Here is a 140,054-nt window from a genome sequence, read left to right as displayed (position 1 = left end):
GTATCTGATATGGACCCCAGTCTTGTGCAAGACACTCATCTAGGAAACAACTCCTGGGGGATTCACCACGCTGCCCTGAAACTTCCCTCTATCTTTGCTCCTTCAAAAGAATCTATTCACCTGGAGATCCAACTAAATTATTAGAATTGTGTCTAGATAAGGACATATGGCCCTAGGAACTATAGGAGGCAATATAAGGGTTTAGGCCTTTACCACTAATGAGCAGTAATGACCTGATTGAGCAAACAGCCCATGGAAGAGGTAATTTGGGGACCTAAAGATGCAGTGAAAATAACACAGGTGTAAGAGCCAGCCAGACTTAGATTCATATGCCTCTTACAGGCTGTGTGGTTTTGGATGACACTTACCTTCTTTGAGTCTCAATTTTCCTTTCTGCAATACAGGGATAGTGGTGTCTACTTTGTTGGGAAGCTTAGCGATCATAAAGTTAAATTCCCTAGCACTTTAATGGGAGAGACGTTCTATTGAGCTATTAACAAGGTTAACAAGCAGTATTTCCCAGCATGGGAGAAGGTGGCTGAACCAACCTCTAATGGCTGTGAAGTCTGTACATCTAATTTTGAGATATTTTGAAAATATCTGGGAAGCAGCTTTAGAAAAGAGGAATGCATTTGCCCAGTGTTCTTTTGATGCTCAAGGAAACCTATTAGATGTGTGTGAAGAAGACAAGCAGGCGACAGACACAGTTGTTCTAGAATAAGACGAAGTAGAAAGAAGTAGGAGAAAAACCAAAAGCCCATGTAATATGTCCCTGCTTTGCCAGGTAAACTAAGATTACACCTAATTACCTGTGAAGCAACAAATCAATGGCTAACGATTTGTTGCTATGGCAACTTTTTTTTTTTTTTGCTTATTCAGCATCTAGCCACTATTTAGAGGCTACAACAGGGTCTGGGTAAGGAGATAATTAGATATACCAGATGCAAAAAAAAAAAAAACCTGCACAATCTAAAAACAACACCCCAAAATCTGCTAGTAAAATAGGATAAGTGGCAAAACTTGCATGCTTCTTTTAAAACTTTACATGTGGCTCAAAAAGGATTCCACACACGCTAAAAAGAGGAAATCTTTTATACATTTGAAAAAGATTGAAAAGGGGGAAAAGTGTGAGAAGTGTGGATCTTAGGCCCAGCAAAACTTTTGTCAGAAACCAGTGACTCCAAAAATCTTGCTTGGAATTTCTCCTGTTTCCCCTTCTCCTATAATTTATGGGTCCTCTTCACTAGAAACAGCAACCCTCAGGTATCCTTTAGCAACCTTTTACACATTGTATCTAGCAGCCTTCTATTTGTAATCAGCATACCCAGGTCTGAGCTGAACTAAGATTTTCCTTTGTTCATCTAAAAGGAGTGAAGCTACTCCCTAGGTCAGAGACAGGCTGCAAAAAAAAAAAAAATGCAGAGACAGTTCACCCAGAGGGAACTTATTGCATTACCCCATCCATCACACAAAGCCCTGCTACTTTTCCTGAATGTGCTTGGGACAGTTCAAGGCTTCAACCATCAGAGATCATAGCTCAAAGAAAAAAGCACTGTTAGATCCTTTGTTCTTCTCTAACACTGTTTGACTTTACATACCACTGTGGTATTGTTCCTTTATGTAAGAATTTGTTATCTTATTACGGAAGAAACTTCCCCATGGTTTTGACTATTCTCCATACTCTGATGACTCATCAATCTATATCTCCTAAGATCTGACCTCTTAGAACTTTAGACACTCTTTCCATGCCTCCCAGACCCCCAGTTGTTTGCCAGACATCTCAACCTGAATATTTTAAAAGTACTAATTTTACATGGAATATCCTTCCCTATTTCAGTAGCTAGTACCATGTAGTGAAGGGCAGTTGATTTGAACTACTAGACCTAGCTAATGAGTGGGCCATTCCTCAACAGAGGAGATCATGAAATAGGCAAGAAGCTTCTAAGAAATCTTGAACATGACTGAGCTAGATCTTAAGGCTTAGTGTAAAGAGTTAGGAGTGAGGGTTAAAAAACCCAACTTAGCAATAAATATTTAAGTGTATGGCTTCTAAAAAAAGGTCAAGCCATCTACAGGAGGAAAAGCCAGTAGGGAGGAAGACTCTTAAGGGAAATCTGACCTGCAAGAAAACCTAGAACTTTGATATGAGAGAATGATGAAACTGTGGGCAAGTCAACGCTGGAAAGTACAATGGTGAAAGTTATTGCTTTTATTTCTATTGCTTGGGTAGACTGCCCTAGGACAACATTGCTGAGATGTATGTCAGATAATGTTTTACCCATGTTTTCTTCTAGGATATTTATTGTGTCTTGTCTTATGTTTAAGTTTTTAAGCCACTTTAAGTTTATTTTTGTGTATGATGTAAAGGAATATTCCAACTTCATTGATTTACATGCAGCTGTCCAGTTTTCCCAACACCATTTGCTGAAGAGATTGTCTTTATTCCATTGTATGTTCTTGCCTCCTTTGTCAAAGGATCGGCATGAGCTCTTTTTTGTATGTTTAATAGAATTCCCCAGTGAGGCTGTTGGGTCCTGGACTTTTGTTAGCAGGGAGGTTTTTTATTGCTGATTCTATTTCACTTCTAGTGATTGGTCTGTTCAAGTGATCTATTTGTTCTTGATTCAGTTTTGGTGGACTGTATGTTTCTAGAAACTTGTCCATTGCTTCTAAGTTGTCCAATTTATTGCCATATACTTGTTCATAGTATTCTCTTATGATTTTTTGTATTTCTGTGATGTTGGTTGTAATCTTTCCATTTTCTTTCCTTATTTTGTTTATTTGTGTCCTCTCTCTTTAATTCTTGGTGAGCCTGGCCTGAGGTTTGTCAATTGTGTTTACTCTTTCAAAAAATCAGCTCTTGGTTTGATTGATTTTTTTCTATTGTTTTTTAAATCTATCTTATTTATTTCCTCCCTGATCTTTATTATTTCCTTCCTTCTGCTGACTTTGGGTTTTGTTTGTTCTTCTTACTCTAATTCTTTTAGGTCGTAGGTTAGGTTGTTTATTTGAGACTGTTCTTTTCTGAGGAAGGCCTGAATTGCTATGAACTTCCTTCTTAGGACTGCTTTTGCTGCATCCCATAGATTTTGTATGGTTGTGTTTTCATTGTTGTTTGTCTCAAGGTATTTTTCAATTCCTTCTCTGATTTCATCTTTGACCCATTGGTTTTTTAGTAGCATGTTGTTTAGTTTCCATGCTGTCATTTTTTTTCTCATTTGTTTTTCTATGGTTGATTTCTAGTTTCACTATGTTGTGGTCATAGAAGATGCTTGAAATAATTTCTATCCTCTTAAATTTGCTGAAGCTTTTTTTGTGTCTGAGTATGTGGTCTATCCTAGAGAATGGTCCATGAGCACTTGAAAAGAATGTATATTCTGTTTTTTGGGGGATGTAACATCCCAAAACTATCAACCCAGTCCAACTGTTCTATTGTGTCATTTAGTATCTCCTTTGCCATATTGATTTTCTGTCTGGAAGACCTGTCCAATGATGTTAGTGGGGTGTTAAAGTCTCCTACTTTTATTGTATTCCCACCAATTTCTCCCCTTTATGTCTGTTAGTATTTGTTTTATATATTTAGGTGCTCCTATATTGGTTGCATACATGTTAACAAGTGTAGTATCTTCATCTTGCATTGCTCCTTTGATCATTATATAAGTGTCCTTATCTCTCTTTGTGGCCTTTGTTTTAAAGTGTACTTTGTCTGATATGAGTGTTGCTACTCCTGGTTTCTTGTCATTTCCATTTACATGAAGTATCTTTTTCCATCCTCTCACTTTCAATCTATGTGTGTCCTTCACTCTAAAGTGGGTCTCTTGTAGGCAGCATATTGTAGGCTTTTGTTTCATTATCCAACCTGCCACTCTATGTCTTTTGATTGGAGCGTTCAGTCCCTTGACAAGGATAGTAATTTTTGATAGATGTGTGTTTATAGCTGCTTTGAATTTTGTTTTCCAATTGATTTGGCATTTCTTCTTTGTTCCTTTCTTTTCCTTCTTTTTGTGGTTTGATAATTTTCTTTTGTATTACCTTGGTTTCTTTTTGTTTTTTATGACTCTATTGTATACTTTTGATTTGTGGTTACCCTCTTTTTCAAGCATGCTAATTCCTTACTGTATCTGTTTGGTTTAGACTGATAGTCATGTAGGCTCAAACACATCCTAAAAAGAATAAAGAAAAAAAGAACAGAGAGAGGAAAAAAAATCTATATTTCCATGTTCTTTTCTCCCACCTTTTATGATTTTCATGTTATTTATTTATTTGTTTGTTTGTTTGTTTATTTATTTACATCTTCATGTTTATTCTCTTTCAATTCACTGTAGTTATTGCATTTCCAATTATGGTTTTCTCATTTCTGTAGTTTCCTGTTTCTTTTCTGTTTAGAGTTAATCTTTCCATATTTCTTTTATCATAGGTTGGGTATTCTCAATTCTTTTAGTTTTTGCTTGTCTGTGAATTTCTTTTTCTCTCTTTCTAGTCTAAAGGGTAATCCTGCTGAATAGAGTATCCTAGGTTGCAGCTTTTTCTCATTCAGGACTGAATACATCTTGCCACTCCCTTCTGGCTAGCAGTGTTTGTGTAGAGAAATCAGATGAAATTCTTATGGGGGTTCCTTTGTAACTAACTCTTTGTTTTTCCCTTGCTGCCTTTAGAATCATTTCTTTATCTTTAACTTTGGCCATCTTAATTATAATATGTCTTGGTGTAAGTCTGTTTGGGTTCTTCTTGTTTGGGATCTTCTGTGCCTCCTGTACTTAGATATCTGTTTCTTCTTTAGGTTTGGGAAGTTTTCAGTCGTGATTTCTTCAAATACCCTTTCAATCCCCTTTTCTCTTTCTTTTCCTTCTGGGACCCCTATTATGCATAGGTTGGCATGTTTTATATCATCCCATAGGACCCTTATATTGTTTTCATTGGTTTTTACTTACTTTTCTGTCTGCTCTTCTGATTGGGTGACTTCTGTTATCCTGTCTTCTAATTACTTATTTGTTCCTCTGCATTATCTAGTCTGCTTTTGACTGCCTTTAGTTCGGCTCTTATCTCAGCCATTGAGTTTTCTGTTTTTAATTGGCTCTTCTTTATAGTTTCAATTTCCTTTTTAAAGTATTCTCTGTCTCTATTCATAGTCTCTTTTAGTTCCTTTATTGCATTGATCATTCTCTTTTTGAAATCATGATCTAGTAGACTTTTGAGGTCTATTTTATTGATCATTATTTCAGGGGATTTATCTTGTTTTAATTTGAAATGGTTCTTCTGCTTCTTCATTTACTTATGTTTCTTCTATGTATTTAGGAGTATCAGTTATCTCCCGTGGTCTTCAGAGCTGTTTTATTTTTTGTTTGTTTATTGTTATTTAAAGTGGGAGCATTCCTGTGTAGACTGTGTTCATCTAATAGTTTTGTTGTGATGGCTGTTCTTGGTACAGTGGTTGCTACATCTTTCTTCTATGAGCGTTGGCTGTTATCCCTTTAATTTGGGGTGTGGTTGGTGTATTGGTGATCTGAGCCTGCCCTGATTGTTGTTGTTGAACAGGGCCTCCTTTTTTTTCTGTGGTTGTCACAGCCTTGACAGTGGCATAGTCTGCTCCCCTGTTGCTGGGATAGAGGCTTCTAGACCCATTCCTGAGCTGTTGTGTGTAGTAGGCAGGGTTGGAGTGCTTCAGCTTGAAAGAAGAGTAGGAAAGAGATATCCACTGGGATGTGCCCTCTGTGGTGTTATCATTTGTTATGCAGTCTTTCAAAGTACTCTTTGTTGACACTGCCTTTATCCCAAACTTAGCTACCAGAATGTCAGCTACCCACTCTAGTGTCCCCCAGGTTCTGGACCCCAGGGACCACCACTGCAGATCTGACAATGTCAGGCACCAGGACCCACCATAGCAAGTGTGCAGTCACACACCTGAATTTGTTGTGCGCCACAGGGTCAGTACAGATCCCAGCCCTGCCTCCATGTACTGTACGGTACCCTGGCCTATTGTAAATACCCATAGTCCCAGAACTCCACTCACTGCCTATTCGTTCCAAAGGCACAGGTCCACAATTTATCCAGAGAGAGCATATCTGCCCCCTCTGCCTGGCACAGTACACAAATGTCAGTCCCACCTATGAAGTTGCAGGGCCTCAGGGTATGGATTCAGCTTTCAGCCCCACCTCCACACAGCAGTGATGGCTATGACCAGGCCCCACCTCTCTTCTTGCAAGAACACACCAACAATGGAGTCAAGTGGAGAAAGTGGCTATGGCATGGCTGTGTTTCACCTATCCCCCACACACACCTCAACAGTGGTGCTTTTTTATGGGGGTCCCAGGCTGTTCTGTTCTATACACACCCCCAACCAGAGCTCACACACCACCCTCGAGTCCCCTGAGGTTGCCTCTGTGCAGTGGGTCCCAGCCCTCTGCCTAGGCTCCTCACCCATTTCCAAAAGCCAGTCCCAGTATGTCCCTTTTGGCTAACATCTAAGGCCAGGGATCACAGGGACCCACTATGTCAGTTTCCCTTTGTTCTGTCTGCCAAGCAGTTGCCACTTTCTCCTCTGAGCCTCAGAAGCTCTGCTTCTGTCTCCACTGACCTTCTGGCTGGAGAAGGGGCATCCCTGCATGAGGATGCCTTTCTTCCAATGTCCCTCCCTCCCTGCAGTACTGGTCCTGCACTGATTTTTCTTTTTTTTTTTTCTTACCAGATTTTGTGAGAATCCTCCTATATTCGAAGTGAGAGACAATCTGCTATAGTTCAGTAGGTGTTCTGTGAGATTCAGTGGGTTTGTAGATGTAATTCTAGGTGTATTTGTGGGAGAGGGTGAGCTGTGAGTCTCTCTACTCAGCCATCTTGGCTCAACCCCAAATTTCTTATTTTGAAATAAATATAAATTCACAGGAAATTGGAAAGATAATAGAGAGAGGTACTCTATGCCCTTTACCCAGTTTCCCTCATTAACTACATCTTAGGTAACTATAACACAAAACCAGGAATCAAAACCAGGAAATTGATATTGGTATAATATGCATGAATAGTTCTATGCCATTTATCACATATGTAGAGTCATAAAACCAACACAACTATCAAGATATGGAACTATTCCATCACCCCAAAGATCTCCCTCATGCTACCAATTTATATTCACACTCACATCTGCTCTCCCACTGCCACCACCTTTAACCCCTGGCAATTACTAATCTCTTCTCCCTCTGTATAATTTAATCATCCCAAGAATGTTATATAAATGGAATCATATAGTATGGGAACTTTGAGGACTGGCTTTTTGTCATTCAGTATAATACCCTTGAGGTTCATCCAAGTTGTTCCATGTATCAGGTAGCTTGTTCCTTTTTATTGCTGGGTAGTATTTCATTATGTGGATGTACCACAGTTTAACTACCCATCTATTATAGAACATTTTGATTATGTCCAGATTTTGGCTAATACAAATAATACTATGAATAATTGTGTGGAGGCTTTGTGTGGACATAAGTTTTCACTTCTTAGGGATAAGTGCCCAGGAGTACAGTTGTTGAGTTTCATGGTAAATGTATAATTAGCTTTTTAAGGAACTGCCAACCTGTTTTCTAGAGTGGCTGTAACATTTTACATTCCCACAGCAATGTATGAGAGATTCAGTTTCTCCACATCCTTGCCATCATTTGGTGTTGTCATCGTTCATTATTTTAGTTGTTTTCATAAATATATAAAGATATTTCATCATGATCTTAGTTTGCATTTCCCTAATGCAAGGATGTTAAACATCTTTTCCTGTGACTATGTGCCATACATACACCCTCTTTGGTGAAATATCTCTTCATATCTTTTGCCTGTTTTCTAATTGAATTGTTTATTTTTTATTGAGTTTTATTTATATATTCTAGATATGAGTCCTTCGTTAGGTTTGTGGTTTGTAAATATTTTTTCCCCAATGTGTAGCTTGTCCTTTCATCCTCTTAACAGAGTGTTCTGCAGGGGAAAGTTTTTACTTTTGATAAAATCTGATTTATAGATTTTTTTCCTATGGATTATGTTTTTGGTAGTGTGTCCAAGAAACGCCTCTCCAAGCCCTAGGTTATGAATATATTCTCCTGTTTTCTTCTAAAAGTGTTATGGTTTTGCATTTCACTTTTAAGTTTATGATCAATTTGAGTTTATGTTTGTATAAGGCATGATGTTTAGTAGGTCGATGTTCTTTTTCTTTTTTTTTTCTTTTTGTTTTTGTTTTGGCATATGGATATTCAATTGCTCCAGCCCCATTTGTTAAAAAAATTTGTTTAAATTGCTTTTGTACCTGGGTCAAAATCAGTTGATCATACTTGTGTGGGGTTGTGTCAAGGTTTTCTATTCTGTTCCATTGTTCTATATATCTAGCCCTCTACCAATATCATATAGTCATGATTACTATATAATGGATCTTGAAATCAGATAGACTGATTCTTCTCAATTTATATTCTTTTTCAAAGAAGATATTATAATTCCTTTATCTTTCCATGTAAATTCTAGAATAATATTGACCATTTATACAAAAATAATTGTTAGGCTTTTGATAGGAATTTAGTTAAAACTATCAGTTTAGGAAAAATAGACATCTTTATTATGTTGAGCCTTCCAATCCATGAACATAGTATGTCTTTTGATTTATTTAGTTTTCCTTAATTTCTTTCATCAGTATTTTGAAAATTTCAGCATACAGATCCAGTACATGTTTTGCTAAGTGTATACTTATGCATTTCATTTTCTTTGTAATGATTGTAAATGTTGGTGTGTTTTCAACTTCAGTGTCTACATATTCATTGATACTACATAGAAATGTGATTTATTTTTGTCTGTTGATCTTGTTTACTGTGATGTTGCTGAACCACTTATTAATTCCATAAAGTTTTTGTAGATTCCTTGGGATTTTTTACATAAACAATCCTGTCATCTGCAAATACAGTTTTATTTCTTCCTTTCCAATCTATATACATTTTATTTCTTTTCCTTGTCTTGTTGCAGTTGCTAGGTTTTCCAGTACTATGTTAAATGACAGTGGTGAGAATGGGCATATTTGCCTTGTTCCTGACATTAGCAGGAAAACATCGAATACTTCCCCATAAGGGATGATGTTGGCCCAAATGCTCTTTATCAAATTGAAGTAATTCCCCTCCATTCTTAACTTGCTGAGAGTTTTTAATCATAAGTGAGTGCTGGATTTTGTCAAATACTTTTTCTGCACCAATTGATAGTATCATATGATTTTTCATCCCTAAGTTGTTGATATGGAACAATACATTGATTAAATTTCAAATATGGAAATAACATTATATACATGGAATAAATCCCATTTGGGCATGGTGCATAATTCTTTATATTATTGGATTTGGTTTGCTAATATTTTGTTGCTGAATTTTACATCTTTATTCATAAGGGATATTGGTTTATAGTTTTCTATTTTTTGTTTTTGGTTTTAATATCAGGTTAATGCTTATCTCATAAAATCATTTGGGAAGTGTTTTTCATCTTAAGTTTCCTGGAAGAGAGTGTGTAAAATGCTGTTAATTCTTATTTGGATATTTTGTAAAATTTTCCAGTGAATCCGTATATGTTTTGCTTTTAGGGGAACTTTTAAATTAAAAATTCAACTTCTCTGGTAGTTGTAGGACTATTCAGGTAATATATTTCCTCTTGATTGCATTCTTATAGTTTGTGGGTTTGGGGGGATTTATCTAATTCTTCTAGTTATTGATGTTATGAGTGGAAGGTTGTTCATAGTATTCTCTTATTATCCTTTTAATGGCTCCAGGATCTGTAATGTTATCCTGTTTCATTCCAGGTATTGGTGATTTGGATCATCTCTTTTTATTCAGTCTTACTAGAGGTTGATAAACATAGTTTTTTTTCAAAGGACTTTTTGTTTTATTAATTTTCTCTATTGTTTTCCTATTTTCAATTTAATTGATTTCTGCCTTGTGTTTCCTTTCTTCTGCTTGCTTTTATTTTGATCTTCTTTCTCTAGTTTCTTGAGGTAGGAACTTAGATTATTGATTTGAGACCATTCCTAATTTATAATGTAAGTATTCAGTGCTATAAGCTTCCCTCTCAGTACTTCTTTAGCTCTGTCCCACATATTTTGATATGTTGTATTTTAATTTTCATTCAGGTGTCTGTATTTTTTAAAAAAATCTTTTGATACTTCCTCTTTGATCTATGCATTGTTAAGAAGTATGTTGTTTAATTTCCACCTGTTTTAGAGATTTTCCTGTTGTCTTCCTGGTTTTTATGTCTACTTTGATCCCATTATGCAGAGAAAAAACACATTATGTATGATTTCAATTATTTGAAATTTGTTGAAGTTGGTGTTATGACTCAGGATATGGTCTATCTTGGTATATGTTCCATGGGTGCTTGAAAAGAATGTATATTCTGCTGTTGTGAGGTATAGCGCTTCTTAAAAGTTGATTAGATCTTCCTGGTTGATGGTGTTTTTAGTTCTTCTATGTCCTTACTGATTTTTCTGTCTAGTTTTTCTAATTTTTGAGATATAGTATTGGTGTCTGCAACTATATTATCTATATCCCTTTGCTTTCTGTTTTTTGCTTCAAGTGTTTTGCAGCACTGTTTAGGATTGCTGTATCTTCTTGGTAAGCTAATCTTTTTATCATTATGTTTTGTCATTTTATCTTTTGGTAATTTTATTTGCTCTGACACCTACTGTATCAAAATTGATACAACTACTCTCACTTCCTTTTTATTAGTGAATATATATATATATTATATATACACATATGTGTGTGTGTGTATATATATATATATATGTATATTTGGCATATCTTTTCCCATTCTTTTACTTTCAACCTACCTATTGTTATATATTTCAGAATTTCCTGTAGACAACATATAGTTGTGTCATTTTTTAAATCCACCCTGCTCATCTCTATAGTTGATGTATCTATACTATTTACATTTAATGTAACACTTGATATGTTAGTGCTTAAGTCTGACATTTTATTTGTTTTTTGTTTCTCCCTCTGTTTTCACTTATGGCTTTTATTCCTGCCTTTCTGTGGGTTATTTTAAACTTTTTTTTTAAAGAATTATATTTAATTTCTGAGGATATTTCTTAGAATAGCTTCTTTAGTGGTTGATCTAAGTATTACATTGTATGCACATAACTTATCACAGTCTATTGGTGTTGATATTTTACCAGTTTCAGTGATGTGTAGAAACCCTACCTCCTTTTTGTGTCTTTTCACTTTCCTCCATTTATAATATTGTCTTAAATAATTTCTCTACATACATTGAGAGCCACATCAGACATTGTTATAATTTTTGTTTCAATTGTTAAACATAATTTAGAAAACCCAAGAGGATAAGAAAAACCTGTTATATTTACTCATATTCTTACTTTATTCATTGTATTTTCTTGCCTCATGAAGTTCCAAGATTACCCTTGTCACTTCTTTTTTGTTTGGAGAACCTCCTTTAGCCATTCTTTTAGGGTTGATTTGCTTGCAACAAATTCTCCTAGTTTACCATCATCTGAGAATATCTTGATTTTCCCTTAATTCCTCAAGGATTTTTTGCTGGATTTACAATTCTGGTTTGAGAGTTCTTTTCTTTTGGTACTTGAAAAATGTATGACTTCTTCCAACCCCCCTCTGTGGTTTCTGATGAGAAATCTACTGTTATCCTAATTGCTTTCCCCCTATAATTAAGGTGTCATTTCTCTGACTGCTTTCAAGATCTTTCTTTGTTTGTTTGTGTTTAGTTTTCACATTTTATATGATGTGTTTTAGCATAGATTGTTTTTAGTTCCTCCTGTTTGGGATTTGCTCAGTTTCTTGAACCCATAGGAATATGTCTTTTGCCCAATGGGGAGAGTTTTCTTTATTCACATTTTTAGATAGAGGCATGCTCAGTTTACAATGTTGTGTCAATTTCTGGCATACAGCACAATGTTTCAGTCATACACATACATACACATATTCCTTTTCATATTCTTTTCCATTATAGGTTACTACAAGATACAGAATACAGTTCCCTGTGCTATACAGTAGAACCTTGTTGTTTATCTATTTATATATACTAGTTAGTATCTGCAAATCTCAAATTCTCAATTTATCGCTTCCCACCCTCTTTCCCCCCTGGTAACCATAAGTTTGTTTTCTATGTCTGTGAGTCTGTTTCTGTTTTGTAGATAAGTTCATTAGTGTCATCTTTTTTCTTTTTTCAGATTCCACATATGACTGATATCATACGGTATTTTTCTTTCTCTTTCTGGCTTACTTCACTTAGAACGATGATCTCCAGGTCCATCCATGTTGTTGCAAATGGCATTATTTTTAAGGCTGAGTAGTATTCCATTCTATATACATAAATATATACCACAACTTCTTTCTCATCTGTCGATGGGCATTTAGGTTGTTTCCATGTCTTGGCTATTGTAAATAGTGCTGCTGTGAACATTGGGGTTCATGTGTATTTTAGAATTAGAGTTCCCTCCAGATAGATGCCCAGGAGTGGGATTGCCAGATCATCAGTTGGGGGAGTTTTCAGTCATTATTTCTTTGAATACTTTTTCAACCTCATCTACTTTCTCTTCTCCTTCTGGGAGTCTGATTATATGAATATTAGATCTTTGTTGTAGTTTTAGCAGACTTCCTCTGACCGTGTGCCAGTGAGAGAAAGGGTGCACTACCTCATTACTGTCAAGGTAGAAGTCCAGGTTCCCCACTGGTCCTCCCTTGGCACCCAGGTGGTGAAGGGCTCCTCATTACTGCTTCGTGGGGGTGGGAGTACAAGCACCCCACTAGGCTTCCTCTCATACCACCAGGGTTGTAAGGGACAGATCCGTCGTTACTATTCCTCACATTTTGCTGCCTGGCTGGGATGAGTCTGGGCTCTAAATTTGGCTGGCCTGTGATACCACCATGGTGATGGCAGGGAGAGGTGATTTGTTAAAGCATGGTGAAGGTGGAAATCTGGGCTCTGCACTTTGCCTTTGCCTGCTGGGGTGGAGGTGGGGCCATAATTTTTCCATGGTGTTTGACTGGAGTAGTACAGTTATTGTATAAAAGTTTTCTCTTTCTAGACTCTCCCTTTCCGGATTCTTTGTCTAAAGAGAAAAAAAAAGATTTCCTTGGGCTTTTTATGTCAATGCCCATTGGCATTTCTGGGTTTCTGGCTTCTCTATCAACAAGACTGGGATATGTAAGGCAAAAAGGAAACCTAGAACATTCATTCACCTCAGGTGAATCACTCTTCAGGTTCTGAGGTCCCTAGCTGTTCTGTCTTCTTCTCTCCAACATTCAGTGTCTTCTTTGGTGTGTTTTGTATATAATATCCAGCATTTAAGCTGTTCTTCATTGGAGGAATAGGGAAAATCAGTCATAGAAATTTTAGTGGACTTTGAGGTACCTATATAAATCCCCCAAAGAGTAATAGAGAGTGCAGTATGAAAATTACTGGATCTGAAGCTCTCAACCATTTCAACTCTGACCTTTTTTTGTTCTTTGACTTCCTCCGGGTAGGACAGCTCTTAACTGTATTGACCAAGGATTATGAAGAAAGAACTTATTTGACTAGAAGAAGGGAATTGAGGTAAGTTTGTTTGTAGCCCCTGTGTTCTGTCAATATAATGTTTAAAGTACTCCTAAAGTTCACTAGTTACAACTATGTACACAGCTACTGAACTGGAACTAGCTTTGCCTAGAACTTGACTTTCCTTGAAAGTTGCTTCTCCCTGCTTTCCAGGCCCAGCCATTGTATTTTACAGGTGAGTCATAAACTTGGATGGTCCTGGCTTGGATGCTTGAAGCTGTTCACCCTGAAGAAAAGGCTTAGGGTAAGATTTTTTGGGATCTGGGAATTTAGAGCCCATCAAAAAAATGTGGTAGTGAGGGGTGTGGATTGCTAGATGACATCAAGCTCCCCTGCAGATATAGGGACTCTCTTAGCTGGGGGTAGGGGAAATGAAGAGGAGGGTAATGGCCGCAGTTAATGAGAGGCATATTCAGGACAAGTCCACCTAACAGCAGTGTGTGGTCAGGCGTCTTAGCATGTTCTCCACTTTTCCTTTCCCTGGGTGCTATCTTGGGAGCTCCCCTTCCTTCAATTGCACGATATTTACTACTCCTCAACCCACCCCTCTCTGTAGCTCAACAGAGTGCTGGAAGCCTAGAAGAGAGGAAGCCTCTGAGTTATAGCTGTGTTGGCCACTTAGACACATGAATCCTGTCCCATGAAAGCAGGGCCTCCCAGGAACAGTTCCTCAGTTCCTTGCCTCCTCTTTTGACATAATTAGACCAGACAAAAGGTCCTCTGGGGGGTTTGTGGGCAATAAAAAAGGTCCTGGAAATTATCCCTGGAAATCAGTAATGATAATTTTATTGAATAATGAGAGAAGCACTAAGGAAGAAAGGCACAGGAGAGCTCATTTGGCAGTTTTATACCCATTTTGAGAGGGACCCAGAAGACAGTGTTGTGTACTCCCAGAGAAAGGCAGATCAGAGACTCTTACTTGTTCTTCCTCACTCCCCTCCTCAGCCCTCTCCCTCCATAGGAGAGGCTGGGGTGGTGGGTGGGGGGCCCATCCTGGCTCAGCTTCTGCTGCCTCCCATGCCTCCATTTTGGGCGTGTGGTACCACTCACGCCCAGAGCCCTCGCTGGGGGTCAGAGTGGGCCTGGGGGCAGCAGATGCTAACTCCAGGAGCTGCAAGCAGGCTTTCCGAGAAGTCAGGGGAAAAGAGATTTGCTTACTCCCCCACTTTCTGTGAGGTGGGGTGGAAGGAGCCTTGGAGAAGGAGTTTGAAAACTGGCATTCAGTTCCCCTCTGGAGCTTCCTTTCCCCGTTTGTAAAACAGACACAAGAGCAGCTGCTCCCAGGGTTGGAGGGAGGATCAAGCATGATGAGGGATATGGGAGCACCTGTGAACTGTAAAGTGCCCACCCTCAGGTGAAGGCGACCTGTTGTCATGGAAGGGGAACTCTGTGTCCAAATATGGGGGAGGGAGGCCCTTGTGTTCTTGGAGCTGAAGGAAGGGAGTGTGTCTGTGCACGTGTATGGGGGAGGAGGTGAATGAGGAGGCAGGTAGCTGGCAGATCTTGGACTGACAGGCGGAAACTCTGGCCTTTGCAGGCTTTAAGGCAGAAGGATCTGCAAGGCTGGGATCCTCAGAAGACTCCACCCTGGGGGAGGAAGGAGGTATGTGGGTGCGTGTGGGAGGGGAATGCAGAGGGCTACCCTGGCCCCCCTTTACCCACACTTAGGCAAGTGGCTGGAGGAAGCGGGTTGATGGAGAGCAGGGTGGAGAGCAAATGGAGGAGGGCAGGTCTTAGAGTTAACCTGGTCCATTCCTGGGGCTCTGTCCAGGTTTGAAGGAGGGCTCTCAAGCCTAGGAAATCCTGCTGGTTCCCCTCTATGACTCTAGGGCAGCTGGTGGGGGCTTACCTTCACCTTGGGTGGGATCTGGGGACTGTGTGATGGGAGAGCAGGCCTGAGCTGGGAGCTGCCACCAGCGAGCTGTGGTTGCCCTTGGGAGTTCTAGCAAAGGTGTTGTGGGGCCAGCCAGCCATCGCAGGGTTGGAGGTTGGAGAGGAGGGCGGAGGAGATGGCTGCTCTGGACCAGAGTGAGGCCTTTCCTGGAGGCAGTTCTCGTTCCCAGTCCCCTCATCCTGGTGGGCCTCCTGCCTGGAATCACTTAGGTCCTTGCTAGTTGTGGGTGGACCCCAGCTGGTGGGGCCTTGGAGACAGATCTGGTAGGGGGAAGAGAAGAGGGGGCCTCTAGTGGCAAGGGGTTGTTGGACAGCCCAGCCAGTATCACCTCCAGGGCTTGGGACTAGAGCTCGATGGGTTCTGCAATGCTGCAATCTCTGGTGATGGTGGCAGTGATGTGGGCAGGGCAGTGGGGGTGGGGGACCGAGCAGGAGCTGAGCTCAGGAAGCGCGCAGCTGCTGTCTATCCATCTGGCTTCCCAGACAGTTAGCAGGGCCTGGGGCTGGGCTCTCCCGCCTTCGTTCCCACTCCCTTCCTCAGGGAGGGAAGGCTTGGTTGTCCTGGGCAGGCGTGATTCCTGTCTGAGTAGCAGGGGCAGATGCATCTCCATTGGCACGTCTCCTGGGTTCTTACCCATCATTGCAGACTGGGAAGTGGATAGAGGGCCACGGAGGGGCAGGAACCACCTTCTTCTCTGCTCAAGGTGGCCTGAGGCCAGCAGCAGGACCAGGAGCAGCCGCCAGGGCCCCTGAGACCTCCCAGCCCCATCTCCATCCCCAGGCCCTCCCTGAGTGTGGGGTGGGTGTGGGAATATGGTGGGAAATGGTACCAGGTAGCACCTCTATCCCTGAATCTCAGGGTCCAGTCTTTGCAAGGGGAGTGTAGTGTGGGTGTGCGGTGGGAAAGGAGGGTATATCTTGCCCCACCTGGTTCTAGACCTCCACCCCTAGGGCAGGGAGGCCAGGAGAGCCAGGAGGTCCTGGGCCGGGGGTGCTGGATAGGTCAATCCATGTGTCGACTGGCCCAGCAGGAGGGCTGATGGGTCAGGTTTGCCCTCCCCTCCCTTCATCTGGACCTGGATCTTACACTAATTAGATGTGAGCAATAGGCTAATTTGATCCTGCTCTAGCTCAGCAGGAAACCAACACTGAGGAACTCGTAGTTCTTCCGGGAGGCTCTAGTCAGGGGAGGCCAGTCACAGGGCGGTGAAGAGGGGGAGAAGCTGAGTCCTCTGTCCCAGAAAGGGCATGGTGGCCCCTGTCCTGTCCCAAAGGCTCTGAGATCTGTAAGATCTGGGCCCTGGGGTCCAGAAAAGGAAAAATTATTTTGGAAAGAAGATAGTATGTATTCCTCTTGCGTTTCTTCTCTTTGTTACCTCCACCTCTGTTCCTTTCATTTCTGAAATTCCTGGGTTCTAACAAAGTGCTGACACAAAGCAGGTCCCTAGAAAATTTTGCTGAAATGACTTGAAAACTAGGCATGAACTCTGCTTCTGGTGACCACTAGAGAGAGCTGAAAGTCAGGAATTGAAATTCCTTCTAAAGTTGAGCCTCCTATCTAATCCCTTTCCTTGTGCCTCTGGAGTCTCCTTGACATTTCAGCTTATTAGAATTCAAAACTTGCTTCAAAAACTCTGGCTCAAACTAGCACCCACCCTACCTACGCACCAGCTGTTGGATACCAGGGATTTGCTAGGGGCACCTGTAATTCCTGTCAGCTGGCCTGCTCTGCTGCTGTGAAATGGCAGGGTACTGCTGGCTGCCTCTTCAAACATGAAAAGGCCCTGGAGGAGAGCATATGCTCATAAAAATTATGGGATTCCATAGCTTTGAAATCTAATGATCCCCAGTGATCAAAACAGACTAGAGCCTTGGGGCTACTAGGGAAGGGACTGAGGGGGCAGCAGATCTTGGGTGGGAGAGCCTGGGGCCAGTCAGCAGGACACAGTAATTAGTATCAGTGGGAAGAGATGAGGAGGCTGGCAGCTTGAGGATGTCTGCATTGAGTCAGGGGAGAAACGACAAGAGCCAAGAGCAGGGTGGTAAACCACCCTCTCGCAAAGGAAACCAGTCTCCTCCACCCCTCCCCTGCCCAGTGTATGGTCACAGGGAGATAGACTTGTACCTCTTGGGTTGGTGGGGGTGGAAGGACAGTAGGTGGGATCAGCTCTCCAAGGCCAAGGCTACATGAAGGTCTGGAGAACTTGGGAAGAGAGAATACCAAAAGTATAGGTTGGTTGCGAGTGAAAGTAATAGTGAAAAGATGGGCTATGTTAAAAGTCAGACTTTGTTCAGACTCAATTTTTGCTCAGAGCTGGTCCTGCTGACACCCTTTTGGAAATAGGCTCACTGTATAGTTGTTGAATAAAGTGGGCAAGTCATTTTCCCCTCCTTGTGTTGGCTTCCTCATTTGTAAAAGGAAGGATTTGGACTGGACCAGAAGTTAATTATCAGAGCTCAAATTCCAGTCTGCTCTGTTGCTGTTGAAGTGTGTGAACCAGCAACAGACTCTTTTTATTATACAGGTTTCAGTTTCTCCACTTCAATTCAAGGCAGAATATGAACAAGGGAGACTCTACAGTTACTCCTAGCTTTGTCATTGTCACAGGCCTCTCTTTTGCATCACCCTCAATTGCAGGCTCTGTTGCTGCCTGGCTGTTTAACCCAGCTATACTAGTCCCTTCAGGTTCCCCCATCAATAACAAGGGAGAAGAAAAGGGCTTTAAATGGATTATTGCTAAGGTCTTTGCCAATTTTCAACATGGCATGCTTGTAGCAAGGTGGTGGCCTTGGTGGGGCCTCCACTCCAACTCAGTCACTAATCATGTTCTCATTTTGTGAAGTAACCACTTTTCTACTTCAGAGCTCCCTAAAAAAAATCCAATCCTGAATAGTTCATCCAGCTCTAAACTCCTTTTCCACTTTCTGCTATCAGAGAAGATTATATATCTTGGCATAAACTTGACTTGAAATGAGACTTGTTCTGAAGCTAAACCTTCTGCTGTTAACCAGGTTAAGATTATTTCACCCTTGGAGGCAACATACAAACCAAAGCTAGATTTTTCGATCTGTTTATTTTGTTCCAAACCTTTTGAGGATTTAAATGTCCCAGATCTCAAGCTCCCAAATTTTGTTCGTTCTCCTAGATTTAACTGTGGTGCAAAAGAGGCTGCATCTTTCCCTAAGTATTAATACTGTGCTGCTTTCACCAACCAACATTCTCTCCAAAAGTGCATAAGCACACACATGTACATACACATGTTTGGGAGAAGTAAATTGACACCCGGCCATGCCATATTATGTAATACCTGATAGGGCAGATTTGAGACCTGTGAATGTTTTCCCTCATCTGGAGAGAAGTGGGTGGCAGCCTAATTCTTAAGAGCGATCCACACTTTGAGCAACAAGGGAGGCCCTGCAGAAGTGCCCTCAGGTGACTTGGTGGGGGTTGGGCAGGGAGGAATGGGAGCAGGGGCTTTGTTGCTCCAGTATTCTCAATGGTCTCTCCTGGGAGTTAAAGTGCTCCTGGGGCCCAGCTTCTCCTATTTCAGTGCTGTTTGAGATAATAGGATAGTAATTAGGCAAGCCCCTTCCTATTCACAGAGCTAAAAACCAATGGGTTTTCCTTTGGGGAGTTGATAAGAGCTGGACTGGGACCAATGTAGAGGGCTCAGGACTTTGGCCTTGAATGAAGCCATCAGAGGCCAGCCACGCCCCAGCTGCCTGTTTGTAACGGAAAAACTCATGGGTAGGGACCACTGTCTTCTTTGGAGCCCCTCAGGGGCAACCTCATACTCCTGGCCCCGGAATGGCCCTGGCTTGGGGTGGCAAGTCACTGTTAACTCTAAGTGACAGCCAAGGATGCCTGGCAAGAAGATGACGAAAGGTGAAGGTAACAAGAACACAATAGACAAAGACCCAGAATAGGGAGAGACACAGAGGCAAAGTGAGGAAAAAGGCTGAGCTCCTAATGAGGTGAGTTGTGCTGGCTGGACACAGCCTGGATGGAAATGCTCTTCAGTAGGAGTGCTGCCCAGAGCCTAGGCATAGGGAAGTATCTGGCACCTATTTCATAGGGATAAAAATGATCCAGAGTCTACCTTTTCTGGCAACTTTAATGCCCACTAAGTAGAGTGGTCAAGGATGCCCAGCATGGGGACACATTGGGTGGTAAAGGCTAGGATGGTTTCCCTTTCCTAGAAGAAACTGTCCAACAATGTGCATTTCCATCTCTACCTTTTGAAGGATCCAGGTTGGAGATGGGATTTTTCCCTAAAACAGCTCATTTTCTGGCCTGGCCCATGTGGAAATGTTGACCGGTAATGAATAATGAGAGATGGAGGAGTTGGTCCTTCACCGGTCAATAACCATTGCCCCTTCCCCCCACTATGCCCTGTCATCAGTCTTCCTCTGCTTGCTGAGATGAAAGGAATTTCTTCACATTTTGACAGGTGAATTCAAGGATGGGGAGCTAGGAGAGCCTGCAGGTTAATGCACTGGTCTGGGAAATATGTAAAAATCAGTGAGTGGAACTTTATGGCATGTAAGGTTTCTTCCCTATGTAATATTCTACTTTTCCAGTCTATGATTATAGCAGCTTGAGCCAAAAAGTGAGATGTGGTTCAGCCTGAGATGAGTGGGATTGATTCTAGTGTTAGGGGTGGGCTAAGCCAAGGTTAGGTTGACTGGCCCAAGCCCTGGGTCCCTCCTTTCTTCAAGCACCCATAAGTCTATGACAGTAATAAAAAGAAATAGAGGGGAAAGAGAAGGGAGAAGAGGCAGTAGAGGGAAAGAAAGGAGGAAGGAAAGAAGGACCAACCACATGATGTGGAAACTCTCTGTACACTTGTAAAATGATGTCAGCCACAGCTCTTGGGAAGCCATAGCTCTTACAGACTTTGAGGATAAACAAGGCTTCTTGTCTCATTTTACCTCTATGCCGTTCCCCCCATGCCCCCAAACAGTTCCAAAGGACAGATGGCAAGGAACTCCTCTGCACACAGGTCCTTGGATCTTCCCACCAGGCTTCTGGGGACACAGTAGCACCTTTGGCAGTTGCTTTTAGTGAGTGACTAATAAGCTGGGCCAGGAGTTCCCATCCCCCAAGAGTTGAAAAGTATATGGAGAGGTTCCAAAGGCCAGGAGATGAACCCAAGCTTTGCTAGATCCTGGGAGAAGAGAACCCTGGCAAGTTTAAAGGCATTCATGGGGAGAATTTGATTAATGAGTTTGGAACACCTGGAGCTTTGGCTCCAAGGGATGGTCAGGTGGCTGAAATGCTGTGTGTGCAGGTTTGGGAACAAGTGTGCTGGTGGCAAAAATGTAAATGCTGAGCAGGGCAGGGTGAAGGGAAAGGTTTGGGGAAGAGCACACAATGGCAAAGAAGAGGCATTAGATTTGTTCTTCAGGGTTGGGGGAGCCTGGCAGCAGCTCCCCGTTGGGATCTGGGTCAGGGGCCAACATCTTATCCTTGCTGGAATCCCTTTGCTCTTTCTTGAACATCCTTTGATGCATCAGAGGGACGAACAAGAGGATTACAGCCCCGATGATAGGGGGCACACCGGCAAAGTAGAAGGCCACATGATAGTCCCCAAAACAGTTGCGGAGGAGGCCTGAAACAGTCAACAGAGACAAGTCAAGCTCAGCTTTGCCCTACTGCCCAAAAGTGCTCTCTGCCCCTTCTAGGGGCCATTAACAATGCCTATCCAGAGAATCTTGGACTGTACAGCCTTGACCTAGAAGCCCCTCTCAGTTTAAATATGCCTGGATGGAAGAAACAAAACCTCTATTATAAAGGCAAGTGGCCTTTCCCTGAGGCACTGGGGCTACAGGTTCGTGAGGGTAATGCTCATTATAAAATAAGCTAATGAAGCTTCTCAAAGATCTCCATTTTTGACTTTCATGAAGCTACAGCTAACTTCTAGTCACTCCTAGGTATGGAGTTAGTAAGGAAGCTAGGTTAAAAGAACTCTACAGAAGATGGCCAAGCCTTGTCTGGCTTCACAGTGATATATCCGCCTACACCCTAACTTGGGCTAGAATGTTCTTGTGGAACAATTCAGCCAAGTTCTCATTTTCCCTTTCTCTGAAGTGCCTGCTTGCCCTAAGAGGAGGCTGGATGTGTCTCTTTCCTTCCAGCTGCAGATATGTTTGGCTCTTCTGGGTTCCTCTAAGTTGTGGATGTGTTTGGCATGGAACACAGGGCCTCCCCTGCTCACTTCCAGAAGCTAATGTGGGCCACCTCATAGGGAGGATGGGCCCAGAAACACTACTGAGGAAAAGTAAGTCAGCCTGGAAGCTGTTTAGGAGGTAAGCAAAATGGAAAAATATAGATTCTGGGATCCACCCTTGGGGTCAGAGCAGGTAGAGGCTGCCCTCCCTCAGTTGGCAGTATGGCTGTTGTACAAGGGCCTGAGTAGAAGGTTTTGTCAGTATAACACAGCCTGACCAGTGCTCTCACAACACCTTGTGCAGAATTGATGTTCAAGGAATGTTTTTTGAGTTAGCTCAGTTGGCCAGCCTAGGAGAGGCTAGCCCATAAATCAATATTTGCAATAAATCCTAAAGAGAGAAAATGTTCTCTTCTTATTAGTTTTCCTTGTTTCCTATATTCCCTGGAGCACCAACAATGCCTTTCTTGAAAGTGAAGAGAGTGCTGAAAGATGGCAAGCCAGAACTTTTGCCTGCTGCCTGCTGCAAGTGAGCCTCATTGGTCCAGTCCTGAGTTGTGGTCTTAATCAAATCTTCTCTACAGTTCAATTCAGAAGCCAATAGAGGAGAAGGGGGATGTCTCTAAGTCTTAGTAAGACATGGCCCACTTTCTCTTCTCTTCCTGCTCAACTATCTTTCTAATAATTACTTGCCTATGAAGAAAGAGAAGATTCTGGACCAATAGAATGGTCAAGAAGGCCAAACCCATTTCTCTCTCTACCCTCCTGGAATCAGCCATGCTGTCTACAGTAAGACTCCACTGAAGCAGATATACAGCCATGAAAAGCCCATTTCCCAATGTGAATCCATGCACATATACTGTGCTTAGTCCCTTTCACCAATAGTGCTAAGGGGTTTCGTGCACTCTGACAAGGCTGCATAAATAGAGAATGAGAAGAAAAGGGACTTCAAGCAGAAATTCTTAGGAGAGCTAGATCCCAAGGAAGACAGGACTCCCCCACTCATACCCTCCCTATATATCATCCTCACCTGCAATGGGGGGTCCAGCAATCATTGGCAGGGCCATCATGCCCAGGAGGTAGCCAATGGCCTGTGAGGCCTGCATGGGGCCCACCAGCTCAAATGCGATGGGAGCCATGATGGTGATAAAGAAGCCATCACACAGGCCCAGGAAGAGGCAGACGACGATGAGGCCCCCGAAGCCCCGGCATAGGGGAATCATCATGGACATCAGGCCCAGGAGCAGGAAGGAGATGACCTAGAGGAGCAACAGACTGAAGTCATGTTGTGCTTGCCTGCCAAGACCACATAATAAATCACATCTCTTTCCTTAGGGCCTCATTTATACCATCTGTAAAATGGGGCAAAGGGATGTCAACAGAAAGACTAGTTGGACTAAATAGTTACTTAGGTCCCTTCTAAGTCCTGCTTAGAGGGACTTAGGATTCAAAATTCTTAAGAGAGCCCTTATTTAACTTTGATTCTGTCAAGATTTTTTAAAAGGTAAAGGGCATGGCCCCTGTCCTCAAGAAGTTGTCTTTTCACTGGACTCTAAGATAAACAAAATTGCTTTTTCTACTTTCTGATTCTTGTGTTTGTCTACTCCAGGCATCAGGGTCTGGGATCAGACCATGCTGGTGTTCTTAGATCCAAGTTAGGTATGGGAAAAGGAAGGGGAGGAAGTGAGGATGACTTGAATAATGATTGGATGCATGAATGGAAGGCACAGCTTTCTAAAATGGGAAAGGAGCCAGTGCCCATTTCTGTGGGAGACTGCTTTTAGAAAACATCTTGGTGTGAAGGAGACCATTGGGAGGTTCACCCAGGTTCCTTAGGCTTTAGGACATGGGACACACTACCCATCACAGATATCTTAGGGTGGCTCTGGGGGCTTCTAAGCTTGTCTGGGCACCCTGCAGAGGCAACAAAAGGGTCTTTAAGGAGAACCAAGACACTAGGAGGAGGTCTAGGGAAACTGAAGCCAGCCCAAGGGCACTAACTAGCCACTGGGCTTTCTTTGGGCTGAGAAAAATGACTCTGAAGTAAAGAAGCTGCCTTTCCAGAGGCTGTTTTTCCCATCTCAATAGAGAGAAGGGCCACTGGAAACACAACTGGCCTTTTAAATGAGGTCATCTGCAACCTATGTCAGTGAGCCAGACTGAAGAGCTGGGCTGTGGGTAGAGAAAGGAGCTCCTTCCCCCACCCACTTGTAGCCAGTGGAGTCAGGTTGTCCCAGGGTCAGGGCTAAGACCTGATCTGTTTACCAATGCCTTGACAGGACCTAGGATTTTCCAGTAGTTCGCATAAGTAGACTGCCTTACCCAGGAAGGGTAAGTCACCGCATGATAAGGATATGTCACCATTATCACCACATGGAAGGTGGGCAGGAAGGTCAAGGATGTCTCAAGCCCTAAAGATTCCCTGTTTTGTTGCTGGCAGTGGGTTTGTTAGGCTAACTGGTTGGTTTTGGAGAGGATAAGAAATGTCCTGGTCATGCCGTCTGAGGAAATCTCTTTGTTGAGGGACTTTTGAACTTTGCCAAGGCTGTCTTGGAATAGCTACTCAGAATCTAGGAATAAAGACTTATATATCTTAGTTTCTTCTCTAAGGTTTCATGTACAACTGTAAGATGAAACCAAGCTATATCAACCAAGCTATAATAGTATGGCAATTAAGAGTTAATATCATCATATAATACAAAGGACCCCATTAACTGATTTCAATTTGCTCTAATTACTACCTATTGTGTCTAACTGCCTCTTAACATCTTCCATGACGTCTTGCCAAGATTTGTAATTTAAAAATCCCTCTTGGAACTGAGAATCAGGCCTCAAGAATTGGCCCAAAGTGAGGTTGTCCTGCAGGTTGTCATCATTTCCTTTCCAACAGACTGTCTAGGGGCTTGACACCAGACAGATGTACCTGTCTTCATCAATAGTAGGAACCACAGGGTCTAATGGATGGCTCTTCAGAACCTGAAGCTCTGTGTACCTACTTTCCTCTCCCAGACCCTCATTCTTGCACCTGACCCAGGGAAAAAAGGAGGCAAATTCCTGTGATGGATTATCTTGAGTAGCTCAAGAGAAAGAAGTTCATTCATTGTCTTGTGCTCTCAGCCTGAGACACTTACCAGCACAAAGACTTTAGACAAATCACTTTCCCTCTCTGGGCCTTAGTTCCTCAGTTTGTAAAATGAGGGAGTTAGACTACAAGTTGATGAAGATATGTTTCAGCTATAAAGTTCTCAGATTATTTTTAATTATTCTAAATGGTAAAGTGGGGTTTAAATAAGAGTGGAAAAGGGGAGAGAATGATGGGTGGGTAGGGGAAGTGATAAACAGAAGCACTGGGCCTTAAGCCTAGCTCTGCTTCTGATTAGCTAATGTCTCTGCCTCCCTTGGAACTCTCTCTGCACAATAGAGAGCAAAAGCTGCTTTGGCCCCACGTCTCTCCTGGAGGCTATGGTGAGAAATGAGCTATATGGCTAGGCAAGGGCTGTTGCCTTTCCTGAAGATAAAGCCGTGGCCCAATGCTAGCTTATCCTGATTTCCAGCACCATTTGGCATCTTGGAACTGCTGATACTGACAGGGAAGATCCACAGGCATGGTATGCAAGAGGCTGGGAAAGCCACATATATGGTCCTATGCAAAAAGCCACTCAGGTAAGGGATTTGCTGATATTTTCACAGGAACTAAAAATGTCATAATTGGTTTATCTCAATCACAGGCTTTTGGTTTGACTTTGGTCAAGTCACTTATCATGGCTGGGACTTGGCTCTGCCATCCATCACTTAGGATAAAGTGGAATATGGGAAGAGTGCTACATAGCAGTTCAGCTCTGCCACTGCTGTCTAAGTCTTCCCTTCAGTTTCTCCATCAGTGTAATGAGAGATTGGACTGGATGGACCATAATGGAACCCCTAGTTCTGACAAAGCAGATTCACTAGCTCTTGCAAATCTAACACAAAGTTAAACACAACAAGAAACCTTAATCATATCCTTATCCAAGACATATGAGGGTATTTAGGAAAACACTTGGGGCTGTCAGAAGACAGAGAAATCCCTGCTGTGAGTACAGTCAGGGCCCGTTGGAAGTGCTTTTAGGGCTTCTCCAGGGAGTCAGAACTCAACCACCTTCCTGATGTATTATTTATGACCACGTGTTTTCTGGGGCTGCCATTGCCCCTCCACAGGGTTCCACACTTGGGCACCTTCTGGTACACCCAGCTGCATGAGCCAAAAGCATGAGCCAGTTCAGAAGGCTATATTGTTGCCAGGTACACAAAGACAGACAGCTTGACTGGTAGTTTGTATTCAAGCTGGACTAGAGCCCAGTTTACACAGAAAATGGCCTCCCAGGCACCCCATAATATGAGGCCACCTGTGTCAGTGTGAGAAGGATTTGTATGGCTTTGTATGGCTTTTTATGGTTATAACATTTTTTACTTCTCAAAGCCAGGTCACACCTATACTTATTTTGATCCTCACCTGCAAGGTGAGATAGGAAAGGCAAAAATTATTCTTAGCGCACAAAGGAGGAAAGTGAGGCCTAGAGAGGGGGAAGTGAGATCTGGGCTTTTCTGGCACTTTTTTTGTATCCATCAAGAGGATGGCATTTGAGAGCCAGTGTTTAGTGCCAAGTAGCTCTGGAAGTATAAGAAGTGATGACCTGGGCCTAGGCCTGGAGGAGAGAGACACTGGGCCACAGAGTACTACAGAAGCCTAAGACCCTCCAAGAGAGTATAAGATAGCAATGAGATCAGTCCTTACTGGGGGCGGCATTTAACTCCTAGCTTCAGTTTCCCTCTTTCAGGTGAGAGAGCCTTCATTAATAAACATTTTCTTTGAAAGTGCTTTTAGAGGTTCCATTTACACTGCTCTCACTGGATACTCACTTGAAAGAAGCAGAACAAGGATGATGGCCTTTACTTAAAAGCAAAGGAAACTGAGGCTTAGAGAATTTGATCGACTTGCCCATGTCACACAACAAGCTGATGTCAGAGCTAGGGCCTAGGGCACAGCAGTTACATACCCTACCATTCTGTCCCAAAGGTTGGGAATAGGATAACATAGCATCTGTGGCAGGCTGTTCTCCCCACAGTAGACAGGGTGGTCACACTCACCTGCAAGTAGATCTTCTTAAGGCCAGGAATGGAGTCACTGACACGGCCTGACACAAGGCGCCCAAGGCCTGAGGTAGCCCCAATACACACCAAGAGCACCCAGGTCTGCTTGATTTCCAAGAACTCCTCTTCCACATACTTCATCTGAAAAGCATAGCACCAGGCCCCCCAGGATATGAAGAAGAAGAGGAGCTGAGTGGTTGACTGTTGGCATACCCAGAACCCTCTACTGCTTATTCCCTTGGACTATGGCAGAAGTGCCTTCTCCTGTAGCCTCCTCCCCTGTAGCCCTCGTGCCAGGACAAGCTCTCTGGCTGCTTCTAACAGCTTAGTAAGTTGCTTATCCCTTAGCTGTCTCGATTCTGGGCTTCTGAGCAATAGCTGAGGGCAGTGAGTATCTCCAAGCCCCTTCCAAGTTCTGGCAGGACAGAATACAGCCTTCACAACTGAAAAAATCCAAGGGTTCCCTTATAATCTCCCCATTCTCAGACCCGGAACTGATAGCCTGGGGAAACAGCAGGTCATGAGGGTAGAAAGATCCACCAACCTCCAGATAATATTCCAAAGTGTGTTTTAAGAAACACAAGATCTGTGGAAGATAACAGCTGGACTAAAATCAACAGTTCTGTGACCAAAAAAGTTGGGTGGATGCTGGTTAAAGAAAGCTGAATTGATTACTGCAGGCTTTTTGATATCTTTAAAAGATTGATACACATTATGAAGCTAGAGAGATCTAGTTATTTCCTAAACAAAATTAGTTGACCACAAAGACCAGCATTCCATAAAACACACTCTTAGAAAACCCTATCTTTGGGTCCCCTAGGGCAGTCTCCTGTATCCCAGTGATGCTTATCTTCTCCTGAAAATCTATCTAGCTTTATCAGTGGGGGCAACCATAGGCATAGGCCTTCCCCTAAGGAACTTCCCCCATTTCCCATTGAGGTCTTCCCTCAGGCTATGCTCTTTCCTACTCTGGGTCTTTCCAACCACTGTTATGTCTTTTTCTAAAGGTCCCAGCTCTGCCCTTTCAGTGTCCTTTGCTCCTATCCTCTGGATTTCAGGCAGGTTAAGGGCAGCTTCTTGGGGCCAGGTAGGGTAGACCCACCCTGGTATTCCTCACCAAGTGTACATAGGGAACGAAGTAGCCAAGGGCAGCAGCAGCAATCCCGAAGGCCCAGATGCGGTAGGTACGTTGGCGGAACACTCGCATGTTGAAGTACTTCCTGAGCTGAGCCAGAAAGCGTTGGCACAGGGTGTGAACACCTCTCTTGCTTGGGGTGTCCTGGGAGCTAGGCAGGAGGGGCCGGTAGGTGAGTGAAAGCAGCGTAAGAATAAACATAAAGGTACTCAGCACCTGGAAGGTTTGGGCGAGCTGGATCTTAGCCCCCAGCGTTTTGATGAGGAGGGGGAAGGATATGGAGAAGATGCTACTCCCAGCAGACACCACACCATTGGCCAGACCCAGGCGACGTTGGAAGTAGTGGCCCAGGATGACGAGAGATGGCTGAAAGGCGAAGGAACAGCCACAACCAAAGAGAATCCCATAGGTGAAGTAACGCAGGCTTAGCGAGCTGTGGAAGAGACACCAAGAGCTATCATTCAGAAGCCTGACCAGCAGGCCACCTGCCCTTCTCCTCCCACCCTCCTGAGACCTTAATTCCCCCCATCCTTAACCTACAGCCCACTTATTACTGACCCTCAGAGCAGACAAGGAACAGGACCTTTTGATCCCCACTTTGTAGATGGGGAGACAGAGGCCCAGATATGTGAAGTGATTTACCCAAAGTAGCATGACTGGGGATCAGCAAAGCTTTGGCTTGACTCTAGGTCTGTGTGACTCTAGTCTGAATCCTAGCATCTCATCAGAGAGGATAGTTCAAAAGTCACAGCTAGGCTATGCAAAGTCTGGATGAGGGCCTACAAGGAGTAAGTCAGTGCCTTAAAGAAAATAGTTCCACCTACTGCTCACCTAGATGCCAGGGGGAGTCTGATACCAAAGATTTATCCCAAGTAACAAGAAAATTCTGCAAGGAGCCAAGGTCCTGGAAGGTTGAGACCCTCCAAAGGACTCTTCAGTGTCTTCCTCCATGCTCAAGGCCCTTAATATTTCAGAGAATGGTTGGTGGTATCCTGAGAGACACTCCCTCCCCAACCATGCCAAAGGTCTGGATATCCTAAGACCCTTTACTGTAGGCCTTAGATAATAGCCATGGAGATCCTTAGGTAAGGAGTCCCTGTAACTTCCAGAGACTGGCTTCTGTTGCTGGACATGATATAGACTAGCTTTCCAGAGTAGTTTGGCTGCTTGATGGGAAGTAGTGCCTCAAAGAAGTTGTGGGCCTGGCCAAGTAAGACATTTCTCGCTAAAACTCTTGGGTCCTGCCTTGGCCATAAGCTCCTATTTACAGAAGGCAAAGGGTCAGAGGGAAAAGGCCATGGGAAGGTCAGCTCAGCCAGCCATCTGCCCTCAGACAATATTAGCACAACCTAGTGAAGAATTTTGTCTTCTTTTTGATGCCTCCACATATTTTGCAATAGTTCTTATCTGACCTTTTAATAACCTAATACTCTCCATGGTCAGGCAGTTCCTCTCCATAGATAGACCCAGTCCTCATACTAAAGGACTGGACTTATGCCACAGAGATGAAGTGGTGCTAGTACTCATGATTCTAAGATAGCTATCATCATCATTGCTTTCAATCTGCCTGCATTCATTGGATATGAGCAAGGGCTTTGGTGCCAAAAGGGTTGCTTCTAGTTAGAACACATAGCTAAGTCAATTGTTCCTCTTATGTCAGATTCTTTGGGGCCTCATCCCATTAGGGTCTAGATACCCTTTGGGACTAACCTGGGCTGGGGGCCTCGTCTAAGGGAGAGGAGTTAGGAAAGTCTAAGGGAGACCTTCAAGGAGGAGGGTCAGAGGGAGCAAACATGGGATTCAGTTCAGGATGCTGTGTGGTGAATCTATTTCTAGCTGGGCCCCACGGCAGGAGGTCCCTGAGTAGGCTTGCCAAGGCCTCCCCAGCTCTGCCTGAACTTTGCCCCACCTCACACCATCCAAAGGAACTCAGAGCCCTGATTCAGACAACAGGAAGGATGACCTGGAATTCTAGCCACAAGCAGAACCATTCTTCCACTAGACGTGAAACCATCCAGAAAGTTTCTTGGCTCTGAAGATGTTCTTACAGAAAGGGCAAAGTGGGTGGGGGAGGATCCTAGGGGCTGGAGAACAGAACGCCTACTCCAATGTGCCTAAAGAAGAGTGCCAAAAGAAAGCACATCTGAGCTCCTTCCCCTGCTGTAACTGAGCTCATGTGGATTGGAAGGAAAATGGGATCCGTATGTTGCTAATTTGTTTACACTTTGCTCTGCTTGGCTTTAAAAAACAGGCCTCTGCTATGTAGTACCGAGACTGGAGCCGCTTCTGAGGCCTAGCTCCTTCCCACAAGGAGCCAGGCACCAGCTTGCTGAGGGCAAATGAGGCCGACCACCAGAAGGGTCCTGAAAGGGTTTGGAGCTGCTGCCCTGAGGGTGCTGAACAGATTACAGGCAGGACATGGTTTTCCCTGCCTCTGTCCCAATTGGATGGTACCAAGCCAAGAAACCATTGCAGGCCAGATCCAAGCTCTGCTGGAGGCTAGGCTGGGCAGCCGGAAATGCTCAAATCATAAAGAAAGCTGGCTCAAACTTACAGGGCCCAATTGCAGCAGAACACAATTATCATTCTCTGCTGTGAGTGGAACCTTAGGCCTAGAGAACAGAACCATGGTGCTTCTCTGGGGAGCCAAGCTCAGAAAGCAAGTCTCTGACAAGTTAGCTGTGTCTCCAGGCAGGCATTCTCCTACACCAACCCAGGCATATTGGAAGTAGGAGGTACCATAACTTCCAAAGTGTCTTTGGCAGAAAGTCAACGGAGTTCTTTAGGAATCCCTTATTCCTCAGGAAGTGGTAAAGGGTTTTTATTTCCCCCTCCCTTACAGACATGCTTCTGCAGAGCTGGTAGAAAGAAAGCAGAAAGTGAACTTGTAGCCTGCTCCTTGCCTGATACCACCAAGTTCCGCCAGTGAGACCAATGGGACTAGAGTTTGAGTTTACCCAGCTTAGGGTTATCTAGGTAGCTGGGTTCTTGGTCTGTAGCTCAGTGAGGGATGCTGCTAAACATCCCTTCTCATGCTCAAGACATGAATCTTTATCTGTCCATCCATACATTGGTATCCAGAAATACCCAGGAAAAGACCAGAAATGCTAAACAGCCTTGGGCTCAGCTGACCTCTTTTTCAGCATAAGATTCCCTGAGGAATACTGTAATGGTAGGTGTTCACATGGGCTTACTCTAGAAGTTCATTCCCAAGAGGGCAGTTGAGGTCATGAGATGTGCAAGATGCGTAGCACTGAAGAGAAATGGAATGGCAGAGTTGGAAGACACCTGAAAAGACCTGATCTAATCTCCTCATGTTACAGATACAAAAATTGAGGCCCAGAGAGGGGAATGGTATTCATCAATTGTTACATTGCCATTCGGTGGCCAAAATTGGACTTGAGCCTTCCTGTATTAACTCCCAAGTTTGGACTCCTTCCACCATTTTGGAACTCTTGGGTCCTTTTTGGGTATATTCCCTACCAATGTGTAATGGGGACCCACCCTAGATGAATCCCATTAGACAATAATTCTTGGGAGAAGAGCCTTTAAGGACCCTTCATGGAAAGAGCCATAGGGGATTCTGCAATGAGAAGAAGGTCTCTTGCTGAAGCCCAGAAATAAGCCAAAACTCAGCCTTGGGCAAATGGCTAGCAACACCTATCCTTACCTGGTGAAGGAGCTGGTATGGAGGCCAATGAAAGCGACAGCAGCCCCTGCAGTTGCTGTGATTCGGCAGCCCAAACGATCAGTGAATATACTCACAATGGGAGAACAGAAGAAGATCATGCCCATTGAGAGGGCTCCTACCCATGCTGCAGAGAAAAGAAGAACAAAGACACCTTAGTTTAATGTGGTATCTGGTGGTGTGGCTGGTATCTCAGTTCTTCTCTGGCCTTTCCCAGAGGGTGTTGCATTAACCTGCACTGCCAGCCTGCCAGTCCCTAATGGCCAAGGAGGTTAGGCAATTTTCAAAGTGCCTATAGCAAGGCAATGTGAGAACCAGGAGTCTAGTTCATAAACACACCCAGAACATCAAAGTTGGGGCAGGGGGCCTTTAAGAGATCAAGTCTATGATGGAGTCTTCTAGCTAGCCACCACATAGCTGCACTATATTTATCAGCCTATTGGGCTGTTTGGTATGACCATGTGACTGAATTCTGACCAATAGAATGTGGGTAAAAGTGACACACAGCACTTCTGGCCTGGACCATAAAAAGAATCCCATGATGTTTCTAATTTCTTGTGGGCTATATAACTGCAGAGTGACCTAGGAAGCCATGTATTAAGACTGGCAGAACTGCCATTAGTTCTGTCTCAGTCCCTGAATAACTATATGGAGCAAAGTTCCCCCTCCCTTTCCAATCTGGAACCCCTGCTCTGAATATTACATAAGAAATAAACTTCTTGTCCTTTAAACCACCAAATTTCTTAGGGCCATTTGTTACAGCAGTTAAATCAACACAAACTGAAACAAAGAGATTTTCCACTACTATTTTACTGATAAAGAAAGAGGTCCAGAAATGTGAAGGGATTTACTTTCACACAGCAAGATCATACAGCAAGTCAGTGGCAGAGGTGGGACTCAAACCTAACTCTTCTTATTTCTAGTCCAATGTTCATTGTATTATCTCTTATTGGAATGAATGAAGCTTCCCATCATTGGAGGTATGCAAGCAGAGGCTAGATATAAAACAGAGGATTCAAGCATTCGGGTCAGATTTGGACTAGCCAACATTTCAGGCTAACTTCCTGGGATTCTAAGGCAAATTTATAGCTTTAGGCACTGGGCTACTTTGTTTCAGGGTCAAGGAGCATGGGAGTTAATTAAGCATTCAGAAGCTAAGGTAAGGCTTGTCTTGTCATTGGAAGAGTCCTGTGAAGATGCTAAGACTAAGGAGTAGGGAAGGCCACAGAAAAAGTCCTGGAAATGCATGAGAACATAGGACAGGTTCGGAAGCCACCCAAAGACTGATAAGGACACTGTGCAAGAGGGTCATGCAACCCTCATGTGGAAATCCTTCATCAGAGCCCATGTTTGGCAAATCCCTGACTCCAAACTCAAACAAGAGTTTATTCTGTTTATAAAGGCTCTTAAGTGTCTGTAACAATGCTCAACAGGGAGGAAGAAATTTGCCCTTTTACTTAGATTCTTCCAGCCCATTTCCCCTTGCTCAGCCCTCGGAAAGCCTAAGCTATTTTTTTGTTTGTTTGAAGGCTGTTATCAAGTTTCATCTTGGGCCTCTCTTTTCTAGGCTAAACAATCTTAGTTTCCTTAACTTTTCCTCTTAGCTTTAATTTCTAACTCTGTAATTACTTTGAGAGCTCTCCTCTGAACACATTCCAAGTTTTCATCATCATCATCAAAAAGTACTCATTGAGTGTCACCTGAGCAGGGTACCAAGCCAACTTCTGGCTTTCTTCAATTGTAGAGCCCCTAATGGGCCAGAGGAGTACAGCTGAGGTTAGACTAGTCCACTGTCTGTGTCTCTTACCTCAGAGCCTAACACATTGCTCAGATCTCCACTGGGAATCTTTGCCTTGCTGGGGGTGTCATCTTGAGTCCTAGCTGGCTGGCTCCAAAAGTACTGGCCTGAGACAGCAAGAGAACTGAACTCTCATCACAATTTTACCTCATACCTTGCAACTTGACCTCTTATCAGCTATGGGACCTTGAGCAAGTCACACAGCACTTCTCTAATCCTCAGTCTTCTCATCCGTAAAATGGGGATTAAAATTCCCCATGTGCCTTCCTCAAAGTTTTTTTATCTAATGATGATCAGATGTGATCATATGTATGAGAGCTTTATAACTACCAATAGCCACACCAGATACAAAAATTAATACAAATGGATCATAGACTCACATGTTAAACTTAAAACATCTAGAAGAAAGTCTAGGAGAAAATCTTTCTGACCTTTAGTTAGGCAAAGATTTCCTAGATATTTACAAAAAGTATGATCCATTTAAAAATTGATACATTAAATTTCATCAAAATGTAAAATTTCTGCTCTTTGAAAAATACTATTATAATATGAAAATGAAAGGGCAAGACACAGGCTGGGAAAAAATATTTACAACATACACATATGATAAAAGACTGGTATTCAGAGTACAAATGTGAGTTGACTCTCACAACTCAATATGAAGAAAGCAAACAATCCAGTTTAAAACATGGGTAAAAGAAACAAGTTTATACTGTATAGCACAGGGAACTATATTCAATTTCTTGTAGTAATTTATGGTGAAAAATAATATAAAAAATAAATATATGTATATTCATGTATGACTGAAGCATTGTGCTATACACCAGAAATTGACACATTGTAAACTGACTATATTTCAATAAAAATATATTTTAGAAAACATACGTAAAAGATTTGGATAGACATTTCACATACATACAAACACACAATGTGAATGGCAATTAGGCACATGAAAAGGTGTTCAATATCATTAATTATTCAAGAAATGCATATTAAAACCACAAGAGATACCCCTATAAAACCACTAAAAAGTATTTTTATTTATTTATTTATTTTAACTTTTTTTATTGAGTTATAGTCATTTTACAATGTTATGTCAAAGTACAGTGTAGAGCACAATTTTTCAGTTATACATGAGCAGACATATATTCATTGTCACATTTTTTTCCACTGTGAGCTACCACAAGATCTTGTATATATTTCCCTGTGCTATACAGTATAATCTTGTTTATCTATTCTACATATACTTGTCAGTATCTACAAATTTTGAACTCCCAGTCTGTCCCTTCCCACCCTCTTGGCAACCACAAGTTTATATTCTATGTCTATGAGCCTATTTCTGTTTTGTATCTGTGTTCTTGTTTTTTCAAATTCCACATATGAGCAATCTCATATGGTATTTTTCTTTCTCTTCCTGGCTTACTTCACGTAGAATGACATTCCCCAGGAACATCCATGTTGCTGCAAATGGCATTATGTTGTCAGTTCTTATGGCTGAATAGTATTCCACTGTATAAATATATCACTTCTTCTTTATCCAGTCATCTGTTGATGGACATTTAGGCTGTTTCCGTGTCTTGGCTATTGTAAATAGTGCTGCTATAGAGGTGCAGGTGTCTTTTTGAAGTAGGGTTCCTTCTGGATATAAGCCCAGGAGTGGGATTCCTGGGTCGTATGGTAAGTCTATTCCTAGTCTTTTGAGGAATCTCCACAGTTTTCCACAGTGGCTGCACCAAACTGCATTCCCACCAGCAGTGTAGGAGGGTTCCATTTTCTCTATAGCCTCTCCAACATTTGTCATTTGTGGACTTTTGAATGATGGCCATTCTGGCTGGTGTGAGGTGATAGCTCATTGTAGTTTTGATTTGCATTTCTGTGATAATTAGTGATATTGAGCATTTTTTCATGTGCCTATTGATCATTTGTATGTCTTCCTTGGAGAATTGCTTGTTTAGGTCTTCTGCCCATTTTTGGATTAGGTTTTTTTTTTCCTTATTAAATCGTATGAGCTGCTTATATATCAATGTGCATAGCAGCACTACTTACAATAACCAAGACATGGAAACAGCCTAAATGTCCATCGACAGATGATTGGATAAAGAAGTAGTATATTTATACAATGGCATACTATTCAGCCATAAAAAATGACAACATAATGCCATTTGCAGCAACATGGATGTCCTTGGAGAATGTCATTCTAAATGAAGTAAGCCAGAAAGAGAAAGAAAAATACCATATGAGATCACTCATATGTGAAATCTAAAAAAAAATGAACATAAATACAAAACAGAAACAGACTCATAGACAGAATACAAACTTGTAGTTGCCAGGGACAAGGCGGGTGGGAAGGGACAGACTGGGAGTTTGAAATTTGTAGATATTGACAGGCATATGTAGAATAGATAAACAAGATTATACTGTATAGCACAGGGAAATATATACAAGATCTTGTGGTAGCTCATGGTGAAAAAGAATTTGACAATGAATATATGTCTGCTCATGCATGACTGAAAAATTGTGCTTTACACTGGAAATTGACACAACATTGTAAACTGACTATAACTCAATAAAATAAAATTTAAAAATAATAAAGTAATACATTTACGTATTCAAAAAAAGTTAAGCATACAATTACCATATGATCCTGAAATCACACTCCCGGGTATTTACCCAAGATAAATGAAAACTTATATTTATATAAAACATGTACCTAGATATTTTTGCAGATTTTTCATAACTGCTAAAGCCTGACAATAACTCAAAATGTACTTCAGCTGGTGAATGGACAAACAAGTGGATATACATTAATACAGGGGAATACAACTCTGCAATAAACAGGAATGAACTATTGGTACACACAACAACTTGGACAATTCTCAAAGGCATTATGCTAAGTGAAAAGAAGCTAGACACAAATTATTTCATTTATATTTAATTCTGAAAAGGCAGAACTATGGGGTCAAACAGATCAGTGGATACCAGGAGGAAAGGTTGGGAGAGAGGACTCATTATAGAGGACCATGAAGGAAATTTTTGGAGTAATGAAATATTATATACCTTGACTATAATGGTGGTATCTTTTGGTCAAAATTCAGAGAACTGAGCATACAAAAAGGGTGAATATTACCATATGTAAATTATACCTCAATAAATCTGGTATTATATTAAAAATGAGAAGGTGCAGGGAACCAGAAAGTGCTGGTAGAATATCTCAGTTATGATGTATGTATATTTCTTTAAAAAAATTAGTTTGAGTGTATTGTCAAAAATGAAAAAAATACTTAAATTTTCAGTAAATTATCTTACTGGCATTTTATTAACTACAACTCACCATTATTTGGCCCTTCTGAATATCTACAATACAATGAAAACTGATGATTTGGCTTGAAAGTATCTTTCGTACAGTCAAAGAAAGTTTAAATTATATTTGATATAGCTTTTTATGTTAATAACATGTATTCATCATTATGGTATCATACAGAATATTTTCACTGCCCTAAAAATACCATGCTCTGCCTATTCATCCCTCCTCCCCTCCCAACCTCTGGCAATCACTGATCTTTCTACTGTCTCCATAGTTTTGCCTTTTCTAGAATGTTATATAGTTGGAATCATACAGTGTGTAGCCTTTTCAGATTGGTTTCTTTAGTTATATGCATTTAAGCTTTCCCCATGTCTTTTCATGACTTGATAGCTCTTTTTTTAAGTGCTGAATAATATTCCATTGTCTGGATGTACCACAGTTTATTTACCAATTCAGCTACCAAAGGACATCTTGGTTGCTTCCACATTTTGGCAGTTATGAATAAAGCTACTAAAATATGCATGTGCAAATTTTTGTATGGATTTGAGTTTTTGACTTATTTGGGAAATAATTCAGAGGAGGAATAGGTCTTGTTACCACTGAGGATGACATTCCTGGCTCTCTACTCAGTTTTCTCTGATATTACCTTGGAATGGTAGGGGGATAGACTGGGTGATTGTAGAAGTCAAAGTTCCTCACTAGGCCTTTGTTGGTAAAGGTCAGAGGGGGTGCATTTTTTTCCCATGGTGTTTGGCTGAAGTGGAGTGGTTATTATCTAAAAGATTTCTGTCGTGCAAGGCTGCCCCTTTCCTGGTCATTTGGACAGAGAAATCAGTCTTTTCTTAGGGCTCATTTTATCTGTTCCTGTTGGCATGTCTGGATTGTGTGCTTTATCAGCTCCAGGTCTAAGATATACGAGGCAAAAAGAAAACCCAGGTAATTCATCACTTTGTTGTTCCTTGGATTCTGAGATACCTAGTACATCAGCTTTCTTCTCTCTACCTTTCAGCCTTCTTATATTTGTTTTATATATAATGGCCAGTGTTTTTAGCCATACTTCATAGAAGGAATAGGGGAAAGTTACCTTGATATAGTTTTTAATGTTAAATCTACATTAAAAAAATGAAGCCATCTACATATGATATTCATTTATTCAACAGTTATTTAATGTCCTCTCTGGCCCAAACACATGGCTATCCCAAAGGCACTGAGGATGCTAAATGAGTGACATATGGTCCTTGCCATTAAGGATCTCATAGTAGAATAAGGAATGCTTTTCTTAAAATAGGGCAATAAAATGTAAAAATCCCATGGTTCAAGACCAGAGTAAAAGTTTCTACTTAAAGAGTTTTAGAGAAGTCAGCCATTCCAAGTGAAAGAAAATTCACTATGTTAAGGGAAAAAAAGGTAATTTAATAGCTACATTATTGACTGAAGAAGAATAGCATGGTATAACAGAAATATTTAAAGGGTTGTTAGCATGAAAGGTTGTCAGAGGAAATTCAGTAACAGAAAAAATATCAAGAGATGACTATATTTAAGAAAGAAGAACCAATAGTGATAATAATAATGATAATTATAATCATATTGATAATAAATGAATGCTATTGGTTACCCTTTAACTTTCTTTTACTCAGTTTCCTTTTTTTGGAAAACATAAGGCATAGATACTCATTTCTAGAGCCCTCAACAGTCCTTGGACTCAAAACTAGGGAGTTTTTGTTGTTTCCCATATTATCCTTGCTCTCATATGAGGCAGACAAAGAGATTTTAATGAAGCAGCTGAGATATGGGAGAGTTGGGAAGGGTGAAAAGTAGATTTTAACAGGAGATATAGAGGGTCATCTTTATAAACAAACTTGGCAAAATCAGGGATGACATGCCACAACTTTCCATCAGGCTGAGAGCATTATTTTCAATGTACAGCTGTGCTAAGTGCTAAGCAAGCATCTAATGTCTGACTAATAAACTTTCTGCCCAACATAGCCCTAGGGCTCTAAGGACTAACTGTCTATGAACACACCATCCACAGCTGTCATCCAGTGATTCTCAGACTTCTCTTCAGCCTCAACCACTACCCTCAGGTGAGTTAAATACTCCCAGAGAGTTGGCCCCAAAAGGCCTGTACCTGAAGTGAACACAATGTCTGTATTTACCAGGCATCCCCCCTCCTTTCCTCCTCTAAGCACCCATAGCCAGCTGAGCTTCTGTTGAGCCTGGGCAGTACAAAAGCAGAACTCTGGCCTTTCCAGCTCCATCCTGGACCTATTGGCCCTCAAGTTTCCTTATATTCAAAGTCTTTTCACTCAAGTGCCCAATTAGTGCCCTGGCTCCTTACCCAGGCTCACAGGCTAATGTCTTTGAAGTACAGGGAGACTGCTCAGAAAAGAACTCAAATGCGAGACCAGATTCTTCATTCCTTGGCTGCCAAAAGCCAACCTCTCTGAGCTCTCCCTCTGAGTTGAAAATGGGGGAGAGGGTACTCCAAGAGCCAAAGTCTCCAAATAAATTACAGGCTTTCACAAATTCCTGTTGTTGTGGGGAACTAATAAAAGCTCAAATGAGGGAATGATGGAGCAAAGCCAAAGAAGGAGCAAAGCCAAAGAAGGGGCAAAGCTGGGGAAGAGGTAGATGAGAGAGAGAGGTGAAGGGGCAGAGATGGCGCTATTCAAGAGCCCAGGCTTCCTGGCAAGGTGAACATAATGAAAAACTAACAAATAGGATTAGGAGGCCATGTTCTGAGGCTTGCTATCCAACTGTTGTACCCAACACTAAGTGGAGAACATGTCACTATGAATTGGAGTCTCTGTTGCCAGAAATATCCCCCTGTTTCCGCCCCATCTCCACCCTTCTTCAGAGTCCCCAGAACATAGTAAAGATACTAAACCTGATTGGGATAAGTGAGCATGGTCAGAATGGCATAAGTAGGGCATGGAGGCCATGTAGGGTGGTGGCAGGTAGCTCAGGATTGTGCCAATTGTATGCTGGCACACCTGGCTGGGTGGCCAGCAAATATTAGTAAGACAACTGAAAGCATTGGTGGAAAACACTTAAAAGGAGGCAAGTAAGGGCACTTCAGGGGTTAGTTGGGGAGCTCCAGAGGAAAGAAATGCAACACCCTGGCCTTCCTTGGGGACTGAGATGGCAGGATCCCTGCTCTTCATTCTCTCTGTGTCTGACTGGAGAGTGACCTACAGCTGAGCTTCATTTATTAACTATTTCTCTAGCCTTGTGCAGGACCTAGAGTTAACTGCTAGATAGTTATTTTTTCCAATGAGTAAATGAAATGCTCTTGTTCAGGGAAGCTAATTTCAAAGCTTTTTCTATTTTCTAATTAAACACCATGTTGAGAAGCTCTTTCTTCCAGTTCTCAGCCTCTCTAACTCCATTTACTTTGGTAGCTACTCACCACCCACTGTGTCTAGAACTCTACTCCAGATTTGTAGCAAGTCTTTATTTAAAAATTCTAGAAGTGTTTTCATATTTATCCTGGCATTTAATCCTGCCAATGTTTTATTTTTTTTCTTCATTAGAATGTAGTGGTGTTTTTCTGGGTTGGCACAGCAATACTGGAAAACATTCTTTTCCAAGCATTCAACATCTAAACAAATCCCATTTTTAACCTTCCACACTTTGTCTCAAAACATGCCAACTTTAACAGGCTACCTATTTTGAGGGTCAAAACTTGTAAAGACAAATAATCACTGAAAACGTAAGTTGTCTAATTAGCCCCTTATTACTTTATTTGGCCTCCTTCTCTGTGCTGCTATTGTTTATTTACTTTCATTTTTGGAATCTAGAGATCCAGATCTAGAGATCCAGTTCCTAATTTTACAGGTAGTCAGACTGAGGCCCAGAGAGACTCATACTTAGAAGTATCCATGTCAAGTCTGAAAATGCAGTCCTTCTAACTCCTGCCTCAGTCCTTCACAGGTGACTGGGTTTTACTTACTGGCTTATGGCCCACTGATTTGACAACAACTGGTTTAGGACAATGGTCAGTTATCTACTCTGGTGGCTAAGGTATATTACAACCATCAGTGCTTTGGAGAAACTACAAATTGAAACAATTTCCTCAGCTTTCTCTGAAATGGCTGGCCAGCACCTACAGACTCTGTGAGACACTCACCTGACAGAGACTATGGGAAAAAGGCAGGAGACAGAGACTGACAAGAAATAAGGAGACAGAAGGAGAGATACACACATCTAAAATGGAAAAAAATTGATGATAAATATCTTATTAGAACTGCAAAGTGTTAAAAATGAAAGGGTCCTCAAGAATCACAGAGGGGTAACCAAGATGTCTTCACTGGTGAATAACAAACATTTAAGGAAGAAATAATAATAATCCTACATAAACTCTTAAAATATAGAACAGGAGGTTAACACTTTCCAACTCATTCTATGAGTCCAGTATTAACCTACTATCAAAACCAGATAAAGACATTACAAGAAAAGAAAACTATAGATGAATGCCCCTCATAAACACAGTTTCAAAACCCTTAACAACATTTTAGCAAATTGAATCCAACAATATATTAAAAGGGTAACCATCATGACCAAGTAAGTATTATTTATCCCAGAAATACAAGATTAGTTCAATAACCAAAAATCAAAGGAAAATAAACAAATGGCACACAAGTCAAGGAAGAGTTTTCTTTATGATTAAAAAAAATCAGTCAATGCAGTATGTGATTATAATGGCTACAAATTTTTTAAATCCCATATGATTATCTCAATAGAAACAGAAAAAACATTTGACAAAATTCAATACCCATTCAAGATAAAAGCTCTCAGCAAGCCAGTAACAGAAGGGGACTTCCTCAACCTGATACAGGGCAACTATTGAAAAATTATAGTTAACATCATACTGGATAACAAAAGACTAAAATCTTTCACCCTAAGATGAAGAGTAAGGCAAGGATGTCGCTCTTGCTACTTTTATTTAATATTGCATTGGAAGTTCTTGCCAGTGGAATAAGACAAGAAGAAGAAATAAAAGACATAAAGATTAAAATAAGAATTACTTATAGTTTTACAACTATCTCTATTTACAGACAACATGATTGTCTATCTAGAAAATTCCAAAGACTACAAAAAAGCTACTTAGAACTAATACATGAGGTAAACAAGCTCACAGGGTGCAAGTCAGCATTCAAAAACCAATTGGATTTCTATATACTAACAATTAATAATTAAAAATTGAAATAAAATTAACATTTACAAATTACACCAGAAATTTGAAATACTTATAGATAAACTTGATAAAAATATGTGCAAGACCTATACACTGAAAATTACAAAATGTTGATGAGAGACATTAAAGAAGACCTAAATAAATGGAGGGATGTATCTTGTTCACAGGTCAGAAGACTCAATATTGTGAATATGTCCCCAAATTGTTTTATAGATATAATTAAATCCCAATCAGAATCCCAGCAAAGATTTTTTCATAGAATTTGGCAAGCTGATTTTCAAACTTACGTGTAAATGTAAAGGATATATAGAATTGCAAAAATAACATTTACATTGAAGAATAAAGTTAGAGGACTTATAACAACCTGATTTCAAGACATACTATAAAATTTCAGTAATCAAGACATTGTGGTATTGGCATAAAGATAGACATATAGATTAATAAAACAAAATAAAGAGTCCAGAAATGGGTGCACACATATATGGCTAGTTGATTTTCAACAAAAAAAATGTCAAAACAATTCAGTAGGAAAAGGATAATATTTTTCAACAAATAGTGCTGGGTAAACGGGATATCCACCTCGAAAACAATGAAGTTGAACTACTATCTTGCACCGTACTCTAAAATTAACTCAGACTGCATTGTAGACCTAAATGTAAAAATGAAAACTATAAAACTTCTAGAAAACATAAGAGAAAATCATAGTGAACTTGGGTTAGGCAAAGATTTCTTAATTAAAGCACCAAGAATAAAAATACATAAAATTGACTTCATCAAAATTTAAAAATTTAGTTTTCAATATACTTTTAAAATAATTAAAACACAAGCAACAGACTGGGAGAAAATATTTGCCAATCATATATCTGATAAAGGAGGACTCATATCCAGGGTATACGAGAATGATTTCTTATTTTCAAAAATAAGAAGCTAAAAACCCAATTGAAAACAAGCAAAAGATTTGAACTGATACTTGACCAAAGAAGATATATGAGTGGTAAAGAAATACATGATAAAATGCTCAACATCATTAACCATTAGGAAAATGCAAGTTAAAACCCAATGAGATGCCAATATACATCCATTAAATCATCTAACATTTTTTAAACTGACCATACCAAGTGTTGATGAGGATTTGGAACAACTGGAGCTCTGAGTTCCAGTTGCATAGCTACTGGGAATGTAAAATGATGCAATCATTTTGGAAAACAATTTAGAAGTCCCTCAAATGGTTAAACATAGAGTTACAATGACCCAGCAACCCCACCCCCGGACCCAAAATGAAAATAAATTGCCCACATCAAGACTTGTACATGAATATTTATAGCAATTATATTTACAATAGTAAAAAACTAGAGACAACCCAAGTATCCATCAATATGTAAATGGATAAACACATTGTGGTACATCTATAGCAAGAAATGGTATTCAGCAATAAAAAGGAATGAACTATTGATATATGAAACAACTTGGATGAATCTCAAAACAACTGTGGTGAGTAAAAGAAGCCAGATTTTAAAAATACCTACTGTTTGTTCCATTTATATAAATGTCTATAAAATGCAAAGTAATCTGTAGTGACAGAAAGAAGAGCAATGGTTGCCCATGGATAGGAGGACAAGGACTTTGGAAGATTATGATAGATATTCTCCTTACTTTGAATATAGTAATGGCTTCATGATATATACATATATTAAAACTTATCACACTATGTAGGTTAAATATGAGCTGTTCATTGTATATCAATTATATCTCAATAAAGCTGTTTAAAAATACAGTAACATTTTCCTACTTTTTAAAAAAGCTGTGTATTTTCCACAACTGAAAAATTAGAAAAACAAAGAAGCAAGGTGCAAAAAATCTTTTTCCACAATTCCAATCACTCGGAGACAAGTATTTTTACCTTGATATGTCTTCCTCCAGGTTTTTCTATACATATATCTGTATAGTTTTGTTCAAGACAGCATATACAGTACGTATCACTTACAATCTGCTTTTAAAAATTTACTCAAGTTTTAGATACCTTTCCATGTTAATAAAATTCAATACCACTTCCCCTAAAGAAAGAATGGAAGAAAGGGAGGGAGGGAGGAAGGAAGGAAGGGGGGAAGGAAGGAAGGAAGGAAGGAAGGAAGGAAGGAAGGAAGGAAGGAAGGAAAGAAGGTGGGAAGGAAGGAGAATGAGCAAACAATTGATACGTGCAACAACGTGGGTGAATCTCAAAATAATTATGTTGAGTGAAAGAAGCCAGAGCCTGCCAAAAAATACATACTGTATGTCTTCAGCTATGTAAAACTCTAGAAAAATACAAACTAATCTATAATGACAAGAAAGCATATTAGTAGTTGCCTAGAGGCGGGGAGGGGCAAGGAGTGGGGGGGGGAGGAATATAAAGAGACATGAGAAAACTTTTGGGGGTGATGGATATGTCCATTACTTTGATTGTAGTGATGGTTTCATGAGTGTGTACATATGTCAAAACCCATCAAACTGTATACTTGAAATACATGCTGTCTATTGTATATTAATTGTTCCTTAATAAAGCTTTAAAAAAAACTATTGATGAGGAAATTGAGGCTCAGAGAGGACACAAACTACTCAAGGAGACACAGCAGGTCCATTGCTGAGCCAGGACTAAAATCTCCATTTTTGGACTCTTAATCTAGTGCTCCTTCCAGTGTTCCATGATGCCTGACAGGCCTCCAATGATCTATCCAACCACCAGGGAAGAGCAGCAGGGGTCAGATGCTGATTTTCTAAGCTCTGCTTTCAGGAAGCATCAGGGCCTTTGCAGAGCCAGAACCAAAAACAAATGCCTAAATGACGAGTCCCTTCCTCCCACACCCTCAGCTTTGAGAACACTTGCGCTAAGAAGGTAGCCAATTTGGGCAGTTGAGTAGGCACTCCAAGGAGACAGGTGATCACTCTGTCTCCGGAAGCAGCTCTCCTCACACCTGTAGTCCAGCATTAGGAAGGAAACTTTGGATGATTGGCCTGAGACAGAAGACAAGGTAATCAATCCAGGGAAGACTGGCTGCCAGGATCAATAGGGCTTTGATCCTCAGAGCTGAGATAAACACTCATGTTAGCTTCACAGTTGGGGGTCTCCTGCTATGGCCTTATGAAGTATCAAAGCCAGAGGAAATCTCACTTTGACATTAGGCCATGTTCCTGCCTCTGAGCAGAAATCTGTTGACAATCCGTAGCATCTTTGGATTCCTTGTTAGAACAGAGGGATGGAGGTAGGGAAAAGATGGTAGAGGGAGGGACTGGGAAAACATGGGCAGAGCCCATTTTTCAATGTAAAATGCCTTTTCCAGGGATACTGACCCTTTCTGTTAAGTCTTTTCTGAGAGAGGTGGAGAAAATGAGGGACAAAGTAGAGGAAGAACATCAAGTCCCTGCAAGCCAGAGGATATTACAATGGTTGGCAACCTGCTTTCCAACTGGAAAATTTCCTTAAGCCTCAGCTTGGCCATCCTGGAACCAGGCTGGGACCTGTACCACTATAAGAAAGGCTCTGGGATGGATTAGTCTTTCTATAATGTATAGGTTAAGAGTGCAGGCTCTAAAGTCAGACAGACAGATCTACTTACAAGATCTACTTACTTGCTGTTTGACCTTGAGCAACTTACTTCATATCTCTAAGTCTCAGTTTCCTCATCTGGAAAATGGATATTATAAAAGTGCCAACTAAATGTTTTGTTTTGTGAAGATTAAGTGAGGTCATATAAGAGACCTGGCATGTAGATATTAACTAATGTTCTGGAGAGAGCAGATGAAAACAGTCACTCCTCTCAAGCTGCTCCTGAAGGGAAACCCACATCCACACACACATACCCCTCCTTTAGCTGTTCCAGGTTTGTTAAATGGTCATTATGCAACTGTGTCTTTGTGTGCAGAAGTTAATGACTGCTCAGAACAGTGAGTCTTCATGGCTCCCTGTGGGCTTCAGCACACCCCAAAACCTGAAATGCAGCAGCAGGAAGCCTGACCACTGGCATCTAAGAGCCAAATCCTGACCAGAGCAAATGTGAAGTGCAGTCTGGGTTTGGGCCTGGGCTGGGCACTGGTTACTTATTTAAGAGGTGACTCTGCAGGAAGTGTGGGAGTGGCAGAGTTGACAGAGGGATGGATGTCAAGGTTTCAAATCCCTTCTTCCAATTCAATCTACCAGGAGGAGTAAATCACCATGATGGCAAGGATGGGTAGGTAAAAGGGGAAGGAAATAGCCACTCATGCCAGCACTGAGCAAGCCAGAGCTCATAGTCAAGATAAACCTTTTGGCAGCAAGGGAGAAAGTTCCAGCACCTTTATGTTTTAATTTCAATACCACCTTACCTTTGAAAAGTCCTTTTATCTTCCAAACCCTTTTTCTGCATTTATCTTATTACATCCTCATGGCAACGGTATAAGATAGGCCAGCAAATGTCCTCCCCTAACTCTTCTTTCTTCATAGTAGTAGTAGCAGTAATAGCTGACACTTGTATAGTGCTTACTATGTGGCAGGTACTATGTTCAATTCCTTATGTATATTAGCTATGTAATGTCATTTAATCCTCATGACAACCTCATAAAGCAAATACAGTTAGCATCCCCATTTACTTTCTCTCAAGTAAGTAAACAGGCCAAGAGGAATTTGGTGACTAGACTAGATCACATGGCTAGTAAGTGGTAGAGGTAGAACATCAACCCAGGTCTTTCTGACTTTAAAACCCTTAGCTAATCTTAGCTACTCTGCTATTTTGCAAAGGAAGAAAATGGAGCCAGAGAGTTTGAGTGGCTCGCCCAAGGACACAAAGCAAGCTAGTACCAGAAGGAGGCCTAACTTGAGACCTTCTGCCCTCAGTCTAGTGTTCATCCCCTTATTCCCAATTGTATCCCACACCATCACTGGCATGTTTTTCTGGCCATTGGTACTACTTTCCAGGCACCCTGTGGTCACCATGTACTTGGATTACCAGAGATCAGGTAAACATGTCACCTACCAGCAAAGTCAGAATTTAATCTTTCATTATTTTATGATACTTGCTCTATAGATGAAGTAACCAAGGTGCAAAGAAGGTAAACAGCTTACCCCAGGTTTCCCACTGTGCCAGGAGCAGAGAAATTCCTCGAAGTTATTAACTCTCAAGTCTGGGCTTGTTTCACTTGAATACCTATGTGTGTGCCCACAAGGCAGCAAAGAAAGCAGTGTGGGTCAAAAGAAAATAAGACAAAAGAAACCCAGTATACTCCCTGTCTCCTTTTAATTGGATCTGTGGAGCCCTCAGGGCTGGGACAAAGGGAGCTGACACAGAAGTGAGGTGGCTGAAGAGAATGTCAGGGGTTTGCAAGGATAGGAAAAGAGAGGTTTGAAAAATCATATAATTTGGGTAGAGGTAGAGGGAAGGAAATGTTAGGATCTTGAAGGCTTGGAATATCTTTTTGTAGAGGCTTTGTGGTGTCCTCAAAGTGGGTGAGGAGAGAACAGGAACACAGGCAGAGTTGTAAATACATTTTACTTTGGTCTTCAGCCATGAAACCAGCACTGACTAAAAACCTGCCAGGATTTTGGACTGGTACCAGAGACTGGGGAAGCTATGGTCCCAGGGACTGAGGTCTGGCCAGTCTAAGTAAAAAGCTAACACACACGTAAAGGTAGCTTGTCTGGTGATCCCAAATGCCAGCCTGGGGACCATGCTTGTTTGGTTGCATCTGTACCACCTAGGTAATTCAAAGGCACTGCCAAGTTTGGGAGGCTCTGGATTGGCTCAACTAGTATTGTTCATTGTCAGGGACAATGGTGGGGAGTAGGGAGAGCAGGAGGAGGAGGTCAGAAGGACCATTTGGCTGGAGCTCTCATTCAGAAAAGGTCTCCAATGTAGACCTCATTAATCTGGTAATTATCTCATGAATGACATATATTGATTGTGCCATATTTATGTGATGTGTGTTAAAATGATTAGTTGCTAAAGGTAAATATTTCAAAACTACCACAGTTTTTGACAGCATATTTTGGCACTTCTTTATTTAAAAGTTTCCAGAGAACCTCACAAAATGGGTATGTCTTGAGCCTTTCTCCAACTCTGAGTGTGGGGAAGCTTTGAGTGACAGGGTCAGAAAAAGGACCTGGATCTTCAGGCACTGGAAGAGACTACACTCTTCATATGTTTATATGGAATGTTAAAAATATAACTGTGATCATTGTGTCTGTAAGTTTGGAGGCAGAGTTGGAAACCACCACTGAGGAGGCCAGTGTCAGAAATTTTTAGGGAGCGTAGGAGGTAACCTGAACTAAGGACTTGCCATGGGTGAAGACTTAAGACTGAACCACACCTCTTTGCCGCATCTATTGTGAGAATGAAGACCATTCTCAGCAATCAGAAATTTCCAGAAAATGTCGATATCACTTTGAAGGGACTCACAGTTATTGTGAAGGGCCCCAGAGGCACCCTGCAGAGGGACTTCAATCACATCAACGTAGAACTCAGTCTCCTTGGACAGAAAAAGAATAGCCTCTGGGTTGACAAGTGGTGAGGAAATAGAATAGAATGGCTACTGTTCACACTATCTGTAGTCACGTACAGAACATAATCAAGGATGTTACACTGGTCTCCTGTTAGAAGATGAGGTTTGTGTATGCTCACTTCCCCATCAAAGTCATTATTCAGGAGAATGGTTTGCTTGTTGAAATCTGAAATTTCTTGGGTGAAAAATACATATGCAGGGTTCGGATGAGGCCAGGTGTTGCTTGTTCAGTATCTCAAGCTCAGAAAGATGAGTTAGTTCTTGAGGGAAACCACATTGAACTGGTATCAAATTCAGCTGCTTTGATTCTGCAAGCTACGACAGTTAAAAACAAGGATATCAGAAAAATTTTGTATAGTATCTATGTTTCTGAAAAAGGAACAGTTCAGCAGGCTGATGAATAATACCTAAGTTGTCCAGGTACAGAAAAAGCAAGATGGGTACAGAAAGAGCAAGATGCCAGATGACTCTTCAGATTCATTTGTGATATCTTAAGGATACAATAAAAGCTGTGTTGATTGGGGGTAAAAAAGGACTGGACCACATACACAAGAGTTTGGCATAACAACACTGCTTATCTAAACCAACCTTCTCATTCTATGCATGGAGAAAGTGAGGCCCAGGAAGATTAAATGTATCGCCCAAAGAAGTCACTAATCTTTTAGTGCCAGAGCCTAAACTAATATGTTATATATTTCTAGTACACAAAGACTTAAGATGTTAAAAAGTGACAGGACTCTTTCTGGAGAGGGGGGAGGAGAGAACTAAGGAGGACTCCAAGGTTTCAAGTATGTACATGCATCCCAGATAGTTCTTGAACCCAGGACCCTCCCACCCTGTGGAAGATAAACAGGATTTCAGGAAACACTTCAAAGAAAGTGGCTGAGGTCCTACCCCTAGGGGCTCTTGCCATGTAGTGGGTCAGGGGCTGGTCTGGGCCCTGGGTGAGGATGCCCACCTGGTGGGTTTTGGTGGAGCAGCAGGTATCAGTAAAAGCCAGGCTGCCCAGGTCCTACTGCAGCCTGTTCCATTCTTCTATGTGGGTGGCATTTCCCAAGGGCCAGGGTGGGGGCAGGGTGTAAAAGCTAGCTAGCACCAAGGTGAAAGGAGCAGAAGCTATTTGTTGAGACATGTGCTCTTTGGAGGAGGTGGCCTCCATGCCAAGACAAACTCCTTCAGAAATAAATATTGTACATAAAAGACTAATTATGGGTTTGGAATTTGGGGTTTAGTAGGAGAGAACTGGCTCTGTTCAGGATGAACTTTTGCCATCTGCAGTGCTAGGCTGCAGCCGGGGAACATGAGAGAGCAAGGTGGGAAGTGAGTCTCTCCGGTACCCATCAGCAGTCTCCTCTGGCTAGGAGGTGACGTGTATCTAGGGGGAAAACAGTTTTACAAAGTTGGTTTTACAAGGAACTGAAAGAGAAGGGAGCTGGAACAGAGATGGCACCCACCAGAGATGGCGGCAGCTGCACTGAGATCTTCCCCTTTGCCATTTTTGCCCAAGGGACTACAGTTGTACCCTCTCCAACCTTCCTACTAAACTGGCTTGTGCTGTCGTCAACAACTGCCACTAAAAAGGCTCTTCACCACCAACCTGGAGATAGTAGCCCTCTGTCCCCTCCCATCCTGCACTGCTTTCTCTCTGCATTGTCTGCCCAACCCAGGTAAATACTATCTCCAACAGGGCACAAGTGGAAGCCAAGCAGCTGTTCTGTACACATCCCAGGCCTCTCTGGTGAGAGACATTTCAGCATAGTCTGACAATTGGATGCCCAGCTCTAGCTTCATCATTTACCTTCTATATAACTTTAAGCAATTAACCCCTTCAAACTAATTTTTCTATTCTGTAAAATGGGGGTAGTACTAGTCACATTATATAGTTATTATAAGGAAGGACTGTATAAAATAATGCATCTGAAGGAAAATGAGTGGCGTGTAAGGAAGGAGAGCACTTGATTTATCATCCCAGTCATGCCAATTTTGAGGGCGGATTTCCATTTCAATAATTAGAATGGTGGGGTATAGCTCAGTGGTAGAGTGCCTGCCTAGCATGCATGAGGTCCTGGGTTCAATCCCCAGTACTGCCATTAAAAATAAATAAGTAAATCCAATTACCTTCACCCTCCAAAAAAACAAATTTTTTAAAAATTAGAATGGGACAACATTCATAAACTGATACATATAGTTATTCTATTTATACAGGTTACCTATTATTAAGAAACTTGAGTTTCCGTCCTGCAAATGATAGCTACTTAACATTGAGCAAACTCCCTCCTTTATTTGAAATGCAGTCTGTCTATCTATGAGGTAGAGTAAATAGGGAACAGGCGTAGGCTCAGAAATGCGTTGAGGTTGAAAACTATTTCTTAGCAATTCATCAGGACTCTGAATTTAACTCCAGAATATAACCCCGTAATAAGCATGGCTTTAAATTACTAATAACTGAGTAAAATACAGATTTCCGACTTTCTGATCTCCGCAATAAGGGCAAGAGCCCTGTGTTCTCTGGTCTCAGTTCCCAGCTCTGAGAAGGAAGAGGCTGGGTGCCATCACCCCTGTGCTTTCTGTCTCAAGTCAGATAGGGGTGGGCCACAGCATGGGGGAGAGAAGGAAGTGTCAGCCCCAAAGGAACAGAAGCCCACTGGGATCATTGTTTTTCATGGGCACAGGCCCCAAACGAGGCCAGTGGCAAAGAGAGACCATATGGACAGAGAGTCGGAGGGAGAGATGCCCCAGGGCCCTTCTGTTTCTTTTCCAAGAAAACAAACAGTTCCTCAATAGCTCAGTACTTATGAAACAGCCTGGAAACCAGAAAACTCAGAAACTAAACAACAGAAATGACCAGGTAGCTAAAATAAGGCATTTCCTTACTTTTCCCCTGAACGTTCCACTTAAACATCTCCGTGTGTCACTGAACTCAGTAACTAAAGAATCCACAAGTTTCCCCATACTTACCCCCCTTCTTTTCTGTGTCACACACCTCCCCCCCTTAACACACACTCAGGGATGCATGGAGAAAAGGGGCAGACTTGCTCAGTGCCCTTTATGTTAATTGCCAAGGTCAAAGGAAGCAAAATCACGAACACAGGTTTAAAGAAAGAAATGTCTTGGCCCTCTGCATGAGTGTGGGAAAAAAGAAAACTGTTTTTCAGAACAATTGAACTGTTATTGATCTTTTGAGACCTCACACTCCACACTTTTCATCACCCAACCAGCAAGAGTGAGGGCACCCAGCTCATAGGCAACTTCTGCTCAGAAGAGCCCCTAGAGACTCAACAGGGAGTTTTGAGGTCCCGACCACTACTTTGAGAACCCCTGACAAAGGGGAGCCTCACCTCTTCTCCAAGCCCCAGAAATGACCCAATTCTTACTGGCCTGACAAAAAGTTCCAGAGGGTCAGCCACACCCATGGCCACAGCTGCCTGCCCTGAAGAGGGAAGGCCAATTGCTCCCCAAGGCTGCCTTCCCAGCCAACCAGAACCAACTCCTCCAGAAATGGGCACAGGCAGCCAGGAAAGTGCCTGCAGGACAGGACTGTCCCTGAGCCCATGAGGTGGGCTCTGCTGGGTTCCCACAGCCCCCGGCTTCCTTCAGCCTGGGGGTAGCGCCATGGGTTGGACTTTCCTCTCAATCACTGGCCTGTCTAGCTAGGCTGCCAGCTCTGCAAGGTCAGGGACCACGTCCCACTTGTTCACTGCTCGGTTCCCAGTCCCTGAGTCACTATCTGCTGAATAAATGAAGTAGCTGGGATACGCAGTGTCTCCCGGTGGGGTGGACAAGATAGAGTCCCAGCTCAGGCACTTGGCAGGAGACGTGCTTGTGATGTCTTCTCCTGTGGCCTGTGTGCACGTGAGTCCGCACATATGCATGTGTGTGTGTGCAGGTGCAAGCACGTGTCCTGTGTTCCCCCAGGAGATCCCAGGAGCTCCCTGAGGGTGGATTTTCATTCACATCAACTCTGCTCCTTTTGAGGACTCCTCGCCATCACTTGCCCTGCCCGGGAAGGATCCTGCCTGAGGAGGTCCCCAGCTCTTTCCTGCCCCAAGCTCCTCCCTGTCCCAGCTCGGTGTGGCCTTGGACGAGTCCCTGTTTCCTAGTCTGGAAAGTGGAAATATTGGGCTCCACGGAGGGCATGGAGCCGCAGTTGCTCATCTACATGGTTTCTGAGCACTGTTACCTCTTGAACACCTCGAGGATTGCAGCAGGGACGTGAGGGCTGCAGGCCCCACTCTCCCACCGTTGTGACTTGAGTTGTGGTGACGAAAACGGCTGTCACTCCCCCAGGTCCTTCAGGATCAACCAAGAAGCTTATCCAGACTCAGCCTCAGCCAGAGGAAACAAGGCTTAGAAGAGGGTAGGACGCAGGCAGGAAGACCCTCCTGACTGTAAAGATCATTAAAAGCAGCCAGCACTTACCAAGGAGTGTTGTGGGTCTTCCTTTCCTGGAGATCACAGAAACATGGAAGCTAGTGGACCCCTGGAGATCAACTAGTGTAGCCCCTCATTGTATAGATGAGGAAACTGAGACCCACAGGGAGGAAGTAGCCCGCCCGGGCCACAGAGCAGCATAACGAAAGAGCACAGACCCAGACCTGCCACCAGGGCTCTCCGGCCAGAGCAGATTCCATTACTCCAAGCTGATAGGCCGCCTTCAACCACAGGACAACCTGGGCGATTCTCTGGAGCGTCTTCCCTGCCCAGATGAAGACTCTCTGAGGTCCTCAGAAGGTAAATGGCCTGTGGGAGGGAGGGGTGAGGCCAGAGGCCCCTGTCCTCAGGACACCCAAACCCAGGCTGCTCCCTGGACACGCCCTTGCCCATCTCTGAGGGCCAGAGAGATCACTGTCACTCTGGAGTGTCCGATGGCTGCTCCTGCCTGGGGTCCAGGATCTCTCCTCAAAGATTCCCTTATACATCCAGCCCATTCACCCTCCAGAAGGCCACTCAGTCAGTCAGTCAGTCAGTCAGTGAGCCACCCTTTGGGGAGCACCATCCAAAAGTGCTCTGGGTGAGGCTCAGCTGGGGCGGGTCACAGACATCCAGAACCAAGGTCCCTGCACTTGGGGAACTTCTGGAGGAGAACCTCTGGGTGAGGGAAGACTGAGGTACATGCACCCAAGGGCAGACACTTGGGAAGAGAGAAATGGGCCTTGGGAGGTTAGAGGGGGTGGGATCGCAGGGGTCTTTGACAGATGCTGGGTAGGACCTGGACTAGAAGGTGGGGACAGGGTGGAGCCCTTCCCTGCCTCTTTCTTAAAGCCTTCCCTCAGCTTTCTGGAAGCAGGACAGGTGGAGGTGGCAGAAGATGGTTGTCAGAACACACACAATTCAGAGTTTAGATTTCAGACATGAGTTCCCGGCCTGGCCCAGTGCCTCAGTAGCTTGGCGACCTTGAGCTCTTCATTTCACCGCTTTGAATCTGTCTCCTCATCTCAAAATTTGGGAATTAATAATGTCTCATGTAACTCAAGGCAGAGCTCACAAGAGGTCTCAGGAAGAGCCCAGGGGTCTGTGGTTTCCAGGATCATTCTGGTCCCATGTTATTTCAGTATACTGTGGGGACCTACCTGGGACCCAGAGTTGGCATAAAGATTATTTTAACTGAAGACATTTGAGATTCAACAGACAACGAGGAAAACAGCCTTCTTGGAGCTTCCCTTATCTGACTAAAAACAGCAACTTCTGGGAAATGAGGCTGCCAAAAATTCCTTCTCAGGGTGGGTCTACTCCCAGAAGGTAGACTGTGAATAAAACCGACCCCAGATCTTTTCTCCAAGTGAGTTTTGTGGTCCTGAAGAAGACAGAAAGGCCACTCTCACATCTGTATAGACAAACATTACAAGCTCTCTTATCAAGTATTTGTTCTTCTGAAAATCCATGTGTCTTTCCAAAAAGTCCTTTATATACCAGGCAAGTGCTTTCCCCCCGCCCACTTCACCTATTAAGATGGTATATATACCCCAAATTCCAACCACTCCTTTGAGTCATCATCACTGAGTTCTTCTGTGTATATGGAGGTTGTGCAGATAAATAAACTCTGGGCTTTTTCCTCCTGTTGGACTGTCTTTTATTGGTTTGATTTGCAGGCCCCAGGCACTGAACCTAAGAGAGTAGAAGGAAACTTCCTTACCCTAGAATATTCAGAAAGGGGAACCTATAGATTAATGTGTGGACTTTATATCTTGACTCAAATAAACTGAAAAAAAAAACAGTCAGCACTTCATGACACTGATAAGGCATTTGAAGTTTGAACACTGCCTAGGTATTTGATGCTATTATGGAATAATTGTTAAGTATTTGAGGTGTTATAGTGGCACTGCCGTTCTATTAAAAAGAGAGTTCTTGTGGTTCAGAATTCCATACTGAAATGCAGATACAATGATGTGATACCTGGCTGGCAGTTGATAATTGCTGATGCTGGGTGACGTCCACAGGAGGCTTATTATGCTATTCTACTTGGATATAGGCTCGAAGTTTTCCATAACAAAAAGTTTAACATATGAAGGAGAAAAAGGTGGATCTAGGAGGTGTTTACCCAAATGTGGCTTGTCTGCCTTTGGAAGACTTATTATAGGGAACAAGAAATCACAAATTCAAGGAAAGGCTGATATCTGTTTTGAGAGCAACAGTGGCATATGACTGGAGACAGTGATTTCGCCCCCTCATTTCAGCCCCCTCATTAGGCAGCATCTGTGCTGCTCTTCTCAGCCTGTGGCAGCCCAGTTTGGTTGCCAGGCAATGGAAGCCAGAAGCCAGAAGCCCTTTTCTTGGGAGGGAGAAAGGGGGAAAGGGAGGGAGAGAAGCAAGGAGGGAGAAGGCAGAAAGAAGCTGCTCGGGAGGAAGGCTTGTCCCTGCCGAGGGGCCCGGCCCACGGGGAAAGAAGGGAGGCGGGGGCCCCTTGCTGGATGCTGGTCTCCCTCAGCCCTCACTTTCCTCAGTCTATTCCTCGGGGGACCCTCATTGTCAGAGCTTGAGGCCGCACAGAAGGAGTAGGGGCCTACGCAGGCAGGTGCACCTCCTGCAAAGACCAGTGAGGTCTGTGATTAAGTAAGACACCGTCAGCATCCATTCAGAGTCAGAATTCCAGACAGGCCACTCCTCGCTGATGCTCCTGAACTCTTACTGAGTTAAAAAAAAAAATCTAGGAAAGGAGCTCGTCAAATGCGAAACCTGTACTGGTGATCACCCTGAGTTGGGGCCAACCCAAAAGGCAGGAGGGCAGGAAGCTTCTTCGGGGTGGAGAAACCTGTCCTCGCTGTCCTTTGGGGAAGGAAGGCAGAACCCTCTGGTGCTGCGCAGTGGCCTGGCAGTCTCATGGATGCTGACAGTGTTGAGGAACTCTGTTCTGGCAGTGGTTCAGACCCAGCTATCACGGAAAGGCTGTATGGGCCTGAGCCCACCTCTGACTCTCAATGTCCTGATCTCTGGAAGCCCAGGGAGTTACCTTGTATTACATTGCATCCCTTCAGCTCAGATGGGCTGGGATTACAATGTGCCCCCACCCCCACCCCTGGGCAGGAATTGCTCTCACCCAGGGCCAAAGGAGCCTGGCCCACCCTACTCCCACCCACAGGGCCAGACTGGAGGAACCAACAGAGCCAGTGACCTCTGAGAGACAGAGGGAGGGCACTTCCTAGAGCTACCCTGCTGTGATCATGAACCACCTCCTGCTGGCCTAGGGGGTGGATTCAGAGGGGCTCCAGGAAGGCAGGATGGGGGTGAGGTCAGGCAGCTGCCCCAGGGATAAACCTTTCAAGACCCAGCATCTGAGAAAGGAAGGCTGTGTGTGCTCCATGAGAAAAACATCAGGGAGGCCAGCAGTCAGGAGCTGAGCAAGAGCAGGGCCCAGACAGCCCCCCTCTTTTCTGCAGCATCTTTGTGGCTTCTAGTTGCTAGGAGCAGGCTCTTCCGTTGCTAAGCAACTGGAGCCTGGTGGATTAAAACCAATTTCCTGAGCTCACTGGAAGGGGGAGGGAGAGAAGGTGCAATGCAGATGCCCTGAGGAAGCTCATCCCTGCCTCCAACCTTTGTTGGCAGATGCAGGTGGAGGTGAAGGGCAGGTGAGGTGCAGCTGGGAGCTGACCCCTAGGGAGAAGAGGGGGGGACTGGGGGAGGGCTATGCACCAGGTATTCATTATCAAGACCAAAAGACCAGAGTGAGACTGGCAATTAAGATGCCAATTAGAGCACTAATGAATACTAACGCTGCTCCTTTCTGAAACCCCAGAAAAGGCCTGCAGTCCCTGGGGTGTTCCTGAGCCACCTGACCAGGCCAGACAGGACTGGGCAAGGTTTGTCTTCCAAAAATGGGACGATTAGAGCATTTTAGGGTCCATGGGCCACCAAGAGTCCTGGGGTCCAACCTCTTGTTGAATGATAGAGGCCCCTCAACATGCTGCCCTCTGCTCTCTGCTTAGATAACAACCACAGGATGACAGGGAGCTCAATTCCTCCTGCAACAGCCCTCTCTTACCTTCCCCCTAGAAGGCGCCTCAGGGGCCAGGGGAGTCCCATCTGCCTTGCTTTTGGGACCTGTAGAGTCTCTCTTCTGTGAAGCCTCCCTCCCCCACCTCTTGCCTCTTGCCACTACTCAGAATAGATGGTAGCCTCACCATGACTTGGTGCCTTCTGATTCCCCACCCCCAGCCTGGTCTTTAGATTCCTTAAGGGGCAATCCACTATGATTCACAAATTTATGAGAGGTCCTGGACCCAATTCCTGCTCATGTCCAGGCTTCTCCTACAACCCTGCTCTGATGGGATCTTGGCTCAGAGAGAAAGATGAAGCCTATGCGAGAGGTGTTTACAAACTTAACAGAGAAAGTTCCAGTTCTGGGACAGGGATGTTATGAGTCTTGTGGACCCATTTTCTAGTGAAACAACCATAGTTGGTGTAATTTATTAAACTTATTAAATATTTGTTCTAAAATGTCATACAGCAAATGGAGCAACATATATTCAAGATATTCTAATAAATCTTGGTAAGAACAGCAATTATCTATGACATTTGAGCCATGACTTGCTCCCATCCCTGCCTTCTCTAGTTCAGTGTGATATAAGCTCTATTCTAGGTGAGTGTGGCCAATAATAGGGGGCTCTCTCTTCCTCTAGCTCCTAGTACTGGGCTACAGTTTAATTCCTCAAAGGATAGGTTGCAGGAATCTCTCATCCCTTCCCCAGCTCTTTGTTGCAGAAGCATTGCGTCAGACAAGTAGGGCCAAGATGACTGGGGACACTTTCTACCACCCAGCTCCTACTGGTATGATCCAGGCATGGCAGGCTAAGAATATTGTCTGTGATAACCTCTTCCTTAATTCATTCATAGGGTGGAGGTTACATGCTAGTAAAGACAAGTCAAGAAAAGCAGTAACTACCATCTTGCCTAGCACCCTGTTCATACAGCAGTGATGCCACTCTGGGAGATATGGGGTACTGTCCCCACCTCCAGCTCAAGTTCCACCCAACGCGTTCCACCAGAGGAAAAGCAGTCTTTTAAGATTGGAGAGCTCCTTAGCTCTTCCTAAAAGGACTAATTTTATTTAGAAAAGAGAGCAGTTCTTTCCTAAGAGTATTATCAGAAACAACGAAGCTCTTGGTGGCGAGCATTTAAGAGGGGACTGGGAGCATCATGATTTTATTAGCAACTGTAGAATGGTAGGGCAGGTAGAAGTTTAACAGAGAGAACTTGGGAAAGAACTAAGAAGAACTATTCTAGGGTCTGAGCAAGCCTCCAAGACTGATAGCACCCTGTCCCTGCAATGGAGCAGCAAGTTTAATCAGATTGTGGAACAATTTATGCCCACAGGCATCATTAAAAAAACAATACTGAAATTAAGAAGCAATTAGTAGAGGTTAATAGCTGGGTGTGATACCGCTAGAGATAGATCAGCCAGAAGCTAAATGGTGATCTCAGGGAAATAAACAGAGATCCAATTTGAAACCACAGTAATCACTGGTAGTAGTTATGCTGTGTACATGCCCATGGCTGTGACTTTTGAGGAGAGACACAGAGGTTGTATACTGCAAGGGATAGACTTCACCAACTTAGTCCAGAAAAGTTAGTAACAGTATGTGGAGTTGCTACAATATATTATCTGACATATCTAGTTTTCAACAAAAAATTATGAAATATGCAAAGAAACAGGAAAGTGTAACCCATAAACAGGAATTAAAATCAGGCAATAGAAACCTTCTTGAGGGGACCAAATGGTAGACTTAGGAGACAAAGAAGCTATTATAAATATTTTCAAAGAAATGAAGGAAATCATGCTTAAAGAATCAAAAGGATGCATAATGACAGTGTCTCATCACAAACAGAATACCAATAAAGAGACAGAAATTTTTAAAAGGAACCAAAGGGAAATTATGGAGTTGAAAAGTACTATAAGTGAAATGAAAAATGTAATAGAGGAGCTCAACAGCAGATTTGAGAAGAAAGAAATCAGCAAATTTGAAGGTAGATCAATATGTTTTGCAAATTGAAAAAGATTGAGAACATAGAATGAAGAAAAATAAACAGAAACTCAAAGAAATTTGGGACACCATTAAGCCCACCAATATACATGCAGTGTGATTCCAGAAAGAAAGGATATTCAAAAAAAAGAAGAAGAAAACATTAATCTACACACCTAAGAAGCTCTACAAATAACAACAGGATAAACACAAGGAGAGACATCCCAGACACACCATAGTCAAAATGCTGAAAGCCAAAAACAAAGGGAAATCTTGAAAGTAGCGAGAGAAAAATGATTCATCGTGGACCAGAAAAACTCCTTAAGATTAACGGCTGACTTCTACCAAAAATAATAGAGATCACTAGGCAGTTGTATGACATATCTAAGTGGTGAAAGGTAAAACCTCTCAACCAAAAATATCTTCCATAGAATGTCCAAAATAGGCAAATCCATAGAGGCAGAAAGTCTCCAGGGGCTGAGGGATGATGAGGTAGGGAAGAGACTGCTACTAGGTACAATCTCCTTGGAGTGATTGAAATGTTCAAAAATTAGAGAGTGGAAATGATTGGAAAGCATTGGAAGTATACAAAAAAACACCAAATTATACACTTTAAAAGGGCAAATGTTATGGAATGTGAATTTTTATCTCAATAAAAAATTGTAAAAATAAAGACCACAAAACACTAACCTAATTTTCCAGCTAAAGAAACTAGAAAAAGAAAAGCCAACTAAACCCATAGCATGTAGAAGGAAGGCAATAATTAAGACCAGAACAGAAATAAATAAAATAGAGAATAAAAACAATGGACAAAATCAATGAAACCACAAGTTAGTTCTTTGAAAAGATCTACAAAATTGGCAAATCTTTAATCAGGTTGACCAAGACTAAAAAAAAAAAAAAAAGAGAGCGAGAGAGAGGACTCAAATTAGTAAGATTAAGTACAAAGAGGGGCTATCACTATGACCTTATGTAAATAAAGAAGTATAAAGGAATACTATGAACAATTGTATGCCACTAAATTAGATAACTTGGATGAAATGGACAAATTCATACAAAATCACAAACTACCAAAGTTGATGCAAGAAGAAACAGAACACCTGAAAAGAGATATAACAAAAGATTAAATTCGTAATTAAAACACTCCCCCCCCCTCAAAAAAAAATAAAAACCAAGCCAAATGCCTTTACTAATGAACTATACCAAACATTTAAAAAAGAATTAATACCAATCTTCACAAACTCTCCCTAAACAGGAGGGAACATTTCCCAATTCATTCTAAGAGGCCAGTGTTACCCTGATACCAAAGCCAGCCAAAGTCATCACAAGAGAAGAAAAATACAGACCAATACCTCTTATGAACATTGATGTGAAAATCCCCAACAAAACACTAGCAAATTGAATAGAGTAATGTTTAAAAGAAGATTATACATCGTGACCAAGTAAGGTTTATCTCAGGAATGCAAGATTGACTTAAAATCTGAAAATCAAATAATGTAACACACTGTATCAATAGAATGAAAGACAAAACCCACATTATCTCTTGGATGCAGAAAAAGCATCTGAAAAAACACAATTCCTTCATGACAAAAGCATTCAACAAACTAGGAACAGAAGGAAACTTCCTCAGCCTGATAAAGGCAATCTATGAAAAACCCAACACTAATAGCATACGTATTGGTGAAAGACTGATTACTTTCCCCCTAAGATGATAAACAAGACAAGGATATCTGCTATCATCTTGTCTACTCAGCTTTGAACTTGAGGTTCCAGCTAGGCCAATTAGGCAAGAAAAATAAATAAAAGGCATCCAGATTGGAAAGGAAGAAATAAAACTATCTCTATTTGCAGATAACACAATCTTGTATATAGAATATCCTAAGGAATCTACAAAAAAAAACCCCTATTTGAACAAATAAATTAGCTCATCAAAGTTGCAGGATACAAGATCAATATAAAAAGATCAATTGTACTGTATACTAGCCACAAACAATCTGAAAACAATTCCATTAACAACAGCATCAAACCACGAATTATTTAGGAATAAATTAAACAAAAAAAATAAAACTTATATTCTGAAAACTATAAAACATTGTTGAAGGAAGTTAAAGAAAATCTAAATAAGTGGAAATACATCCCATCTTCATAGGTACAAAGATTTAATATTGTTAAGATGGCAATCTCTCTAAGTTGACCTACAGGTTCAACACAATCCCTATCAAAATCCCAGCTGTATTATTTTTGCAGAAATTTACAAGTTGATCCTAAAATTTGTATGGAAATTTAAGAGACCCAGATGGCCAGAACAAAACTGAAAAATTTGAGGGCTCACACTTCCTGATTTAACATTTACTACAAATCTACAGTAATCAAGACAGTGTAGTACTGGCATAAGTATAGACACATCTATTAATGACATAAAACTGAAAGTCCAGAAAAAATTACATTTATCGTGAATTTATTTCTTACAAATGTGCCAAGATAATTCAGTGTAGAAAAAGTAGTGTCTTCAATAAATGGTGATGAGTCAGTTGGATATCCACATGTAAAACATTTAATTTAGACCCCTACATCATGCTAATATATACAAATTACCTCAAAATGAAGCATATTCCTAAATGTAAGAACTAAAACTATAAAACTCTTTGAAGAAAGCATAGAAGTAAATCTTCATGACCTAAGATTAGGCAATGGTTTCTTAGATATGACAACAAAAGCATAAGCAACAAAAGAAAACAATAGATAAATAGGACTTCATGAAAATAAAGAATAATTTGGGGTTATATACCCAAAACAATTGAAAGCAGGAACTTGAACAGATATATCCATGCTCATAGCAGCATTATTAACAATAGCCAAAAAGTGGAAACAACCCAAACGTCCATCAAGGGATGAACGGATAAACAAAATGTGATATATACATACAATGGAATATTATTCAACTTTAAAAAGTAAAGAAATCTTGACACATGCTACAACATGAATGAACCTTGGAGATGTTATGCTAAGTGAAACAAACCAGTTACAAGAGGAAAATACTGTATGATTTTACTTATAAAGAGGTACATAGAGTAATCAAATGCATAGACACAGAAAGTAAAATGTTGGTTGCTAGGGGTTCAGAGGAGGAGGAAATGGAGAGTTATTATTTAATGGGTACAGAGTTTCAGTTTGGGAAGATGAAAAAGTTCTGGATATGGGTGTGGTGGTGATTGCACAATAATGTGGATGTACTTAATACTACTGAAATGTATGGTTAAAGTGGTAAATTTTGTGATGTATATTTTACCACGATAAAATATTAAAAATGTTTTCCTTCTAAGGACACCAGCAAGTAAGTAAAAAGACAACCAACAAAATGGGATAAAATATTTGCATATCATTTACCTGAAAAGGGTTGAATATCTAGAATATACAAAGAACACTCATAATTCAACAATGAAAAGACATTTTTAAAAGGGCAAAGATTTTATAACTTTGCATGTAAGGAGCTTGGAAGTCATCACTCCATCCTAACAAATAAAAAGCTGAACAAACTGAAAATTCAGCAACTCTTCTTAGATCCATTAGAGAAGTGAGGTCACAGGGCAAAGTACTGTACTAAAAATTATAAAGATAGACTGTTGAATACAGAGAATCCCAACTTAATGGTGCAGGAACCTCTGTGGAACAAGCATCAGGGTAGGAAAATCTAAACTGTAACTGACAAATTGCAAGATGCTTAGTGTGGACAAGTGTGAGATTTAAAATCTCCAGCAAACTTATGGTTACCAGGGGGGAAGGGGGTGGGAAGGGATAAACTGGGAGTTTGAGATTTGCAGATACTGACTGGTATATATAAAATAGATAAACAAGTTTATACTGTATACATAGGGAACTATATTTGATATCTTGTAGTAGCTTACAGTGAAAAAGAATACGAAAATGAATATATGTATATTCATGTATGACTGAAGCATTGTATTGTAAACCAAAAATTGACATAACATTGTAAACTGACTATACTTCAATAAAAAAAGTAAAAACTCCAGCAAGCCTATCATGGTGGGGATTTGGGGACAACGCTTTTGTGAGTTTTGCCTCAAGAGCTCTACTAGAGTCTCATAGTGAAGAATGGAGAAAAATCCTTTCATGTTTCTGGCAAGGTGACACAAAACATGGACATTTCGAAATATATCAGAGCATTCTGTTCTTCTTAATAAGGCCTGTCCTGAGGAGAAACTACTTTACCAGAGCCTAAACTGTTGGAGTTTTATCAGAGCCTAACTGTCCTGGGGGAAGAGAAGTATCCAACTAAGCCCCTCCTAGCCATCTGGTCCCACCTAAGGGGGAAAAAGTACTGAGAAGTACTTTTGATGTTCACAATCCAGAAGCACAGGCTCACTAAGAGACAGAGACCTAATCATAGGACTATAAAACATTTTCTCTACCCCACTCCTACCACATCATACCATCACTAAGGGCCTATTTACCAGAGTTCCTTTTACCTAGTACATCATATCTGACTTTCAACAAAAGATCACAAGTAAATTATACTAAAAAGCTGAAAACACAGTCTGACAAGACAGAGTGAGCATCAGAACCAGACAAGATATGGCTGGGTTGTTGGAATTATCAGACTGGGAATTTAAAACAACTATGATTAATATGGTAAAGGCTCTGATGAATAAAGTAGACAACATGCAAGAACAGATGGGCAATGTAAGCAGAGATAAGGAAATTCTAAGAAAGAATCAAAAAGAAACCCTAGAGATAAAAAACAGTGTAACAGAAATAAAGAATGCCTTTGATAGGCTCATTAGTAGATTGGACATGGTTGAGGAAAGTCAGTGAGACTGAGGATATGTCAATAGAAACTTCCAAAATGGAAAAGCAAAGAAAAAGAGACTGGAAAAAATGGAACAGAATATCCAAGAACTGTGGGACAATTACAAAAGACATAACATATGCATAATGGAAATACCAGAAGGAGACAAAAGAAAGAAAGGGACAGAAAAAATATTTGAAACAATAATGACCAAGAATTTCCCCAATTAATGTTGGACAATAAATTACAGATCCAGGAAACTCAGAGAATTCCAAGCAAAATAAAAGCCCCAAAACAACATCTAGGTATATCATATTCAAACTGCAGAAAATAAAAGATAAAGAAAAAATCTTGAAAGAAATTGTCTTACCTAAAGAGAAGTAAAGATAAGAATTACATCTGACTTGTCCTCAGAAGTCATGTAAGCAAGAAGAGAGTTGAGTGAAATATTTAAAATGTTGAGAGAAAAAAACCCACCAACCTGGAATTTTGTCCTGTGGGAAATTAACTGCCAAAAGTAAAGGAGAAATACTTTCTCAAACAAACAAAAAATTGAGGGAATTTATTGCCAGTGAATCTGCCATGCAAAAAATATGAAAAGAAGTTCTTCAGTGAGAAGGAAAATAATATAGGTCAGAAACTTCTGATCTACATAAAGAAAGGAAGAGCACTGAAGAAGGAATAAGTTAAAGTAAGATTAAAACTTCTATTTTTCTTATTTTTAACTTATCTAACAGATCAACTTTTTGCTCAAAAATAATAATAGCAATAATGTATTCAATTATGTATACATATATTATAGTGAAATAAATGACAGCAATGATACAAGGGACAGAAGGGAGGAATTAGGATTATTTGGTTTTTATAAGATACTTGCACTATTCATGAGGCAGTATAGTGTTATTTAAAAGTGGACTTGGATTATAATTATATATATTAGTTATATATATATAAGTTATAAATATATATTAGTTATAAATGCATATTGTAAACTGTAGGGAAACCACTAAAAAAAGTAAAAAAAAGAAGTATAATTGATATGCTATGAAAAGAGAGAAAATAGAATCATATAAAAAGCTTTCCACAAAAGGCAGGAAAAGAATGATAGACAAAAATTAAAACAAAGAAAAAGGGCAACAAATAGAAAACAGTGACAAATATGGCAAACAATCCAACTATCAATTTAAATGTCAATGGTCTAAAGAGAGGATCAAAAAAAAATAAGACCCAACTATGTGTTGTCTACAGGGAACCCACTCTTAATACAAACACTCATACAGATTAAAAGTAAAGGGATGGAGAAAGATATACCATGCTAACACTAATCAAAAGAAAGCTGAAATAGCTAAATTAATTTCAGACAGAGTAGGCTTCAGAGCAAGACATATCAGGGATAAAGAAGCGCACAACATAATGGTAAAGGGGTCAATTCTCGAGGAAGACATAGCAATCCTTAATGTGTATGTGCCTAACAACAGGGTGCCAAAATATGCAAAGCAAAAACTGACAGAACTGCAAAGAGAAATAGATAAATCCACTATCTTAGTTGGAGGCTTTAGTATCCCTCTGTCAGAAATGGACAGATCCAGCGCAGAAAATCAGTAAGAGCATAGTTGAACTGAAAAGCACCATCAATCAAATGGGTCTAATGACATCTATAGACTTCTTCAACCAGTAACAAGAGAGTAAGCATTCTTCTCCAGCTCACAAGGAACATTCACCAAGATAGACCATATTCTGGGCTACAAAACATACTTTAACAAATTTAAAAAAATAGAAATCATACAATATCTACTCTCAGAACACAATGGGATTAAACTAGAAATCAATAAAAAAAAAAGGTAAGTGGAAAATACCAAAATATTTGGAGATTAAACAACATACTTCTAAATAACATATGGGTCAAAAAAATCAAGAGAAATTTTAAATTTTGAATTAAATAAATATGAAAGTACAATTTATCAAAATTTGTGGAATGCAGTGAAGGCAATTCTGAGAGGGAAATTCATAGCATCATATGCCTCTATTAGAAAAGAAGAATTCTCAATATCACTAATTATTAGAGAAATGCAAATCAAAGCTATACTGAGGTATCATCTCACACCAGTCAGAATGGCCATCATTCAAAAATCCACAAATGACAAATGCTGGAGAGGCTGAAGAGAAAAGGGAACCCTCCTACACTGCTGGTGGGAATGTAGTTTGTTGCAGCCACTGTGGAGAACAGTATGGAGATTCCTCAAAAGACCAGGAATAGACTTACCATATGACCCAGGAATCCTGCTCCTGGGCTTATATCCAGAAGGAACCCTACTCCAAAACGACACCTGCACCGCAATGTTCATAGCAGCGCTATTTACAATAGCCAAGACATGGAAACAGCCTAAATGCCCATCAACAGGTGACTGGATAAAGAGGAAGTGGTATATTTATACAATGGAATACTATTCAGCCATAAAAACCGAGAACATAATGCCATTTGCAACAACATGGATGCTCCTGGAGAATGTCATTCTAAGTGAAGTAAGCCAGAAAGAGGAAGAAAAATACCATATGAGATCACTTATATGTGGAATCTAAAATTTAAAAAAAACGCAAACAAACAAACAAAACATAAATACAAAACAGAAACAGACTCATAGACATAGAATACAAACTTGTGGTTGCCAAGGGGGCTGGGGGTGGGAAGGTATAGACTGGGATTTCAAAATGTAGAATAGGTAAACAAGATTATACTGTATAGCACAGGGAAATATATACAAGATCTTATGGTAGCTCACAGAGAAAAAAATGTGACAATGAATATATATATGTTCATGTATAACTGAAAAATTGTGTTCTACACTGGAATTTGACACAACAGTGTAAAATGATTATAAATCAATAAAAATGTTAAAAAAAAAGAAAAGAAAAGAAGAAAGATCTAAAATCAATCATCTAATCTACCACCTTTGGAAGCTAGGAAAAGAAGAGCAAATTAAAGTAAGCAGAAGAAAAATAATAAAAACTAGAGCAGAAATCATTGAAATTGAAAACAGGAAATCAATTGAGAAAATCAACAAAACTAAAAGCTGATCTTTGAAAATATCCATAAAATTGATAAGGCTCTAGCCAGACTAACCAAGAAAAAAAGAGAGAAGATATAAATTACTAGTATCAGAAATGAAAGACTTGCAGATACTAACTACTATATATAAAATAGATACACAAGTTTCTATTGTATATATAGCACATGGAATTATATTCAATATCTTATGGTAACCTATAATGAAAAAGATATGAAAATGAACATATGTATGTATATGTATGACTGAAACATTATGCTGTACACCAGAAATTGACACAACATTGTAAACTGACTATACTTCAATAAAAAAATAATGCAAAGTTGAAAAAAAAGAAATGAAAGAGGGACATCATTACAGATCCCATGGACATTAAAAGGATAATACAGGAATATTATGAGCAATTCTATGCCACAAATTTGATAACCTAGATGAAATGGACCAGTTTATTGAAAGACATAATCTGCCAAAATTCACACAAGGATACAAGGTTAATATACACAAGTCGATCATTTTCATATATACCAACAATGAACAAGTGGAATTTGAAATTAAAAAGCACACCATTACATTAGTACCCCTCAAAATGAAACCTTTAGGTATAACTCTAACAAAATATGCATAGTATCTATATAAGAACTATAAAACTCTGATGAAAGAAATCAAAGGAACTAAATAAATGGAGAGATAGTCTATGTTTATGGATAGGAAGACTTAATATTGTCAACATGTCAGTTTTTCCCAATTTGGTTAATGAAATCCTAATTAAAATCTCAGCATGTTATTTTATGGATGTTAACAAACTGATTCTGGAGTTTACATGGAGAGGCAAAAGACCCAAATTAGCCAACACAATATTGGAGAAGAATACCTCAATTATCAAGTAAATTTAGGAAGAACTATGTATAACAAATGGTGCTGTCAAGTCTTCTTACCTGAGGTCTAGTTATTGTTTATCTTGAGAACATGTATTTAATAAGTTGTATCTGTAAAAAGGTGAGATTTCTTTCTGCCTTGCCATCTCTTAGTGGATTGTCTGTGATGCACATCACGGTCTCGTTAATGATTATTTAATAATAAAATTGTTTTCTTTCTCCTCTAAAAACAATATTGATGGAGAAAACAAAGTTGGAGGAGTGACACTACCTGACTTTCAGGATGTTCTATAAAACTACAGCCATCAAGACAGTGTGGTATTGGTGAAAGAATAGGCAAATAGATTAACAAAACAGGATAGAGAGCCCAGAAATAGATCCACATAATTATAGTCAATTGATCTTTGACAAAGAAACAAAGCCAATACAATGGAGCAAAGAGTGTTTTCAACAAATGGTGTAGAACGACTGTACATCCATATGCAAAATAAGAAAATGAATCTAGACGCAGACCTTATATTCTTCACAAAAATTAACTCAAAATTAACCATACACCTAAATGTAAATGGCAAAACTCTGAAAATCCTGGAAAATAATACAGGAGAAAATCTAGCTAACCCCAGGTATGGCGATGACTTTTTGGATATGATCTATAAAAGAAAGAAACTGGACTTCATTAAAACTAAAAACGTTTGCTCTGCAAAAGACACTGTCAAGAGAATGAAAAAATAAGCCACAGACTGGGGGAAAATATTTGCAGAGGACGTATCTGATAAAGGACTGTTATCCAAAATATACAAAGAACTCTTAAAATTCAGCAATAAGAAAATGAACAACCCAATTTTTTAAAAGGGCAAAAGATCTTAGACACCTCACCAAAAAAGATACATAGGTGGCAAATAAGCATATGAAAAGATATGTGTCAGGGAATTGCAAAAGAAAACAACGAGATAACCACCACACCCCTATAAGAATGGACAAAATCCAAAACACTGACAACACAAAATGCTGCCAAGGATGTGGAGCAACAGAAGCTGTCATTCACTGCTGGTGAGAATGCAAAATGGTACAGCCACTTTGTAAGTCAGTTTGGTAATTTCCTATAAAACTAAACATACTCTTACCATATGCTCTAGCAATTGTGTTCCTTGGTATTTAAGGAAATAAATTAAAAAACCTATGTCCTCGCAAATATCTGCACCTGATTGTTTATAGCAGCTTTGTTCATAATTGTCTAAATTTGGAAACAATCAAGATGTCCTTCAGTACCCATTCACTGTGGTTCATCCAGGCAATGGAATATTATTCAATGCTAAAAAGAAATGAGCTATCAAGACATAAAAAGACTTGGAGAAATTCTAAATGCATATTACCAGGTGAAAGAAGCCAATCTGAAAAGGCTATATTCCATACAATTCCAACTATATGACAATCTGGAAAAGGGAAAACTATGGAGACAGTAAATGGATCAGTGGTTGCCAGGGGTTCAGGAGGAGGGGGAGAAGAATAGAAGAGCACAGAAGATTTTGGGGCTGTGAAACGATTCTGTACAATACTGTAATGGGGGAGTTTGACATTTGTCAGAGGTCATGGAATGTACTGACACCAAGAGTGAACCAACGTAAACTATGGACTTTGGGCACTGATGATGTATCAATGTAGGTACATTCATTGTAATAAATGTATCACTCTGGTTTGGATATTAATAGTGGGGGAGGTGGGCATATGTTGGGGCAGAGGATATATGAGAAATCTCTGTACCTTCCACTCACTTTTGCTGTAAGCCTAAAACTGCTCTAAAATATATACAGTCTTTTAAAAAATCAAGCAAAAAATTTTGGGTAGACATTTCTTCAAAGAAGATATATGAATGGCCAATATACATATGAAAAGATGCTCAACAACAATAATAATATGAAAAGATGCCCAGTTTCATTAGGGAATTGCAGATAAAAATCAAAATGAGATACCACTTAACACTCACTAGGATGGTTATAATAATAATAATTAAAATAATTAAAAAGGAAAATAACAAATATAGGTAAAGATGTGGAGAAAATGAAATTCTCATGCATTGCTGTTGGGGATGTAAAATTATTCAGTTGCTTTGGAAAACATTTTGGCAGTTCCTTAAAATGTTAAACATAGAGTTACCATATAATCCAACAATTCCATTTCTAGGTATATACCCAAAACAAATGAAAATCTATGCCTACAAAAAAACTTGAACACAAATATTCATAGCATTATTTATAATATCCAAAAATGGAAACAACACAAATATGCATGAATTGAAGAGTGGATAAACAAAATATGATATATCTATGCAATGGAATATTATTCATCCATAAAAGTGAATAAATTAATAATACATGCCACAACATAGAAGAACCCTGAAAACATTGTGCTAGGTGAAAGAAGTCAGTCAAAAAGGACCACATATTGATAATTCCATTTATATGAAGTGTCAAGAATGTGCAAAAAACATGTAGACAGAAAGTAAATTAATGCTTACCTAGGGCTGAGTTGGGGAAATGGGGAAATTGGGGGGTGATAGCTAAAGGGTATAGGCTTCTCTTTGGAAGATGACAATGTTCTACAATTGTGGCAATAGTTGCACAATTCTGTGACTATACTAAAAACCATTGAATTGTACACTTTAAATGTGTTGATTGTACAGCATATCAATTTTGCCTCAATAAAGCTATTATTTTTTTTTAAAGTGTAACATAACAGAGGGAGTTCTTTGAATTGTCCCCTGAAGGATAATCAAATAATCATAAAGTAAAGGAAGGTATTTCAAGCTGATGGAACAGCATGCAAAATGGTTTGGAGATTTGAAATATGAATGATATGGTGTGAATGGAGAAGGTATGTGTGGGTGCTTTAGGCAGGTGTTGGGTGGAAGAATACGAGCCTTTGAAAAGCAGCCTGGGAACTTGAATGGCCTGCTCAGGAGTTTGGATCTAATCTCACCAATTCAATGGGGACTCATGAGTAGTTTCTGGGCTGGGAATTGACAAAGTCAGATTTTTATTTTATGGAGCATGCCCTGACAACTGTCAGCCTGTAGAATACATGGGTGGAGGTAGGAATATCAGTTAGGCTTTTGTAAACTGTGTAGTCTACAAAGGCTATCCCTGGGAACTTTCTCAATTGTCTTCCCTGAGCTGCCTCCCTCTGGACCTCCCCTGAGCCTTGTTCCCATTGGATCTCAACTATACTAAGATTTCGTTTTTGGAAAATTAAATATGCACAATCTTCAAACTCCAGAAGAATTACTCAGAGATAGTATCTCTGTTTCTGAGAGATACTTTGGTGCCAGTGCCAGTAGACAACCAGGTAAACAGCAAACCAACCCTCGATGTGGCCACAAAGTCCAGGGTATGGGTCTTGATCTGCTTTCTGCATGCCCCACACACAGTTAATTTAGGATATTCTCTTTGTTTTAGAAGCTTCCCTTCATCTCTTAGCCCTAGACTCTAGTTCTCAGTTCTGCCACTAATCTGCTGTGTGGCCTAAGTCAAGTTCCTTATTGTTCTGGATCTTTGTTTCTCTGTCTATATCATGAAGGATTCTGAAAATATTTTCTCTAATGGCTCTTATCACTTTCTAGCTTAGCTTTCTTTAAATGGAGGTAAGTCTGAGTAGGTAGAGGAGGGACAGAAAGATAGAGAAAGGCAGGAAGATAGAGAATAGGGGCAAGTCCTCAGAGAGCCCTAGACCTCTTTTTCTGGCTAAGAGCTATTTGGGATTATGGTGACCTGGTTCAGCCTGGGAAGGGTAGGGACTGTCCCTAATACAAACATGCTCCCCTCAGCCTGGTATTTACCCCTTGGGAGTGTTCCACTTTCATATTCAAAATGTACTCCATACTTTCCAATGCTCTCTGTGTCACCAGATCTCAGGAGAGCATATTGTTTGGGGTGAGGTAGGAACCTATAAGAAGCATACCCTTCATTAACAACCTGACCAGTCCACTGAACAACAGCAGGGAGACCAAAAGAAACTTGGAGTCTGAGCTTGGCTTAACTGTAGTAAGGATCTTTGTCCTCATCACTCTAGCCTGTTTTTAAAGGGGTTTCTGGACTCTTTCAGTGGTTTCTAGGTTCCTGCCCATCCTTCCCAGAGGACTTACAACTGGGGAGAAAGAACAAAGAGAAGAAAGCCTACCACTCTACAAAGGAGCCAGACTATGGCAGTATCACAGAAACTGGTGAGCCAGGTTTGGTGGTAGCAAGTTGGGGTGGAGCTGGCAAAGGGAGTAGGGACTGATTCCCTGGGGCACCTAAAGGGCTGATGGAAGCTTACTGACCATCTATTCCAGCAGCTTCTAACCAAGAGTGGTAGAAGGTAGTAAAGAAGGAATGGAGGGAAGGAGAGAAGTCTTTGAATGAATCCCAAATCCTCAAAGAAATTCTAGGTTAACCTAGAATAAGGTGACATGTAGCACAAACTCACTGAAGTGTAAAGTTTCTTTTTGGCCATAACACTCATTATCTTTACTGGTCAGAAATTCTGGTTGGCAGTTATGACTTAGGCTAATAAGATGAAGAAATAAATTATCACATAATCAATATATTTGTTGCTAAAAAAACTTGCAAAATACATGGCCCAGGAGGGGAAATTTTTAAGGGTGAAAAATTTGGGAACCTCTTATGGAATCCAGACATTTAATATTACTCATGAGAAAACTGAGACCCAAGGAAGAGAGGAAACTTGTCTGAAGTCACATAGTGAGTGGCCCTGTCAGATTTGGAGCCCAGATCTCTTAACCAGCCAGAACCCTATTTCCTCTACTCTTCCCCACTCCAGGACTGCTTGTTCCTCCACAATAAAGCAGGTGCTCAGGAAGGTTTTGTTGAATTGAACAAAATTTGAGTTTTGCCAGGAAAGCATCTGGCTTGATTGGTTCCGTAGTTGTAAAGTGATCTGGGTTGGCAGAATTGGGCCAAAAAAAAACTGGAACCTAAGCTAAAAAGTCTAAAACTTCTCTAAGGCCATATCACAAAGTACTAAGTATTGTTACAAAACCATGGACTTCTAAACCATGCTAGACCCATGGCAACCCTAACTTAGATCAGGACCTCATGGTCTCAACCCAAATCACAAGTTCCAGCAGAACTCCCAGATCCCCTGTTACCTGGGGAGTGTTTTATTGTGCCCCCAATGTCACTGAACTGGTGCTCAGAGTGGCTGTGACTGGGTTGGAGCTTGGTAAAATAACTCAGGGAAGGGCAACTTTGTTTTCACTAGGCATCTTAGGTCAACTTCTTTGGGGTGAGGAGAGGCATATAGAATGAAAGTCCTAGAAGGGGCAAGGGGCTGCAGCAGATCCCAGAAAACATACATTCAGGTGAGGGGAATGGTGAGTAGGGAGTCAGAGAAGGGAATAGAAAATGCTGTTGCCTGAGCAGCTGTTGGGCTTTTGTGGCTTTTTAGGAGTCAGGTCTAGAAGAAGCTCATAAAGACAATGGAAGTAAAAAGTTCACACCAGCCCCAAGCACCAAGGCTTTGAAGCAGTGGTGAGAGAGTATGGAGTCTGTGTCCACCGCCCATCCGGACTCCTAGAACCCTGGGGCCTTGGATGGAGTCTGCACCCTTCTTCCTAGGCTTCCCTCAACAGTGTCGCCTGCTGGGTTTGCAGCTCTCCTGGTTCCCTTCTCATCTTTCCTCGGAGGTGATATTGACCAGCCCTCTTCCACCAGATAAGGACATCACATTTTTTCCTGATCTAGGAAAGCAAAACAGTCTGCATTCCCTGGGGTCTGGGAGGGCCGGAGAGGGGAAGTTCTAATGTTTGTACACAGATCAGGGGCTCCTGGTCCAGATATCCTCCGCCACCTCCTGTTTAGTTCCCTCCTCATATTTATCCCCTCACACAGCCTGTGGACTGCTTTGTTCATTGCCCAGAGACTTGCAGCAAGCCAAGAACAATGCATCCCACCTCCCTGGAATTGTCACTTCAGTATGGGGGTTGGCTGAGGAAGAAAACTGCAGTGCTCTCCTTGCTAGGCTTCTCTCCAACTCTCTCTAGCCCTTTCCTGCCTGTCAGTGGGTGCTGCTCTGGTACACAAATACTGTCTCCAACCTACAAGATGGGCTGAGCCCCACCCCCAGCCTCCCTCGCAGTCCAGCATAGCAAAAAATACTATTCAAGCTGGTGTGAGTGGCCTCAAGGCCCAGAGGAAGAGTCTGAAGGGTGGGCAAGGGCAGTAAGAACCTGGACAGTTTACAGTAGCTAATGAGTCAGTGATTTCTGAAGGATTCTGCTCCTGCCTTTCTCTTTAATAATTCATTCTCAGGGACACATGCAGGGACTCCAGAGTCCAGGGCAAAGTTTTCGTGCTTGCATTCCCAATTCCAGGCTGTCCCTCTCACACTGTGACAAAATCTCCTCAAAGCACACTCTCTTCTCAACTGAGAGTCACCCTTGGTTTCCAAATAGTCCCATGGGGCTATTTTAAATTTTGTTAGGGAAATAGAAAGTAAAATAAAATAAGAATGAAATAAAAGTATGGCCATTTCCTTGGGGAGTTCTGGAAGGAAGACATGAGATAGATCTCATATCCCATTCTATTAGCAGTTCTATTAACAGATGCACACCATGCAATCTCTCCCTGATCCCCTTTCCTGAAACAACAGCTGTTTGCTGGCCAAGGGCCAGCCAAGCCCAGAAGGCCAGATTCCTCTACGTTGCCATTTTCCCTGGTTCAATGGCAGAGCAATAGGTCTGTAACTGACTATTTTAGGATTGTGTCCCCTGTCCCACTTCCAGACTTCTAGTCTCTCCTTCTAGTCTCTAGATTCTCCTTCTAGTCTCTAGACTCTTCTAGTCTTCTAGAGACTTCTAGTCTCTCCTAACTGAAGATTTTAGTCTTTGTCTAGGCCAGTGGGTTTGAAAAGAAAATAATCCTGTCTTTTTATGGTATTATATTTATTGGTTTGTTTTAGTAAATATATAATATTTACAAGGGCTTTGCCTCTCACTTCCCACTGCCCAAGACAACTTTTTATAAAAAAGTCCTAAGTTTTTCAACTGAAATTCTTCCTACATGGATTTTCAGAAACCCATTCCCCATACTTAGGGAAGTGCTTACTGCAGGGTCAACAATCTGTAATAACATCAAAAGGATGTAAAATATCAACAACAACAAAAACTGCCCAAAATAGTCTTGAGTACAAAAGAGAAATACAAATGCAACATTTGCCAAGTCAGCTTCTGCTAAAAACATTTTGAAAACGGAAGTCATCAGTTAAATTAAAAAGTACTTGTAAATGACTCAAACATAAATGTTCATAACAGCTTTATTTGTAATAGTCCCAAACTGGAAACAACCAAAATATCTATCAACAAGTGAATGGAGAAGTGTGTTATATCTATATAATGGGATACTACTTAGGAATAAAAAGGAAAAATATTGATACACATATTATTTTCAATCTCAAAATTGTGCTGAGTGAAAGAATTTCTAGACATACTATATGAGTCCATTTATATAAAATTTTTAAAAATGCCAGCCAATCTACAGTGACAGAAAACAGATCAGTGGTTATTTGGGGATAATGGAAGAGGGAGAGATGTACTGAACAAAGGCATGAAGAAACTTTTGGGGATGATATGTTCATTATTCAGATTATTGCAATGATTTCATGGGTGCACACATTTGCCAAAATTTACCGAATTATAAACTTTAAAAGTGTGCGGTATATTGTACATCAATTTTCCCTTCATAAGGTGTAAAAGAAAAAGTAATTATATTTAGTTGTAGCAGATGCTGTTGGGCTAATTCAATACCCATTTCAATTCTCTTCTCTATTTCTGTCACCAGTACAGAAGCTACAAAAGCTAAATGCTTACTTTTCCAGACTCACAGCTAAAAGTTTAAAATCTTTCTAGATCCATGGAATCCCTTTTCTTTTCCAACTGCAATCTTACACTGAAGCACATTGTGTAAATCATATAAAAGCAAGGCTGCAGTAGTGTTATGGGGGTGCTTGTCAGGATACTGGAAACTCCACTCAATTTTTTTTCTCATTTACTTCCTCCTCATCCTCTCTCTCTCTCTCTCTCTCTCTCTCTCTCTGTTGTAGTCCCTGTGGGGGTTGTGAATTATCTCTGGAGTTGTATAGATCTCCTTTTTCCTAGGCTAGCTACTATCTCACTATCTGTCCTAAAAGATGACAGTCTAGTCTACTCATTTGCTAGGTGGGGAAATTGAACCATGAAGAAGTGAAGGGATCCGCACATGGTCTCACAAGACAGAAGCAGAAGTTGGTGGCCCGTGTGTTTTGGGAGTCCCAGGCTGGATTGTTGTATTGGGCCAGTGGGTGGTATTTCTGAAGGGCTTTTATTTTGATGGGATTTTCTCTTTCGTTTCTTCACCGGTGTCTTGAACCCCCAATGAATTCCTGCTACATTAGTCCTAAGCACAACTACTTCTTTGTCCCCTGCTCAGTACTATTTTTCTTTGGTCATGGTCTTCCAGGCCTGGTAACCTTCCTCCTCCCTTCTGGAGAAGCCCATTCTCCATGGATCTGCAGCAGGCTTGACAGCAAAGTTGTGATATGCTGCGACAAGAACACCAAACTGGAACCAAAAGCTCTGGGTGAAACACTAGCAGTCAGGAGGCTAACCAAGAAACAAATACCTCAGTACAAGTACCACTTTAAATGAAGAGAACCTCAAGCCCCAAAGGAGCCTGGGAACCAGAAAGCACAAACAACATTGATTCCTAACCATTCTCTGGATGCCTACAAGGGGCTCCACCCAAACTCAAAGGGGCAGCTCCGGACCCTCTTCAAAGATGCTGGATCAACAGAGGTGGGGTTTCCGCCACTAGGGAGAAGAGGAGACAGGAAGAGGGAGTTCAGGGGGAGGGGCAGCTATGAAAGGAACTGGCCTGGCCTGGGCTGAAGGCCTCAGGAAGACACCCTCCACTGAGGGTAGGAGAGAGTGAAGGCCACTGCAGGGCACAGGGATAGATTTAGAGAAATCAAGAGCTTGGAACAAAGCACCCTGGCCTCTCTATATGGGGCTGGAGATGGGATTAAGGCTGAATCTCTCCTAGGAGGAGTTGGAAGTGATTAAGTTTCAAATCTCTGGAGTGGTTTCCGGCAACATAAAGCTAAGAGCTAGAATGCCTTTCAACCTTATAATTTCTGTAATTTAGTAATGATACCAGAGCTGTAGACCCTCTGTTCCACATATCTGTGTCTGTCGTTTAGTGGCAGATCCTTCCCAGGCAAATGAGCAAGGTAAAGAAGATTGTAACTCCAGAAAGAGCCTTCTTGCAAAAGTAGGTCACCATGTGTGTTGCCTAGCACTGCGTGTGAGGGAACCGCCAAGCAAAGCTGGAAACAAGCTGCACAGAGGGGATGTCTTTCTTGCTTCCCCTTTCTTTCTTTCTTTCTTTCTTTCTTTCTTTCTTTCTTTCTTTCTTTCTTTCTTTCTTTCTTTCTTTCTTTCTTTCTTTCTTTCTTTTTCTTCCTTTCTTCCTTTCTTTTTCTTCCTTTCTTCCTTTCTTCCTTTCCCTTTCTCTCTCTCTCTCACACACACACATCACACTCCTTTTCCAATACATTGCTGTCCTTTAGAAGAACTTAAACACCATGACTGAGATAAAAAAAGATTTAAAAAAAAAAAAGAAAAAGTGGTAGTCACAAAAAATTAGAGCTGAGGCCCAAACAGGGAAGGTCACAGAGGATGTAGGGACTTGTCCAAGGTGACATGGTGTGTTAGGGAAAGCCTGGAGATAGATTTCCCTGACTGCCAATCCAAAATGGAGATCAAGATGAAATTAGCACTTCTTAGGCAATATTATATAGCCAGACTAAAGAAAGATCTTCCTATGAAATCTTGCCATTTGCAACAACATGGATGGACCTTGAGGGCACTATACTAAGTGAAATAAGTCAGATGGAAAAAGAAAAATACCGTTTGATCTTACTTACATGTGGAATTTAAAAACAAAACCAAACCCCCAAAACAAACAAACAAAAAAAGCAGAGCTCATCGATATAGAGAACAGATTGGTGGTTGCCTGAGGCAGGGGGTGAGGGGTGGGTGAAGGGGGTCAAAAGTTACAAGTTTCCAATTATAAAATGGGTAAGTCATGGAGATGTGATGTACAGCATAGTGACAACAGTTAATACTGTATTGCATATTTGAAAGTAACCAAGAGAGTGGATCTTGAGAGTTCTCATCATAAGAAAAGAATTTGTAACGATGTTTGGTGATGAATGTTAACTGGACTTATTATGGTGATCAGTATGCAATATATACAAATATTGAATCATTACATTGTATATTTGAAACTAATATAATGTTATGTCAATTGCGCCTCAGTAAAAAAAAGAAAGGTCATCCTCCGTAAGAAGGCATATAAGACACTGAGTTGGAACACTGAAAAAAAAAAGAAACTGATCCATATGAGATATTGATTTGGAGTAAATTAAGGCAACAAATTTGGATCACTCATGAAGTCTCTCTAAACCCTAGAGATCCTTCCCCAATGTTTATAAACCTGCTGACTATTTTCTGGGGATGGCCCATGGCTTCTCATTACATAGGACCCTGGGTATAGGTCCAGACTCCAGGCCAATACATTTTGTTTTACATTGCTCAGAACTTGTGTTAGTCTGGGGCTTCCAAGAATCAGAGAATAAAATGGGATTAAATGTTCAAGGATTTACTAAGAGAAATGAGAGCATGGAGAGGGGGACCTGCGAAGTCTTGGAGAGCCAGGAGACTATAATGTAAGTCTGACTCTGAGAGAGAAAGCAAGGGAAGATTGGGTGGAATTGTCCCAGTCTGCCCTATACTCTAAGGAAGGTTTGGCAATGCCATCAGGGATTCATGTGGCCAATATCAGTAGGCAGTCAGAAGAGTTGTATGTCTACCTTAGTATCTCTGCCATGTAGCAGGTGCCTCAGTGTAAATGCTGGGATGGATTTCAGAGCACAGCAGCCAATCAAGGCCCTTGGTCACTTATGCTCCTTGTAGTTAAAGGTCTGCAAGACACATTTTCTTGAGTACCATAGAATTCCACTCTAGTTTCTACTGTACCTCTTCTTTGCCCAGATGCATCTGCTTTCCCCATACTCATAGGCCCAGCTAGGACCACAAGTCTCTAGAGAGGAAGAACAGAAGAGGGCATGGACCAGAAAGTCTCCACCTGAAGCCCTGAGGTCAGACCCACTTTGAACAGTGGCTCTTTTCTTCCATGGCCCTGCCCTCTGTCATGGGCTAACATGTTCCTACTACCTATGCTAGTTGTCCATCAAAACCATTCAATTCTAGTAGCCCTTTCAAGTATCCTGAATGTACAGACCCTTTCTTGCTCCAGACACATTTCCTATCCTTCCTTTCTCTAGCCTCTTAATCACCTGGGTGTGGAGAACACAAAGCAAAACAAAGAATGGCCAAGAAGGTGGGGTGAGAGTTGGAGAGAGTGTCACATATAAGTGTTTTTTCCAATAGTGGGTGTGACAATTGGTACCAGGCCAAAATTTTGGTCCCCAAATGTACTTAACCTGCAGCACCTGCACTGATAGGTATTAGTGTACCTGCTTAGTGGATAAGAAAACTGAGGATACATGTAAGCTGCTTGCCACACAACACTAAGTGGCAGAGCTCCTAAACTTACAATGAACCAGAACCTTGGTGGGAGAGGACCCAAAATATGCCCTTTGGTGAGTTTTTCCTCTTTCAGAACCCCAGGGATTGGCAGGGTTGCAGCCTTCTCTGCAAGGTGCTTCCACTGGAAGCCACCACTAATCTGCATTTCTGCCTAGTAACTGTCATGCCTTCAACTCAGCTCCAGCTACTGGGGTAGTAAGTATCTCAGTGTTTCTTTCCCAGGACACCTCTCAGCTTCTGGCCTTGATAGGAGGCATGGGATACCCTGGGTTAAGATCCAGGTCAGGCCTCAGTTACAGGTAGAGGCCAGAGAAGAGGTCTGTAACTGGCTTGAGAGGATCTAGGCAGGGCTCTAGTGAGGCAGGGATGGGAGCTTAGCTGGGATTTCTGGGTATCCCATTCCACCCACCACCCACTGCAGTGAACAGAATAAACTATTCTCCCACAACATTGGCCCAAAGGGATTTCTTTATTGCTCTAGCTTTGATTTTACATTTAAAAAGCCCACAGAACACCAGTCCAAGAGATTTAACAAGCACATTCTTGGGCTCTGAGCCATAGGTGGTAGGAGGTAAAAGAAGGAGCAGAAATCTGACCAAGGGAGGACATTAAAAGACCACAACATAGCAAAGTGCGTATGTTGTCAAACAATTATCGATTATCCCTTCCAGCTTGATTATTTGAAGATAGGTGTATGTAGTAAGTGGAAGAGAATGTTCTGTTTCTTCAGTATTATTAATATTTAGTTTTACTAGTAGAATATTTCAATAAATCTTACTTTCTTGAAAAAAGAAAGACCACTCAGTGGTGTGGGAAATGAGACACACGTCTACCCTCTTATCCCTGGGCAAGTCAAGCTTACACACAACTGTGGGCCCAGAGCCAGCAAGACAGCAGTCAGAGATGAACAGGCTTCAGGACTCCCAGTGCCCAGTGTCTCCCTTCTCCCTCCTCTGTGCTGACTCTCCCTGAAGCTCTGGTGCTAAGGAAGCAGGCTCTATGAGTGAGAACTGCAAGTAGATGGGATGGAAGCTGAAGGATACTTAAGACAGTGCAAACCACTAGGAGGGAGCCAGAGAAGAAACATGCCTTGTGTGGGAGAAAAGTCAGAAACTGGGGCAAACTGTGGGCTCCTCACTGGAGGCAGGCAGTCTTTTCATAGGCCTTTGTTATAGGTAAAGAAAGAGTAAGAAGGCTAGAACTAAATACTTCTGATCTAGAATGAGGGGAAAGGTGATGACAAGAGGATCAGTGGGGCTCGGGACAGCATCAATGACTCTGAAACTGAGACTTTCAGACTTCTAGGCCCTCCACATACCACCATATCTCCACCAGTTTAATGAAGGAGTTGAATTTCATGGCCTCTAAGCATCCTTCCAACTTCTTCAACCTTCTAGGAATTTACCAGGCAGGAGAGGGAGTGGGGGAGGCTTTGCTGCTCTCTGTGGTCTAGGCTTGGTCTGCAGGGGATGCAAAAGAGCATAGCTAATCCAGCCCACTGGGAAGGGCTGGTATCAGGGAATGGCCTACCCAGATTTCAAATTAGAAGGCATGGAAACTGTCCTCAGGTACTCCTCAATTGTGAGCCCAATAGGTAGGGGCAGTGCTCAAGTGCAGGCTCCCACTGATGGTATAACACACATACACCTATATTAATATTATTATTTGCAGTAATAGTAGTAGTGATAATGATCTTAACTTGACACCAGATTTCCCATCCCATAATAATGGCAGCTCAAATGTGTCTGTAGGAGCAACCCAATGAGCTGAAACCACTTCAATTGAATTCTCTTCTTTCTTCCTATTATCTCCCTGCTGGGGAGACGAAGGCCCAGGGAACTGAAGTAGAAGTGTACATGGTAATTCATATTTCAAGTCACTGTTTTCCAAGCTTAAGCCTGGCCAAGATTCTCTGCCCACACATTGGACTCTAAGAATGGCTTGCTGCCCAGCTGGGAAGGGAGCAAGGTGTCTTCTTCCACATTCAGTTCAACTGCTAACCTCCCTTCTCTGCACCTCTTTTTGCAGCCAGTTATCCTCATGCTTCCTGTCAGTTTCTTCATCCATTTCTTGCCTCTCCTCCGACAGCCGTACTCATGAACTACAGAACACAATACATTAAATAACAATTTCACCATGCAACAACCATAGCTCACAAATAAGTCAATTACTTAGGCTTGAAGCTTCTTGGGAAAGAGATCTTGCTTCCTCTTTCTCCTCAGTCCTCTACAGTTTAATACAGAACTGAGCAGTCAGTTCATGCCTCTCACAAGAGACCAGTTGGCTCAGATGATAAAGTTGCCAGGGCTAATCAATCTAGGATTGTAAGAGTCCAGTGCAGTAGCCAGATATTCATGGATTTTGTGAGTAGGTATTTTGGAATATAAGTCCAAAGCTTCGGCTTGCCACTGCAGCTTCTCCTTGTCCCTCTCCCACAGTGTGTAACCCATGCCACAGACCTACTCCTGCCTGGTCCCCTCATGGCTGCCACCTCCTGGTGTCTCCTTTTCAGGTTCATTCTCCTCATGACCCAGGTCCTCTATACCAGAAGTATAATGTAGGAGGAGCAACACCCCACCTCCTTCACTACCCCCACCTCACTGGGCCCTCTCTGCCTGACAGACTCTTACCAAGGCCATTACCATCCTATCCCTTTCTCATTGCCTTATTATTGCCATCAGTAAGCCTTCTCTACTCACCCAAGCAGAAGAACTTTTAAATTCCTAGAGGCCTTTTGCTCCCCTCTCTCATGGCCCTTAGCATTTTCTACTTTACTTTAGAGTTAATCTCCCAATAACCCTAAGACAGATCACTTGTTGTATGACCTTCAACAAGTCATTTAACCTCTCAAACTTTAGTTACTAATCTGTAAAATGGAGGTGACAATCCTCACTCTAACCTCCTCTCAGATAAAATGAGATAAAATATGGAAGGCATATAGTACTTAATTGTAGTGATAGTCAATATTTATTGAGGAGATTGCCAGGCACCGTTCTAAGTACTTCATATATACACATTAACTTAAACCACCAAGCAACCCTATACAATTATTGTCCTGATTTTGAGGAAACTGAAACACATAGAGAGATTAATTTGCATAGGGACATACAACTAGCAAATTGTAGAACTGGATTTGAATCTAGGCAGTCTAGCTTTGGAAGGCCTACTTGTATGACTTAGTAATACACCTCCAATGCAGGCAACAAGATATTGATTTAAATATACATTTATATACACACAAATATGTATACATACATATATATTCTTATATAATATTAAGAGTGAAGCAAATATACAGGAAGTGCAATAGGAAGTGTAGAAATTCAGAGGACAGATGAATGTGATCTACAGCTGTTGAATAAGGCATCATGGAAGATGTAGTGATTCAATTTGTTGGGTCATGAAAGATGAGTTAGAGCAAAGAAGGCATCATAAGATGAGGGCTTAGTATAGTCAAAAGCCTAGAGGCAGAAGTATGTCTGAGGTATAGGGGGGAAAACAATGAGGCACCAGGTTGGCTGGAGTTGGGGCATCATGGTAGCCAGACAGAGAAAGAATAGAAGAACAGTAAAAGGAATGGTCTGGAAAAAATAAACATGACTTGCTGAGGAAGTGCTATGTGGGATGTGGGGCTTATTTTTTAATACTTTTATTTATTTTTGTTTTTTGGGGGTAATTGGGTTTGTTTGTTTGTTTATTTGTTTATTTATTTGTTTGTTTGTTTGTTTGTTTGTTTGTTTATTTAATGGAAGTACTAGGGATTGAACCCAGGACCTCTAGTGAGCTATACCCTCCTTCCCACCACTATGGGGTTTAAATAAAGCTCTCTCTGAGCCAATGAAACCAGATTTATATATGCATGAAGATGATCATGGGTGAAATATGTAAGTGGATTTAAAAAAAGGTGAGTCAAGGTGAAAGGTAAACTAACACAGGTAACACTTAATATACTTGGATTAAAAATAAACCTGTACAATTATAGAATGAAGGAGCTATGATTTAATAGAGACATATGTGAGAGATACCTAGGGGTTTTAGACAAAACAAGTTCAATAGATATCAAAGTTGTGATGTGCTGCCTTATTGGAGATCTTGAACTAAGTTGTCCAAAATGTACCAATCAGAACAAAGGAGATAGTTGTGCTTTCCTCTGCTCTGGGTAGACTACACTTGGAGGGCTGCTGCAGTTCCAGGGCCCCACACTCTAAAATCAAGTAGAATGTGTCTGGAAGAGAGTGGACTGTAGACTGAGGACAATTGAAATTATATCATATGAGCATGAGTGAAAGAAGATCTGTGTATATTTATATATCCATATATATTTATATGTGCAAATATGTATATGTATTACACATACCTATACATATATATATGCCACACTTATGTCATGTTGTAAAATGTATAGATAACTAATACATATTTAAAGTTATATGTGAAATATTTATATACATCTTAAATAAATTTCAGATAACAGTAATTACCCCTACTCTGTGTGACGAACTGACATTTTCTAATGCACTGTATTTTTTTAATGCAGAATGTAACCCACTAAATCAATTTCATGACCCACTAATGGAATGTAATGAAATTTTTGCAAAACACTGTACCAGATAAATCTTGAGGTCCCCACATGCTCTAGATCTCCACCCCTCTGTGTTGCTCATTGCTTACTCCCTAATTCAAACTGGTACCTGAATTATGAGCATGTCCCTGCTCTTCTTTCCTAGAAAAGGAGCTGATAAGACTGCCCCTAGCAGGGCAAAAGGAAAGGCCTCCTCCCTTCCGGGCTAGTAGTCAAATCCACTCTGCTGAGAGTGGTGGTAATGCTTCAGGGAAGAGAGCCGACTGGCAGTTGGAAGGGTGGTAGGAAGTGGCTGGCCCAGTCTCAATGCATGTCCTCTGGAGGGTGCCTAGGGGGCTTTCCAACTCTATTATAGCCATTTTACCATGATCCAAGGGGGTCAAAGAACAACCTGCTGCTAGTCATTTAGCTCAAATTGTGCTCTAACAGTGGACAAGGACATTGAATTTTTCCCTTCTTCAAATAGTGGACCTCCTTTGGCCCTTTTCCCAACTATGGGATCCTCCAAGCCCCTTACTAATGGTAATACATCCATTCTCTTTCTGACAGAACATGATATACTTGAATTTGGGCTCATTCCCTCCTATTTATAACACCAGGGAGGTTCAAGTACACCAAAAGCATTTGATCAGCGTGGCATATTTAACTATCACATTCTTCTATGAGACATTTGTTCCATGACAGGTGGGGACGCCCTGGGGGTGACATGTCAATGCAAATAGGCATATCACTATGAGAAATCCCCCTCATACACACTCACACACTACCTTTATAATTCCTTCTTGAGCTACTGGGCCCTGAGGATCCAGAGTTCTCTTTGCCTCATAGCTTACCCACCCCATCACTAACCATCAACCTTCCATGTCACTTTATAGCCAAGCCTACCAAGTTCTAGCCATGTAACATGGTCATTTGTTCCTTGCCTAGAATAAAGCATTGAAAATAACCATAGAAGTGTCACTGACAAATTGCATTGCAAGTCTGAATAATCTCATAGAGTCACAGAATGAACAGCAGAACTGGAACATACCTCACATATTGTGTAGCCTAAAGCTGATGTTTGATAATGGAGCCTAACTGTATATATGAGGGAGGGTAGGAGGTATGAGTGACAAGTTTTTCAATTTATTGATTACACCTTTTAGGCTGCATACATTCATCATCTGATGAACATGTGTTGCCTTTCTTCAGAAAGAAGCCTGTATCTCCCCTCTGAAACTCATCATGTACCCACATACTCACTGGCTTACTCCAACTTCAGCCTGACTGACCACACTCAAAGAACATGCACAAAATAAACCACCATCCTATTCATTATATATTTGGAATCAGAATCATACATTTCAGGGATTGGAAGTTCTCCTAAAGGTTATCCTTAAAAAGCATCCTTAAAGTTCATGTGCTTCACCCAAAGAGCCCTATGAAAACCCAATCTAGAAGAATGAGAAAGACAAAGGCTAAGAGAGATTGTACCTTTCCTGGTTTTCTGCCTGGTTTCCTTTAATTCCAGGCAGGTAGGCCTGTATATATTTTTGTGGTTGGATGAGACTTTCAAAATCAAGGCAAAGATTTTGTTCTGCCATGACCAGGACTCCCAGATCTCCAGGAATCTGTCCATCCCAACCACCACTAGAGCCCAGGAGACATCATTTATGAATATACTTCTCATGGGATGTCAAAGATAGTGTAGAAGGGACAAAAAGTGGGGACCTTGAATTTTGTGCCTTTCACTTACAGAAGTGAGACCTAATCAGCAATCTCCATTGTCAGGGTGAGAAGCAGTAGATTCTCTGAAATTGGTTTGGTCCAGAATCCAGAGTTTAGTTCTTTTTTCCCATCAGCATAATCCAAATACTATCTGATAACTAGATGGAGGTTTATTTCACTTCTTGGTGGTCTTTGTGTATGGGGGGGGTGTTTTGTACAGGAGTTCAGATCACAGAGTCATAAACTGCCAGAAAAAGATGATTCCTAAGGGACCGCTGAGTTCAGCATCCAATTCTACAGAGAGACTTACACCCACAGAGAGGAAGGAATATGCCCAAGGTTAAAAGATGGGTTAGTGGCTGATTCAGGTCTCCTGACTCAGCTAGTACTATTTCCTTTGGCTTTTAGGTCTGTTTAGTCTTCATTTGTTCAGCCATTATTCATTCAACAAATATTTATTGAGTATCTATTATGTGCCAGCCATGCCTTGTGCTAGGCCCTGGTACATATAATGGGGTGTCCATAATTTCTCAATAGGAAGGGCATAAGGAAAGCAATTTGGTTGAAAAGAGGTGACTAGAGGACTTTTCTTGATGTTTGCTTGCATAGCAAGTGCATGAGTTTTGTTTAGATTATCCACGTATTAGTCATAGCTTTGGGAGATGCTAAAGTTTCCCAAGCTAGCCCTTGTTACTGTCACTGGTGGTAGGAATGGTGGGCCTTCCTGGTAGACCATAGTGCTCTGTTCCAAGACAGAGACCATCCCATCATCCATAGGTGATTAGGGTAGAGAGTGGGGAGGAGGAGGAGAGAGGGAGGGTTATTGGGAGAAGGGTTAGGCAGAGGAGAAATCCTGAGTAAAACTGCCAAACCGAAGAGTTCCCCACAACAGGATGAATCAAGGCCTTTCCAGTAAGAGAAACCACAGGCTGCTGGCACTGAGTCAGTGCCAGCAGGTGACCTAGTTAGAGGGGTGTGTGGCTAAGGGAGTCAATGTATTAAAAAGCCCCACAGATGCTGCAGATCAGGCAAAAGAGAACTAGGGAAGGGATCCTGAAAAACAGAGTTAGCTATATCCTCAGGATCTCACATCCAGTGTGGAAAAGCAGTTTTCTGTTGCACCTGGCTGCCTTCAAGAAGCTGAAATATCCAGAGTGCAGTGGAGCCAGTCTGCACTGAGATATTGCCCAGCTGAGTCCTACTGAAGCCAGCACAGTCGGGTGTGAACATATTATGCAAATGGATTTGGAGGTCTTATCCTGAGCCTGGGGTAATAACACATCTTCTTCAAGAATGAACTCAAGATGTGGAGTGAATAGGGCACCATGAGGTCAGGGAATGGGCATCACCCATTAGATGCTCTCTCTGTGGCCCTCCAGCTCAGCTCTTAAACTAGCACCATTCAATAAGAAGGGAAAGGCTCTGAGTCCAACCTCCTCATTGTGTGGGTGGGGAACATGAGGCTTAGAGGGGTGAAGGTCTACTCCACAGTCACACAGCCAGTGAACATAGCAGTGGTAAGGCTAGAACCTAGGTCTAATGGCAGTCAGTGCTCCTAGCATACTCCCCCTAGCTTGGCACCGAGTGCATCTCAATGCACAAAAATGCAAACTACAGGTCAGCCTTGCCTTGCCTCCCACCAGCCATCTTTCCATTCTACTTCTAACCCTGGCCCTAAAGAACAGCAGGCCAAAGCTATGGACAGCCTTGCAAACTTAGGCAGGGTGAAACACAGCTCTGTGAGAGTGATAAGCAAAGCTTAAGATGTGGACATGAAGGAACAACTCCCAGGGGTTGTCTCAATGCTGGGTAATTGACGTTTGAGGCATTTTTCAAAGCATGTCATTACCCTTGCACTTAAGGCTGCCGCCGGCAATAGTATGATGGGAACAAGGCCAAAATTCCGCGAGATAAGCAAACAGACACTCAGCCCCAGCCCGAGATTTAGGTAACCTGCTGCCACTAGACATTCCAGCTCCCTCACTCAGCACAAGAACTGGGCTCCCAGCTCCCCCACAGCTTTGGACAGATTTCTGGGAGCACACACACTTGAAACTTCGCAGCCGGCCTTGCTTTTTGAAGGAAAGGGGGCACTGTGGCTCCTGCTCCGACCTTTCATCCCTGGAAAAACAAAGGTACAGAGGCTAAGAATGTGCAGCAATTTGGGAGCCTGGCTTCAAGTATCAAACTCAAGGACTTGGAGTCCTCAGAGATGGACCTAACATGGTCCCATCATCAAAGTAGCCATAATTCTGGAGACATGGGAAAATAAGTAATGGCAGGACTCGGGAGAGTAATGTGGCTGATCCATGCAGAGAGGGGGTGGTAAGAACCAAGGCAGAAGGGCTCTGCCCTTATTTTCCTGCCTGGCCACTTTGCTACAGGCCACTGCCCCTCTGAGTCTGAATTTCCTCATCTAAAAACAAAAATCAAAGGATTCAACCAAGTAGTTCCTATACCTGGCCTATTATCAGAATCACCTGATGAGATTAATACAATACAGTGTTTGGGACCCCACTTCAGAAGCTCTGATTCAGTAGATTTACCACAGGCCCCAGAGAAGATGTATTTTTTAACACACTCCTTAGATGATTTTGATGGTCAGCCAGGGTCAGGAACCACTGGACTAGATGACTACTGAAGACCTTCTAGCCCTGAACTTCTATGAATCTAAGTCAAGTTTGGACCAAGTACTTTATCATAATTATCAATGTCACCATTGAAAAATCCTTTATCATGCAACTACCTTCACATGACTCAGGTCTGGGCATTTCGCATAGGGAGTTTGTGGGTGTCTCTGAAAACTCACAAAGATTGAAATTGACCACAGGTTCAGACCCAAAGGAAATACCTATGGGCTCTTGAACATTGAACCACTTATTTGAATAAGTAATTCAATAACTTAATAACCTTATTTAGAAAGAGAAGGGCAAAAGCTTATTGAGGGGTGGCAAAGAGAGAGGTATTCAATTACATGTTGGGGCAGGACCGGGTGGGGAGGAATGCATTCTCTGTTGCAGTTAGGTAACTCTGTCATTCTGTCATCCTCATCTTCATCCGGGCCCCAGGCCAAAATCTGAACTTCTGACACTAAGAAAATAGACATAGATTTTCATTTCTCTGGCACAACTGGAGGCAGGAGACTGAATCCAAGGCATTAGGGAGAACTGTATCTGTAACAATGTCTTAGAATTCTCGAAGTTGACAATTTCTCTCTTCTCAATTAATTTTTTTCAGCTGCAAGTTTACCTCACCAGTACTCTGGGCTTTGTATGACAGGTAGGCAAGCTTAAATGACCCATCCCTAGATAAATTATATGTCAGAATCCACTTGAACCTGGAATGCAATCTGCTTGTTCCATTCAATAGCGTCACTGAGCTGGCAAGAGAGAAGCCTGTTCCCCACCCACCCCACACACCAGCTTTTCTCATAAAGGGGAAAGAAGGCAGAGAATTGACTTAGGTTGAGTCTGGAAACTGCGGTTGTGGGGGGCTAGGCTGCCCAGGGAAGAACACAGCAGATGTCTGGGAAATTTACCCTGTCTAGCTGCACCTGGAGTGCAGACAAGGCAGACCATGTTTTGGGAAATCCAGACTCAGCCAGAGGATGGGTGAGAGTGTGACTCTACTCTAGAATTGAGAAACCTGATTGGTCCCAGGGGAAGTATTAAGGTGGTGGTGGGGGGCAGAATCTAGGCACTCACAACTAAAATCAGAATCCATAGATAGGGCAAGGAAATGAGAGAGTCATTTGCCAAGAGTCCAGGAGCAAGGTGAAAGTTGGGGGCTTCCTGTGGGATTTCTTAGGCAGAGGGGCACGATCAGCAGTCAAATAAAAAGCCAGAAACTCTGACTCTGGGCTGTTAAGAACAATGACTTGGAAAACAAATCCAAACACATCACACCTTTAAAGCAGCCTTACAAATAAGGCCTGAGATGTTAGCAGTGGATCCTGGAGTGAGAAGCATGAAACACTTAGGCCTTTTTGCCCACAGTGCATTAACCTTTCCCAAAACCTGCCCATGTTCTCCTACATTTGGCCCTCATTTCTTTCAGTAGACATTTATCACACACTTACTATATGTAGTGTATTGTGTTAGTCACTAGAATCACTACCTCATTCCTTAAAAATCACTGTACCCAACTCTATGTCTGTGCATACAGACATGAAATATAAAACTTAGTTCTCTATCTCCCCTTGACCCTCTGATCATAGCACCTAGAAGAATGTGCTACATGTAGTGAAATAAAATAAATCCTCTTGTTAGGAATCCAGGCTAAGAGAGAAGATATGAAAAGGTAGTGCACAGTCAGTATCTTTTTGGTGCACTGCCTAATTTTTATTAGGCTTGCTGCCTGGTTTTATTTGACTCTTGAAGACCGATGGTTATCTTAATAGCTAATCCAGATTTCTCACCTCTTATATGCTTCCAGATGAATTTCCTACCCACCTCAATACACACACATACACAACTTAGAACCTGCCACTTATTATCTACATGCCCTTCACTTCAGTTCTCTGAGCTTCAGTTTCCTCATCTGCAATAATGGGCTAATAATAACATCCTGAGACAAGCCGAATCTTCCCAAATAGATTTCTCCTACTGGTTTGCATTGACTTGAGATTGCCACTGCTCTTCTGGCTGAGATGAGAAAGCCTTTCTGTACATAAAAGCCCAGCTAAGTTTGTCCGTGGGAGAAGAAAGAAGACCCCGTGGGAACCTTGTGATTCTCCACCATAAACATAGAGATTCCAGGAACAGATAACTACCTCATCTTCAGAGCAAACACCAGAGGGGAACAGGACATTAGCCAGGCTGGGTAACTTTGAATTATTGCCTGTATGGTAAGGCAGTCAGTGAATAGGGGGTGTTAACAATAGCAACTACTCCTGTGTGAACAGCACTTTAGGGATCACCAAATATTTCCAGTTTATTCCCTCATTTGATCCTCAAAACAAGGAACATAAATGTCCTAGATGCTTGTGCAAACATTTTTTTCTTTTAAATCCTGAGTCAAATCTTTAAAAACAGTCTGGTTTTTGTCTGTTCTACAAACGAGGGTGCTGAGGTTCACAGTAATAACGTATCTATCTGTTCAAAGTCACACAGGGAGATAGTAGTGAAATTTGCAGATAATGGTAGAACCCATGTTTTCTGATTCCTTGCAGAGTGCTCTTTCCCTTGTACTAAATAACAATGATGGAGGAGTCGGGGCAGGATATGGTGCTGGGACAATAGGTTTGAAGAGGGAGGCAGTATAGAGAAGGAAGACAGGTGAAAGAAGGTGAAGGGGAATGAGAAGGTATCTGAACCACGGCCCTTCCCTCCATAGTAATTTCCTAAGTGCTGCTCAGGACCCTCCTAAGGAAAGTCCCCTCCCCAAATGTTGCCTCCACAGACAACTTGGCTTATCCCAGACCCTGGTCACCAGGTACATCTGGGTAGTCCTCTGATGGGATAGGGTAGATCAATACCACCAGACTGTGACTAATATTACTGTAAGAGCCAAACTGCCTTCTTCTGGTCAAAGTTCAGAAAGGGATGGAAAATTTATCAGCAGCTTCCAAGAGGAAAAGTTCTGATGGAGTAGGCAAGGAAGGAAATATTCATCTCAGCCTACCAAAGAGGGCTGCAGACAATGCAGAATCAAGGTTGACCTCTGTCTGGGTTAATATCTAAAATATATAAACAGCTCATACAACTAAACATAAAAAACAAACAACCTGATGAAAGATAGGCAGAAGACTTGAATAGACATGTTTCCAAAGAAGACATACAGATGGTACATGAAAAGATACTCAACATCATTAACCATCAGAGAAATACAAACCAAAATGTTGGCAAAATATCGCCTCTCATCAATCAGAATGGCCATCATCAAAAAGAATACAAATAACAAATGCTGGTGAGGATGTAGAGAAAAAGGAACCCTTGTACATTGCTGGTGGGAATGTAAATTGGTGCAGCCACGGTGGAAAACAACATAGAGGTTTATCAAAACACTAAAAATAGAACTACCATATGACCCAGCAATTCCACATCTAGATACACATCTGAAAAAAACAAAAACACTAATTCGAAAAGATAGATGCACCCAAATGTTCATAGCAGCATTATTTACAGTATCCAAGATATGGAAGCAAGCTGTGTCCATCAAGAGATGAATGAATAAAGATGTGGTATATGTATATAATGGAATACAACTCAGCCATCAAAAAGAATGAAATTTTGCCATTTACAACAATATGGATGGAATTGGAGGGTATTATGCTTCGTGAAATAAGTCAGACAGAGAAAGACAAACACTGTATGATATATATTATATGTGAAATCTGAAAAATAAAGCAAACTAGTGAATATAACAAAAAAGAAACAGACTCACAGATATAGAGAGCAAACTAGTGGTTACCGGTGGGCAGATGGAAAGAGGGGAGGGACAAGATGGGGATAGGGCATTAAGAGGTACAAACTACTATTATAAAATAAATAAGCTACAAGGATATATTGTACAGCACTGGGAATATAGCCAATATTTTATAAGAACTGTAAATAGAGTATAACCTTTAAAAATTGTGAATCACTACGTTGTACACTTAAAACTTACATAATTCTGTACATCAAATATATCTCAATTTAAAAAAATTTAAAGGTTGACCTGTCTGCAACTCCTGGCTATACCATGCACCCAGAGAAATATGCACACAGACATGGGCACAGTCATCTAAGGCATAAAGTCACCTTCCCTGGGCCCCTTTTGCAGGATTTTCTCATTTGCTAATTTAAGGAGATCTTCCTGTTTTTCACAGAGGGAAAGAATTACAGGGCCCAGGTTTAGAGAACAGAGCAGCTTCTGGAGGTGGTTACAGAAAACACCTCACCTATTACCTGGGGCCAGCAGCTGGGGAGCTGAGCTAGAGCCCCAGGCCAACTCAGACTAAGCTGATTGGGGATCACTTGCTCACTCTTCCCTAGTGGGAAGAGGAGCATGACAAGGGACCACAGCCAAGTGACTCAAAGCTGCTGGAGTTCATGGGGAAGGTTTGCTACAGAGTTGCTGAATGTCAAAGTTGGAAGGGGCTTTAGGAATCATCTAGATGGGGAATCTGATATCCACAGTGGATTAGGGAAGACACGTTATGCTTGGGAATCAACAGACTATACTAGTGCTATACTAGCACTAGACCTTGGATATGTTACATAGCATTTTTGTTCCTTAATATCCTTATCTGTTTAATAAAAAGGAGGAAGCATATCCTCTCATAGGGCTATTTTGAGGATTAAGTGAGAGAATCCATGGAAAAAGCATAGTGCCTGGTGCACAGCAAGCTCTCAATAATATTTTAAATGTAAATAGATTTAGCATCATTAATCAAGCATAGTTGTGATTGAATTCTGATTCCCCCATTACTAGCTGTTTTACTTTGAGGAAGCCACTTTACCTCTTGGAGTTCTTAGTGAGATGAATCCTGCTTCACAGGGCTGTTGTGAGGGTTCAACACAGTCATTAATACATGTAAAAGTCTAGCATGGTGCTAGGCACATAGTAAATGCTAAATAAATATTGGCTGAGTGTAAACTGACATATGACATGAGATCTGAGTTGTTTTCTCATAGTTGTGCTGCAGCACCCCATACTCTTTTGCCTATCCATTGTGTAACTGGTCAGGCAAATGGATACAGCCTGAACAGAGGCCAAAGCAAGCTGAATCTGTTCAGGTGAGGACTGAACCATAGTTTGGGGTTTGGCTTCATCAGCACTGGGCTAATACACAGCTTGTACTTGCTCACTTGCACATCTAACTCCTCAGCCACAGATAGAACAGGCCAGGATTCGTGATATAGTCACGCACCCTTCTCCTGGGGGCACAAATTCCCATTCCAACCACCAATCGTAACACTCCCGGGGCCTCTCTAGCCATTCCCTTTGCCCAGAGCCCAAAGTGATGAGGGCAGGTGCAGAGAGGTCAGAGATTAGAAGGGGAGAGTCTTTCCAGTCTTATTGCTTGGTCTGGGGACACTTTCTGCTTATGTCTGGTCTGCATCCTGTGAAGGCTTCTAGTGTGTCTTTACTCTCCAGGTTTGTTTCCACGGAAACCTCGTCTGTAGGTTGTGGGTTTAAAGTGGGGGTCTTTTGTGTGATGTTCAAGACACTGGAAAGTTTCCATTACTTGACAGGGTCCTTCAGGGAGGCAGGCTTAGGGGAACTAGCCATCTGTCAAATCTTCCCCATGCACTCAAATCTAAGCTTACAGGCACCTCAAGCTTACTCTGGAGCAGCTTGTTCCCACACTTGCCAACCTGTTGTTGTCAGAAACTACTTTACCCTCAACCACTGCCAAGAAAATAGTAAAAGTAGGTCTCATTACATTTGCCTCAGTTTCCTCACATGTACAATGAGGTGGTGGTCTATGTTATTGCTCCCTGAAAGTTAAAAAGTCCACAACTTAATGAACCAGTGTGTGCATGCACACACACCCTCATTTATCCTCAATACATCCATATTCATACACTCACATGTCCATACACACATAGAGCCCATAGTTACCCATAGTTACGTATACTCATGTTCACACTCACACTCACTTTCAAAATTCTGACACAAATACAAAATTGTATACACACACATATAGTTTCTCCTCTTCTGAAACTGACCAGAAAATAAACATACTAGGGAAAGAGTTCCATTACATATGTATGGACAACAATAAGAAGAAGAATTCATATTCAGAGTAAATAATCCCTGGTCTCAAAGTAGAATCTCCCTTCCCTGGTCTCCATTACCCAAACACTCACCCATGCACAGTTTTCAAGTCATCCTGTGAGTCCTTATAGTTTGTCCTTTCCTGGCAAGCTGGAGCAATATGGCCTAAATCTAGAATGAAAATGCATCTTGGTCTGCCTGGGACAATCTAGTTTAGGCCTGTTGTCCCAGCATAATATGAATAGTGTCCTCTTTCAGTCTTAAAAGTATCCCAGTTTGGAAAATAAATTATCTGATGGCCCTACCTAAACCTCTCCTCACCCCAGGCCATGGCTAGGCCACCTGGAATGGAGCCCATCACATCCGGCCTGGGCCTGCTCTCTTCCTGGGAAATCATGTTGCTCTTTAACCAAGGTTAACTTTTCAATTCCATCACTAGGCATTCTTTCAAGAGTTCCCATCTTGCTTGTTAGCAAACCAGTATACTGGCCCACATCCCAGTGGTTAAGGGGATGTTGGTGTGCCTTCCCATCCTAGTTGGCCTCAAAGTAGGCGGAAACCCTCCTCCTTTTGATGTCACCCTGTTTAATTCCCCAGCTATGTTCTCCCTGCATATAATCCCAGAAACTGTAATTTTTCCCTCCTGTTTTTCCTCTTCCTTCTTTCCAAAAAGGAGAGCCTGATGGTCCCAGGCTCTTTCTGAAGCCAACACAGTCCATGCCATCATGCCATCCACCCCACCACACCATAGGCTTAGAGATACTTGGAATAAAAAGGAGTGGCAAAGGGGGAGAAAGAAAGAGAGGAGGAGGAGAAGGAGGAGAAGAAGAAGGAGGAGGAGGGGAAGGGGAAAGAGAAGAGGAGAGGACAGGAGAGACTGGTTGATTCAACCTCATTTAGGCTCTGTGACTAATTTTCATCAGGCTTGCTGCCTAATTTCCTTTAGCTTCAGGACGTGTGGGCCCGTGACTATTTTCATCATGGGATTAACTGTGTTTTGATAAGAATCTGAAAAAGCTGTCAAACATGGATATCAAACTACTAGAACTGTAATGCCATTCACAGAGCAACTGGACAAGGATCCATGTTCTCCAGACATGTGGATACCACATACTGCAGCTTGAATTGTGGCAGCAGCTATGCTAATCTGCAAACAAAATGGAAGCAGGGAAGAGGCCTCAGCAAGGGCAAAAAAGACATTATCAGGATGAAGTGGGGGGGATTAACAAACAGGGCCCATTTCAGACTCTTAGGATACTGAACAGTCTGGGGAGAAACCGGAAGGTATGGTATGCTCACCTATACAGCTATGGCTCTGTACATATATGTACACATGCATCTGCAAACATACACAGACACATATACATCTGTCTGTCTGTGGATATATGTGTGAGAAAGAGAGAGGCTATCAATATAGGTAACTGTATCTGTATGCCTATGGGTATTTGCTCTTATTGCCTATGTCATGAGTTCAGGCTTAAGGTCAGATTATGTACATACTTTTGTACACACAAGTGGTTGCCTATACAGATGTGCATCATTGGTAATGCCTCAATCCAACTATATATGCATAAGTACATGTGCAAATCTACAGATAAATTTACGTACCTGGCAGCCATGATAATAACTCATACGTAAGGCTCAAATCCATTTTCAAAGGACTATCACATCCATCTTCTCATTTGAATTTCATCACAAGGCTGTGAGATAGAGATTATCATTCTCTCCCCACTCTCCCATTTTACAGATAGGGGTGAGGCTCAAAGAAGCCAAGTGACTAGGCCGTGGTTGCAGATTAGGTAAATGGCAATGCCAGGATTCTAATGCTGGTCTATGTGATGTCAGATCCTGTGCCTTACCCTATACCACACAGCCCAGGGAGAAATGAGGCAAAGGGGGCTTGAACTTTGGGATCTTCTTTATAACCTCCCACTTTGAGGCCATCTCTTCTGTTAGTACTGAAACAAATTCTATGAAAAGGAAGAGGGCCCCAGGGCCTGTGCTATTCTCTGTTGAGCCATGATCTAGAGAGTGGCTTTCAGGTTGCTGGTCTTGCCTGGAGACACTGCCCAAATCCACTTATGGGACACAGATAAGCCATGGCCTCCTTGAGCAGGTGTTCACTGGTGATATACTGGAGCCCAAGGGGAAGCTTCCTAGGGTTAGGAGCTGGGACAATAGGTCTGTTCCTTCCCTTTTCTCTCCTCTGGCTGTCTGTCTTTCTCTTCCTAAAAGCTGCAGGCTCTCAACATCTGCTCTGACCGGTTCCACTGAACCTTCAATGTTTAAGACATTCTGTGAGGAGGGCAGGGAGCACAGGCTTGGCTAGGCTTGATTGTAAGTGGTGCCATCCAAGGGCAAGGCAGCAAATGAACCTGTTTGGGGCCCTGCTAACCTCCTTTACCTTGGCCACCAGGTCCTTCCAGCTGGTTGACCAGCAGATCTAAAGAAAACTTACTTTTGGCTAGTCTTTCCATATGCAAAATCTAGGTCAAAGCCAAAAAAAAAAAAACACTGTGGCTCTTGGAACACAAAACTTTCCTGTTGTTCACCATTTGGAAGGTTAGAATCTGGTCAAGAGTAGTAGAGATAATGATAGAGATTCCAAAGCTTCAGGATCACTAATTTAAAGTCCTTGAAGGAGTCAGGGCTCAGGGAAGCAGGGATGGTCTCCTAGTCATTTGGTGGCAAGAGATCCTCACCATCCCCCTTCTCAACTATGACTGTACTCGGTCATCCCAACTGGTCACCAGATTTTTAACTTGCTAATGTTTAGATCCTTCGTCAGGGGGCTCTTACTGTGACATCCCAGCATATGTTCTCCCCTCCCCCTGCCCCAGAAGATAAACCCTCCCTCTAAGTAACAGGATGGGAGGTCCCAATGGGCAATGAGGTCAAGGATCTTGGCAGGATAATCTCTAAGGAGGTGGGACACAGAGCACTTTGTTATAGATGGAAATGTTCAGGTTCAAAATTGTTGTATACGAATGTGTAGATCACCCACAGTCATTGGTTCCCTCCAGAATTTAGGGAGGGGCTTATAGGCTAATGTGGTCAGTGAAGGACTACCCAACAGGTAGACTAAATATGAGTTTAGGGCATCAGTGAAGCAAGGGCACCCCAAAATGAGAAAAGCATAAATTTAATTGTTTCAGAATTTGGCAGTTGAAAAAACAGTACTTAGGGCCTCTAAAGGTCTTAATCTAGGCCTGAGCATGATCAATATCTGAGCAGCCCAGATGGTGCCTTGACAAGATACATTTATCCCCAGAATTCCTGAGTAATGCTAAACTCCTTTGGGCTCACCTGGGGTTACCCTAGCTTGCCAGAGGGATCATAAGAACAGCAAATGTTTAAACAGCACTTAACATGTACCAGACGCTGTTCTAAGATATACATAAAATTTAACAACCCTATTGGTAAGCACTTTTGTTATCCCCCTCTTACACATGAGAAAATAGTCGCACAGAGATGTTAAGTGCCTTGCTTAAAGACACATGGCTAGTAGGGAGTGGAGGGTACAGCTCAGTGATAGAGGGCACACTTAGCATGCATGAGGTCCTAGGTTCAATCCCCAGTAACTCCATTAAAAAAGAAAAGAAAATATACTCTTAAAAAAAAAAACAGGCACTTTCAGCTAGTAACTGGTGGAGCCAGGACCTACCCAGGCAGTTTGGCTCCAGGGTCAGTGCTCATTCATGAAGGCTCCAAGAAAGGAAAACTCTCAACGGTACTTAGCCCGTAAGACACAAACTCCCTTTTAAAAAATAAAGCTAAGATCTTAGGAAAGTGATCTTAAAGTAGAGAATATTCAGGAGAGATATCCAGGCATGTTGAGTCAGCATACCATAATCTGTCCCACCAAATATTGGTTTCACACTGAGGTACTTGCTTGTGCACACACGCTCTCTCTTGGATGGAATTCTTCAAAGAGATAGGATAGAGACCATGGGACAGCTACCCTTTCCAAAACTCATCTTTTCTCAAATCTGGGAGGATCTATTTTCAATGTTCATCAAAGAAGTTGTTCTTTTATACTCACTACTTCACCATTCCCTATCACCTTCAACCCTTTACCAAAAAGTATCCAAGGCCTCTTTGGTTTATATTGGTTCTAAGCATCACTAAGTGCCTCAATCTTCCCTCCATTTTCTGCAACTATAAAATGGGAATGTGACTCTCTACACAACCCTTCCCTGCCCTGTACTTTTCCCTAACTAATACAAACCATGTTGACTTTTCATTTTCCAGAACCCCTCAACATAGCACTTGTGATCAAAGATGTTGGCATGTAATGAGATTCAACTGAATATTTTATTTCATAACTGTCTCTGTTGCAAGCATAAGCATCAATTAAGATGTAAACTACAGTGTACCACACACTGAGATTATTATCACTCAGTGTCTCCCCCTCTCTTGGGGCTCACAACATCTGGACCTGTTTGGGACTCAGGGTGAGGGACTGAGAGGTTCTGGCCTCAGGTCCTTTATCCCTCTTCTCAGACCTCTTAGAAAAAGTGCCTGGCTGCTGACATGTAAGGGCAGGTGGTGTAGGCTAGGCGGGCTATGCTACAAACCACTTGCAGGTAACTTGTTCTGTAGCCCAGTGCCCAGACATCCCCTGGCCCTTGCCCTTTTCTCCAAATGTCCTCAGTATTTTCCTCTCCCGCTTCCCTTTCACTCCACTCTACCTTCTGGGTCACAGTCTAATGGGAAACAGTGATCTACTGGACTCCCAGACCCTGAACAACAACTGAACTGTCCAATTTTCACCACTGCTCAATTCATAGGCTCCTCTCCACTTAGCTAAATCCCTTTTCAAGTTACAACTCTACCAACAAAACTTCTTTGATTCTTCTGTCCCTCATACTCATCTCTTTTCCACATCACCACACCAAAATTGCATCCAATTTTATATATATATATTTTTTGTGACCTAGCAGTGATCTGTAGTTGTTTGGTATGTTACGGCTTCTCACAGAAATTATAAACTTCTTGAGGGACACTTTTCCTTCTCTGGTTCATCCAACGTCCAGTCTAGCACATAATTAAACACATATTGACTTTAATTGAACCAACATTAATTGAATTGAAGGTGGAGAATGTGCAGAAGACTTGTGAGCAGGGAGAGAACTAACATTTATTGAACACTTAGTGTGTGCCAGGCTGTATGCTAGATGTTTTATATGTCTTCTTTCATTTAATCTCCACATCAATAATGACAGATGTTATTATTATCCCTGTTTTACAAATGAGAAAACTCAGAATTTGAGAAGCTAAAACCTTTGTCAAGGCCAGCTATATGGTAAGTATTTGAATCTAGTGCTGTTTGATTCCAAAGCCCATATTCAAAGATTGGTTACAACTTGAATGCCTCTTAGCAAAGCACTGAGTAAATAAATTATGATATACCTATATAATGGAATACTGTGCAGTTATTTAAAAAGAGTGAGGACTTTGTGGACTTAATATGTATTTTGAAGTATAAAAGGCAAGGTAGAGGATAATGTGAATTATAGTCTACCACTGTGTTTTTAAAATAGGGTGTACACATACACAAACACAGACACACATACAATTGCTTGTACATATACAGAATGTCTATGGAAAACACACCAGATAACACTGGCGGCCTCTATGACAGGGAACAGAGTAGCTGGGAGATAGTTTAGGAGAGAGAATTTTCATCATCATACCTCTTGAATTTTGTCTTATATTAAATAAATAAAATTACACTTATTACAACACAATACAATCTCTTTCCACAGAGTAGTGCCTGGACACAGACTTTAGAAAAGTTCAGGAAGAGATGAAGGGGAAAATATCCCAGTGATTGAACTGGGGAAATCCCAAGGTGCCAGAAGCCCCATCCCTTGAGCTCATTTCCCAATCCCATTTTTTTTTAAATTGAAGTATAGTTGATTTACAACGTTGTGTTAGTTTCTGGTGTACAGCATAATGATTCAGCCATATATATATATATATATATATATATATATATATATATATATATACACACACGTACATATACACATATTCTTTTTCATAATAGGTTATTACAAGGTATTGATTATAGTTTCCTGTGCTACACCATAGGACCTTGTTGTTTATCTATTTTATCCCCAACTCCTCTTGTAAACCAACCTCCACCCAATCATCTGCCCATAATGCTGATTCAGATGACATCTTTCCAGATCTCAGTTCTCTACCTGTAAAATGGGACCCAGATTGGGTAGGATTAGGTAGTCTCTAAAATGCCTTCCAGCTCAGACATTTAAATAACTGAAAATCAAGATGGTAAGTCCTAGTGTGTCTGAAATCTTAGTCTCAAAGAAGGGCTTGGGGATTGTGTTTTGTTGTTTCACATTTACGCTGTGAAATGGTAGAAACATTTGCCTACCCAATGGTCTTAATGGAGGCTGCTCAAAACTGCTATTGCAGTCCTCCTCCAGGCCTCTGCCCTTCTGTGGCCTCTGTTCTCTAGAGCTATCCTGTTTAGAACATAAGGAAATTGGCCCACTCCAAAACTGAATACAAAGGAGCAAGGCCCCTTCTTTGCTTAATGTCCTCTGGCCCAGACCTTCTGACCCTAAATATCCCTTTCCTTCTTCCTCACTACCTGCAGGAGAACAGAGGCTCTATGAGAGACCCTTGGGAGGAAGTGACACCCTAACTCCACCCACCATCTGCCCCCAGTGCCTAGCAATTCCTATTTAAAAAAAAAAAAAACTCAGTTCTTGACTCCTAGGGAGGTTTGTGAGCTCCTGCCAAGAGCTGTAAATATTTCAACATGCCTTGTTTCCTTGAATGTATATGACCTGGGATCTGGCCCCTCCTCTCCCTGGACTCCTAGAGAACTGAGGAACAAAGAAAGCACAGCCAGTCCTTAGCTAAAGGATAACTGGGTCAAATTGCAGAAGAATACAGAGGGGAGATGGGGAAAAGATGGAGTGGGGAGGCGGAAGATGGGGAGGAGGGGTTGACTCCTTTTCCAGAAGTATTTACAGAAAGGTGTAGCAACTCAGTTTCTAGGAGCTGGAAAAGGCTATTGGATAATAATAATAATAATAATAATAATAATAATAATAATAATAATGATTATGCCAACCCCTTCACAATTCACAAAGATCTTTCACATACACAATCTCATTTGACCCTTCATAGTCCTAGAAAATTAAATACTGTTAATACTATTATGAAGATGACACCCTTGAAAACTTGAAAGGTTATGCGACTTGTTCAGGCTAACCACCTAAGAAGAGACAGTTTCTCTGGCCCTTTTTGGACCTAAGGATCATGATTCTGGGTAGAATGAGATGGGTGGTTAGAGGAGTATATCATGGATCACAAGAATGTCGGACTTGTTTCCTAAACCCTTTCTTGGTCATCTCTTTTTATCCCTTAGTCATAGGATTCCCTGAGGCTACAGGAATGAAAATCTCTGCAGCAATCCCCCTTGGTAGCTGCATACACCACCCATCTTTGCTATGTAATAGGTGATATCTAAAAGCAGAAGTTCTGGACTCAGACTCTCTGGGTCTTGACTCTGCCATTATTTACTATATGAGCTTAAGCAAGCTACTTAATTTCTGTATGTCTGTCTCTTTATCTGTGAAATGGAGGAAATAATAGTACCTACCTCATAGGGTTGTTCAGAATTAAGATGAGTTCATACATGTAGAGTGCTTAATATAATGCCCAGCACAAAATTAACTGCTAAATGCTAAATAAATGTTAATTGTTGTTGTTATTATTATTATTAGGTGCTTGACAGAAGTAAGAAGGTAAATGCCAAAGAAATTGCACTGTGGAAGAGCAGCCATCACTGGGCTGTGTGCTTCTTGTCTTTTCCCCAGTAACAGGGAAAGCTTATAGGGAGTCATCTCCATACTTCTACGCAGTCCCCTTGGGATTAGTGGCAACCTCATATGAGGGGCTTGGGTGGTGAACAGAAGAAGAGTTCTTTTCTTTGTGAGAAGCTCAGTGACTTAAACAACTTACTAAACCTGTGACCCCAGTCTCATAGACACCATGTTCTAAGCAACTGTGCTAATTGGCCTAGACATATATCATACACCCAGCTAAGCACACGTACACACAGGTCTGGACACACAGGTGCACGCACATACCCTTCCAGCCTAGGTAAGAGGGTGGGCAAACAGATCCACAGGATAAGTTAGACAAAGAGACTGTGTGGGGACTGCTTGTTTAGTGACATTTCCTTTCCCCTTTAGCTGCATAGAAGCAGGGAAGCAACTAACCTGGGAGTTTCACTTCTTACCTGTCCACCCTCACTGAAAGCACTCTTGACTTTAGTTAGGACTTTGGTGTCTGTCTCCTTCCTCCTCTGACTCCTCTACAATCAATTCTGCAGTATTTTTTTTTTTTTGGCAAGAAGAGGGATGATAGAGGCTCAAAACAGGATGAAGATTTCTATACTATACAGAATCCCTGAAGTTACTGAAAACCAATCTGAAATCTCTGGAGGTTCAGTTGGCCCAGGAGCTGGGGGGACAATGATAGTGAGGATTTGAAGGGAAAGAGTTCAACTGACCAGGACATTTATTGAATACTATTGAGTAAGACCTGTTACAATACTATCTCTTTGACTGGGGTCCTGGGAGTATGAAAGAAATGAGGTGTGGAAATGACAAAACTGGGTTCATAGCAGCTATCTTACTGCAAAAATCCAGAAGGTGATGGCTTCCACACTCTTGAGTGCTTGAGAGAAAGTCACCCGTCCCCCAGAAAATGGAGAGTAAGAGGGAGGAGAAAGGGGGAAAAGGAAAGGATACCTCCACAGAATGTAAAGGAATGAGCCTGACAGCTAATCTGGAGTTAGGCCTGTACAATATCCAAAACCCCAGTTGTTCCTCTAATTGAGCAAGGGAAAGAAGGAGAAGAGAAAAGAATACTGGGAGGAAAGGGGGTGGCATATCTAGCAGAGGTTTTACAAATGCACTGTGAAAATAGGTGGAGCCAAGAAAATATACAGTTGGGACAAGTTTTATCCCTTCTTCTCCTACCAATCCCAGAAACAAGCAAAGAGAATGCAACAGGGCAAGACTACCAGGATGAAGAGGAATATACTTCCTCAAGTCACCCAGAAAGGCCACATTCCCCACCCACAAATAGGAGACAAGTGATTTCACACTAGTAATCACAGTATCTTGATTTCAAGGCAGGTGATTAAACATCACTAGGCTTAATCCCCTGTCACTCCTAAAATGGGAGAGGGCTGGAATATCCTAAACCCTGCTCTGAATAACCTTTGAATACTAAAAGGGATGCAGGATAAGGGGAGGATGGAAGCAGAAAGAAATTTGCAATAAAATCAAAACTACAATGAGGTATCACCTCACACCAGTCAGAATGATCATCATTAAAAAGTCCACAAATGATAAATGCTGGAGAGGGTGTGGAGAAAAGGGAAACCTCCTACGCTGCTGATGGGAATGTAGTTTTGGTGAAAACAGACTTACCATATAATCCAGCAATCCCACTAGTGGGCATATATCCAGAGGGAACTTTAACTGGAAAAGATACATGCACCCCAATGTTCATAGCAGCACTATATACAATAGCTGAGACATGGAAGCAACCTAAATGTCCATCAACAGATGACTGGATAAAGAAGTTGTGGTATATTTATACAATGGAATACTACTCAGTCATAAAAAGAATAAAATAATGCCATTTGCAGCAACATGGGTGGACCTGGAGATTATCGTATTATGTGAAATAAGCCAGAAAGAGAAAGAAAAATACCATATGGTATCACTTATATGTGGAATCTAAAAAATGAGACAAATGAACTTATTTACAAAACAGAAACAGACACACAGACATAGAAAACCAATCTGTGGTTACCAGCGGGAAAATAGATGAGGAGGTGGAGGGATAAACTGAGAGTTTCAGATTTGCAGATAATAACTACTATATATAAAATAGAAAAACAAGGTCCTACTGTATAGCACGGGGAACTATATTCAATATCTTGTAATAGCTTATAATGAAAAAAATATGAAAAGGAATATATATGTATAACTGAATCATTATGCTGTACACCAGAAATTAACACATTGTAAACTGACTATACTTCAATTTTTAAAAAATAAATGAATAAATTTGCAATAAATGTTTCCAAGTCCCACTGTTGGGGAGTTGCAAATGGGTTCATGCTAAGAGGTACAATCCAGGCTGGCCATATTCTCTCCATCACTCTCACCTAACATGTTACCTAGTCTGGGCCCTTTGCACTAGCCCCCAATAACTCCTACAGAAGCCTCTGTTACATTAAACCTGATTCCATAAACAGAAGAGAAAACACTTTTTTCAGACAGAAGATTCATAAACCATGGCTTGAAGTGTAGATTATGTGTATGTGTGTGTGTGTGTGTGTGTGTCTGTGTGTCTGTGTGTGTGTTTCACCAATAAAGACTTTTCTCTAAGGTTTACTCATTCAATCCCAGGTAAGATAGCTCCTTTCAAAACAGGAAATCCCACTCCATCTTTCACACAATCTGAAAAGAATAAATGATTCTTTTTTTTTTCAAAATGCAACAAAACAAAAAGATGCTGATGGGAAAAGCAGCACACCCTCCTAGGAAACTGGTCTGCTCAAAAAGTCCAGATGACATCTTTTATATATTTCTGCAAATGCTGACAGTCCAGCTGCTTGTTTACTCTTCATGACATTGGAGGAAATATTTCCAAAGCAAGTACAAATTCAGGGAAAGGGAGAGAGAGCTCTGTGCCTGCTACTTCAGTAGCCACACGCCCAGCTAATCTGTGAGTGAAGCTGAAGTTGACCAGAAATTGTGGATATTCATTATGGTCTTTTCTAGGATCGCAAGCAGCAGCCCTCTCACACCCACCACCAGGCAGCATCTCTCAATGAGCTATAAAGATGCCCTGTCTGAAGCCCCCTGAAGGAAATCATTGTATTGCATTTAGGAATCTTGGTTTACACTTCTATCCTGAATAACAGCAAACAAAGGTCATACTAACCATGCATTTCTGAGAAATGAGAATGAGCTGTGGAAAATTATGTTTCAGGAAAGGGCTCCAAACTAAGGCTTAAGGGAATGCTTGCAGTTTAATGCTTTTCAGGAACAGTCTCAAATGCTGGGAAATAGCAGCATACGGTACCACTCTGCTAGCTTACAACAGGCCAAGTCGAAGGAATTCTCTTGGAAGCCCAGGTCTGTGCTGAGTGAGACATTTTGGGAGAAGCAGTTGTACATCTGGAGTTGCCTTTACATACTGGGTTAAAAAAAAAACTGAGTCTTTTCAACCACATTGATATGTATAAGTAGCCTTAGTCTTTTAGTACATGCAACATGGGAAAATGATGTCTATGTGGCTTTTCATTGCTTTGTCAATATCCTCCCAACCCATCTGCACCCTCATTCAGGCAGATTAATACATTCCCATTTGTCTGAACGAGTCAAAATTTATGCCAGGTGAATAGTAAAGGATAATATATCATATAATTCTAGAAAGTAGAATGGCAGCACTAAGAAGTTCATCTAGCTCAACTTTGCTAATTATTAGAGAGATGCAAATCAAAACTACAATGAGGCAGCACCTCACACCAGTCAGAATAGCCATCATTAAAAAGTCTACAAATAATAAATGCTAGAGAGGATGTGGAGAAAAGGGAACACTCCTACACTGTTGATGGGAATGTAAATTGGTGCAGCCACTATGGAGGAGAGTATGGAGGTTCCTTAAAAAACTAAAAATAAACTTACCATATGATCCAGCAATCCCATTCCTGGGCATATATCTGAAGAAAACTCTAATTCAAAAAGATACATGCACCCCAATGTTCATAGCAGCACTATTATAATAGCCAAGACATGGAAGCAACCTAAATGTCCATTGACAGATGAATGAATGGATGAAGAAGATGTGTGTGTGTGTGTGTGTGTGTGTGTGTGTGTGTGTGTGTGTAAAATATATTATATATAATGGGATATTACTCAGCCATGAAAAAGGATGAAGTATTGTCATTGCAGCAATAGGGATGGACCTAGAGATGATCATACTAAGTGAAGTAAGTCAGAAAGAGAAAGACAAATATCATGATATCACTTACATGTGGAATTTAAAAGATGATACAAATGAACTTAGTTACAAAACAGAAACAGACTCACAGATATAGAAAACAAACTTATGGTTACCAAAGGGGAAAAGAGGGTCAGGGATGAATTAAGAGTTTGGGATCAGCAGATATAAACTACTATATATAAAATAAACAATAAGGTCCTACTGTATAGCACAGGGAACTACATTCAATACCCTTTAATAAACCATTATGAAAAAGAATATACATATATATATATATATGGATGGATAACTGAATCACTTTGCTGTACATCAGAATCTACCACAGCATTGTAAATCAACTATATGTCAATAAAAAAATTAAAAATATAAGTTCATCTAGTCAAATCCTTTCATTTTACAGACAGATAAACTGAGGTACAGAGATGTAAAGTGCTTGCTTAAAGTCACAGAGCAAATCAGGGGCACAAGCTGACTAGTTCCTACTCACTGCCTAACTGGTATTACTGAGATCACCAGCCCTTTGGGGTCTAGATTTAGACTTAGAATGAGAATTTGAGACCTCTGAACAGTGAGCAGGGATCCAAACTCAATCAGCTACTCCAATTCAAATAAGGATCCCATTGGATGTCTTCCAAATACCGCAACCTCTCCTCAACATCCCCTCCAGTATGAGTCAAGGTCTCAGTTTGGGACCCGGTTTGGTTGGAGAGAAGGCAGAGGAGTGACTTGAAAGATACCTGGCCAATGGCCCTGTGGCCCAAAACTCCATAGCAGGCTTTGAGCCAATCTGATCTAGCTTCTCTGGGCAGTAGGCAAAAACCTTCAGCCAAAGGCAAGACATTGGCAGATTTGCTCCAAAGATACCTGGCTGCCAAAGTCAGCAATTTAGTGGTCAGCCCAATGAGACACTGAACCAAGCAATGAAAACCCCTAAAAAGGGGAAGAGATAGCTCAAACTGCCCTGGGCCTCACCTATTCTTGGGACTCTTTGCCCAAAAGCAGATTGTATCATTCATCCCATGCCTAGAATATTGTCTCTGTCAGAGTGGCCCATGAGCCCTAACTATCTGGTACCCAGTAATGAACCTTCCTCACCATTACCCCTTTCCCTGGGTGGTGGGAGACCTATCCCTGCTCCCTCCACCTGGGAGCCTACAAGGGCCATGCTTATAAACTTCCCAGTAAGAGATGCCTCCCATCATATTTTATGGTTCAGTGTTAGACTGGCAGTCAAGGTGGAAAGTTCAGGGTAATGAGTTTACTCTGGAGCATGTTCAAAAAGACCTAAGCTTGGAGCCAGTGTTAACAGCTTTGACTTGTTCTGCCTTGTCCCCTGGACCCCCAACCCTAACCCTGCCCCAGCTCCCACTCATTTAGGGTTCCAGTAATGATCTAAGGCCTGCAACCAATGCCACAGTGCTCTTTCTTTCCTCCAAAAGGCTCCTCTCTCATCCCAGGAAGACATGATATACTTTCCACTAAATTGTCTGCTTGCCCCTGTCCTATCTGCAGCTTGGTCTAGGTTGGGAGACTCCCAAACTTCCCACAAGCTCTGCAAAATGTATAGTCTCATTTCTCTCTTGACCTTTTCCCCTTTTCCCTAAATCAGACCTTGGTCATTTGCCTCCACCTCAGGAATCTTTTGCCTGCCAGTCCTCCCAGGCCTCAGACCCAGGAAAATTTGGCGTTCTTTTCAAAGTGGGTGAAGAGAAGTGACAAGATATACTGCCACCACAGAACTGTATACATCACAGAATCCACAAAGACTATACATTGCATGCTTTAGAAGGCATGAATTCTACTTCCCTTCCACTCCTCGTGGCCTCTTCCCATGCCCAGGGGCCCCTGGGATGTGGAGTTAGCCCCCAAACATCAAAACAGCCTTCCTCTGTGGCTCCCTCACAATAATACCAATCATCTGCAGACCTGTAGACTCATTAAGCCAATCAGCACAGCGTTAGGGCTGTAAAGATATTAGGCCTAGCCAAAGAGAATTTGGGTTGTAGGGAGCCTCCAAATATTAAATTCATAGATTTTTTTAGAGATGGAAGGTATTTTGGACATTAATAGAAATGAACAATGCTCCTTGACTGTGGGGGTGTATATTCTGTGTTCCCCAGAATGGCTATTGGGCAAATCCTGGCCAACAAAGAGTGCAGCTTCTGCTGGCTCCTTCTATCCCTTTGAGATATCAGCACTGTGGTACAGGTGGCTGGGAAATTTTTTGTAAACTGCAAAACGTGTGTGGCAGCAGAGACACATTTGGAATCTCAGGATCTGAATGGTTGCTTGGGAAAGCTGAGGGGCTCAAGAAAGGTAGTGGTGAGGATGAGATTTTCTAGGAACTCAGGAATGTGGTGGGGTATTCCTGACTTTTTTAAAAAAAATAACAATGGAGGTGTTCTTGAGAGCCTCCTGTATCAAAAATAACTTTCATGAATTCAAGACTCAAACAGGAGGGACCCAAGCCAAAGTATTCTGAGACCCTGGGGACATACCAAATTCCTTTCTGTCCTTTCCTGACCTATACTCACCCTAATTTAAACCAGTAACCCCAGCCCCTCAATGGACCTAGTCTGTGTCAGAGTACACACCAGCCACACCTCTGCACAGCTCACTGCCACCCCCTTTCCCAGCTGTGCTGTGAGGTCTTGACCGGAAAGTCCCAGCCAGCCCTCCCCCTGAGTCCCCTATGATCACCTGCTTTGAAGTTTGTTCCCCAGCAGTGAACCTCTTCCTGGTAAAAATAGTGGGTTTTCCAAGTTTTATTACACACTCCTAAGGCCCCGGCTCTAGGCCTGCTCACATCACATGAATGCCAAGGCCTAGCTTCAGCCCATCCCCCACTACCTCCCATGAAGTTTCACCCAGACTTTGCCACTGATCCCGGAGGCCAACAGCCTGCCTTTAACCACAGGGCAATGCTCAGCAGGTGCGCTCCAAGGTAACCTAGGCAACAGCCAGAGGCCTTACTCTGGCTGCCTTCCCAAGAGCCCCTTAACTGCATCAAAGCAGGGAAAATGCAGTCCCAGGGGTGAATGCAGCAGTGACCTTCCACCCAGAAGTTGTTCCACACAGTCAGGGACCCCCTCCACTCAGGCGTCAATGTTGTCTAGGCAGTCCTGAGACTGATTTGGACAGCCATCGACACACACTCGAACTTTCAAGTGGGGCTGGCACACTGCGGCGCCAATGGGTCACAAGGTCAGAGGCACCACGAGCCCCCAAACCTCTTTAAGGACAGCCCAGTGAAGTTGCAAACTTAAAAAAAAAAATGAGTCCTTGGTTGAGAGCAGTAGGAGAGGCTCTCCAAGGGCCCAGGGAATCCACAGGTGGACTCCTCCAGAATTCAAGATTTCTATTCACTAAATAAACCCCTGACCTCCTCAGAGAGCAGCAGAAGTACGTGTCTGGGGGTGACGAGAGGAGGGAGCACTTCAGCCCCAGGGCAACACTTATTCTGAGCTGTGTTTAAAAAAAAAAAAGCCACGAATTCTGAGCTGCGAACTTGGCGGCGGGTCGCGAGTGGAGCTGTCCTGAAAAGCCACAAGAGGGAATGAACCTTGAGGAAGAGGGCATCCCAAGCCCCACGGCTCCTGAGACTCCTCATCGGAACTGCTGAGGGGCTTCGCCGGTGGCTTGCTGAGAAAGCGGGATGGCTACTCTGACTTCTCCGAGCCCACGGGCAGGCTTCAACAGGAGGAGCGCACAAGCCTGCGGTCCCGCAGACGCCGGCCTGAAGAGCGAGAGCTATGCCCCTGGCCCTGCTTGTCTTGGGGAAGAAGACCAAGTCAGCACCACACAAAGGTGGGAGGGGTGGAGGCCGGCATTCCGGCTGAGGACGAACCAGGCACCCCGCGGATAGCGGAGAGGCTCAGGGCGCCAAGGAGCGCGAGGCTGAGGTCGTGGGCGGCGCGAAATGAGCCGCAGGGCCCAGCCTTTCAACCGCCTCACGCCTCTCTGGCAGGAGACCGGAGAGATTGCCTCCCTGCCTGCTTTGGGGTTCAGCTCAGAGGGCACGGAGATCCGCTCGCTCCCTCAGAGTGGCAGAGGACTGCCGGACTCGGTTGGGCTGTAACCACGGCGGGCAAAGAGATGCGCTCACACCCCCACTTGCACTATCTCCCTCCCTTCCTCTCTCTCCTGTATACAGACACACACGCCTGCCATGTGTTTGACTCTTGGCGCAGTCACCAAGATTCCTAAAGTGTCTTTGACAGAAAACCCCTCCGCTCCCTGTACAGGAACAGGGGTTGCTGCGGAGATCCGCAGTACAGTGTTTCTCTCAAAGTCCTCCCAACCTCCCAACTCTCTCCTCTCTCCGTTGCTTACCCTACCACCAAAAAACATTCTGCAAATATTTTCTCCCAGTACACACGCTAAGAGTACTTTAAGTAAACCCGAAAGGTGCATCTGAATAAGTCCCAGAGCAAGAAAGTTTATTCCTTGCGCGTGATCAACGAATGTCCCAGGTCCCATCCCTGGGATATCTTGCACCTCTTCTTCACAGCTAAGGCTGCCCGGAACCCGACAACTCGCGCCCTAGCAGGGCCACCGGCAAGGGGCAAGGGGGAGGAGTCCGAGCGGCGCGCTAGAGAGGCGCCTCGGACCGGGAGGTATGGGGTCGGCGGCGGCGGGAGCACACACCCTTGCCTAGAATACCAGGTGGAGCGCGAAGGGCCGCTCACCTGCTTGGAACTCCACTTGGCGATTTTTCTCTCTTTCCTCCTGCAGCAGCATGGAGTAGAGAATTCCGAAGGAGTTCTGGATGCCGAAGATGGAGCCGTTGCACCAGGTGGCAGCGAAGACCACCATCCAGCCGAAGCCACCTTCGGGGGGCTGGAAGCCGCGCGCGGTGCCGCGGGTCTCCACCGTGGGCGTGGATTCGGGTTCATGCACCGGCTCCGGCTCAAACTCCAGCTCCGGCAGCGGTGCAGGGTCCGGTAGAGGTTGGGGCTCTGGTTGGGGCTCTGGCTGGGGCTCGGGTTGGGGCACTGGTACCGGCTCCGGCTCGGGCTCCGGCTCCGGCTCGGGGTTACCCACCCGCTCCTGCTGTTCCTGCTCTGCCTCCCGCCAGGGCCCCTTAGCTTCCTCGCTCGCAGGGCTTTGCAGCGCCATCGCGGCCGGGGGACTGTGGCTGCTCGGGCCGGAGGAGCCGCTGTGTGGCTGGTACTTGTTTCTGCTGCTGCTGCTGCTACTGCTGCTGCTGCTGCTGCTGCTGCTGCTGCTGCTGCCGCCGCCGCCGCCGCCGCTGCCTCCTCCTCCCGGCTCCGCGCCCCAGCTGGCCAGCCTGTCCCGCGACAGACGGTCCCTCGAGCCCTCTCCTCCTCCTCTCCCGTCCAACCCCCCTCCTCCTCTCCCCATGTCATCTCTCTCCTCCCCCTCCTCCTCGTCTCCCCCCCACCTCTTCCTCCCTCAACAGGCAGCCGCTACAGCCTCGCTCTTCTCCCCAGCCCTTCCTCCTCCTCATACTCTAGCTGCCGCTGCCTCCCTCAACTCCCTTTCCAAACTACTGAATCCTGTCCTCCTTACCCAGATGCCCAGTAGAGTAAGAGTTAAAATGTAAAAAATGAGAGCACAAACTATCCTACTCCTCTGCCCTCTCCTCCCCGCAGGCTCCAAACGGGCATTGATCAACCTAGAATCCACGGGGCAGACCCCGGCTGCCCCTTGCTCCCACTATCTCCTTCCTCACAAGCAGCCTGGAACCGGGGTGACCCCAGGGACCTCAGAAAGAGAGATGGCCCATGAAAGACCCCACCCTGCCCTCGGTAGTCCCCATGCCCCCCCCACCTTGGGCTTGAGGGAGACTTGGAGGGGACAGCTCAGGCCTCGGACAGAGGGTAGACACTCTCTCGAGCCCGGGGGCTCAGTCCCCTACAGTCCTGCGCAACAGCCCCCCTCCCCAGTCTCTCCCCCTCCGCCCCCGCCCTTCCCGGCAAATCCCTGGCGGGGCACGGATGGGAGGAGGCGGCTCGGCAGAGAGGCCCGCCCCTCCGGGCAGTCAATCAGGGCTTTGTTTGCACCGACCTGGAGCCTAGAGGAGCCGTAGAGGGCCGGGTCTGGGCCGGGGGCCGGGCCAGGAAGGGAGGGAGATGCAGTGGCACCGGAGGGGGCCGGGCCCAGGAGGGGCGGGAGCTGGAACTCAGCTCAGGCTCCTCCCGGCTCTCTGTCCCGCATTGGGGGACTAGGAGTCAGGGCCAGGTCGAGCCGCCAGTTTCTGCAAGGGCCACCCGGCCCCCAACATCCTGGCTAGGCTGGTCTCTCGGGCCTCTGCCGCAGCTTTTCGGGCGCTGGGAACTCTCCCGAGACGCTAGCAGAGGGATGTCTTCCCAGCACCCACCTCCCTCTTCCGCCCACCTCCGGCTTAGAGACACCGGAGTCCCGCTGAATGTCCCAGACTAAGGCCCTAGCCCTGCGAGGGCGAGGGAGAGTTTGCTCCCTAAAGATTCCGCGGGTCCCGAGAGGCGGGAAGGGTGATCTGCCCTGCAGGCGGCCGGGCTCTCAGCCGGATTGCACGGCTGTTCCCAGCCTCAGTTCTCGGGGCCGGCCCGCGATCCCGGGAAGCTCTGCCTCCCCTAAGGGCCCGCGCGTCTAATGCACTAATCATGAGTTCGTGGTGTGGTTACCAAGCTACTTTGCTCCCCACCAGCGGGCGGGCAAGCGCCAAGCCCTTTCTACCCAGCATCTCATTAACCTTCTTGCTGGGTGGAAAGACTGCATGGCAGTTGAAAATGCATCTGGGGGCTGCGCCAGATGCCTAGGAACATAGTCATTAAGTACCTGAGGGCCGGCTGAGCTGGGCGGGAGGATAAAGGTGTCCCAAGTAGCTTGCCATGCAGTGAGAGGAATCGGCCAAATTCACAAATCAGGGGGCTATGCCAGTCAGCAAAGCAGGCACTGCTTGAGGAATAGAGCCTGTCGCTTATTGCCTGGAGGTGAGCATTTATTATTCACTTACTTTTTGCAAGAAGGAAGCCTGAGGCTCAATGAAGTCAAGGTGTTTATTAGCCTAAGGCCATGGGACAAGTCAAGTACAAGCTGGAATTCAAGGCAGGTCTTCATACAGCAAAGCCTCCCGCTCCCTGAGCTTCACCACAGGTGGCTGGGGCCAGGTGCTCTGGGGAGAGGGACAGGAGAAGGAAAGGCAAGATCTGGCTGAGCTAATACAGTAGGCTTCTGGGGGATGTAGTGGCTTAGATGGATCTTGAATGTTGAGAAGGATTTTAACAGCTGGGAGTGGGGGTTGGATGTCCCTACCTAAGAGAGACAAAACGAAGAGGCATGGAAGGACTCTACTCGTAGAAAGAAAACTAATCAGGCCAAAAAGTTAATATGTATGCTGCCTCTCCTAGGAAACGTTTGCATTTTAATAAGAATCCACAATGCTTCAGTCATGAGGAGTGACAAATCATGGACATTATGGGCACTGGGGCTTAAGATTTGCTTTTTAGTCAGCAGTCTCACCATACACAGAACCAACTGTTGTCCTAGGGGAGCATTAGCCTTGGCTTCCATTTGCAGGGAACCTGATTAAGACTCTGAAAAGGATTATTTCCAACCCCAGAACTAGGTATAGACCCTGGAGCCTTGCAGCCCATCTCAGACTCCTACTGCCTAAATTCTAGTTTCCTCATTTGAATGGTGTTTTAGATCACTGGAGTGATGACACTCTCTGAGAATCTCTTGTGAACCTAGCACTATGCTAACCCTTTACATACATGAACTCATAATCTTCATAACAGTTTGTAAGATTGGGGTGATTTGTCCCTGTCTTATAAGTGAGGAAACAGAAGCTCTGATAGGTTAAGTCAGTTTTTTAAGTCTACAAAGCCATCAGGAGGTAGAACAGGGATCTTGACTCATTTTTGTGAGCTTCAAAGTATGTGCCCATTTAGAAGACAGGATTATGTAACCACCATTCTAGAAACACGTACAGTACCTATCATTTATCCCCTCTTTAAAAGGTACTTTATAATGGCTAGAGCACTGGTATCAGGACACCTGGATTCTAATCGTGGTTCTACCATTGCATACCTGTGTGAGCCTAAGCAAGTTGTTTTCCCTTTCTGAGCTTCAATTTCTTGATCTGCAAAATGTAGTTAATACCTCCTTTGCAGAGTTATTAAATGCTATACTGGGAAGTATAGGTTTATTTTGGATATACAAGAGAGCCATTGAAGACTTTTGAGTAGATAACTAATATTAGATCTGCATTTTAGGAAAAAAACAACTGGTGACAGTGTAGAAAGATACTGTGGCTTGGAAAGATTAGAGATAAGGAAGCCAAGCAATGAACGAGGTTAAAAAAAATGTTTATGATCTGAAACAGGGCAGTGACGGGATGAAGACAAAGGGGTGGCTCTGTGAACCATTGTTGTGGTAGAGATGACAGAACAGATTTGGTAGTGAGAGGGGGGGAAGCAAAAATGATGCTGACATTTCTTGCTTGTGTGAAGGCGAGGATGGTAATAGTGTTACTATAAGATTGGAAATTAGGAGCCAAATCAGGTCTGAAGGTGCCTGTGACTTTCTGACTCTTCTGCTTTCAAACAATTCTGTCAATTACAGCTCTAACATACAATTTTAATCATGACACTTCTCTGCTTTAAAAACTTTCAGGGATTTTCCATTTGACACTTAAGTTTAAATTCTTCAGCTAGGCATAAAATGTTCTTTATGGTTTGGGACCACCCTCATTTACTCAACAAAGATTTACTAAGAGCCTCTATGTGCCTGGCTCTGTACTAAATACCAAGGACACAAAAAGACCTGTTACCTGTTTCTGAGGCATTCATATTCAACCTGTCCAGCACTACTCTTTGACATTTTCTCCCCTCCCTTTCTCCCATCCATCCAGGATCCAAACACACTGGATTATTCACCATTCCATGACATATGGACACCTGTTAGTTTCTTATCCCTCACCACCCATTCTCCTCACTATCCTTCAGTTGAGATTCTATACCTTTCCTAAGCCTCCCAGGTGTGTTCAGCAAAGCAAATAGCGGATTAGTCTGAACTGGGGAGGCATGCCTCTTGCCTTTGTCATACCATTCAGTCATTCATTTCATAGGTTGTTACTGAGCAACTATTGTGTGCCAGTCACTATGTCAGGCACTGGAAACAAACAATGGTCCTTGTCTTCATGGAGTTTACAGTCTAGCGGAAAATATTAATGATGATAACTACCATTTATTGAATTTGACTCCACTAGACTGAGTGAAGCTGTTCTGAGATTGAGGAAAAGGGAAGAGAAGGATGCAAAGGATGAGACAAGGTTGAGAATGAGGTTGTAGAAGTAGGGCTAAGATCTTGAGATGAATAAAGTTTTTCTCTACAAATTTCTAAATCAAACGTGTACAACAAACATCATCAATAGTAACAAATCTTTAGAGAGTGCCTACTATGTATAGACTCATTCAGTTTGGCTCATGCTCCCAACAAGTGACGTGTGGCCCCTGTAAGCCCTTTAAATTATTTTACTAATCTGACTGTGGACCTTGGAAAACCCCAGTGGAGGTCTCTGGTTTACACTGCAAGTGAAAAAATGTGCCTTCTTTCTGTCCCTAACAGAAATAAGCCCACAATGGAATCATTCCAATTACTTAGGCCCTTGATTACTCATAATGATTAAGAAGCAGAGCAGTGGTTCCCTAACCTGGTTACACATCAAAATCGCCTAGAGACTTTTGTAAAAGTACTGACTCCTGGGCTTCATTCCACACTTGCTGATTCAGAATATCTGGGTCTGGGTTGGGGGCAGGAATACATAGTTTTAACAAAGCTCCCAGTACTACTGATGCACTGCCAGGTTTTGAAACCACTAGACCAAAACAATAATAACCAAAAATTTGGATCTCAAAGGCTAGTACAATTTCTCTAAAATTTCTCCCCAAACTTTGGGAACCAACATAAGGATGTCAATTTTTAATGTTGCCATGTGAGGAGATGTATCATCACTGTCATATCATTAATGAAACGATGTTTTAACATGGAAATATAGAAAATGTAGAAAGGAAAGTCTTTCTCAAGAGGGGTCAGTTGGCAACAATTTTTCTCATGTGTCAGCAGACTGATGAAAATGTCACAAACTACCATGGGTCTGCAAGTTAGTGCTTGGGATTCACTAGACCAGATGACCCCTGAAAGTCCTGCTATCCCTGATATTCTCTATTTTAGGCCAAAGGTACTTCCTTACTTTGGGCCTCTCCTATTTTTCAATGGAATTTTCAGGCTAGAGTGGAACTCAATAGACCATTCTCATCATCCCCCTGCTCTGTGCCTAAATCATTCTAACTACTTCACAATGGGTGATGTATTGAGAACTTTCTCAAGAGGGTGAGGACATAATCTTTCCCTCCTTCACTCTCTTTTCTTTATGCATCTCTATGAGGGCAACTGAGGCTTTCTGATGGCACAGCTTCACCTTGGATCCAAGAGCCAGTGGGATTGATTGTGAAAAGGAGCCAGGATGCTAGTAGTGGCAAAAGAAGTAGTGGTGACAGAGAAGTCCAAAGGCAGAGGAGACTTATGTTTTATTGTCCATAATCAGGAAAGAGTGCTAATGGGAACCCATATTACTGGGAAAGGAATTTGACTGTTGACACCTCCTGATAGCCAAAGTGGAGGCATGGAAGGGAAAAGATATTCGATATAGCCTGACTTTAGTTTGAGCCAGCAGGCTATTCATAATAATAGGTGCATTAAAAACAAATCAATTGACCATATACATGGAACCTGCTTCCTGAATGCCAAGGAAGCAATTCTGCTCAATTTTTGATCTATTATTAGAGCAAGCATACAAGAGAAAAGATGACAGAAGCAGCAGGAGCATTAAAGAAAAGAATGGGATAGGACTTAACCCTCTGGGGTCTAGTATAGAACAGCAAAGCTTGAAGTGAGAGAAAGGGTGAAATAGATTGGTTTCTTGTTTATATCCAAGGGAGAAATGGAATGGGTTTTTTTAAGCCTTTAATTAATTATTTTTCCCATTTATTCGAGAGATATTTATTGATAGCCTACTCTGTACTAAACATTGTGTAAAACCCTGGCTAAGAAGTTTCCTATCATGAGAAGTGAAACCATGGTAGGGCTGGAAGAGATGTGTCTCAGGTGTATGGTTGCAATGCAGTGTAAGAATGGGCCTTGCTCTTGTTATATCTCAGTTCTTTCTCTATGACCTCCTTGAGCCTAAGGTCAGCTTTTTTTATTTTTGCTTGATACAAAGAAGATTCTATAAATAAATAAATAAATTTATTTAACTGCTTCATGTAACAAAGCCCATAAACAATAGAGGTGAGGCTTATCTTTCATATTTGTTGTGAAGATGAAAAATAAAATATGGAAAGTACCTAGCATAGAACCTGGCATGTAGTAGGAGTGATCGATAAATGTTAACTACAAGATGGTTTGCAGATTGCTTTCATCGGGAAAAGAAGAAAACAACCTAGTATGTTCTTTGGCATTGGTTCAATTTCAAAATCTAGGACATAGAATGTCAGAGCTGGAAGGAACCTTCCACAAAATCCAATTTCCTCATTACACAGATGGGAACACGGACACCTAAAGAGGGAAAAAGACTTAAGTGATATCTAATTTAACTAAGCGTTTCCTTCTAATTACCTCAAATCCTTGTGGACAGCAATATGACTCACATACATATAAAGTAGGGGCATCATTTTACAACTAACACAGGGAAAGATTAAATCATTTGCTCAAGGACCTATGATTCATACTGTGGCAGTCTGGCTCCAGAGTCTGTGATTTTAACAATACTCTGTCACAGCACTTATGAAATTATATTAGAATGACCTATTTAACATGTCTCTTCACTAGACTTTAAGCTCCTTGGGGACAGGAATAGTGTCTGACTTCCACTGTGGATAGACATTCATTCATAAATATTTATTGAGCAACTATTATACAATCAGGACTTGTTAGCTTTAAGAGCAGGCCATATGTTTGAAAGCAGATTATCTAGCTCTGTGGTGCTATTGGTGTTTATCTCCCTTTTGTTATGTTCTTCCCTGAACTAGTGTCTTGTTGAACATTTCAGCTTAGGCTCATCTGTTCTATGGGGCAGAAAATTCTGTGCCATGCTTGGGTCAGACCATTAAAGGAGAATAATCAGTGAGAAACTTCAGGAGAAAAGTGAAGTGTCAGAGACATGATGAGATCTGGGAGTTCCTCATCATGTGGAGAGGCTTATTTCAGTAAAGGCTTTGGGGTATTGCACCTGGTAGGTTTCTGGTTTGTTTTGTTCTGTTCAATTTAGGAAGTGCTCTGGCCTTGCAGTATCTTTTGACTGTTCCCCTCCCATTTGGCTTCCTAAGAATTCAGTCTAGCTAAAAACAGAAGTCATATACATCCAGAAAGCTAACTCCCCTAGCACCAGGTCAGTGGTAAAGACACCAACTGCTGAAGAGAGCATAAAAGAGCCAGGTGAGGGAGACCTGGGGGTGGGATGGGGTAGGGTTCAGGTTAGCAGAGGGAAGGCTGGGAGTAGACATGGTTGTCTGCATTCTCAGACATTTCCTGGTCTACCTCTTTAAGGGTGACCTCTCAGACTCCAAGATAGCCACAGACCCAAGGCCATTAGGAATCCCAAGGCCCTTACACAGAAAGTTTCTAGAGTAAGAGAAAGAAGGATGCAGGGAGGATATAGCTCAAGGGGTAGAGTGCATGCTTAGCATGCACGAGGTCCTCCTGAGTTCAATCCCTAGTACCTCCTCTAAGAATAAATAAATAAACCTAATTACCTACCCTCCACCAAAAAGAAATAAAGAAAACAAAAAGAAGGATGAATAGTGGTGGGCCCTAGGGCCAGAATCAGGTATCAACAGTTGAGTTAGAGGAGAGTGACTTGTATGCTCTGGCCCAGGGGCCAAGTTTCAAGTCCAACTTGCTGACCCTGCAGATAAAGAAAGCCAGTTAAAGGGCAGGAAAAAATCATTCAAATGGAGCAGGGGCAAGGGTGCAAGGGGCAGGGGCAAGGGAGTTGGGTGGAGGGGAAGGACAAAGAAGAGGCAGTTTATTTTTCTCCTTCAGTACATATTTACAGAGTTCCTTCTGTGCCTGATTAAACTCAGTTTTCCCAGGGCCTCTTTTGGATGGGGGAGGGGACAAAAAAGGAGAAGTATATTTTGTTGAAATGTTCTGAGACCTGGCAGATATTAATGTACTTGCCCAAGGTCATGCTGTGACTGGGACCAGAATCCTTCTCACTTAGCTCCTAATCACAGAAAATTTCTCCATACCACACTATCTTCTATTATGTCATCCACCTGCTTAAAAATCTGTGGTGATTCCTCGCTGCCTAAAGGGTAAAGTCTAAACCTCTGAGCTGCCACATTGGGCTCCTTAGTATCTGGGCTCTGTTCAACTCCTCAAATAGTTCCTGGGCCACTTCCCACAAAGACATTTAAACCCAAACAACACAGAGCTCTTTCCTTTCCCCCACATGCCCTTATCTCCTTTTTCTCAACTTCCTTCTGCCAAAATTGAAATAATTTTACCATAAACACCTGTATACTCACCACTGGATTCTAGCATTAACATTTTACTATATTGACTATATCACATATATGTCCATCTATTTAACTTTCTGTTGATCTATCAATCCATATTATTTTTTAACGTAATTCAGAGTAAATTGAAGACATCAGTACACATCTTTCCCCCAATACTTCTGCATGTATATTATTAATTAGAGTTCAATTTTCTTGCAGTTTTTTTCTTTTGAGGTAAAATTCACATATAGTGAAATACATACATCTTAAGGAAACATTTGCTAAGTTTTAACAAATGCATGCACCTCTGTAACCCAAACCCCTATCGAGATATACATTTCCATCACCCCAGAAGCTTCCCTCATGCCCCTTCCCAGTCAAACTCACCTTCACCTCATCCTTGAGAGAACCAAGGATTAGTTGTGCCTTTTCTAGAGCTTCATATAAACAGAATAATACAGTTTGTAGCCTTCTGAGCATGGCATCTTTCACAGCATAATGCTTTTGAGATTCAGTAATATTGTGCTGGATAGTATTCCATTGTACTGGTGTTGCATTTGTATTGTATTCAGCAGTTGATGGGCATCTTGGTTGTTTCCAGTTTGGGGTTATTATGAATAAAGCTGCTATGAACATTTGTATACAAGTCTTTTCATGGAGATACTTTCATTTCTTTTGAGTGGATACCTAGAAGTGGAACTGTCAGGTCATAGGGTAAGGTATGTATTTAACTATATAAAATACTGCCAGAACTGTGTCAGAAGAAGTTATTCTATTTTATACTGCTTCCAGAAGTAAGAGTATGTAAGAGTTATTCCATATCCTCACCAATATTTGGTATTTTCATTAAAAATTATTTTACTCATTCTAGTGGATGTGTGGTGGTTTTAAACTTGCAGTTTCCTGATGACTAATGACGTTGAGTATTTTTTTTCATGTCTTTATTGAACACCCATACATCTTCTTTTGTGAGGTGTCTGTTCAAATATTTTGTGCATTTTTAAATTTTTCTTAAATTATTGAGATGTAGGAATTCTTTATATATACTGGATACCAGTTCTTTGTTAGATGTATATTTTGCAAATTTTTCTCCCAGTCTGTGATTTGCCTATTGATTTTCTTGACAATGTTTTATGATGAGCAGACATTTTAAATTTTAATAAAGCCTAATCTAGTCTTTTTTTTCTTGTTTGGATATTGCTTTCTGTGATTTGTTTAAGATATCTTTGCCTATCCTCCAAGTCATATTCTTCTATGTTTTCCTCTAAAAGCTTTATGATTTCAGATATTACATTTAGACTTATGATCCATCTCAAATTAATTTTTGTGTGTGGTGTAAGGTAAGAGTTGAGGTTCTTTTTTTTCATATGGATATCTTATTATTCTTATACCATTTGAAAAGACTTCCATTTCCCCCACTGGATTGCTTTGGTTTCCTGTCATTTTATTGTTAGCTCTTTTATCTAGAAAAGTGAATGTGGAATCTCATTGAAATTTCACAAATGGAACACTTCCATTTAACCAGCCCCCATATCCTAGCAACCATATCATTACCAGCATTCCAGAAGTCCCTTATGTGCCTACTTAGAGTTACAATCTCTCCTTCTGCTGCAGCAGTAACCACTATCCTCTGTCATACCATAGATTAATTTTGCCTATTTTTTTATACTTTGCATAAATGGAATTATACTTTGTTTACTCTTTCGTGTCTGGCTTCGTTCTCTCAATATTATGTTTATGAGAATTATCCATGTTGTGTTCTTTGTTTGTGCAACATGTCCTTTGTTGCACATATGTATGCATTTCTATTAGTTGTATATTTAGGAACTGCAACTATTAGGTCATAAGGCATGCAGAGCTTTACATTTTAGTAGATGCTGCCAAACAGTTTTTTGGAGTGATTATTTTAATATGTACTCTCACTAGTAGTTGCTCCACATCCTTAACAACACTTGATATTGTTTATCTTTTTCATTTTATTTATTCTGATGTAAATGACATTGTGGTTTTTATTTCATTTCCCTGATGAAAAGGTTGAGTACCTTTTAATATGTTTATCAAATATTTATTTTTCCTCTTGGAATTGTCATCTTTTTACTTGTGACCATCCTGGTGGGTGATTTGCTTCCATTTTTACTTACAAAAATATATTCTACCTTCAAGATCCAGCTCAAATGTTACCTTTTTAATGAAGCTTTCCCCATATTCTAGGCCTTATAAATGTTTCCTCAGAATTGTCATAGCAATTTGCGCTCAATTATAGTATTTCACTTTTTGGGGCATCTATTTTCACCCATTACTGGGTTAAACTATTTGTTAGAACAACTCCAGATTTGTGTTATGGGCCTATCTCTTTGTAATTACCTCTCTTACTAGGCTAGGAGCTTTTCAAGGACAGAAACTCCACCTTGTTTAATTCTGTACACCCTCCTCCATTCACTATCCCCACACTTACAGGATGACAGGCACATAGTAGGCACTCAATAAACATTTGTTGAATTAAATGCATGCTGTTGAATATATGACATACATTACTCTGGATCTACACAGGGCTTCAGCAAATGATTGATAATGTTGAATTAATGCTAAAATAGATTTTATACAGAAAGGATTAAATCAAGTTACTGAAAGCTTTTCCATAGCCCTGAGGCTCAGAACTAGACCTTGGATACAGTTTCCTAGGCCAGAGGGTGAGGGGCTGTTTTTCTTAGGTCCCTGCCATGTTCCTTGAATGTCAGCTCCATGGGGTCAGGAATTTTTATCTTTAGTATCTAGAAGAGTACCTAACACATAGTAGATATTTAATAATTGGTTGTCAAGTGAATGATATAGTCAGCAAAGTATCTTTAACCTCTAGCCTCTAACCCATTCTGCCCTGATGTTTAAAATGCGGTATTAGTGGCTACTTCCTTCAAATTATGCTCTTTCAAAATAGGAGTCCCTATAGAGAGGTGACTAACTCAATCTTTCACATGTGCATTGTGATTGGCTCTTTACAAAGTAACTTTATGTCCAGTATCTCCTTTGATCTGTACAGCAATTTTCTGAGGTATACAGCTCAAGGATTATCATGCCCGTTTTGTGAAGGGGAAATTGATACTCAGAGAGGTGAAATCATTTTGTTCCAAGTTATGGAACTAGTAAGTGAAAAAGCCAAGACTTGAACCCAGGTTTTCTTATCTTCTTCCAGAAATTTTCCCACCACAAATGAATTTATCAGATTGGTGAGGGATGGGTTACTTGAGGTCTCTGGGGGTGTGAATGGAGTGAAAAGGAACCAGGGAGAAAACTACAAACAGGGAGAAGGATCCTGAAGAGAGAAGTGGGGAGAGACACTTGAAGATGAGGCTGGTGCTATAGCTGGTCTGTCCCTCTCCCTATTCATTGCCCCAGGCACCCCGGTTTTAGCAGGGTGGACAAGCCTGGTACCCACATCAGTAGAACTTCCTCAGTGTGATAATTTTCCTGGCTGTGAGGAGTCTAATTCAGGGAGTACTTGTGAAAGAAATAGTATTTCAGGTCCTATTCCTATTAGAAGATTTAGTTTTAGGGGTCTGGAGACTTTGAGGGGTATTTGGGGGGAGCAGAAATGATGGTAAAAGTAGTCCTCAGGGCCTTGCTAGCCAATCAGTGAAAAAATCCCTATGTCCAGATTTCTGGGGAAGTACCACATGTGTGCAGGGGGGTGAGAGTGGACCTCCAGCTTCTCATCAAACTAGAGTAAGCCAAATAAAGCTACCAGAATCAGACAATACTAATCAGTTGTAGACCCATTTCCAATATGTCCTTTTTGAAATGCCCCATGAATAAGTCTGGGTAGGGGAAAAGATTGAAAGGAGCCATAGCTCAGCACTCAGTAGTTTTGGAATTGAGTTTCTGGCCACATTCAATTTGTTCATTCCCATTTGGAGGATGGGTTCTGTCTTTGCAAATGATATGAAAAGAGTAGGGGAAAAGAAAGGACATGGATAACAAATGTCAGTGGTGAAAAAAAAATAAAGCAAAAGACTCTATGGCATGGCCTTTGTCTGGCAGTGGGTTACCAACTCCAGACTTTGAAAGGTATTTAACACCTATCAGTCCTCATGGTTGAGAGAAGAGAAAATCAAACCTTTGGACTAGAGCTGCTGAACTTGTGTAGGACAGGGCTTGTGCCCACTCTCCTCCCTCTCCCCACTCCCATCAAGCCTTTCTCTGTGCTCATGCAGCACTCTGTGCTCCCCATCCCAGCACTAATCAGCTGTTTGCTGCAATGTTTCAACCGCTGGAATGTAAGCTCTTTTTCTGTCCCCAGGCTCATGATAAGTGCTCTATAATTTCATGTTGCACATATAAGCAAATGAGACCAGGCTTTGGAAGATGGAACCCCACAAATACTTGACCCAGAGGAACATGGAAAATCATTGTGCCCAACTCTTGCCTTGGCCCTTCTGAATCACAGTTTCTGTACCAGTCCCAATTCAGTACGCAAATAGTGTATTTCTTCTCCCTCCTTTCCTTCCTTCTTTCCCTCTTTCCTATGGAAGAGACGGGATAATGGAGGGGCTTTCTAATGCCCTTGGAATATAGTACAGTGAAAGGAACAAAAGACTGGGAGTGAGTAGACTTGGGTTTAAGTCCCAGTTCTGTCACTGTCACTGAGTGACCTTGGGTAAGTCCCTTTTTTTTCTTAATCAACCTACATGACCTGTCATTTAATTTTTTCCTCCATGCAAGTCTTCTAAATTTTGGCTACATTTTGTTCAAAATCAATAGATAAATTTATATTCCATACCAGAATTTCATCAGTTGAGAAAATGTGATGGCTCTGTCATGTGTCAGCATGGCTAGGCTGAACTACTTGTCACAGAATTTCCCTTCCTGTCTGTTTTTGCTTAGTTTGGGCCGCAAGAGACATTTTGCATGAGTTTTGGTGGGTAGAAGAAAAGCAGCAGCAGTTGAGGCTTTTCACCTGTGAGAGGTTGAGGCCTGTGCTTTTGTAGTTCACAGGCCTTTTCACTCATCCACTGATTCGTCTCATTGATGCGGAGAAGCTGCTCTATCTTTCTTCAGATATGCTTCTGCTCCTTTCACTCCTAGATTGGGTGAGTGTTAAGCTTCATGACCAAGAGCACCAACTTTCCTGCCAAACACTCAATATATCAAGGTTGGAGGTAAGGAGAACTAACACAATACTTGCCCATCTTCATGGGTTCCTGCCCAAACTCGTGGGCTCCAGCTCATATTTGTAGGTTCTGTCCTGTTCTTGATCTCCCCACTTTACATCCATCTCCCCTTCCTGCCTTCTCTGTAAAAGGAAAGGTGTTTTAGTGTTTTTACCTGACAGTAGAATGAACTAGGATAGCTACTTTCCCAACTGCACTCTTTGGTGCCATAAATTGTCATTTCTCAAAGTGTAATACAAGGACATGAGACAATTTTAGGTGCTACCAGAAACAAGTCTTAAATTTCAATAGCCATGGGTGTATTTTAATATGAATTAGAAAAAATATGCCTAGAACATTAAATCTATGACATTACATAGGATGAGGCTGAATTTATTTGGAAAAAATTAAACCAATTTAAAGAAACATATTAAATAAATATTATCACATTGGCTGATAGATATAGTAAAAATTTTATAGGTGCTCTGGGTAGGACTGAAAGTTGGACCACACTGCCCTAGAATTCTGAGGCCTCTCTTCAGGCCAAGGTTGAGCCCAGGGCCTTCCATTGTCAACCATCATCGCTGTTCTTTAACCAAAAGAGTTGCATCTTTAATTTGAAGAAAGAAAAAACAAAAACAAATCCCAAAATCCTGGCCTAGGTAATCCCCAAGTGTCCCCCTGTGCTGACATTCTAAGACTTTAGACTCTAAATCACAACACCCAGACTTGGATGTTATCCTGGCCTGAGGGGTAATTTAATGACTCTGTCTGAGTCACATGATTTGAAAAGCTGCCCACTTTCCTGCAGTGCACTTCAGGCTCCAGGGCAAAGTTATGGGAAGAAATTTGGAAGCTGCCATTCAAAATTAGTCTTGGGAGAGGATATTGGTGGTGCTGGTAATAGTCTCCACAGTCCAGCTGCCACCTGGTGGCCATAGGATAGGCATCAATATGTATAAATAGAGTTCCTCTTGGCCTGGATTGGCATCCATTCAGAGCAGATAGTTCTAGAGCACAGTGGTTCTCAATAAGCCTCAGAGACAGTGCACTAGGTGGAGGCGGGTAGAGTGGGGATGAACCTGAAAAGTCTTTATAGCTCTGGCCATCACACCTGACCAGGCTATATACCTTCTTCAACCCAAGAGCAGAATGATAGGAAAGACTCAGCAAACCCTGGGCCTAACACAAAATTCTGACCAGTTCCTTGACTTTCAAGTGCATCTCAAGAAGGGACAATTGGTGGTTGATCAGGCCCATCTTCCCATCCTGACATGTAATCTTAGAAGCAGCTCCCCAAAGAACCACTTGATACTTTTCAAACACAAAGAGAGGCCTGGGAAGGATTTAACACTTTGTCCCATAATTTCCATCAGTTCTCAAACATCCATGATATTAACAACTGGTGTTTTCTCAAATTTATGCTATGTGATTTTCAAATATGACTTAAAGAAAAATTCTCTAGTCCCCTCCTCTAACCAATCCCCTCTGCCACCCTTAAAAACTGCCTATTTGGAAATTCTGAAGCCACTTCAGCCCTTGGACTGCATGTAGCACTCATGACTGTTTATTCTGGCAAGCAGAACATAGCGTTTTTAAAATTAGGGTAGATCAGTCACTGAAAATTATAGATTAGGGAACTCCAGGTATACAACTTTCCCAAAAAGCAACTACTGAGCTAGAAAAACTGTTAGAATTGGCTTTAGAAAAACTCTGGAATCTAGTAAAAAAAAAAAAGTACAAGGGGACTTATAACACCAAGATTTGGTGAAGAAAGAAGATGTTACTTTGTGGTAAGAGAGTGCTTTGGTGTTTTAAATCATTCACACACCATACCCCACACCCCAGATCAGCAGCAGCTGTGAGGACAGTAGCTGGCACAACTGGTGCAAGCAGCTAGTGCAAAAGGGAGCAACATGGGACCTTACTCTTAGAGAATTGTGTTTTGGGTCTCAACCTGCCTGGAGACTCCTTCAAGAACTGGCACAAATGTTCCTCTTTGTTTTACTTGACTCAAAGTGTCCACAGGGGTCAGGTGGCTTCCAGGGAAGTTATTGCCAAAAGCATTTAAAGACAAAGGTATTGGCCACAGCAGCCTGGGGCAAGGGACAACACTTGAGACAAGCAATAGACAGATCTAGAAGCCTGGAAAGGAAGAGGCTGGGCAGGAGATAATGTGTGGAAATAGGGAATATTAGAAACTTTTATGTATACTGGGGAACCAAAAATCTATGTGCATAACCAGGGAAGGGCACATTCTTGAAAAGTCCTGAAAAGACCTTAAGCTTTCCTCTCTGGCTAGTCTTCAAGCTCAATACATGTAGGAGGTGGAAGCTAAGGCAGAGTTGTAAATGATCCAGCTAAACATTGAAGGAGTGCCTCAACACAGGACTAATAAGCAGAGACTGGGAGAATATTTTTTTTCTTTATTTGTTCTTCTTCTTCCTTTTCTCCTTCTCCTTCCTCCTCTTCCTCCTCCTCTTCCTCCTTCTCTTCCTCTCCTCCTCCTCCTCTTTCTTCTCCTTCTTCTCCTTTCTTCTTCTTTCTTCTTCTCCTTCCTTCTCCTTTCTTCTCCTTCTCCTTCTCCTTCTCCTTCTCCTTCTCCTTCTCCTTCTTTTTCTTCTTCTTCTTCTTCTTCTTCTTCTTCTTCTTCTTCTTCTTCTTCTTCTTCTTCTTCTTCTTCTTCTTCTTCTTCTTCTTCTTCTTCTTCTTCTTCTTCTTCTTCTTCTTCTTCTTCTTCTTCTTCTTCTTCTTCTTCTTCTTCTTCTTCTTCTTCTTCTTCTTCTTCTTCTTCTTCTCCCTTTACTTTATTTTGCATTTCTTGACTCCAGGAATATAGGGTAACTCTGTCAAAACACCAGCTGACCATTAAGCTAAGAGAACACAGACTTCAGTGGACACAATGAAGAATATATACTTCAAAAAGATAGTTTAGAAAAGTCACTATACAAGCAAACAGCAATCCACAATAGGCAGCAGAAACAAATCCTAAGAGGAGGGAGAATCTGGTTCCCAGAGTTGTCACATTATAATATTCAAAATGTTCAGTTTCAATAAAAAAATTAGAGGCATACAAAGAAACAGGAAAATATGGCCCATTCACAGGAAATAAAAATAAATGAGTAGAAATTTTCCATGAAGAAGTTCAGGCATTGGACTTACCACACAAAGACTTTACATGTATGGTTTGAGTATGCTTAAAAAAAATAAAGGAAACCATGAACAAACAATTAAAGGAAATCAGGAGAGTGGTATCTAAACAAATAGGGAATATCAATAAAGAGAGAGAAATGATAAAAAAAGGAAGCAAATAGAAATTCCAGAGCTAAAAGTACAATCATTGAGATGAAAAATTCAGTAGAGGGGTTCAACAGTAGATTTAAGCAGGCAGAAGAAAGAATCAGTGAGTGTGATGATAGATCAGTTGAGATTATCTAGTCTTGGGAGCAGAAAGAGAATGAAGAAAAATGAGTAGAACCTAAGAGATTTGTGGGATAACATCAAAAGTACTAATAGGCAGATAATGGGATTCCCAGAAGGAGAGGAGAGAAAAAGAGGACAGAAAGAATATTTGAAAACATAATGACCATAAACGTGTCAAGTTTAAGGAAAGACATGAATCTATACATCTAAGAAGTTCAACCAACTCCAAGTAGTATAAACTTAAAGAGATCCACACTGAGACACATTATATTTAAGGTGACCAAAGCAAAAAAAAAAAAATGCAGCAAGAGAGAAGTGACTGAACATGCCTAAGTGATGCACAATAAGATTAACAGCCAATTTCTCACCAGAAACCATGGAGGTCGTAAGCCAGTGAGATAACATATTTAAAGTACTGAGGAGGGGGGGAATCAAGAAAGAATTCTATATCCAGCAAAACTAACCTTCTAAAATGAAGGAAAGACTTCCACTTTCCAGTACAGCATATAAGGAGCTTTGAAATTGTCACTCCATCCTAAAAACAACTAAAAAGCTGAAGAAGTTAAAAATCAACAACTCTTCATAGATCCATCAGAGAATTGAGGATGCAGGACAAACTGATGTACCTCAAATTGGAAAGACAGACAGGCAGATACAGAGAATTACATTTCCCAGAACAGAAACCCAAAGCAGAAACATCCACGGGATCCAATACTGGGGTAGGAAAACTTAAACTGTAACTGATGAATTGCTGGAGGCTCAGTGTGGACAAGTTTGAGAATTAAAAGCTCCAGGGATCTAAGTCACAGAAATGCCCCAATACTTTTGTGATCTTTTACCTCTAGGGGTTCCTACAACAAAGATAAGAGCAAAATAACCTTGTGACCAAAGAATAAGAAAAGGAGCCATTTTGAAATATGCACAGATCATTCTGTTCTTCACAATGAGGCCCTGCCTACTAAACTATTTTATCAGAGTAAACTACTGGGATTTTATCAGAGTAAACTACTGGGATTTTATCAGAGCCTACCCAACCTGAGGGAAGGGAAAACCCCAATTCCAGCACACTCTTACCTTTCTGATCCACATAAGGAGAAGAAAAAACTGAGAAGCACTGTAAAAGTCACAACCCAGGAGCACAAGCTCACTAAAAGACTGAGACCTAATCATAGACCTGCAGAATGCTTCTCTCCCACACCTTACCACCACATCAATAAAAGCCAATTTACACCAGTTTCTTTTACCCAGTACATCATGTCTGGTTTTGAACAACAAATTATAAGGCATAGTAAAAATAAAAAACAATTTTGAAGAGAACTCAGATGGAGAAAGCATCAGAATCAGACTCTGAAATGGCAAGGATGTTGGACTTATCAGACCAGGAATTTAAAATAAAATATGCTAAGGGTGCTAATGGATAAAGTAGACAGCATGAAAGAACAGATGGGTAATATAAGCAAAGAGATGAAAAATCTAAGAAAGAATCAGAAGAAATGCTTGAAATAAAAAAAACTGTAATAGAAATGAAGAAAACATTTGAGAAAACAATCCAAATGTCCATAATCAAGTGAATGGATAAAGAAACATTACACACACACACACACACACACAAAATGGAATATTCAGCTTTTAAAAAGAAGGAAATCCTGCCATTTGCAATAACATAGATGACCCTGGAGGACATTACGCTAAGTAAAATAAGCCAGACAGAAATATAAATATGGCATGATTCCACTAATATGAGATATATAAAATAGTCAAACTCATAGAAGCAGAGAATAAAATGGTGGTTTCTAGTGGCTGAAGGAACAGTAAATAGAGTTGTTGTTAAATGAGTATAAAGTTTCAGTTATGCAAGATGGCTAACTTCTAGAAATCTGCTGTACAACATAGTGTGTATAATTAAAAATACTATATTGTGTATTTAAAAATTTAAGAGGATAAGTCTCATGTTAAAAGTTCTTACCACAAACAAAACAAAATGAAGAGGCACAAGAAAATATTTGGAGATGATGAATATATGTATTACTTGATTATGGTGATGGTTTCATGGGTGTGTGCATATGTCCAAACTCATCAAACTGAATACATAGTATATGAACTGAACAGATATTTTTTTCCAAAGAAAACATACAAATGGCCAATATGTACATGAAATGTTGCTTAGCATCATTAGTGATTAGGGAAATGCAAATCAAAACCACAATGAGATGCAACCTCACACTCATTAGGATTATTACTATCCAGAAATGAAAATAACAAGTTTTGGAAGGGGAGAAATTGTAACCCTCATGCATTGTTGGTGGGAGAGTAAAATGGTGTAGCTGCCATAGGAAAAACATAGAATTATCCATGATCCAGCAATCCCACTTTTGGGTACACATCCAAAAAAAAAAAACTAAAAGGTTCTTGAGTTAATTTTTGTTATTATGCAAGGGTCCAATTTCATTCTTTTGCATATGGATCTACAGTTTTTCTAGCACCATTTAATGAAGACACTGTATGATGAGTGACTTTTTATTAAAAACTAGACATTTTCATATTACGTTATGGATGTTCTTAACAACTTGAAAGTTGCTAAGAGAAATCTTAAATGTTCTCACCACAAAAAATACAGCAATTATGTGAGTTAATGGAGGTGTTAACTAACCCCACTGTGGTAATCATTTCACAATATATGTGTATCAAATCATCACATTGTACACATTAAACTTATACAACATAATGTATCAATTCTATCTCAATAAAGCTGGAAAAAACTTCACAGACTTACATAAAAAACATGATTTATAAAAGAAAAAAAGTCAGTAAATTGTACTTCATCCAAATGTAAGACTTTTGCTTTGTGCAAGATTCTGTTGCGATGATGAAGAGATAAGCTACAGATTGGGAGAAAATATTTGCAAACCACAAATCCAACAAAGGACTATATCTAGACTATATAAAGAACACTCAGCAGTAAAAAAGCAAACAACACAATTAGAAAATGGAAAAGAGACATTTAATCAAAGAAGATATATAGATAGCAAATAAGCACACAAAATATATCCAACATTACTAGCCACCAGTGAAATACAAATTAAGGCTATAATGAAATATCACTATGCAAGTATCAGAATGAGTAAAACAAGTCTCAATAAATTTCAAAAGATTCAAGTCATACAAAGTATATCCTCTGACCTCAATGGAATTAAACTAGAAATAAATAACAAAGGATTCTAGTAAAATTTCCAAATATCTGGCAACTAAATAACACATTTCCAAGTAACCCAATGATCAAAGAAGAAGTCAAAAGGGAAATTAGAATACATTTAATACTGAATAAAAATAAAAATACAACATATCAAAATTTGTGGGATGACATAAAGCAGTATTTCTTGGGGGAAATTTTACAGCACTAAAGGTCTATATTAGAAAATAAGAAAGGTCTTAATTCAATAATTTGTTTCCACTTCAAGAAAATAGAAAGAAAGAGGAAATTAAACCCAAAGTAAGTGAAAGAAAGGAAATAATAATTGAGTGAGAATCAGTGAAACAGAAAACAGTAAAACAATGGAGAAAATCAGTGAAAACAAAAGCAGGGTTTTATTTGAGAACATGAATATAATTGATAAAATTTGAACAGGATAAATGAGAAAAGACACAAATTACTAATATCAGGAATGAGGGGAAACAGTATGGAGATGCCTCAAAAGACTAAATATAGACTTACCATATGATCCAGCAATTCCATTCCTAGGCATATATCTAGAGGGAACCTTATTCAAAAAGATACATGTACCCCAATGTTCATAGCAGCACTATTTACAATAGCCAAGACATGGAAGCAACCTAAATGTCCATCAACTGATGACTGGATATAGAAGCTGTGGTATATTTATACAATGGAATGCTACTCAGCAATAAAAAAGGAATAAAATAATGCCATTTGCAGCAACATGGATGGACCTGGAGATCATCATTCTAAGTGAAGTAAGCCAGAAAGAGAAAGAAAAATACCATATGAGATCACTCATATGTGGAATCGAAAGAAAGAAAGGAAGAAAGAAAGGAAGGAAGGAAGGAAGGAAGGAAGGAAGAAAGAAAGAAAGAAAGAAAGAAAGAAAGAAAGAAAGGAGACAAATGAACATAAATACAAAACAGAAACAGACTCATAGACATAGAATACAAACTTGTGGTTGCCAGAGGGGAGGGGGGTGGGAAGGGACAGACTGGGAGTTCAAAATTTGTAGATACTGACAGGTATATATAGAATAGATAAACAAGATTATACTGTATGGCACAGGGAAATTTATACCAGATCTTGTGGTAGCTCATGGTGAAAAGTATTCAACAATGAATATATGTATGTTCATGTACAACTGAAAAATTGTGTTCTACACTGGAAATTGACACAACATTGTAAACTGACTATAACTCCATAAAATAAAATTAAGAAAAAACAAATTTCTTCTGTATAGCACAGGGAACTATATTCAATATCTTGTAATAACCTTTAATGAAAGAGAATATGAAAATGAATATATGTATATATATGCATGACTGGGACATTATGCTATACACCAGAAATTGACACATTGTAACTGACTATACTTCAATTTAAAAAAAAAAGTGATAGCTTAAGAAAAAAGAGGAATGAAAGTGATGATCCCACTAAAGATTTTTAAAGTATTAAAAGGATTAAAAGGGAATAGTGTGAACAATTTTATGACAATAAATTCAACAATTTAGAAGAAACCAACAAATTCCTCAAAAGACAGAATCAAAGCTCATTATTTCACTCTGCTCTCATCTGGAGCTTGGGGTCCTCCTCCAAGCTCACTAGTTGTTGGTAAAATTTATTTCTTTGCAGTTGTAGGACTGAGATTCCCATCTTCTTGCTGGCTCTTGGCTGTAGGTCACTCTCAGCAACTAGAGGCTAACTTTACATCCCAGTCACATTGCTCTTGCACAGCATGGCACCTTATTTCTTCAAAACCAGCAGAATATCTCTCTCCAGTCTGCCAAGACACAATATTGTCACAAGAGTGACTGTCCCATCACCTCTGGCATATAATGTAATCTAATCAAGATGGTGGCTGTCACATCATATTCACAAGTCTAATCCACACTCAAGAGAAGGGTATTATACAAAGCATGTACACCAAGGAGAAAAATCTTAGGGACTATCTTAGAATTCTGCCTATTACAGCCAACCAGGAAGAAATAGATAAACTGAATGGCTTTATATCTAATTTTAAAAATTGAACTTGTTAATAACCTTCTCACAAAGTAAATTCCAGGCCTAGATGGCTTCACTGGAGAATTTTACCAATAGTTTAAGAAAATAATAATACCAACCCTAAACAAATGTCAAGGAAAATTTGAATGAAGTAATATTGAACCCCTATATAAGCTATGGACCTTAACTAATAATAATTTATCAATATTGGCTAATTTACTTATAACATATATACTACACTAATGCAAGATGCTAATAATAAGGGAAACTTCAGGAGAGGGAAGGAGAAGGGCATCTCTACCTTCCACTCAATTTTCCTGTAAACCTGAAACTTCCCTGGAAACTAAAATCTTTAAACAAACAAATATTAAAATGAGGAAATATTCCCCAATTCATTCTATGATGGCAGATTTACAAAAACACCAAAAACAAAGACATTAAATAAAACTACAAACCAATATCCTTCATGAACTTAATGACAGAATTTTTTTAAAAAGAAATTTTAGCAAATCAAATTCAACAACATATAACAAGGATAACACATTATGATCAATTGGGGAAAGTCCCAGGAATGCAAGGTTGGTTTAACATTGGGAACCCAATTATAGAAAGTCACCATGTTAGCAGATTAAAAATGAAAAGCTATATGGCCATCTCAATAGACACAGAAAAATCATTTGAGAAGGCCAACATCCATTCCAGATAAAAATACTCGACAAAAAAAGAACTGAAGGTACTTTCCTCAACCTGATAAAAGGCATCTATAAAAAACCTGCAGCAAACATATTTAATGGTCAAAGACTGAATATGTTTCCCCTAAGATCAGAAATAAAGCAAGAATGTCTGCTTTCACCATTTTTATTCAGTATGGTACTGGATGTTTTAGCCAGAGCAATCAGGCAAGGAAAAGGAAAAAAAGGCTCCCAGATTGGAGAGGAAGAAGTAAAACATCATTTATTCGTAAGTTATATGTGGAGAAAGGGGAACCCTCCTACTCTGCTGGTGGGAATGCAGTTTGGTGCAGCCACTATGGAAAACAGTGTGGAGATTCCTCAAAAGACTAGGAATAGACTTACCATATGACCCAGGAATCCCACTCCTGGGCTTATATCCAGAAGGAACCCTACTTCAAAAAGACACCTGCACCCCAATGTTCATAGCAGCACTATTTACAATAGCCAAAACATGGCAACAGCCTAAATGTCCATCAACAGGTGACTGGATAAAGAAGAAGTGGTATATTTATACAATGGAATACTACTCAGCCATAAAAACCGACAACATAATGCCATTTGCAGCAACATGGATGCTCCTGGAGAATGTCATTTTAACTGAAGTAAGCCAGAAAGAGAAAGAAAAATACCATATGAGATCGCTCATATGTGGAATCTAAAAAACAAAAACAACAACAACACAAAAAAAAACAAAGCATAAATACAAAACAGAAACAGATTCATAGACATAGAATACAAACTTGTGGTTGCCAAGGGGGTGGAGGGTGGGAAGGGATTTCAAAATTGTAGAATAAATAAACAAGATTATACTGTATAGCACAGGGAAATATACACAAGATCTTATGGTAGCTCACAGAGAAAAAAAATGTGACAATGAATATATGTATGTTCATGTATAACTGAAAATTGTGCTGAACACTGGAATATGACACAACGTTGTAAAATGATTACAAATCAATAAAAAAAAGTTAAAAAATAAGTTATATGGTGATCTATGTAGAAAATCTGATGAAATCTAGAAAAAAACTAGTAGAACTAATGTAATTTTAGTAAGCTTACAGGATACAATAATAAATTGTTTTTCTATATGGTAACAACAAACAATTAGAAATTAAAAATTTAAAAATCAATGCCACTTAACATAGCATCAAAAATTTTGAATAACTGGAGAAAAATCTGACAAAAGACATGAAAGACCTGTACATTGAAAACTATAAAACATTGCTGAAACAAATTAAGGAAGACCTAAATAAGTTGAGAGATATACTATGTTCACAGTTTAGAGAAATCAATAATGTTAGATGTCAGCTCTTTTTCAAAATGATCTACAGATTCAATGAACTAGCAATCAAAATCCCAGCAAGATTTTTTGTGTATATTGAAAGGCTGATTCCAAAATTCATATAAAAATAAAAAGGACCTAGAATGACCAAAACAAACTTGAAAAAGAACAAAATTGCAGTACAAAACACTAACAGATTAAAAGATTTATTATAAAACTACATTAATCAAGACCATGATATATTGGTGTAAAGGTAGACAAACAGATGAATGGAATAGAATAGAGAGTCCAGAAATAGACACACACATATATGGACAACCAACATGTAACAAGGTTGCAAAGGCAACTCATTGGAGAAAGGAGAGTCCTTTCAATAAATATTGCTGGATCAATTGGATATCCGTATGCAAAAAATAAATTTCAATAATAGCTTATATTATTATATAATATAATAATAGCTTATATTCAATAATAGCTTATATTATAATAGCAATATATAAAAATCAACACAAAATGGGCCATAGACCAAAATGTTAATCTAAACCTATAAAATTTCTAGAAGAAATAGGGGAAAAAACTGTGTGACCTGGTATTTGACAAAGATTTCTTAAATAACACACCAAAATAGAACCCATAAAAGAACAAACTGATAAAGTATATACTTCATTAAAATTTAAATCTACTCTTCACAGTTACATACTGCATTATTTCATTTATATGACATTCTTGGAAAAAAAACAAAACTATAGCGGTGGATAATCATTCAGTGTTTCCAGGGATTGTAGTAGGAGGTAGAATGTGACTCTAAAAGGATAGCATGAAGGAGATTTGGGGAGTGATAAAAATAGTTATGGTGATCTTTACATCAACCTATAAATGTGTTAAAACTTATAGAATTGCTATAAACATTCATGTACAGGAGTTTGTGTGAACATAAATCTTCGGTTTTCTAGGATAAATGCCCAGGAGTGCATTTGCTGAGTCATATGGTAGTTGAATGTTTAATTCTTTTTCTGTTTTGTTTTTAGAAACTACCAAACAGTTCACCATCCCATTTATATTTCCACCAGCAATGTGTGAATGATTTCTCTGTATCCTTACCAGTATTTGATGTTGTCATTCTTTTTTTTTTAGCCATTCTGACAGGGGTATAGTGTTATCTCATTTTTTTTAATATGCACTTCTCTAATGGCTAATGATTTTGAACTTACGTTCATGTGCTTATTTGCCATCTGTATAGGCTGTTCAGTGAAATGTCTTTTCAGGTCTCTTGCCCATTTTCTATTTGGATTGTTTGGATTTTGTTCACTTTTCACTTTTGAGTTTTGAGAGTTCTTTATGTAGTCTAAATTCTCTTCTAGTACTTTGTTGGGTATATGGTTTGCAAATATCTTCCACCATCCTGTAGCTTGTATTTTCATACTCTTCATAAGATTTTACATAGGGCAAATGTTTTTAATTTTGATGTTTAATTTATCAACATTTCCTTTTAGGATTGTGCTTTTGGTGTTAAGTCTTAGAGCTCTTTGCCTAAGTCCCAAAGATTTTCTTTTATTTTTTTCTAAAAGTTTTATAGTTTTACATTTTACATAATTGGGACTTAGGTTGAGGTTCATTTTTTGCCTATGGATGTGTAACTGCTCCAGCACCATTTGTTGGAAGGCCTACTTTCCTCCATTGAATTGCTTTTGCGACTTTGTCAAAACTTAGTTGGATATATTAGTGTGGGTCTATTTTTTAGTTCTCTGTTCTGTTCCATTAATCTATGTGTCTATCTTTTCACCAATATCACACAGTCTTGATCATTGTAGCTAGGTAATAAGTATTAAAATTGGGTAGACTGTTCCTTCCCACTTTATTTTTCTTTCTCAAAATTGTTCTATCTATTCTAGATCTTTTGGCTTACTATACAAATTTTAGAATTGTTTATGACTGCAGAAAACCTTGCTGGGACTTTGATAGGAATTGAATTAAACCTGTATATCAATTTTCAGAGAATTGAAATTATATTGAGTCTTCCAATTCATGAACAGAGTATCAGTCTGTATTTACATTTATTTAGATTTTGAATTCTTTCATGAGCATTGTGTAGTATTCAACATACAGTTACTGTACGTATTTTGTTAGATTTATACTTTATCATATCATTTTTGAGTGATTGTAAGTGGCACTGTATTTTTAATTTTGGTATCCACATGTTCATTGTTACTATATATAAGTTCAACAGATTTTTGTTTATTTTTTATCTTACAAACTTGGTGAACCCATTTTTGGGAGTATGACCATTTTGCAATGACTTATTATATTTTTAGTAGATTTTGACACTGAGTATTAGTGGCTGATAACAACACAAAGAGAAAGAAATGATACATGTATTATGAATACACCACCACTTATGAAATATCTTGTCAAAAAAATCAAACCTGAATCTGATGAAGCTGTCTACACCCAACTACTGATGTACAGGAAATACAAAAGACAAAAAAACATGTCAAACAACATTTGGGAATGTAATCAGCAAAACCCAGTCCTTGGGAAGCTATACGACAGCACAATGAATTCAACAAATTGCAAGGAAAAAAAGAGACAATGTGGGAACCTATAGATTAAAAAAGGGTAAATTTCAACTATCGCATTTAGGTATGCACACTTCAGTGATAAAACAGTAAATTAAATTAAAAAAATATGTTTGCCGTAAAAGTCAAGATAGTGGTTTCTCTTGGTTGAGGTGGGGGAATGGAAGGGGTTGAAGCATGCTGTGATTGAAGTGGGGTACATGGGTTCTTCAGTGGCTGACATAATTCTGTCCCCTGATGTTCATCTTATAGTTGATCTTATAGTTGATTTAGCTGTATGTTTATATATGTAGTTTTCTGTTTGTACTATATTTAATTAGAAAAGTCCAAAGTGAAAAGAAGAATGGAAATTGATTGATGTGTGGGCAACTATAATGGGAAATTGTAAGAACTGATACCTTATAAATTAGCTAAGACTTGTTGACTGAGGGCTTTATTAAATGCCATTTTGAGAAGATTCACCGTAATTAGTAAATAGGCATTGAAATGTTTTGAAAGGGGTGTTGAATTGCTGAAAATTGTGTTTCTAAGAAGACAAATATGGCAGAAGAGATGACAGACTGGAAATCTAGCCAGGAAACCACTAAGGTAAGGCAAGGGTGATAAACATTTAGTTTGGGTGATGCTTGTAGAAACAGTCAAAATAATGACTGTTATGCAACAGAAGAATAGTCAACAAGATTTAGTGACAGATTAAGTATGGTTGGTAACAATAAAAGCATTAGAAATAAACTCAAAGATTTGGGGGGCATGTTGTCTTTTGGGTAGTTACTGGGGAATTCTGGAAGGATCATTCCTGTTAATAAGATCTGGTATTTCTCCTCATGATGTATTTAGAATCCCAGGGAAATTGTTGCTAGGTGAACTCACTTTTTAATTCTAGACTTTTGGGGTATATTCTTTGGGATTTCTGCATTTATAATCATGTAATCTGCATATAGGCAAAGTTTTATTTCTTTCTTTCTGATCTGAATGCCTTCTGTTTCCTTTTCTTGCTTTATTATACTGGCTAGAACTTCCCAAACTATGTTCAATAAAAGTGGTGAGAGCTCACATTCTTGCCATGCTCCCAATCTTAAGGGCACACATTCAATATTTCTCCATTACATAAAGTGTTAGCTTCAGGGTTTTTATACAAAATCTTTATCCAATTGAGGGAGTTGCTTTCTATTCCTATTTTTCTGGGAGTTTTATTATATACATGTGGTAAATTTTGTCAAATGCCTTTTCTTTATCCATTGATAGGATCTTGTGGTTTTTCTTGTGTCTTAATGTGGTAGGTTGCATTGATTGATTTTCAATTATTGAACCTGCCTTACATCCCTGGAATAAACCCCATTTAGTTGTGCTGTATAATTCTTTTTATACATTACTGAATTCAATAGCTAATATTTTGTTAAGGATATTCATGAGGGATAGTGTTCTGTCCTTTTTTTGTACTGTCTTTGTCTGGTTTTTGTATCAGGGTAACACTAGTTTCATAAAATGAATTGAGATTTTTTTTTTCCTGGAAGATTTTATAGAATTGGTGTTAATTCTTCTTCAAATATTTCGTAGAATTCTCCCATAAAAACATCTAGGCTGGAAATGTCTTTTTTCAGGAGTTTTTAAATTATGAATTCAATTTCCTTAATAAATATAAGGCTATTCAAATGATCTATTTCATATTGTATGAGTTATGATAGTTTCGGTTGTTCAAGAAATAGATCCATTTTGTGTTAATCGTCAAATTAATGTCTGTAGAGTTGTTCATAGTAATCCTTTATTGTCCTTTTGATGTCTGGAGTATATGTAGTGATATCCCATTTTATTCCTGACACTGGTATTTTGTGTCTTCTATTTTTCTTTGTCGGTCTTTCTAGAGGTTTGCCA

At 41.3% G+C, this 140,054-nt stretch overlaps 1 protein-coding gene and 1 pseudogene across 3 annotated transcripts; one reads left to right on the top strand and one right to left on the bottom strand.

Annotated features, from left to right (window-relative positions):
- Positions 1-18,511: 18,511 nt before the first annotated feature.
- Positions 18,512-112,338, bottom strand: SLC16A2 (solute carrier family 16 member 2). 3 transcript variants are annotated; one of them, XM_072955832.1, is made up of 8 exons: positions 112,322-112,338; positions 110,980-111,581; positions 87,563-87,634; positions 31,559-31,703; positions 27,871-28,321; positions 26,751-26,894; positions 22,657-22,885; positions 18,512-21,068 (listed from the first exon to the last, which is right to left on the bottom strand). In XM_072955832.1, exons 2-8 carry the CDS (start codon positions 111,407-111,409, stop codon positions 20,848-20,850), a joined length of 1,692 nt encoding a protein of 563 aa, XP_072811933.1. In that variant the 5' UTR covers positions 111,410-111,581; positions 112,322-112,338; the 3' UTR covers positions 18,512-20,847. The 3 variants fall into 3 exon arrangements, with proteins under 3 accessions (XP_072811933.1, XP_072811932.1, XP_006217219.2); XM_072955831.1 differs by lacking the exon at positions 112,322-112,338 and adding an exon at positions 112,085-112,203; XM_006217157.4 differs by lacking the exons at positions 87,563-87,634; positions 112,322-112,338 and having other exon boundaries at positions 110,980-111,655.
- Positions 48,215-48,786, top strand: LOC102544206 (large ribosomal subunit protein uL6 pseudogene; annotated as a pseudogene).
- Positions 112,339-140,054: the final 27,716 nt, after the last annotated feature.

Source organism: Vicugna pacos, chromosome X (assembly GCF_048564905.1).
Source record: "Vicugna pacos chromosome X, VicPac4, whole genome shotgun sequence".
In the NCBI taxonomy this organism is placed as follows: Eukaryota; Metazoa; Chordata; class Mammalia; order Artiodactyla; family Camelidae; genus Vicugna; species Vicugna pacos.
Note: the sequence above shows the minus strand (reverse complement) of the source record. Positions and strands in the feature narration are given on the sequence as shown.

What these genes read in the sequence shown, in the direction of transcription:
- SLC16A2 (XM_006217157.4), bottom strand. Translation starts at nt 111,655, where the DNA reads ATGGGGAGAGGAGGAGGGGGGTTGGACGGGAGAGGAGGAGGAGAGGGC. An exon ending in CATACCAGCTCCTTCACCAG is followed by an intron (nt 28,322 to 31,558) that starts GTAAGGATAGGT and finishes TCTCTTCCACAG; the next exon opens with CTCGCTAAGCCTGCGTTACT. An exon ending in TTAAGAAGATCTACTTGCAG is followed by an intron (nt 22,886 to 26,750) that starts GTGAGTGTGACC and finishes TTGCTCCTCTAG; the next exon opens with GTCATCTCCTTCCTGCTCCT.